The sequence below is a fragment of the Jaculus jaculus genome, chromosome 11, assembly GCF_020740685.1.
Source record: "Jaculus jaculus isolate mJacJac1 chromosome 11, mJacJac1.mat.Y.cur, whole genome shotgun sequence".
NCBI classification, from domain to species: Eukaryota; Metazoa; Chordata; class Mammalia; order Rodentia; family Dipodidae; genus Jaculus; species Jaculus jaculus.
This window is the reverse complement of record NC_059112.1, coordinates 108,936,435-109,076,550: the sequence shown is the minus strand read 5'-3', so window position 1 is coordinate 109,076,550 and position 140,116 is coordinate 108,936,435. Positions and strand designations below refer to the sequence as shown.

The 140,116-nt window shown below is 52.3% G+C and overlaps 4 protein-coding genes, 1 long non-coding RNA gene and 1 pseudogene across 6 annotated transcripts; 4 read left to right on the top strand and 2 right to left on the bottom strand.

The window, feature by feature from the left end:
* Positions 1–10,857: 10,857 nt before the first annotated feature.
* On the top strand, positions 10,858–16,262 carry LOC123453311. Of its 2 annotated transcripts, XR_006632729.1 has the most exons (4): positions 10,858–11,045; positions 11,338–11,605; positions 12,274–12,365; positions 16,128–16,253. It is a non-coding gene; the product is annotated as an uncharacterized LOC123453311 (long non-coding RNA). The 2 variants fall into 2 exon arrangements; XR_006632730.1 differs by lacking the exon at positions 12,274–12,365 and having other exon boundaries at positions 15,840–16,262.
* A 12,450-nt stretch (positions 16,263–28,712) lies between these two features.
* Positions 28,713–55,787, top strand: Glis2 (GLIS family zinc finger 2). The gene is made up of 7 exons (XM_045161552.1): positions 28,713–28,772; positions 49,423–49,661; positions 50,989–51,161; positions 51,593–51,769; positions 51,847–51,980; positions 52,063–52,181; positions 53,474–55,787. Exons 2-7 carry the CDS (start codon positions 49,493–49,495, stop codon positions 54,262–54,264), a joined length of 1,563 nt encoding a protein of 520 aa, XP_045017487.1. The 5' UTR covers positions 28,713–28,772; positions 49,423–49,492; the 3' UTR covers positions 54,265–55,787.
* A 540-nt stretch (positions 55,788–56,327) lies between these two features.
* On the bottom strand, positions 56,328–61,760 carry Pam16 (presequence translocase associated motor 16). Its single transcript, XM_045161553.1, has 5 exons — positions 61,662–61,760; positions 57,902–57,986; positions 56,872–57,008; positions 56,596–56,661; positions 56,328–56,482 (listed from the first exon to the last, which is right to left on the bottom strand). The coding sequence occupies exons 1-5, from the start codon at positions 61,662–61,664 to the stop codon at positions 56,396–56,398; spliced, it is 378 nt and encodes a 125-aa protein (XP_045017488.1). The 5' UTR covers positions 61,665–61,760; the 3' UTR covers positions 56,328–56,395.
* A 924-nt stretch (positions 61,761–62,684) lies between these two features.
* On the bottom strand, positions 62,685–130,541 carry LOC101612627 (coronin-7). The gene is made up of 28 exons (XM_045161551.1): positions 130,414–130,541; positions 127,667–127,763; positions 124,147–124,221; positions 117,081–117,151; positions 116,436–116,619; positions 115,244–115,320; positions 106,864–106,914; positions 96,332–96,418; positions 95,774–95,856; positions 70,901–70,955; positions 70,463–70,520; positions 70,240–70,385; positions 70,071–70,163; positions 69,811–69,942; positions 69,228–69,354; positions 68,762–68,937; positions 68,175–68,283; positions 68,005–68,091; positions 67,787–67,929; positions 67,609–67,713; positions 67,449–67,534; positions 66,572–66,713; positions 66,395–66,484; positions 64,682–64,798; positions 64,297–64,432; positions 63,867–63,958; positions 63,433–63,519; positions 62,685–63,311 (listed from the first exon to the last, which is right to left on the bottom strand). Exons 1-28 carry the CDS (start codon positions 130,471–130,473, stop codon positions 63,306–63,308), a joined length of 2,772 nt encoding a protein of 923 aa, XP_045017486.1. The 5' UTR covers positions 130,474–130,541; the 3' UTR covers positions 62,685–63,305.
* Positions 78,713–81,242, top strand: LOC105943620 (annotated as a pseudogene).
* Vasn (vasorin) lies at positions 80,918–91,940 on the top strand. The gene is made up of 2 exons (XM_004652221.2): positions 80,918–81,048; positions 89,305–91,940. The coding sequence occupies exon 2, from the start codon at positions 89,313–89,315 to the stop codon at positions 91,335–91,337; it is 2,025 nt and encodes a 674-aa protein (XP_004652278.2). The 5' UTR covers positions 80,918–81,048; positions 89,305–89,312; the 3' UTR covers positions 91,338–91,940.
* Positions 130,542–140,116: the final 9,575 nt, after the last annotated feature.

Sequence of the window (140,116 nt, the reverse complement as noted above, 5' to 3'; positions counted from 1 at the left end):
AGTTGTCAATAATAAAATGCTGGGTATGGTGGTGTACGCCTTTAGTCCCAGGACTTGGAAGGCAGAGGTAGGAGGATTGCCATGAGTTGGAGGCCACCCTGAGACTACACAGTGAATTCCAGGTCAGCCTGGGCCAGAAATGAGACCCTACTTCAAAAAACCAAAAAAATAAAAATAATAAGAAAAAAACAATAAAATGCCAGGCATGGTGGCACATGCCTTTAATCCCAGCGCTCGGGAGGCAGAGATAGGAGGATCACCAAGAGTACAAGGCCACCCTGAGACTACATGATGAATTGCAGGTCAGCCTGAGTTAGAGGGAGACCCTGCCTCAAAAACACACAAAAAAAAAATAATAATGAGAAAATGAATTAAAAAAAAACTACATTCATAGCTGGGCATGGTGACATATGCCTTTAGTCCCAGAACTCAGAAGGCAGAGGTAGGTAGACTGCTGTGAGTTCAAGGTCACCCTGAGACTACCTAGTGAATACAAGGTCAGCCTGGGATAGAGGGAGACCCTACCTGAACAACCAAAATAAGTAAATAAATAGTCTGTAATCCCAGCACTCAGGAGGCAGAGGTAGGAGGATCCCGTGAGTTGGAGGCCAACCTGAGACTACATAGTCAATTTCAGGTCAGCCTTGGCTAGAGCAATGCCCTACCTCAAAAATCCAAAAAAGCTAAATAAAATAAACAAAACAAAATAAAATAAATAGTCTATGAGGCAAACATGGCGGTGCATGCCTTTGATCCCAGCACTGGGAAGACGGGAGTAGGAGGATCGCTGTGAGCTTTTTTATTTTTATTTGTTTATTTATTTATTTATTAAAGACAGAGAGAGGGAGAAAGAGATAGTGAGAGTGAGGGCCTCTAGCCAGTGCAAATGCACTCCAGACACATGTACCACCATGTGCCTCTGGCTTATGTGGGACATGGAGAATCAAACCTGGGTCCTTAGGCTTTGCAGGCAAGCACCTTAACCTGCTAAGCCATCTCTCCAGCCCAATCACTGTGAGTTTGAGGCCAGTCTGGGACTACAGAAAGAGTTCCAGGTCAGCTTGTGCTAGAGTGAGACCTTACCTTGGAAAAATAAAAATAAATAGCCTACAGCCCTGTCACCATGAATGAACCCCATCAGGTCAAAAGACAAACAGGGGAGCTGGGCGTGGTGCTACGGGTCTTTAATCCCAGCACTCGGGAGGCAGCGGTAGGAGGATCACCATGAGTTCGAGGCCACCCTGAGAATAAAGAGTCAATTCCAGGTCAGCCTGGGTCAGAGTGAGACCCTTCCTCAGGGGAAAAACGAAAAAAAGAAAAGAAAAAAAAGGAGTGGACAAATGTGAGGGAGACAAGAGAGGTAACCAGTCGTGGGGGAATACAATCAAAATGCATCATATAGATGCATGAAATTATCAAAACCAAAAACAACATCCACACATCAATGAATACCATGTCTATGTAATAGTGGCACTTTGTTTACAGAAACAGACAGAGTCAGTTTCATATCATTTTCATGTGTCACCAAACATTCATTTGATTACTCACAGCACACTTCAGGTCAGAGACCTAGGCCCAGTGTAGCTAGACTGGACCCCCTGTTCATTCTTACTGGCTGAAGTCAGGGGCCATCCAATACTGCCCTCCCATCAGGGCTTGGCATCCTCCCACAGCCCGCTGGCTAAATTTAGGGCTGTAGGTTCCTACTGTCTCACTGCGCTTAGCTGTGGGGCTCAGTTCCCCTCTCACTTGTTTAGGGGCCTCTCTCGGCTCCTATTCTCTCTCATTTTTAACAAAATGCTTATTTTTATTTGAGAGAGAATGGGAAGGTTAAGGCTCCTTGCTACTGCAAATTAGCTCCAGACCCCCATGTCGCTTAGTACATCTGGCTTTATGTGGGGACTGGGGAATCAAACCTGGGCCGTCATACTTTGGAAGCAAGTGATTTAACAGCCGAGCCATCTATGTAGTCTCAGGGTGGCCTCAAACTCACGGAGATCCTCCTACCTCTGCCTTCCAAATGCTGGGATTAAAGGTGTGCCCCACCATGCCTGGCAATTAATTTCTTTTTTAAATTATTTATTTATTTATTTATTTATTTATTTATTTATTTATTTATTTATTTATTTATTTATTTATTTGAGAGAGGGAAAAAAAAATGGGCCCTGGAATGCTCCATGGTGAATCAGACCACAGAGCGACACCAGTTTGGGAGCTAGAATAGGACCCAAGGAAGGAAAACACCTATGCCTGGGAAAGGAGCGAGTGTTCCCAGGGAGACTGAATGAGAATCAAATGCCGTCGTTGGGATTCAGAGCAAAGCCATCGATATGCAGGAAGAGCTCTTGGCCTACAGGGCTTGGGATCCCCGACCACTAGAGGGCGCCCGGCGCACACACGGCTTGTGGACAAGCAGCACGGTGAACCCAGGGTGAAAACCAAGGCAGTGCCCAAGAGGAAGGGCTCAATGGTCTCTCCCCAAAGCCCTGGGGATGACGGTGGTGGTCTAGGGGTCCCAAAGTGCCTGACAGCTGAATGCCCACCCCCTTCACCTGGCTGCATCTGAATCACTTTGGGCATAAGCAAGCTCTTCAAAGTGGGTTACTGAACCTGGCTGGAGCCCATCTATGTCTTGGCCCCTGACCCTGCCGTTAACAAGGTGATTCCCTGTCCTGTTCTCTCTCCATCAGTACATCCTACCCCTCCTTCCTTTGAGCATCAAGCTACACTCAGCACCCTCCCCCAGGGACTTTTCCCTTTGAGAAGGTCCCTGTTTCTCAATCAGAAGAACCGAGGGCCTGGGCTTTTCACCTGGTGTGTGCCTTTATGAACACTCGTGTGAAAATTTCCTGATCAGAACGACATGGCTGTGTAGCTGCTTCAACTGATTCTCTGCAGGCAGGCGGAGCAGTTAGGAATTATAATAGTTCCTCCAGGGACTGAGGGGACAGCTCAGTGGCAAAGTGCTGCCAGGAAAGCATGAGTTAGTTCCTAAATCAGATCTCCAGACCCTACACATAAAGGCCAGACCAGAAGCTGTCCTCTGACTTCTGTGTACATGAACACACATTACATCATTCCACACACACCAAATAAATGAAACTAAAAAAGTATTTGGAGGCCAGGCATGGTGGCACACACCTTTAATCCCAGCACTTTGGAGGCAGATTGCTTTGAGTTCGAGGCCAGCCTGAGACCCTGAGACTACATAGTGAATTCCAGGTCAGCCTGGGCTAGAGTGAGACCCTACCTCAAAAAAAAAAAAAAAAAAAAAAAAGAAAAGAAAAGGAAAGAAAGAAAGTTGGTCAAGGGGCCAAGAGGGTGTATCAGGAGAAGGATAAGGGTCAGAGGTGGCCCTCAGGAAACCAGAAGATGACCTTTTGGGTTCTGGAGAAAGACAGGAAATAGAAAGATGAGGAAAAAGAAAAACTTGGGAGGCGCTGCTTCTAGGGTCCTCTAGGCAGAGTAGACAAAGGGGAGGGAGGGAGAGAGCAGAATGCCAAGTCCCTTGAAGACTTATTTTTCTCTGAGGATGGAACCCAGGGTCTGCTAGGCAAGCTTCTGAGCACCGCCTGTGGTCTGTCACAACGCCCTCCCTGCTCTTCCAATCTTTTTTTTTTTTTCTTTTTTTTTTTTTTTTTGGTTTTTTAAGGTAGGGTCTCACTGTAGCCAAGGCTGACCCGGAATTCACTATGTCACCTCAGGGTGGCCTCGAACTCATGGTGATCCTCCTCCTACCTCTGCCTCCCAAGTACTGGGATTACAGGCATGTGCCACCACACCCAGCTCAATACTTTCATTTATTTATTTGAGATCACAGAAAAAGAACAGGAGGACCAACGCCTCTTGCCACTACAAATGAACTCCAGAACGCCTGCGCCACTTTGTGCATCTGGCTTTATATGGATACTGGGGAATTGAACCCAGGCCACCAGTCTTTTGCAAATGAGCATCTTTACCTATTGAGCCAATCCTCAGCTCCACCTTTTTGTGATTACAAAAAAAAAAAAAAAAAAAAATGAGGGCTGGAAAGATGGCTTAGCAGTGAAGGCATTTGCCCGCAAAGTCAAAGACCCTCGGTTCGATTCCCCAGGACCCGTGGAAGCCAGATGCACAAGGTGGCACATGTGTCTGGAGTTTGTTTACAGTGGCTGGATGCCCTGGTGTGCCCGTTCTCTGTCTCCCTCTCCCTCTTTCTCTTTTTCACTCTCCCTCTGAAATAAATAAATAAAATAGTTTTTAAAAAGAAAGAAAATAGGGGAGGCTGAGGGTGTTTGGACCAGAGAAATGACAGGAGTTGGTACTGAGAGGAAACAGCTCTGGGTGAATTTCAAGGTAGAAAAGGAATCCAGAGACGCACCCCCTGGGGATGGGAGCCTCAGAGATGCAGCACTGGAGGACCCCTGTGTGCTGGTCACCAGTCTGGAGGCTTTGCTTGCTTGACTGGTCACTACACCCCAAGAGTCAGGCGACTTGCCATAGGATATCACAGCTTATCAATGCCAGAGTCCAGGTGCTATGGTCCTCTGTGATCTGCCTAGAGAATGGCTCCCACCCTGGCTTCTCAGAGTTCACTTGATGCTGGAGGCCCAGCGCTGGCCAGGGAAAGCCAGGAACCAGAGGACGAGAGACCCAGCTGAGTGCCTTGAAGGATAAAGCAGAGTCACACCCAAGTGTGAAACTGGAAACTCAAGTACAGCATATAGCCTATTCGGTGGTCCGAGCATCAGCACCCAGGGGATCTGGGCTTCAAGTTCAAGTTCTGGCCGATAGGGAAGGTGGCAAAATGAACAGTTGTAGTGGGTTGGGGGGTGGGGGGGCTAGTTTTAGGATGGTTTTGTCCTCTCTTCAGCCCTCCAGACTGTCAGCCTCTGGTGACAGGCTCCTGTGCAGAAACTGTCATGGGTAGCGCATGGTGGGGGAGGGGACTAACATCTGCCTGGTGCTTAGGCCCAGCAGCAGCAGCAGCGGCAGTAGTGGCCAGTGCTGCCAGTAACTCAGAAGCTGAAATGTGAGAAGCCAGGCGCCAGGGGCAGGGCTGGGAAAAGCTAAGAGAGCCAGCAGAGCTCCAAGAGAGAGGGTTTCCCTGGCAGGAGCCAGGGCAGGCTGCCGGGTCCTCCCTTGGCCAGGTCCCTACTGCACAGCTGCCCCTCCGGCCTCAGGCCAGGGGATGGGGCACCCGTTCAGAGTGGCTCCTGGTCATGGCCGTACCCAAGCCCTTTGGCCACCAGGCAGCAAGTCCTTGCTGCAGATCAGTGATGGAGGAAATGGGCTGTTTCCTGGAAGAGGATGGGGTCATCTCTTAGGGGTCCTTACCTCAGAGCTGTCCTTGAGGTCCCTTACATAATGCAGAACTGAGACATAGGAAGTTACCCAGGCAACCAAGAAAGCCTGGTGTGGTGACGCACACCTTTAATCCCAGAATCTGGGAGGCAGAGGTAGGATTGCTGTGAGTTCCAGGCCAGCCTGGGACTACAGACTGAGTTCCAGGTCAGCCTGGGCTGTAATAACACCCTACCTTGGGGAAAAAAAAGGGAGAGAAAAAAAAGCCTGGCGTGGTGGCGTACACCTTTAATGCCAGCACTAGGGAGGCAAAGGTAGGAGGATCTCTGTGAGTTCGAGGCAACCCTGAGACTACAGAGTGAATTCCAGGTCAATCTGGACTAGAGAGAGACCCTACTTTGAAAAAACAAAAAAAGAAAGAAAGAGAGAGAACCATAAAGCTCTCAGGACTAGGCACCAGCTGGCTTTTTACATAGAGGCCCTAGGCATGTAGTTAGGACCAGCTAAGGAATGAGATGCTAAGCACTAATCTCTACTTCCCAGCTAGTCCCCACAGCCATCCTGTGAGTAGGCTCTGTTATGATGACCTCCAGTCTACAGAGGGGAGACAGAAGCTCAGAGAGGTTCAGAAACGTACCCAAATGCCCTACAGCCAGACAATGGCAAAACTGGTTTGAACTTGGACTTGTTTAACCGGTAGACTCACAACCACCGCATCTCATGGGGAAAAGGGAAAAGTGAGAGAAGCAAAGCTTACTACCAGACGAACACAGGCCTGCCTGCCAAATTCAAGAAGGCAGGGAATCAGATACAGCCCTGAGATCCAAAAGAAGTGGTAACAAACTGAAGGGACCAAGCATTTGGGAACTACCATTCATTAAGGGTTAAGAAGAGCACTCAGACCCCCCCCCCAAAAAAAAAAAAGCCAGGCGTGGTGGTGCATGCCTTTAATCCCAGCACTCGGGAGGATCGCTATGAGTTCGAGGCCACCCTGAGACTCCATAGTGAATTCCAGGTCAGCCTGGGCTAGAGTGAGACTCTACCTCGAAAACCAAACAAAAAAAAAAAAAAAAGAAGAAGAAGAAGAAGAGCACTCAGAGAAAGCTGGGGAAAACTTAAGCCCTATGTGTGGGGAGATGATTCATTTTTTTAAAAATATATTTTTTTGCTGGGCATGTGGCACATGCCTTTAATCCCAGCACTCAGGAGGCAGAGGATTACCATGAGTTTGAGGCCACCTGAGACTACACAATGAATTCCAGACCAGCCTGAGCTACAGTAAGACCCTACCTCAAAAAACCCAAATCTAAAAATGAAAAAAAAATTTTTTATTTATTTGAGTAAGAGAGTGAGAATGAGCACATCAGGGTCTCCAGCCACTGCGACCTCCAGATGCATGAGAGCCACCTTGTGCAACTGGCTTACATGGGTACTGGGGAATCAAACCTGGGTCCTTAGGCTTTGCAGGCAAGCAAACACTTTAACCATTAAGCCATCTCCTCATCCTGAGGGATGATTCTTGACTCCCTCTGGTGAAGATCCTGGGGGTATAGATCACTTCTGAGCAAGTGACCAACATTCACCTGGTTAGACCATACATGCATCTCTGAGGTTTGAGCACAGCCCTCTCTACAGAATTGCTAACATTTGCTATAGGGTAGCACTCGACCAAACAGGACTGAAAATGACTGGAAATACCTGAACAGGTAACATAGCCATGAACCAACCTCAGCTCCATGCCTGTGCTGGCCATATGACAGACGACCATTAATTTCCTCATGTGTGGAAGGCAGAGAATGGCAGAAGCCGTACTGCAAGGTTACTGTAAAGACTTTTTTCTTAGGCTGGAGTGATGGCTTAGTGATTCAGGTGTTTGCTTGTAAAGCCTAAGGACCCAGGTTCAACATCTCAGTATCCACATAAACCAGATGCACTTGGGAGTCAGAGGTAGGAGTTCAAGGCCAGCCTGAGACTACACAGTGAATTCCAGGTCAGCCTGAGCTACAATGAAAACCTACCTCAAAAAATAAACAAACAGCTGGGCATGGTGGCACGCACCTTTAATCCCAGCACTCGGGAGGCAGAGGTAGGAGGATTGCCGTGAGTTCGAGGCCACCCTGAGACTCCATAGTGAATTCCAGGTCAGCCTGGGTTAGAGTGAGACCCTACCTTGAAAAACCAAAAAAATATATATATATATACACACACACACACACACACACACACACACACACACACACACGAGGGCTGGGGAGATGGTTCAGTGGTTAAGGCACTTGCTTGCAAAGCCAAAGGATCCAGGTTCAACACCCTAGGACCCATGTAAGCCAAATGCACAAGGTGGCACATGCCATGAATCTGGAGGGTTTTTTTTGCAGTGGCTGGAGGCCCTGGCATGCCCATTCTATCTGCTTCTTTATCTCTCTCTCTCTGTCTCCCTCTCTCAAAACAAATAAATATATAAATGTTTTTTTAAAAATTGACATCCAAAAGAGGATCGAGCAGCAAAACCAACGAAGACTCATGGACCATGCTCTGGGCACGGACAAGTGACCAGACGGCTGTCAAACAGGAGGCACTGACCGCTGCGTTGACGGATGGTGTCCCCGTGCAGGTCCAGACAGACATGCTGGAACAACAGCCATCGCTGGCGACTAGAACAACCACGGGTTTGAATGGCTGTTCCAGAAAGAACTCTCTGAGGAAGGGGGTGCAAGCTGAGATCGGAAGGACCGCGCTGGGGTGTGGGAAGAGATTGGTACTCAGGGACTGGGACTGCTCAGGGTGACAGGGAGCAGGGACTGGCGAGGGTGGAAAAGCGGAGGTCACTGAGCAAGGGGGTGGTTTAGAACATCCACTCTTACCCTCCACCTGCCCTAGCAAATTACGGGCGCGGCTGAAAAAGAGCTTAGATAATCCCATTATTTTTATTTTTATTTTTTTGAAGCAGGGTCTCACTCTAGCCCAGGCTGACCTGGAATTCACTATGTAGTCTTAGGGTGGCCTCAAGCTCAGCGATCCCCCTACCTCTGCCTCCCAAGTGCTGGGATTAAAGATGTGCACCACCACCCCCAGCTTCAAGCTCATTATTTTATATGCTAACTAAAAACAAAACAAAATTTAGAGGAGACCTGACCTGTTCCTGGAGGGCCCTAATTCTCCCCAGGTGCTTGCCAGTGATGCCTAAGGACCCAAGTTTGATTCCCCAGTACCCACGTAACCAGATGCACAAGGTGGTGTTGACGTCTGGAGTGGCTAGAGGCCCTAGTGTGCTCATCCTCTCTCTACCTGCCCCTCTCTATCTCTCTCTCTCTCTCTCTCTCTCTCTCTCTCTCTCAAGTACACACACACACACACACACATATATATGAAATTTTATTTTATTTATTATTATTATTATTATTTACTTGAGAGCAACAGACAGAGGAAGAAAGAGGCAGAGAGAGAGAGAATGGGCATGCCAGGGCATCCAGCCACTGCAAATGAACTCCAGACGTGTGTGCCCCCTCTTGTGCATCTGGCTAACATGGGTCCTGGGTAATTGAGCCTTGAACCAGGGACTTTAGGCTTCACAGGCAAGCGCTTAACCGCTAAGCCATCTCTCCAGCCCTACTTTTTTTTTTTTTTTTTTAAAGAATACTAGGAAAAGCTGGGGTGTGGTGGTACACGCCTTTAATCCCACTTTGGAGGCCGAGGTAGGAGGACTGCTGTGAGTTCCAGGCCAGCCTGGGCTAGTGTGAGACCCTGCCTCAAAAACCCACAAACAAAACAAAGGAAAGTAAAAACCCCATCAAGCCCCAGTAATGCCATAGTGGCAAAGTTGAATGATGTCTTGTTTGTTTGTTTTTCAAGGTAGGGTCTTGCTATAGCCCAGACTCACCTGGAATTCACTATGTAGAGTCAATATGGCCTTGAACTCATGGCAATCCTTCTACCTCCTCTTCACAAATGCTAAGATTAAAGGTTTACACAACCATGTCCAGCCCTTTTTTTAAATTAATTAATTAATTAATTTGACAGAGAAAGAGAGGGAGAGAATGGACGTACCAGAGCCTCCAGCCACTGCAAACAAACTCCAGAAGCAGGCACCCCCTATGGATCTACCTAACTTGGGTCCTGGGGAATTGAACCTGGGTCCTTTGGTTTTGCAGGTAAGTGCCTTAACTGCTAAGCCATCCCTCCAGCCCCCCCCTTTTTAATATTTTATTGATATGTTTATTTGAGAGAAAGTTAAATAGAGAGAAAGAATGAACATGCCAGGGCATCTAGCCAATCTAGCCACTGTAAAGGAACTCCATACACATGTGCTTCCTTGTGCATCTGGCTTCACGTGGGTACTGGAGAATAAAACCTGGGTCCTTTGGCTGTGCCAGCAAGCGCCTTAATGGCTAAGCCATCTCTGCAGCCCAGGTGTTGCTTCTTTTGGGTCCCACTTACTCCTTCTGGGTGATTCTAAGGGTGTAACAGGCCTCGTGCTGGGGTAGGCTTCTGGCATGCTGTCTAATCAGCTATGGCTGACCTCCTCAGGGAGTGGAGGACTCAGGCAAATGGGATCTTGTTGGAACATAAGGAAATTCGCAGGTCTGAGGAGCAGGCCAATTCAGAGGAAACTGGGCTGGGCAATGACAGCCAGAGTCCCTGGGACGTTGCTGAGCCCTGCACCCAGCTAACCTAGTCTTCTTGGCTCTTGTACTTACTAGAGCTGAGCTGGTCTTTGAACCCAGGCACTCCTGTTCCTGTTCCAGCTGCTCCTGTGAAGACTCTAGTGGGCTGGAGAGGTCATTTAGCGGTTAGGGCGCTTGCCTGTGAAGCCTAAGGACCCAGGTTTGATTCTCCAGGTCCCATGTTAGCCAGATGCACATCATGGCACATGCATCTGGAATTCGTTTGCAGTGGCTCTGGTGTGTTCATGCTCAATATCTCTCTCTCTCGCCCTCCCCCTTCATCCCTCTGTTTTAAATAAATAAAAACGATTTTTTTTAAAAAAAGGACTTTAGGGCTGGAGAGATGGTTTAGCGGTTAAATGCTTGCCTGTGAAGCCTAAGGACCCCGGTTCGAGGCTCGGTTCCCCAGGACCCACGTTACCCAGATGCATAAGGGGGCGCACGCATCTGGAGTTCTTCTCTCTCTCTGCCTCTTTCTCTATCTGTCGCTCTCAAATAAATAAAAATAACAAAAAATAAAAATTAAAAAAAAAGACTTTAGTAATAATTTAAAGTCTGTATCAAGATGAGGAACGGAACCTCACCTTCCAGGCCTTGGCAAGAGGCAGTGGGGGTCGGTGGAGAGGGGGTGCTGACTGACCCTAGCATTCCCCCCCACACACTCCTAAAGCAGTCCCATGGCTTGTTTGACCTTCAAACCTGGCATCGGCTTGCAGAAATCCTCTCTCCTGCTGGAATTCGGCCTCCAGATGTCAGATCCAAGGCAGCGGCCAGCGGCAGAGGCACGAGGCTCCCCCCAGAGTGAATCAGCCACATTCCAAAGGTGCAAACACAGACGCCACACCCGCCCGGGCTGCCGACTTCCTCCCAGGCCCCCGCAGCCCGGCACCCTCCCTCTTGCCTCGTCTCCGCCAGGGGAGGCTTGGAGCTTCCTTCCCCGAGACATTCTGCTGGCACCGGGCAGAGAGAAAGCCGCGGGCGCCCGAGCCGGCCTGCGCTCCTCCGCCGCTGCCCCCGCAGGACCTGCGCCCCAAACACCGCGGGCTCAAAGATCCACCCAACGCCACTGGACATCTGTCCCGTGGGGAGCACGGTCAGGTGAGCCCTTGACATTGTGGCGCTCAGCGGGCGAAATCAAGTCCACAGGCAGAAAAAAATCCCACGTGTGGGAAAAGCAGGCTGAGACAGATGACAAAGGCGCGGCCAAGGGCGAGTTAGAGGGTGGAGGGGTGTGAGCTGAGGCCTCAAGCCTGCTCATCGCGGTTACTTCTTGGGGAGCTAGCTAAATGAGCCGCACCTCAACGCATTTTCCCCAAGCGCCCACCCTGGCCTCAGTCCTCTCGTATCTCAAAGCAGAAAGTGTGGATGCTTTCTTTTTTTCTTTTCCCAGGAGCTTTAGCGAGACAATTTGTAAACCATGAAATTCACACTCACAGTTGCCCAGTTGCATACAGTGCAGCGGTTTTCAGCATACTCACAATATATGCGGCTGTCGCCACAGTAAATTTCAGGCAGTTTTCATCGTCCCAAAAAGAAACCCTGGAGCCAGGCGTGGTAGCTCATGCCTATACCACTACTACCATAACAGCACTTGAGAAGCTGAGGCAGGAGGATTGACAAGAGCTCAATGCCAACCTGGGCTATCCAGTGAGTTCCAGGTGAGTCTGGGCTACAGACTAAGACCTTGTCTCAAAAACAAAATAGAGGGCTAGAGAGATGGCTTCGTGGTTAAGACTAACGACCGGAGTTCAATTCCCAGGTAAAGTCAGGGGCACATGCCGGGCGTGGTGGCGCACGTCTTTAATCCCCAGTATTCAGGAGGCAGAGGTAGGAGGATCACCATGAGTTCGAGGCCACCCTGAGACTACATAGTGAATTCCAGGTCAGCCTGGGCCAGAGTGAGACCCTACCTCAAACAACCAAAAAAAAAAAAAAAAAAAAGCCAGAGGCACAAGGTGGAACTTGCATCTGGAGTTTGTCTGCAGTGGCTGGAGGCCCTGACACTTTCATTCTGTTTCTCACAGTGATCCTCTGCCTCTCGCCTTCAGAGTGCTGGAATTAAAGGCATGTGCCACTATGACTGGCTCTAATTAAATGTTTTTTATTTATTGGTGAGGAGAGGGAGAGCGAGAGTGAGAGAGAGAATGCACCAAGGCCTCTTGCCACTGTAAATAAACTCCAGACGATTGTGCCACTTTCTGCATCTGGTTTTACATGAGGTCTGAGGAATTAAACTGGAGCAGAAGCTTTGTAAGCAATTGCCTTTAACCAGTGAGCCATCTCTTCAGGTCCCCCCACATATTTTTATTCATTTGTTTGCAAGCAGAGAGAGGAAGAGGAAGAGAATGGGCATGCCAGGGCCACTTGCCACAGCAAAGGAGCTCCAGATGCATGCACCACTTTGTGCATCGATTTTACGTGAGTACTGGGAAATGAAGCCAGGGCTAGTAGGCTTTGCCAGCAAGCACCTTGAACTGCTGAGCTATCTCCCAGCCCCAACACAAAGACAATTTAAAAACATTTTTATCGTTTATTTATTTGAGAGACAGAGAAAGAAAGAAAGAAAGAAAGAGAGAGAGAGAGAGAGAGAGGGAGAGGGAGGGAGAGAAAATGGGCACACCAGACGCATGCACTCCCTTGTACATCTGGCTTGTGTGAGTCCTGGGGAATTGAACTGGGGTCCTTGGGCTTTGCAGGCAAATACCCTAACGGCTAAGCCATCTCACCAGCACTAGTATTTATTTATTTATTTGAGAGAAAGAGAGAGAGGGAAACAGAATACCAGAGTTTCTAACCACATGCACCACCTTGTGAATCTGGCTTACGCTGGTCCTGGGGAATTGAACCTAGGTCCTTTGGCTTTATAGGCAAGTGCCTTAACTGCTAAGCCATCTCTCCAGCCCACAAAGACAATTTTTAAAAAGGCATTTCAGGAGCCAGGTGTGGTGGTGCATGCCTTTAATTCCAGCACTCGGGAGGCAGAAGTAGGAGGAATGCCTTGAGTTCTAGGCCACCCTGAGACTACATAGTAAATGCTGGGTCAGCCTGTGCTGGAACGAGACCCTACCTTGAAAAAAAACAAGGCATTTCAGGGCTAGAGAGATGGCTTGGCAGTTAAGGCACTTGCCTGTGAAGCATAACAACCCAGGTTTGATCCCCCAGGACCCATGTAAGCCAGGTACAGAAATGGTGCATGCATCTGGAGTTCATTTGCAGTGGATAGAGGCCCTGGCACACCCATTCTCTCTCCCTCTGCTTCTTTCTCAAATAAATTAAAAAAAAATTTTAATGCATTTCAGGGCCAGGTGTGGTGGCACACTCAGGAGGCAGAGGTAGGAGGATTGCCATGAGTTCAAGGCCACCCTGAGACTACATAGTGAATTCCAGGTCAGCCTGGGCTAGAGTGAGACCCTATCTCAAAAAAAAAAAAAAAAAAAAAGGGAGGGGGGAGCTGGAGGGATGGCTTGGTGGTTAAGGCATTTGCCTGTAAAGGTCCCACACACACAAAGGGCACACACATCTGGAGTTCATTTGTAGTGGCTGGAGGCCCTGGCACGCCCATTCTCTCTCTCTCTCTCCCCCTCTTTCTCTGTCAAATAAATAAAAATAAAATGCATTTCAGGGCTAGACAGATTGCTCAGTGGTTAAAGGCACTTACTTTCTATATTATGTTAGCCTTTGGACATGCCTTCGAGGGGGCCTATCTTGTTTATGTTTATTGATTTGAGTTTTTATTTGTATTTATTTACTTATATTTATTTATTTATTTGAGAGAGCACAAGAGAAAAAGAAGCAGACACAGAAAGAGGCAGAGAAAATGGGCACGACAGGACCTCCAGCCACTGCAAACTCCAGACGCATGTGCCCCCTTGTGCATCTGGCTTACGTGGGTCCTGGGGAATTGAACCAAGGTCCTTTGGCTTTGCAGGCAAATGCCTTAAATGGCTAAACCATCTCTCCAGCCCAATTATGTTTATTGGCTTGGAAGACCTACCTTAACCGTGGGCAGCATCATTCAATAGGCCATTTTCTTCTACTGAATAAAAACTAGAGTTGGGGGCTAGAAAGATGGTTTAGCTGTTAAGGCATTTGCCTATGAAGCCTAAGGATCCAGGTTCGATTCTCCAGGATCCATGCAAGCCAGATGCACAAGGAGGTACATGCATCTGGAGTTTGTTTGCAGTGGCTAGAGGCCTGGGTGTGCCCATTCTCTCTCTCTCTACCTCTTCCTCTGTCAAATAAATAAATAAATAAAATATTAAATGGAGAGTTGGAAAAATGTATAATGAAAAAGGGGGAGCTGGAGAGATGCTTAGCAGTTAGGGCATTTGCCTGCAAAGCCAGAGGACCTCAGTTCCTTTTCCCAGGACCCACATAAGCCAGATGCACAAGGGGGCACACACGTCTGGAGTTTGTTTGCAGTGGCTGGAGCCCCGGCGTGCCCATTCTCTCTCTCCCTCCCTCTCTCTCTCAAATAAATAAATAAAATTAAGTTAAAAAAAAAAAACTAAAAAGAACCACAACAGTGGACACTGCAAACCTTATATTTGGCCAGCCAGGCCAAATGAGCCAACTGGTGCAATAATGGCACTTCTGTTGTGGGAGAAACCAACCACCCTCTAATTTGACTGGAGGCCCGCTCCATGCGAGGGAATATATCCCTGATACTGAAAACCTGAATCCCCAGGACCCACATTAGCCAGATGTACAAGGGGATACATGAGTCTGGAGTTCGTTTGCAGTGGCTGGAGGCCCTGGCACGCCTAGTGTGGTAGCGTAAGCCTTTAATTCTAGCACTCAGGAGGCAGAGGTAGGATCACATGAGTTCAAGGCTACCCTGAGAATACAGAGTGAATTCCAGACCAGCTTGGGATAGAAAACAAAAAAAAAACAAAAACAAACCAAAAAAAGCAATGCAATGTGCAATGATGGAAAATAATTACACACACCAGGCTCCCAGCTCAGTGGCTGCTGGAAAGTTTCTGAAGGGATTCCTTACGGTTGTCTGGTTGGAAACTCAGGACAGTGAAGTTTGAGGTTTAGTCAGAGGACCATGTATTGCAGTCTCTTGGGAGTTTGTTAAAAAGACTCGTCTCTGGGTTCCCCCTGGGCTTTCAGCCCTGCACACAACGTGGCTAGAGAACCAAAGACAGTGGAGGCTATGAGCAAGCAGCTCAGGGCCCAGCAATGTGCAGATGAACTGTTTCCTATGGCTCTTTAACCTGTTTGGTATTCCTTTCCATGAAGGATTAATTTCACTTATTTATTTATTGAGAGAGAGAGAAGCTGGGCGTGGTTGTACACATCTTTAATCCCAGCACTTGGGAGGCAGAGGTAGGAGGATCACTGTGAGTTCGAGGCCACCCTGAGACTACATAGTGAATTCCAGGTCAGCCTGGACTACAGAGAAAAACCAAAAATAAGTAAATAAATAAATAAAGTAAAGGGAGAGAGAAAAAGAAGTAGAGAGAGAATGGGTGCACCATGGCCAACAGCCACTGCAAACCAATTCCAGACGCATGCACCACCTTGTGCATCTGGCTTATGTCGGTCCTGGGAAATGGAACCTGTGTCCTTAGGCTTTGTGGGCAAGCACCTTAACCGCTAAACCATCTCTCCAGCCCTCCACGAAGGATTCTCGTATGGTGGCCTTGGAACCTCTCTGTGGCCACTCAGGGGATCCCTTCTTCTTCTTTTTCTTTTCTTTTCTTTTTCTTTTTCTTTTTCGAGGTAGGGTCTCACTCTAGCTCAGGCTGACCTGGAATTCACTGTGGAGTCTCAGGGTGGCCTCGAACTCACAGCAATCCTCCTACCTCTACCTCCCGGGTGCTGGGATTAAAGGCGTGCGCCACCATGCCCGGCTTGATCCCTGCTTCTTATTTTACCCCCAAGCATTCCACTCTTGACACCCAAGTGGTCAGAACGGAATTCTACAAGCAGAGGCATCCCAGGAGCCCATGCACCACAGACATCACACAGGAAGAGGCTTCTGGCCAAATGGCCCCTAAAATGCTCCCCCACCTGAGCCATTTTCTACAGAATTGGCTGACTCATCCCAGATACCAAAACCTGGCACAAGCAACAGACCCCATGTGTCTGAGAAGAGCAGAAAGTGTCCCTGTTCCCCGAGGCCATGGTCATATCTGTTCTCTCTATCCCCTGCCCCCTGTTGGTTCCCAGTATATCTGGAAGAAGTGTCTCAAGATTCCCACTGAGGGCTGAAGAGATGGCTTAGCTGTTAAGCGCTTGCCTATGAAGCCTAAGGACCCCGGTTCGAGGCTCCGTTCCCCAGAACCCACATTAGCCAGATGCACAAGGGGGCGCATGTGTCTGGAGTTCATTTGCAGTGGCTGGAAGCCACTCTCCCTCACCCCTTTCTCTCTCTGTCACTCTCAAATGAATAAATAAACAAAAGTTAAAAATATATATATCATTAAAAAGAAAGATTCCCACTGAGCTGTGCTCTAGTGTCAGAAAATTTGTTCTTGGGGCTGGGGAGATGGCTCACGGAGGAAGAGCACTCGCAACACAAGCATGAGGGTTCGATCCCCAGAACTCAGGGAAAAAGCCAGGCATGGCCTTACATGCCTGTAATGCCACCCAGACGTGAGGGGGCACAGACAGGAGACTCTCTGGGTAGGGCTTCCTGATCAACCAGAGTGATGGAAAACAACGGCTCCAGGCTTAGAGAGAGGCTCTGTCCCAAGGGAGCAATGCGCAGGGTGCACACCCCTGCACACGCATACGACATACACAACACACACTGGACCTTGTGATCTCTGGTTGTCAACATGACAGGATTTACAATCATCACGGAAGAAAACCTCTGGTCACATCTGTGTGAAGAATTGTTTTTTTCTTTTTTCTTTTTTTTTTTTTTTTGAGGTAGGGTCTCATTCTAGCTCAGGCTGACCTGGAATTCACTATGTGGTCTCAGTGTGTCCTCAAACTCACGGCAATCCTACCTCTGCCTCCCGAGTGCTGGGATTAAAGGCATGCGCCACCACACACGGCATCATCTTTCTCTTTTTTAAAAAATATTTTACTTATTTATTTGAGAGAGAGAGAATGGGCCGTGTCTAGGGCCTCTAGCCACTGCAAAAGAATCCCAGATGCATGTGTCACCTTGTGCATCTGGTTTAGGTGGGTCCTGGGGAGTGGAACCTGAGTCCTGTTGGCATTGCAGGCAAGTGCCTTAACTGCTAAGCCATCTCTCCAGCCCTCTTCTCCACCCCCCTACCCCCCGCCCAGGTAGGGTCTCACTCTAGCCCAGGCTGACCTTGAATTCACTACGTGGTCTCAGGGTGGCTTGAGCTCATGGCAATCCTCCTACCTCTGCCTCCCTGGTGCTGGGATAAAAGGCGTGTGCCACCACACCAGGCTGTTTTTGTATTTTTGAGGCAGGGTCTTGCTATAGTCTTAGGCTGGAATCAAATGCACGGTGATCCTTCTACTTCTGCTTTCCGAGTGCTGGGATTGAAGGCAAAGGCATGCACCACACCCGACTGGACCTCTTTTTACAAGGGCCTGATAAGGAGTTCCATTTTCACCTGTCCCACCAGTGCTTAGATTGACTGCAGACTCACGGCGGGGCTCATATACCGGCCCAGGTCTGCCGACAGAGGACTGGCTCTGGCACCTAAGCCATGCACACTTCACGCTGGAACCCGAAGGCCAAGGCGGGTGGGCGCTTCCGGCTGGGGCAGGGTGAATTCGAGACAAGGGCCTTCAGAGCACAGGCACACGTTGTCTCTTCACACCACAGGCACATTTCTCTACAGCAGGATGGTGTTTATTCCCCACTTCCCACGGTATGGAAAGGAGCCCGGACTGGCAACCTTGAAGCTCTTCCTTCCCACCTCCCCAGGGCAGCGAGTGCCCCAGTTGGTGGGTTTGGAGTGTGTTTTAATCTTGCCAACCTGGGAGAGTGACAGGGTGATGATGGTAGAGGCAGGCCCTGCCTGGCATGCTTTTGTTACTGCTTCAGAGTGCTCAGCCATAGCAGGCTCCTCTACCCACCCACCCTCTCTCCCTCACCATCTCTTCCCGGCTCCCAGCCTTCTCTGCGGTCCCCTCTAGCATCACTTCTACCTGCTCCAGAGCCTAGAGAGGTGACAAGTGCTTACCTACCAGACAATGAAAGCATCTCCTTGGAGAACAGACATCGGGGATGGCTCTGCACATCTTCCTCTCTGTCCTGACTTCGGACGCTCATGACAGCAGTCTGGTTAGCAGCAAATAGAGGCTCTCTGCCTGCCCATCCCTCACCTCTGGAGGTCAGTCTCTGCACTCAGTGTATGGTATTTAGAGAGGAAAGGGAGGCCCAGTATGGAGGTCCTGTTCTGGCCAAGGTCACCCCACCCTGATCTACGCGTGTTTCAGGCAATGGAGTCAGTCATCAGTCTTAGGTCTCAATGCTGCTCTGCCTTCTGCTAAACTGTGTGACCTTGAGCCTGATTTTCTCCCAGACGACAGTGGAGACCACCTTCCACCTTCAGTGATCCTGATGACATGAGAAGTGCACACAAATCACTCAGCATGCAGCCTGACACCAACTCAAAACCATAAGTCATTATCATCATGACTCTACATTTTTAATATATTCTTTTTTTTTTTTTTCAAGGTAGGGTTTCACTCTAGTCCAGGCTGACCTGGAATTCACTATGCAGTCTCAGGGTGGCCTGGAACTTATGGTGATTCTCCTATCTCTGCCTCCCAAATGCTAGGATTAAAGGCGTGCAGCACCGTGCCTAGTTTCTTTCTTTTTTTTTTTTAATTTTTTGGTTTTTATTTATTTATTTATTTATTTGAAAGCGACAGAGAGAGAGAGAGAGAGAGAGAGAGAGAGAGAGGGAGAGAGAATGGGCGCACCAGGGCCTCCAGCCACTGCAAAGGAACTCCAGATGCATGCGCCCCCTTGTGCATCTGGCTAACGTGGGTCCTGGGGAATCGAGCCTTGAAGAATCAGGGTCCTTAGGCTTCACAGGCAAGCGCTTAACCACCAAGCCATCTCTCCAGCCCTTCTTCTTTTTTTTTTTTTTTTAAGCCTTATTTATTTGGAAGTAGAGATAGAAGAGAGACAGAGAATGGAACTCCAGGTGTATGTGCCACTTTGTGCAACTGACTTTGCATGGGTACTGAAGAACCAATTTCGGTTTGTTAGGTTTTGTAGACAAGTGCCTTAACCTCTAAGCCATTCCTAGTTTTTGGAAGTAGGGTCTCGCTCTAGCCCAGGCTGACCTAGAATTCACTATGCAGTCTCAGGGTGGCCTCAAACTCCCAGTGATCTTCCTGCCTCTGCCTCCCAAGTGCTGTGATTAAAGGCGTGCGCCTATGCCCGGCCCTATTCTACATTTTATACATATGTGTGTGTGTGTGTGTGTTAATTTGAGCAATAGAGAGAGAGCAGACATACTGGGGAATCAAACCCGAGTCCTTAGGCTTGCAGGCAAGTGCTTTAACTGCTAAACCATCTCTCTAGCCCTCTATTCTAAATTTTTAAATGTGTATTCCTATGATACATAAAATTCCATATCCAAGATTCAGTTTTACTGAAACAGGAAAAACTGCAACCAGGACTATTGTCCAATATGAAAAATACACCCTAAATTAAAAATAGCAGAAATCCTGCATTCGGGAGGCAGAGGTAGCAGGATTGCTGTGAGTTTGAGGCCACCCTGACACTCTCTTGTGAGTTCCAGGTCAGGCTGGGCTACAGCAAGGCCCTATCTGACAACAGCAACAACAGAAGAGCAGAAATCTGTGAAAAACCAGAACGGACTGCCTAGTCTTCCTGTCCTATGAGAACACTGGCCACTCCACTTTCATTCTCTCTCCCTCGATCCCAATCACACCAGGCAACCTCAAAACCCCACTGTCTCGGTCCCCACACTTGGGATGCTTATTTCTTTCTTTTTTTTTTTTTTTTTTTTTTTTGAGGTATGGTCTCTCTGTAGCCCAGGCTGACCTGGAAGTCACTATGTAGTCTCAGGGTGGCCTCGAACCCACGGTGATCCTCTGCCTCCCGAGTGCTGGGATGAAAGGCGTGCGCCACCACGCCCGGCTTTTGGAATGCTCTTCCTGAAAGGTTTTTTTCTTTCCAGATCATGACTTAAAGTCACTCTCGGCGACTCACTCCCGTCTCTGTCTGCTTGTCCTCCTCTGCCAGGCGGCCTCGCGCAGCTGCAACCGAAGCCCGGGGACACACGGAGCGCCGACGGCCTGCGGGACCCCGGGCGCACGTCCAGGCCGGCCGGAAGGAGGCCTCCGGCGGGGCGGGGCGTCTGGGTCTGGCCACGCCCATTGGGGGCGGGGCTACATAGCGGGCGGGGCCAGGGCGGCGGGGGCCGCCCAGCACTTCCGCCCCGCGGCCGGCTCATTGATATTCATGAGGCGGTGGGGGCGGCCCGCCCCTCCTCCGACCCCCGGCTCGGCGCCCCGCCCCGGCGGAGGCTCCGGCCCCAGAGGGGCGCCCCCGGCTTCCGCCTTGGGGAGGGAGTTTCCACTTGGTCACGACTCAAAAATGTGTCGCGGTCGCTGCTCCGCCTCGTCCCTGCCCCGGGTGGTGGATCTCCCTCGGAGGGGGCGAGGCCAGGGAAGGGCCCCTCGCCCCGCGGTAGATCGGGAGGGTGCGGAACTCTCCCATCGCTCCAAGCTAGTGTCGTTTTGCTTTCCTTCCCCCCCCCCTTTTATTTGCAGCTCAGGGAGTTTTGAACCCAGTAGCTCGTTCATGCTTTCTCTCTCTGTCTTTGGTTTTTCGAGGTAGGGTCTCACTCTGGCCCAGGCTGATCTGGAATTCACTATGGAGTCTCAGGTTGGCCTGGAACTCACGGCGATCCCCCTACCTCTGTCTCCCGAGTGCTGGGATTAAAGGCGTGTGCCACCACGCCCGTCTTTCTCTATCACTGAGTACACCCTTCAACCTTATCCTCCTTCCGAAACAATAGTTCTAATTTCCTGAGCGTATCATTCCTTGTCATGCTCTGTGCCCTTCAAATAAACTGCCTCTTTTAAGCCCTGCCACAAAATAAAAAACACGCCTTCTAATTATCCCACTGAGACACAGTGTTGTCATACCTACAAGCTTGACCCTACCACGCCGTAGGTCTCAGACTTCTCCAAGGGGGTGTGTGCTCATCCCCCATCCCCTAGACCAGCACTCTTGCTGGGCGTGGCCAAGGGGTGGGTCTCAAAACCCTTATGGGAGAGAGAGAGAGAGAGAGAGAGAGAGAGAGAGAGAGAAAGAGAGAGAGGTGTATAGATCAAATCCCTAGGGAATCCGAGCACCGAGATCGGACAGCCTACACAATGCAAAATGAAAATGCAGGCCAGGTGACAGACACAACCTCAGTCTGTCGCTTCCATATGTCGACTCTATGTGACAGCACAGTTTGCACGGCCAGGCGCCTACACTTACTAAGCAGCATGGGCACTCTGGAGCAGCCAAGCGCGGGCAACCCTTCCGGCCAAGTCCCTCACCCCTGAAGAGCATCCAGGGCTCAGACCCCAGACTTCCAAAGCCTTAGCATTTCAGGCTCCCTGGGAGAGTTTTCTCTCTCAATAAGTTCCAAAACCTGCAAGACCCAGCCAGCCGCGTCTTCAGGTTGTGCGCCCTGGGCTGTGCCTGTCTTTGCAGGCAGGTAGCGCCGCATTGTATCAGCCAGCGCCGGCCCAACCCCGGCATGGACCTTGCTTTTGCACTGTAAGGCCTCCCTTCTCCCCAGCGTCAACACCCCACCCCTAGACAGCCCTGGCCCCGCAGGCTCTGCAGGCCAGCAGCAACCGGAGGACGGCTGCTCCCTGGGGTGCCAGCTCCCGGTTAATAAGTCATCCTGCTGTCTGGCTGCCTAGCACTCCAGGGCCTGGGCCCCGCTCTCACTTTTGGGTTGCAACTTCATCAGCTTCATTAACTTCTTTTCTTACTTTCTTTCTTTCCTTTTTTTTTTTTTTTGGTTTTTCGAGGTAGAGTCTCACTATAGCTCAGGCTGACCTGGAATTCACTGTGTAGTCTCAGGGTGGCCTCGAGCTCACAGCGATCCTCCTACCTCTGCCTCCCGAGTGCAGGGATGAAAGGCGTGCGCCACCACTTCGTTAATAACAGTAACAGCTGCGTTTTGTTTCTCCCAGCCAGGTGCTGGTGGAAGCCTCTTCCAAGAACTTCACACAGCCACATGATGAGGGACCTTGAGGACTGCTGTTTCACAAATAAGGAAACTGAGGCTTAGAGAGGAAGCTGGAGAAGCCAGGCACAGTGGTTCACGCCTTTCATCCCACACTCGGGAGGCAGAGGTCCAGCGGGGATCGCCCTGAGTTCGAGGCCACCTTGACAGTACAGAATGAATTCCAGGTCAGCCTGGGCTAGAGCGAGGCCCTACCTTGAAAAACCAAAAGGAAAAAAAAAAAAAAAAAAAGCTAGAGCAATGGCTTAGCAGTTAAAGTGCTTGCCTGCAAAGCCAAAGGACCCAGATTCGATTCTTTAGTACCCATGTGAGCCAGATGCACAAGGTGGCGTTTTCCTGGAGTTCATTTGTAGTGTCAGCCTCTTTCTCTCAAATAAACAAAAATAAAATATATTTGAAAAGACTGAAGAGCCATTATCCAGGTCCTTTGTTGCTCAGAGCATCCTCCTTGAGGTGGGCGGGTTAATGCGTGTGATGAGCAAGCAGCATCCCATGGGTCCTTTAGTCCTGAAAGGTCAGGGAGCCCTACTAGACCCACAGATCTCCTTAAAGGCATGGGTGGGTTCACTTAGCCCAGTCCGCACAGTAGGCCTTCAATAAATATGAATGAACACACAGTAAGAGTTTAATCAACATCTGCTGAGTGAATGAGAATTTAAGATAAGTTTAATACATCTTTTTTAAAAATATATTTTATTTATTTATTTATTTGAGAGAGAGAACGGGCACGCCAGGGCCTCCAGCCACTGCAAGCAAACTCCAGATGCATGGGCCCCCTCGTGCATCTGGCTTATGTGGGTCCTGGAGAGTCAAACCAGGATCCTCTGGCTCTGCAGGCAAACGCCTTAACCGCTAAGCAATCTCTCCAGCCCCAATACATTTTTTTGTTTGTTTGGTTTGGTTTTTCAAGGCAGGGTCTCACTCTAGCTCAGGCTGGCCTGGAATTCACTATGTACTCTCACAGTGGCCTCAAACTCAGAGCAATTCTCCTCCTTCTGCCTCCTGAGTGCTGGGATTAAAGGTGTGCACCACCATGCCTGGCTCATCTTCTTTCCCCCTCTCCCAGGGGGGTAGAGTCTTGATCTAACCAGGCTGACCTGGAACTCACTATGTAGTCTCAGGGTGGCCTTGAGCTCATGGCAATCCTCCTACCTCTGCCTCCCCAGTGCTGGGATTAAAGGTTAATCTTTTTGTTTCATTTTTTGGCAGTGCCAAGGATGAAACCCAGGGCCTTGTACATGATAGGCAAGTGTTCTGCCACACGCCCAGCTCAATAAATGTTTATTTATTTATTTACAAGGAGAGAGAGAGAGAGAGTGTGTGTGTGTGTGTGTGTGTGTGAGAGAGGGAAGAAGAGAGAGAGAATTGGTGTACCAGGGCCTCCTGCCACTGCAACAAACTCCAGACACATGTGCCACTTTGTGCATCTGACTTTACATGATTACTGGGGAATCGAACCCAGGACGTCAGCCTTTGCAAGCAAGCACCTTAACCACTGATCCATCTCTCCCGCCATCAATAAATGTTTATGAGTGAAGAATTAAGGCACCAAATTCAGCCACCACATATGACAATCGGTGACAGTTAGGAAGCATTAACTATATGCCAGGCCCTGTGCGTGCTCCTGCGGGGGTAGTAACAGCAGAGGTCATGTCTCTGAGCCCTACTTCTCTGGGAATTCGCAGTCTAATGGGGCAACCATCCTTTCTCCAAGGGTCCTTTCCACACAAGCCAGGATGCATGCTCAGAGAGGAGAGGAAGCCTAGCAAGGGGGTGGGGGTTGCATGGTACTTCGCCCACCTTTCACTAAGAAAATAAATCCCAGGGGCTAGAGAGATGGCTTAACAGTTAAGGCACTTAGTTGCGAAGCCTAAGAACCCAGGTTCAATTCCCCAATACCCACATAAACCAGATGTATAAGGTGGTGCATGCATCTGGAGTTCTTTTCCAGTGGCTGGAGGCCCTGGCAAGCCCACTTTCTTTATCTGCCCCCCCCTCAAATAAATAAACAAATATTAAAAAAAAAAAAAAGAAAGCCGGGCGTGGTGGCACACGCCTTTAATCCCAGCACTCGGGAGGCAGAGGTAGGAGGATCGCCATGAGTTCGAGGCCACCCTGAGACTACATAGTGAATTCCAGGTCAGCCTGAGCCAGAGTGAGACCCTGCCTCGAAAAACCAAAAAAAAAAAAAAAAAAAAAAAAAAAAGAGCCAGGCGTGGTGGCACACGCCTTTAATCCCAGGCAGAGATAGGAGGATTGCCATGATTTCAAGGCCACTCTGAGACTACAGAGTGAATTCCAGGTCAGCCTGGGCTAGAGTGAGATACTTCCTTGGGGGAAAGAAAAACTAAATCCCAGGAAAACAGCCTGGTCCTCTTGGATGTCACCAACCTTGTCTGTTATCTGGTGCCCTAGGGAGGGAGTGGGTTCAAGTGCAGGATCTGGAATCAAACCTCATATTCACTGAAACTATAATCTGAACTACGCCTCCTTCTAGTTTATAGAATCTTGGCTATGTTAATTTCTGCTTCAGTTTCCACCTCTGTAAAATGGGAATAATAATAGGACCTGCTTTCAGGGAAACTGTTAGGCACAGAGAAAGAACTGATCCGTCAGAGGATAACCGATGTTTGGTGACTTATGACTAGGTAGGTAGCCCCAGCCTGCCTTGAAATACAGATCCTCCTGCTGGCATTACAGTTTTATTACGACCACCACACCCAGCTGGTTTAGTGTCTTAGTAGTCGTTCATCATTCTCTATTTTTTAAAAGTATCTTTATTTTGGGGCTAGAGAGATGGCTTAGTGGTTAAGGTGCTTAGCTACAAAGCCAAAGGACGTCGGTTTGATTCCCCAGGACCCACATTAGCCAGATGCACACAAGGTGATGCATACATCTGGAGTTCATTTGCAATAGCCAGAGACCCTGGCATGCCCATATTCTCTCTCTCTCTCTCTCCCTTCCTCTTTCTCTCTCTCAAATAAATAAATAAAAATAATTTTTAAAAACCCAACTATTTTTATTTTATTTATTTAGGAGAGAGAAAAGTGAGGAGAGAGAAAGAGGCAAAAAAGAGAATGGGCATGTCGGGGCCTCCAACTGCTATAAACAAGCTCCAGCTGCAAGCAACACCTTGTGCATCTGGCTTACATGGGTCCTAGGGAATTGAACCTGGGTCTTTTGGCTTTGCTGGAAATGCCATAACCGCTGAGCCATGTCTCATACCTCTACCTCCCAAAGGCATGTGCCACCATGCCCAGCTATTTTTCCTGCCTTTTTTTTGGGGGGGGGGGGCGGCACATGCTTTTAATCCTTAACTTGGGGCAGAGGTAGGAGGATAGCTGTGAGTTCAGAGCCACTCTGAGATTACATAGTGAATTCCAGGTCAGCCTGAGCTAGAGTGAGACCCTACCCTGAAAAAAAAGAAGTGGTCACTAACCTGTACCTCAATGTTTCAGAGCCTCCGAGGAGGTAGGTTTTGTTTTTGCCATTTAACACTGGGTCCAGAGGACGGAGTTCTTCCTGGAAGCAGCAAGGAGAAAAACAAACTCTGAGGGTGAAGTTCCTTGGGGCTCAGTCTCCCTTAGCTGGGTTGCTGACTATTTGCCCCCCTCTGCACAATGCCTGGCACGCTGCAGGCACTTGAGATATATATATATATATATATACATACATACATACATACATACATATATATATATATATATTTGATTAATTTATTTATTTGAGAGAGAGAGAGAGAGAGGGTGCACCAGAGCCTCCAGCTACTGCAAACAAACTACAGATGCATGCGCCCCCTTGTGCATCTGGCTTATGTGGATTCTGGGGAATAAAACTGAGATCCTTTGGCTTTGCAGGCAAGTGCCTTAAAGCAAACTCTCCAGGCCCCACTTGATAAGGGTTTGTTTGTTTGTTTGTTTTGTGGTGTTTCGAGGTACCAAGTGCCTTTAACTGCTGAACCATCTCCCCAGCTCCATGCTGACCATTATTTTTTTTAAATATTCATTTTTATTGATTTATTTGAGAGACAAAGAGAGGAGAGAGAGAGAGAGAGAATGGGTGAACCAGGGCCTCTAGCCACTGTAAACAAACTCGACACATGCACCACCTTGTGCATCTGGCTTATGTGGGTCCTGGGAAATTGAACCTGGGTCCTTTGGCTTTGCAGACTAGTGCCTTAACAACCTCTAAGCCATCTCTCCAGCTCGACCCTTTGTGTGTGTGTGTGTGTTTTCAAGGTAGGGTTTTACTCTAACTCAGGCTGACCTGCAATTCATTCTGCAGTCTCAGGCTGGCCTTAAACTCATGACCATCCTCCTACCTCTGCCTCCGAGTGTTGGGATTAAAGGTATGTGCCACCACGCCCAGAAGAAGCATCTTTTTGTTAGGCTGATAGATTTTTACTAGCTAGCTGTCGTCGGCCTGGCTAAGACGGTACACACCGAAGCTGAGCTCAGGCTCAGGGCTGTTCTACTGGCTAAATCGCAGCGACTCTCGAGGCCGGGAGGCGGCGCTCTGCAGCCCTCAGCCTTGGCTTTTACAATGTCTGGCGAGTTGAAATATCCTGAGAGTCGGCCCTTAACAGCCCCCTCCTGGAAGCTTTAGGTCCCAAAGCAGGCCTTCCCCTGGGCCCATCTGCCGGCTAATGTTTAACTCGGTCACACTCCCATATTATCCACACTTGGGAACCAGGGGTGAGGGGGAGTAACTTCCAAATCACCATCTATGGCCTTTGCTCCAGGTAAACGGGCCTTCCCAGGCCCTCATTTGATATGTCATAATCACCTACTATGTGTTCGTTCACACCCAATGCATGTCCTTGTCTAAAATATAACTAGCAGGGCATTTATTATGTGTCCACATGACAAGTTATGAGCACCTACTACGTGTCCATTTGCTCACCATATCATGAACGCCAATTGTATGCCTACCTGCTCACATCAGAAGCATGTGCCAAGCATTGGGCATGCGCCAAGTACTGCGGATACCATGTGATCAAGACCCAAGGTACCAAATACCAAAGGAAATGGAATTAGCAACCAGAGCCAGTGCTTCGTCCATAGGAATCTGAGGCGCTTTTCCTTTCGTAGGCTCCCCGAGGCCAACTGCGGAGCAGGTTAGCCAGCAGCAGGAAGCCTGGGTTTTGCACCACAATTTTGCTACCAGAAAGCAGACCAGCAAGAGGATACTGGGCGTGGGCTCAAGATGTGCCCAAATAAAACATTAAAGAGAGCGGGGTGTGGTGTTGCATGCCTTTAATCCCAGCACTGAGGAGGCAGAGGTAGGAGGATCTCTGAGTTCGAGGGCATCCTGGGAATTCCAGGTCAGCCTGGGCTACAGTGAAACCTACCTCGAAGACAGACACACACACACACACACACACACACACACACACACACACACACACGGCATTAAAGAACTCAAGTTTGAGCTTCATACAAGGTGGAAAAGTGCTTAACTGCGCACGTGAGCGTCCTCAGTCGCACACACTTCTCAGTGACCACTCACTGCGCATACTGACCGTGGCTCTCAGGCTGCGAGGACCCGGGTGACCCCAGCTGCTGGCCCCAAGATACCAGAAGCCTAAGATCAGTTGGGGCCAGGCCTCGTGCTTATTCCACCAGGAGGGAAACCGAGGGCGAGGGCAAAGCAGGGAGCAGCTCGGCGTCGCCAGGGCGCAAAGCTCAGAGCCGGGTCTCGAACCCGGGTTGCACATCGCAGAATCACGAGAAGCACTCGCCCTGAGCGGTCCTGGAACTGGGGTTGGGTGGAAAAACTCAGCACCTTCGGGGGGAGTCATTCCTGTCGCCTTCCTCCCAGCCGGGGACCGTGAGGTGTCTGGCCAAGGTGACCCCGCACGAGACGAGGACCCCCCCCCCCCCGCCGCCACTGCCCCGCTATCCCCCCTTCAGCGGCTACAACCTCCTCCATCTTCCCGGGCTGCGGGGCTTTTCCTCTGGGCCCACACGCCCGCCCGTCTACCGGGCTTCCCCGAGGGCGGGATGTCTTGAGCTCCCCCCGCCCCCCAGGCCACCTCCGGGCCGTGTCCTAGCGCTGCCCTCGGGCTGGAGGCGGGGCCGAGGTGGTGGTGGTGGGGGGGACCCAGAGGAGGACGCGCGCGTCTCGGCGGCGGCGGCGGGGCTCCCTCCCTCCTCCGATCCCGCCCTCCCTCTCGGTGCCCGCGCCGGCGGCCGCCCGTCCTCCCTCCCCCTCCCCGGGCCCAGCCGGCCGCCCCCTCCCCCCCGCGCTCGCGCCCCGCCTGGCAGCTGGCGCCCCGGGGCCTGGGGCCGAGGCGGAGAGAGGGGTTTGCAGGGAGGGCGGGAGCGAGCCAGCCGCGGAGGGAGGGAGGGAGGGAGAGAGGCCGCCCCCCTGCGCCCCTCCTCCTCGCCCTCCTCCCGCGGCCGCCGGTCCCTCCTCCTCCTCCTCCCTCCCTAAGACATCCCCGCACGGCCGGGGCGCCGCGGCCACCTTCCCTGCCCGAGCTGCAGATGTGGCGGAGCGGCCGGGCGCCGGGCGGCCGTGCCAGGGGAGCCCGCGCCCCGTGAGCCTCGCGCCCCGGCTCCCCGCGCCCGCCCGGCCCCTGCCCTGCTCGCCCCCCCCCCCCGTCCCCATCCGACCGCCGGAGCCCGATCGCCCCGCCGCCGAGGTAGGCAGCCTTCTCCACCTCCCGCCACCCCCACCCCGGGCGTCGCGCCGGGAAGAACCGGTACGGAGCTGGGCGCTTAGGTGCCGCGCTGGGGGGCTCCGGGGCCTGCGGGGCCCGAGGGTCGCCGCCGCCGCCTCCCGCGTCCGCGCCGCGCCGCGCCGCGCCGCGCCCCGGGGCCATTGTGAGCCCTCGCCGAGGCCCCTGCGATCGCTGGCTCGCGCGCTCCCTCCCTCGCTCCCTCCTCCCTCGCCCGCTCGCCGGCCCCGGTCCCCGGGCTTTCTCCTCCCTTCTTCCCCCTCTCCCGGTCCGTCCCGAGGCCAGGCCGAGCTGCGGCCGGGCACCCCCTCCCACCACCCCGGGCAGGCTCAAACTTCAGCGGGGGAAGTTGGCCAGCCGCGGTTGGGGACGCGCTGTGAGGTGAGAAGGGGGCACCCGGAGCCTGGGCACCAAGTTGTCTGAGGTTTATCAGGCAGCCCGCCCCTCCCCACGGGTGTGCCCGGGTTGTTTCTAGGAAGGGGCTTGGAAGGTGCCTCCCTTGTCCCGGAAAGTCTTCCTCCTGCTGTCCTTAGCAAGCCCTGGCAAGGGCCGAGAGAGGGCCGACCTCTGGAGTCCTGTCCAGCGTTTGATCTTAGGCGCTGTGGACAGAAGGAGCAGGTGAGGGACTGGCAGGGTGGGGAGAGCAAGGGTATCCAAAGGTGCCTGTTGGGAGGCGGGCGTCCAGTCGAGGGGTCGAGGCAGGTGCATCCTCTCACCAGGAAGATGCCTGCGCCTCCTGCCAGGCCCCCTGGGATGGGGCTGGAATCCAGGCTGGCACCTGGAAACCTTGGCACATTGCCCTGCCCAGCAGGGTACTCAGGCCACAGCAGGGCAACATGCCGTCTTGTCTGCCTGTCCAGGAGGGCCCGCCCAACCCAGCCCCGCGCGGCCAGAGGGTGGCCGGGAAGCAATGGTTTCAGGGAGTTGCCCAGCCCTGCCCTGGGGCCTGGGAAGCTGGAAAGGATACTGGGAGGAGCCCTGGGCCCCCAGCCATCATAGCCCAGGATCTTGGCTCTGGAGGCAACGCTTGACACCAAGGGGGTAGCCGGGCGGCCCAAGGGCCCGGCCAGTGCCTCACCTCCTGCGGGTGGTGGTCTAGGCTAGGACTAGGGCCTGGGCTGAGACCCTACGTGGCTGGCATCCGAGATGTAGCAGCTGTACTGCTTGCTGTCCTGGCGTCCCTGAGGGAAAGTACAGCTGAGTGGCTAGGGAGACAGCTGTTCTCCCGCTAGTCTCCCAAAGCTTCCAGGCTCAGGGAGTGGGAAAGTTACCCCCAGTCTGCCCACTTCTCTCTCCCCAAGCCCCACTCTGGTGGCGCAGTACCACAGCTGTCCCAGCCCAGCCCAGCCCACACATCCCTCCCTGGGGACCTCGGAGCCCTCCCCCTCTGCTCCTCCTCCTCCCCTCTGGGCTCAGTCCGGACCTTCCAGCTGGCCCAGGCCCGCACTGGGGGAGGGGCTGCACCTGGGGGGGTGCCCTCTTAGGATAACCCTTGCTGAGCTCCAGCCCATTTCACAATCCACTGCCAGCTCAACTTGGCCCTGCCTGCAGCCAGGCCAAGCAGGAGGTAGTCTCAGGCAGTGGTTTTGTGGGGTGTGGACCCCTTGGAAGGAGCCCTGTCTTTTTAGTTTTTTCCCCTTCCCCCTCCTTTCCGGAGTTGCCATTAGAGCTGACCCCCTGACCCCCAGTGCCTGCCCGCCCTTCCCTGTCTGTGACCTCTGACCTTTGGTGTTAAATCCCTCCAGCTGGGGCTCTCTGGCCCCAGAGTGACCCTAGCCCAGGTCCCCTGGGGCGCCTCTCCCTGCTCCTGGCTCTCTCTACACAGGGACACCTGCCAGTCCTTTCTCACAGATGGGGGAGGGCTGGGAAGCCAGACAGTGAGTCACCCCACTTCTAGGCACCACTGCTTCTGGGGTCAGTGGCTTCTGGGGACTTTCTGGAGCCAGGGCACAATCTGTAGGGTATGTGGGAAAAGCCCCTGGCCTGGAAATTTCATGTTTTGATTTGAGTCTTGGCACAATCACCAACTTTGGGGGACCTTTGGCCTGACTCTTTCCCAGTCCAGGCCTTAGCTTCCTTATCTCCTAAGGATAAGATGAGGTGAGCTTCCTAGGCCCATAAGAAGAAGGGGTGCCTGTAGGTGGAGGGTGTCAGGGGGAGAGGATGAGTCCAACAAAAGCCAACTCTCAATTATCCGTGGGTGGAGCCCGTATGAATAACTGGATGCCACAGACATCCCAAAACCTTTTAAACAATCATGTGAACCTCATCCCCTCAAAGCTTTTGTTTCTAAAGAGCCCGCTGTGAATGGGTAGCCACAGCCATGTCTTCGCTAGCCTGGCTCTCTTGAGACTGGGAGTCAGGGGACCAGAGGGTGAATTGGCCTGAGTAAGGACAAAGGTCTGCCAGGGTCCCTCCCTTCTCAGGGGCTAGGAGGAAGCAGGACCCTACCTATGCATCCCAAGCCTCCCTTGAGGCTGGGCCTGGCCTTGGCCCTGGGTGGCCGGTGGGTCTTCAGGCGACCTGATCCTTGCAGGGTCTGTGCTGGCTTGGGTGCCGAGGGAGGCATGCTGTGTTTTCCCCACTACATTTTCTTGCCCGTGTGAAGTTCCATCTCGCCAGCTGGCCTAGCCTGGAACCTGAATTTCCCACTTACAGGACAGGGTGACTGGTACCAGTGCTGGACAATTTGGGGCAATCCCAGCAAGAAAGAGGGGGGCTGCTGCTGTGGCTGGGGGGCAGATGCTAAGGTGGAGCTTGCAGCTGTGCTCTTTGGGAGGCATGCTGGGAGCTGGGAAGAGACCATGCTCCTAGCCTGTCCGACCCCCCCTCCAGCTCACATGCCTCTGCAGGTTCCTGCATCCCAGGGGAGGCTGAGGAAGGCCCCTTACCCAAGTGGGAAATTTGGATTCCAGAGGAGAGGCCCTGAGCAGGGGGAATGAGGGTTAAAGCCTTTTCTCTACTTATGCTATGCTTGTTATTTTATAGTTTGCAGCAGGTAAACTGAGGCCACCTTACTATGTACTGGGGGATATCCCTTCAATAAATGACTTTCCCATGCTTGGGAGGGGACCCCCTGCCCAGCAGGGCTATGTGCCAAGAAATGGGGGACCCTCTCCCAGCTGGTGAGAATCTGGGGCTCTCCACCCTCTACCCATTCTCTTTTCCCAGGGGCTGTGAAGGGTCCTCAGGGTTGGGCTAGGGCCCCAGCATGAACCTGGGGTTCCCCTGCCAGACAACATCAGGGACAGGAACGGGCTCTGCATCCCATCCCTGTGCCCTGGAAGTGGGGGCTGTAGGCTGACAGGATGTTGGGATGCAGTTGTTAACCCAGTGGTTTCTGAGGTGGCTGTGTTTGGGCCCACCCTGGTGAGTTCTAACTCAAATTTGGCTGGGTTGGGACTGGGGCATTCCCAACAAGCCTCTCTGGTGTGATTGAGCCACTGTTTTTTCTTCTAGGTAGAGTCTCACTCTAGCACAGGCTGACCCGGAACTCAGCCTGTAGTCCCAGGCTGGCCCGAGTGCACAACAACCCTCCCGCCTCTGCCTCCCTATGCTGGGTTTAAAGGCGTGCGTGGCTAAGCCTCTGTTTGGATGTCAGGAACAGGAATGGACCGGCTGGTACTGCCGCAGGTGGGGGGTTTCTGCAGGGGCAAAACTTGGAGCAGACTGTTTCTCTTCCTGCTTGCCTTAACCCTGTAAGTTCGTTTTTTCTTCTTTTTGAGGTAGGGTCTCACTGTGGCCCAGGCTGACCTGAAATTCACTATGTAGTCTCATGGTGGCCTCTAACTCATGAGCGATCCTCCTAACCTCTGCCTCCCAAGTGCTGGGATTAAAGGTGTGCGCCATCATGCCCAGTTTAACCTTGTAAATTCTTATGCCCAATAAAAAGAACAGCTTTCGGCTGGAGAGATGGCTTAGTGTGGTTAGGCGCGGTTAAGGCGCTGGCCTGCAAAAGCTAATGCACTCACCTAAAGCAAGATGCACAAAGTGGTACACGCATCTGGAGTTCCTTTGTGGTGGCTGGAGGTCCCGGCACACCCATTCTGTTTCTCCTCTCTCTGCTAGCAGATGAATATATTAAAATATTTTAAAAAACCAACAGTGTAAGTCCCTGGGTGAATGGGTTGTGTTCCGTGAACTGAGTCAGTCATGGAATGGTGTGGGGAGCTCACCTTTGAGGATCCTTGGGGAAAAAAAATCCATTCAGCACAAATAAATACCTTCTGCTGACTGCCTGGTGAACTTTACAGGGGACCTCACTCTTCACCTGAAATTGCCATGCAGCCCGTGACAGTGAGGAAATTGAGGCTCAGGATAAAATGCCAGCGGGTCGCCAAGCCTGGTGGCACATAGCTCTCGCTTGGGAGGCAGAGGTAGGAGGATCGCTGTGAGTTCCAGGCCAGCCTGAGACTGCACAGTGAATTCCAGGTCAGCCTGAGCTAGAGAGATAAAGTAACTCAGAGAAATCAAAGGAGGGGGGAGGTGCCAGTGGGCTTCTGGGCCTGCTATGGCGTGGTGCGGGTGCTGTGCCAGCCAGTTTCCCAAGCTGGGAGTAGTGGGGTCTTGTCCTCAGGCAGCCTTGTTCCCTCATCTTTCCCCTGGAGCTGCCTGGCTCCACTCCAACTCCGCGCTCTCCATGGGGCTGGAAGGTGAGAGAGAGGCCTGGCCCTCTTCCCCCATTCCTGCTTTGGGGCTCAGGGACCCTCCCAAGATAGCCTCTGGTAACCTTCATAGTTGATAGGTCCCCAGGGAGTCCAGAGGTCCAATCTGGGTGAACCCTTCTCCTGGAGTCTCAGCTGGGTCACTTCCCTCTAGGTGTCCCCAGACTGGGAAGACACAGGGCCTTGGCTCTGCCTTTTCACTCCTCGTTCTCGTATGGGAAGGAGGCCCCAGTTAGCTGGGTGGTTAGGCAGGGAGGGACACCAGGATGGGAAGTAAGTCTGTTTGAGTGGGGGAGGGGGTTCCCATCTGCTCCTGATGCCCTTGGTGGGGGATGGGCAGAGGGGCTGAGACTCCCGGTGCCAGGACTGTTGGGCCAGCAGCGTGGTTTCTCATGTCCTTTGTCTCGGCTGCCCGAGAGGCCAGGTAGTACTCACACGGGGAGGGTACTGGCTTTTGAGTGTGACACGCGTGTGACTTGGCAGATGGCGGCCAGGGAGGGTACTCATACCCAGCTTCTGGTCCTCTCCTCCAATCATGGCCACCAGCCACTGGGAAGCCAGTAGAGGCCACAGGAGATGATTTCTGAGCCTCCTGAGTCAGTCTGGGCTGGCAGCTTTAGAGAAAATAGTCCTTCCTGTCAGACAGGGTCTCTCCTGTGAGCACAGCATCCTCCTTGTAAAACTGGCAGGAGTGCTGAATGAATGGCTTAGTGGTTAAGACATTTTGCCTGCAAAGCCAAAGGATCCTGGTTCAATACCCCGGGACCCACATTAGCCAGATGCACAGGGTGGCACACGCCTCTGGAGTTTGTTTGCAGTGGCTGGAGGCCCTGGCACGCCCATTCATTCTCTCTCTGTCAAATAAATAAAAATAAAATATTTAAAAAAAAAAAGAAAGGGGGCTGGAGAGATGGCTTAGCGGTTAAGCGCTTGCCTGTGAAGCCTAAGGACCCCGGTTCGAGGCTCGGTTCCCCAGGTCCCACGTTAGCCAGATGCACAAGGGGGCGCACGCATCTGGAGTTCGTTTTCAGAGGCTGGAAGCCCTGGCCCGCCCATTCTCTCTCTCCCTGTATCTGTCTTTCTCTCTGTGTCTGTCACTCTCAAATAAATAAATAAATAAATAAATAGAAAGAAAGAAAGGAAAACTGGCAGTAAAGAAGCTGCCAGTAGCTGGTGGGGGAAACTGAGACTCTAAGGCTTGACCCAAAGTCTTTTGGAGTCAGAGAAAGGGGGGGTGACATCTAGGACTGTCTGTCCCTGATACCCTCAAATGTCATCTCAGCTTGGAATGTGCCCAACTCCACTCTGGCACCGCCATCCCTTAATTCACTTCCAGGGTCCAGTGTGTCTGGAAGAAGTCTCCCTCCCTTACCCACCATTGTCCCCGGAGTGTGGCTGGCAAGTCCCAGCCTGCCTGGGCTAGTCTCCCCTGAGCCACACTCCTGTTCATCCAGAGGTCCCTCTGCCCCACTTCTACTGTGACGCTTCTACCCCCACAAGGCTACAGGATCTTTCCTCATCATCCCCGTGCAGACTTCTTACCTGAGAGCTTCGGGCTATGTCCCAAAGATACCTAGGGGACCTCCTCAGCCCCACAGACCCCAGGCATGGAGTTCTCCTATGGAAGGGTGGGGCTGGGGGCTGCCCTGGCTTCCACATTTGCTTTGCTGCCCAGAGCGGGTGGGCAGGGGTAATCTGGAAGGCTGTGAGGTGTTTGGGGTGCCCACAGTGCTTGGTTTCATCAGTGTCTGGAGCTCTGCGTGTCACAGGAGATGAAGCTGGGGCATTGGGCCTTTCTGGCCATTTGTGCTGACCAGGGAGGTCCACATTGTCCCCTATTCCTGCTTTGTCCAGGTCTGGACCTGTACCTGGCCTTTTGTTTTTCGAGTCAGGGTCTCGCTCTAACTCAGGCTGACCTGGAAATCATTATGTAGTCTCAGGGTGGCCTTGAACTCGCGGTGATCCTCCTACCTCTGCCTCCTGAGTGCTGGGATTAAAGGCGTGGACCACCACGCCTGGCTGTATCTAGTCTTCTGCCTCAGACAGGAGGAAGAGACCCCTGTGTCTGGGTGTCAGCTCTTGCCTATAACCTTGACCTTGGGAAGTCACTTCCTCTGTAGGCCTCAAGCCCCTCCCTCCAAATTTCCCACCTCAGCTGGATCAGAGACATAGAGTGAAAACATTCACTCAACATCCACTGCTGGAGGCCAGGTGGTGAGGAGAAGTGAAAGTCAGGTGTGACAGGGGTCTGTAGGGACAGTGGTCAGGGCGTTCTAGGATGTTCCATCAGAAACTGCCTAGGGCCTTGCCCTGCATCAAGTCAGGTCATGACAGGTTTTCCAGGGATGAGCCGTGACCCAGGGCAGCGGGAGCAGAGGAGGGAGTCTGTGGTGTGCTCTTTTCTACTCTCAGTGGGCTTGGAGTTGCCCAGAAGTCTCAGCCTCTCTGCCCACCCCAGGCCTCTCTTCTCGGGGAAGGAGACTCTGAATGTCAGCCTGCCTGGGGACGAAGGTCAGGAGGCAGTGCTTAGGACTCTGCGAGGGCGAGGCATGCTCAGCTTGCTGGAGAGCTGGTACAGTTGTGGCATTAGTGATGCATGAGCCAGGACTTGACCTAGGGCTGATGCGGCAGGTGTCACAGGGCTGCTGTTGGGCATGGGCGAGCCTTACTGCCATCGGCAGCAGGGTGAGGCGGACCCTTGCTCACCTGGAAGGTCGCAGCCCCAAGAGTTGCTGAGGCAGGGGAGGCATTCTGGAGGGAGCAGGAGGGGAAGGACAGCTGCAGGAGGATATGGGGGACACGGAAGGTGGCGAAGCAGGAGCTGGCACCAGATAGATAAGCCCGGGCTTTAGGGAGGCAAGGATGCTAAGAGGGAGAGCCTGAGGACAGGAGACTGGGTTGAAGGGACAGGTGTACGGTCTGTTCTCTTTGGAGCACTGCATGGCCCACCTAGTGCCTTCCAAGTTCTGGTCCAGCTGCGGTGATGGGCCCCTTCTCCTCCGATGGCTTGTTCCATACTGAATGTCAAGTAGACTCATGATGGGTCCTTGGAGGCCACACCTGAGAGCCTGCGCTGCAGCCTTGGGCTCAGGAAGACTGGGCTTCGAAGAGAGGATGTGGATCCCAGCCTTGCCACTGTGACCTTGGCAGAGAGTGTGGGCAATGAGCAGTGGTGGCACCGGAGAGGCACGTAGGCTTGTCCCTGGCTGGAAGGATCCTGGTTTCCTCACTTCTAGATTCTTCTTCTTCTTTTTTTTTTTTTTAAATTTATTTATTTCAGAGAGACAGACACAGAGAGAAAGACAGACACAGAGAGAAAGACAGGTAGAGGGGGAGAGAGAGAATGGGCGCGCCAGGGCTTCCAGCCTCTGCAAACGAACTCCAGACGCGTGCGCCCCCTTGTGCATCTGGCTAACGTGGGACCCGGGGAACCGAGCCTGGAACCGGGGTCCTTAGGCTTCACAGGCAAGCGCTTAACCGCTAAGCCATCTCTCCAGCCCTCTTCTTTTTTGGAGGTAGGGTTTCATTCTGGCCCAGGCTGACCTGGAATTCACTGTGTGGCCTTGAACTCACAGTGATCCTCCTACCCCTGCCTCCTGAGTGCAGCCACCATGCCTGGCTGATTCTTTTTTTTTTTTTTCTTTAAAGAAGCTTTTTTAAATTTTATTTTTATTTATTTATTAGAGAGAGAGAGTGAGTGAGAATAGGTGTGCCAGGGCCTCTAGAACTTGGGTCCCTAGAATTCTCAGGCATGCACCTTAACTGCTAAGCCATCTCTCCAGCCCTGATTCTTAATTTTTTTAAATTGTTTTATTCTGTGTGTGTGAGAGAGAGAGAGAGAGAGAATTGGTGCGCCCCAAAATACATATATATATTTTTTTGGTTTTTTGAGGTAGGGTCTCACTCTAGCCCAGGCTGACCTGGAATTCACTATGTAGTCTCAGGGTGGCCTCGAACTCACGGCAATTCTCCTACCTCTGCCTCCCAAGTGCTGGGATTAAAGGCGTGCGCCACCACGCCCGGCCCAAAATTTTTTTTTTTAAGTTTTTATTAGCATTTTCCATGATTATTTAAAAAAATCCCTTGGTAATTCCCTCCCTCCCCACAAAATATTTTTTTAATAAGAGGCAGATAGAGAGAAAATGGGCATGCCAAGGCCTCTAGCCACCACAAATGAACTCCAGATGCATGCGCCACTTAGTGCATCTGGGTCCTTAGCCTTTGCAAGCAAGCACCATCTCTCTAGCCCAATGTTATTGTTGTTTTTTTAAAAAATATTTTATTATTTATTTATTTGAGAGACAGAGAGAATGGGTGCACCAGGGCCTCCAGCCACTGCAAATGAACTCCAGACGCATGTGTCCCCTTGTGCATCTGGTTAACGTGGGTCTTGGGGGATTGAACCAGGGTCCCTTGGCTTTTTAGGAAAGCTCCTTAACTGCTAAGCCATCCCTCCAGCTCTGTTTTTTGTTTTAATACTTATTTATTTATTTAGTCTCCCCAGCTCCCTCCATGCTTTTTTTGGGGGGGGAGGGTAAAGTTTCGTTCTAGCCCAGGCTGAACCAGAATTCGCTGTATAGTCTCAGAGTGGCCTTGAAAGCATAGCAATCCTCCTACCTCCCAACTGCTGAGACTAAAGCGTGTGCCACCACTCCTGCCCCCCACCCTGGTTTTTTGTTTTTGTTTTTGTTTTTGTTTTTCAAGGTAGGGTCTCGCTCTAGCTCAGGCTGACCTGGAATTCACTATGTAGTCTCAGGGTGGCCTCGAACTCACAGTGATCCTCCTACCTCAGCCTCCTGAGTGCTGGGATTAAAGGCATTTGCCACCACACCTGGGTCTTTACTTAAATTTTATTTTATTTTTTAGGGCTGGAGGGATGGCTTAGCGGTTAAGGTGTGTGCCTCCAAAGCCAAAGGACTCAGGTTCGATTCCCCAGGACCCACGTTAACATGCTGGCCAGATGCATCTGGAGTTCGTCTGTAGTGACTGGAGGCCCTGGCACGCCCATTTTCCCTCTCTCTCTCTCTCCATCTTTCTTTGTCAAATAAATAAATAAAATATTAAAAATTTTAAATATATTTTTATGTTTAGGGATATATTTTATATTTAGAGGGAGATACAGAAATAGGCAGGGGGAGAGGGAGAGAGAGAATGGACACACCAGGGCCTCCAGCCACTGTAAATGTACTCCAGATGCATGTGTCCTCTTGTGCATCTGGCTTACTTGGGTCCTGGGGAATTGAACCTGGGTCCTTTGGCTTTACAGACAAGTACCTTAACTGCTAAGGCATCTCTCCAGCCCCTTTATACTTTTATTTAATTTTTTTGTTATTTTTATTTATTTACTTGAGAGTGACAGACAGAGGGAAAGAGGCAGAGAGAGAATGGGTGCACCAGGGCCTCCAGCCACTGCAAACGAACTCCAGATGTGTGCGCCCCTTTGTGCATCTGGCTAACGTGGGTCCTGGGGAATCAAGCCTTGAACCAGGGTCCTTAGGCTTCACAGGCAAGCGCTTAACCACCAAGCCATCTCTCCAGCCCCCTCTTTACTTTTTATTTTGAGACAAGGTCTCACTAAGTTGCCCAGCCTTGGCTCCCAAGTTTCTTCACTCTATGTCCCACTGACTGATTCAGATTCCATCCCCTCCCGTGGCGTCAGCAGAGCTGTGTACCCCTAACACTGTTCCACTGCTCATATATCTGGGTGACCTTAGGGCCCCGTTCCGTCTGATTTCTCCTGGATCCCAGCAGAGGACTTGGTGTTGGAATGCATAAATGAGGTGGGGGGAGGGAAGGTCCAAGGTCCAGAGCCGCCCCCCCTCCTGCCTTCTAAGTTGGCAGGTGCAGTTGTTCACTGTGGGCTGGCATCTCCCCAGGGCAGGGTGAAGGCTGGGCCGCAGGCATGAGACCCCCTGTGACTTGAGAGGGAGGTGTCTGTGGGGTTAGCACAGTTTGGCTTGGGAAGTGTAGTTTCCTTCCCTTTGTGGATAGGACACCCCCCCCCACATCCATCCTATTCCCCAAGCTCCTGCTGCTTGAATGCATCTGCCCATCCACATCTATGGGACACTGGATACCACAAGTGCCCCGCAGAGTCCCCTGCCCCGTGCCTAGCCTTTCTGAGTGTGTGTCCTTGTCCGGTTCCCTCCGGGGCTGTGAACAGCCTTGCACGGTCCTGGGTCTCTCCCTGCCTGCCAGGCCAGCAGCATGGGGGCTGCTTGTCGGGCTGGCCTCTGGCTGGGGCCCAGGTGCTGGCTGGTGCTCATGGCCCCACGCCCCCCCCCCCCAAAGCTGGGTAGACAAGAAAATACCAGACATAGTTGTGCAAAGGTGGCTGCAGGCGGGCAGGCAGCAGGAGGTAGGGGCCCGCTGATGGGGGCCCAGCACCTCCAGGATTTGGGGAGGGTTTCTGTGCAGGCTGGCCCCACAGCCGGGCAGCCACGTATGTCCATGTGAGTGTGCTTGTGTCCCCGAGCCCTGGTTACCCTCCCCGCTGGCATGGGACAAGGAAGTTCTGTGGTAGGGACGGCTGAGTGGTGCAGGGGCAGCCAGTCTGCGCTTTTCAGTTCCAACTCTGCTTGGACTATCTGGGTGACCTTGGCAAGCTCACTTACTGTGTGGGGCACCTCCACCCTGGGGCCGGAAATGAGAATCCTCGGGGCTATCAGTTGTTGGCATCTTCCATGTGGCCGGCCCTGGGCCAAGACGCGTCCTGAAGAATGCCCCCAGCCCCTGGCTGGGATCATAATCACAGTGGCTGAGTTCCCAGCGAGGAAACCTGGGCTCAGAGAGAGTGATCAGGACCTGTCTGGAGGCTGCAGCCAGGTCCCTTGACGGTGGTCCTGCTCCGTGAACTTGCAGCAGCCGGTTCTTGGCCAGCCCTGTCTGCAGGTGCCGCTCAGCTGGCCCCTCAGGTGCCCGTGGCAGAGATGACTTCAGACCTGGCTGGGTCACCTGGGGACACTTGCATTCCCGCTGGGGAGGAGTGCAGGCAGAGTCGCCCCTCTGGGGACAGGGAGGAGCTGTTGACCTAGCCGCAGGTTCCCAGGGAAGGCGAACCCCAGGCTTTTCCAGGAAGTGCTCCGGCAGGGACCCCTCTCCTGGGACCTGCTGGGCCCAGACCTCAGGACAGGCTCCTCCCTGAGATCTGGAGGAGTCCTCTGCCTCAGCCTCCTTCCAGAGGCTCTCCTGAGGGTGGCTGGGTCCTCACTGTGTGGTCTCCCTCCAGGGGTACAGGCTAGCCAGAGTTCTTCTGATTTGGGAAGAGACAGCTCTGTGGGCACGAGGGAGCACCAGTCCTCTGGGCTCTCCTTACACCTGTAGGCTGCGAGTGGCGTGACAGTTCACAGAACCACAGTTGTTTGTTTATTTGTTTTGTTTTTCAAGGTAGGGTCTCACTCAAACCCAGGCTGACCTGGAATTCACTCTGTACTCTCGGGATAGTCTCGAATTCTGGCAGCTCTCCTACCACTGCCTGACAAGTTAAAGGTGTGTGCCCCCACACCTGGCATGACAAGATGTTTTTAAGTGCCTACTGTACTGTGTCCCCAGTTCTGTTCGAGGTACTGAATATTGCATAGAAAGTGGACTTTTTTTGGGGGGGGCGGGTTTCAAGGTAGGGTCTCACTGTAGTGACCTGGAATTCACTATGTAGTCTCACAGTGGCCTGGAACTCATGGTGATCCATCTACCTCTGCCTCCCAAGTGCTGGGATTAAAGGTTTGTGCCACCACGCCCGGCTTTTTCCTTCCTTTTTGAGGTAGGGTCGCACTCTAGCCCAGGCTCACCTGGACTTCACTCTGTAGCCCCCGGCTGGCTTTGAACTCTCAGGGATTCTCCTACCTCAGCCTCTTGAATGCTGGGATTAAAGGCCTTTGCTACCACGTGGTGCTCTGCAGTGGACTGGATCGATTTCTCCTCAGACACGTACTGCTTTGACTGCCCCACCTTAGGGAGCAGGATGATGAGGGTCAGGGGACATGGGCAGGAAGGGTCCGAGCAGGGCTGGAGCCCCACGTGGTCTGCCTGCTGCCCGGTTGGGAAGAGGCCCCAGCCGGGCCGGCCCTCTAGCCCCCCTTGCTTGGCAGCCAAGGAGGGTGGAGTTCTTGGCCCGAGCACTGAACCACAGCCGGTTCCCAGGAATGTGGGGCTGTGGGCCATTTGCTTTGGCAGCCTCTCTGCGCGCAGCTCCCCAGCCTCTTGGTGGGCCCCTCATCCCAGCAGGCCCCTCTGGAGCCCACCTACTGTATGTCCCACTGCTCCACCTAGCCCCACGAGCCCCTGGGTACCAGGGGGATCCTGGCCTAAGCCTGTAGTCTCTCCCCAAGTCCAAGGACAAAGGAGCGGCTGGTAAGCCCAGTTCTGCTTCAGAGAACTCCTGTGACCCAGATACATGACTTAATTTCCTTAAGCTTCATTTTCTACATCTGTAAAATGGGGCCGAAACAGCACGGGTCTTCAGAATACTGGCAGTTGGACCTGTCAGCCACTGGTGTTTGCAAACTGGGGCAGGGGCCCCCTCCTGGCCCTTAGTTTCCTTCGTTTGTGAGACCAGAGTGCCAAAGTGATGTCCCAAAGTCTCCAGATTTGAGGAGACCCAGAGAACCTAACTGACAGGTACAGGTAGGCCAGGGACTTGTTCACCTCAGTAAGATCACATGGACTATCTTGTTTGGTCTTTTTTTTTTTTTTGGTCAGGGGGCGGTTTCGAGGTAAGGTCTCACTCTAGCCCAGGCTGACCTGGAATTCACTATGGAGTCTCAGGGTGGCCTCGAACTCTCGGCCATTCTCCTACCTCTGCCTCCCGAGTGCTGGGATTAAAGGCGTGCGCCACCACGCCCGGCTTTTTTTTTTTTTAAACTCATTAAAGAGGCAGAGAGGGAGAGAATGGGTGCGCCAGGGCCTCTAGCCACTGCAAACTCCAGACGCATATGCCACCTTGTGCATCTGGCTTATGTGAGTGCTTGGGAATTAAATCTGGGTCCCTAGGCTTCAGAGGTAAGCGCCTTAACCACTGAGCCATCTCTCTCCCTCCTTTTTTATTTATTTATTTTTTGTTTTGGGTTGTTGTTGCTGTTTTTTTGTTTTTCAAGGTAGGGTCTCTATCTGGCCCAGGCTGACCTGGAATTCACTGTGTAGTTTTTCAGGGTGGTCTCAACCTCACAGTGATCCTCCTACTTTGCCTCCCAAGTGCTGGGATTAAAGGTGTGCACCACCATGCCTGGCTCTCATTTTTTAATATTTTATTTATATTTACTTATTTGACAGAAAGAGGGGGGGAGAGAGAGCAAATGAAAATATGAGCGCACCAGGACCTCCAGCCACTGCAAATGAACTCCAGACCTATGCGCCACCTTGTGCATCAGGTTTACATGGGTCCTGGGGAATTGAACCTGGGTCCTTTGGCTTTGCAGGCAAGCGCCTTAACTGCTAAGCCATCCTGCCATCCCTCTCATTCTTTTTTTCTCTTTCGGTTTTTTCAAGGCAAGGTCTTGCTTTAGCCCAGGCTGACCTGGAACTCACTATGTAGTCTCAGGGTGACCTATAACTCATGAAATCCTCCTATCTCTGCCTCCCAAATGCTGGGATTAAAGGTGTGAGCCACCATGCCCTGCTTTTCATTTGTTTTTTAAAGGCAGAATCTCACATAGTCCAGACTGGTCTCCAACTCATTATGTAGGTGAGGCTGGCTTTGAATTCTTTATAGAAATAGATTTATTTACGAGAGAGAGAATGGGAGTGCCAGGGCCTCCAGCCTCTGCAGACGAACTCCAGATGCATGTGCCACCTTGTGCATCTGGCTAACGTGGGTCCTGGGGACTCAAACCTGGGTCCTTTGGCTTTGCAGACAAATGCCTTAACTGTTACGCCATTCTTCCAGCCCAGACTGGCCTCCAACTCACTGTGTAGCTGAGGATGGCCTTGAATTCTTTAAAAGAAGAGACTTATTTACTAGAGAGAGAGAGGGAGAGAGAGGCAGAATGGGCTGGGCCTCCAGATGCATGTGTCACTCTGTGCTTACGTGGGTGCTGGGGAATCAAACCTAGGCCCTTCGACTTCGCAGTCAAGCACCTTAACCACCAAGCCATTTCTCCAGCCCAAGTCCTGATTCTTCTGCCCTCGCTTCCCGAATGCCGGGATTACAGGCAGCCATGTGGCCCCTCCCGCTTTGAGGTGTATCTGTGCCCAAGTTCTAGGCTGGCCTTGGTACAGCAAACCAAATGTGCAGTTTCAGTGCTGCTCGGGGGAATAGGGGGTGCTGCTCATCGCCTGGCCCCGCACGGTGTGGGGCGGGCGGGCTTGCCCTGGCTCTGCCACCCCACCCTGTCCTCGACTCCTGCGGGCTCTGCGCGCGCTCAGACCTCTAGCCCGGGACCTCGAGCCTCGGTCCCCGGCTGGGTCGGGCTCGCGATCGCGGATCGGGACGGTGAGGGCGGCCGCGGCCCCGCCCGGGCTTGCGGGCGGCGACCGGCGTGTCTAGGGGGCGCCGTCGGTGCGGACGGCCGCGGGCGCACAATGGCTGCCATTGTCTGGGCAGGCCGGCGGGGGGCCCACCCTCGGGGTGACCCCCGCCCCGGGGTGGGGAGGCCCGTCCCCTGGCCCGCCCGCCGCCGCCGCCCCGGTGGTCCTCGGCCGCCCTGCGCGCTTCCTCCCGCCCGCTCGGTTCTAATTAGTTCCTTTCGCAGCTGGAGGGGCGGCGCGGCTCCCTCGCGGGGGCCATCCGGTGAGAGCCGGGAAGGTGCCCTTCGGGTGAAGCTGCGCGATCGGAGGCTGCGGGCGAGGACACCCCGCCCTGGCGGTGCACCTGTGACCCGGTGACCGGGAGGCGGGGCTCCGTGCCTGGGGCCCGCCCCGCGGCGAGAGACCGCCTGCGCGCGGTGCCCGAGCGGTGACCGCGGCGCTCTCGGCCCGCCTGGCCACTTCACCCCCTAGGGCCGCGGGCCTCCCTCCCGGGACCGGGCGTTGAGCGCGGCGATGGCCCGGGCGGGCGGCGGGGGCGGGGCGAGCGCCGGGCCGGCTCTGCTCCGTCCAGCCAGCGCCGCCGCGGAGCCGAGCGGAGCCCAGACTGGCCGCTGCCCCCTGGGAGTGTGTGTGGGGGCCGCTAGGGGACACTCTGAGGTTGGCCAAGGTCATGGCCAAGTGGGATCACAGGTCGTGTCCTCCCTGGGGGGCCGCGGAATAAAACCAGCGGCGGGGGTGGTGGTGGTGGGGACCTTGTGGGACAGCTCCTTTCCCAAGAGGGGCTAAGGCGCCCGGAATGGGCTCTGGCTCCCAAGAGAAGGAACCCGTGCCTCCCTAGGCAGAACCCAGTGGCAGGAAGTGGGGAGGGGAGTCCCTGGGGACTGGGCCTGCTGATGGGGCTGGGGCACTGGAGACTCACCAGGGAGCTGGGTTCCTGTCTGGTCCCCCCTTTACATGGAGACCGTGCCCACCGCAGCACCCTAAGATGTGGATGACTTGGGCCCATGGCTCTGCCCCAAGCCTCTCTGATGGGGGCAACAAATGACAGTAAGGCAGGTGCCAAAGGATGTTGCTCGGGTGACATTGCTGGCGGGAGTCACGGTCTGCTTTAGTTCTCTGCTCTGAGCCATCCTGCTGGCAATCCCCCCCCCCCCCCCCACTCTGGGAAGTTGGAGATGGGATTGGGGGAGGAGACCTGTGGCCCTAGGCCAGCAGAGGGACTAGGCCACCAGCCCTTCCTGGCTCCTGAATTCTTAATCAGCATAAATATTTACTTCCTTCCTCCCCTTCCAGGCTCCCAGTACAGAGGAGCTTCAGGGAGGTTGGAGTGGGCCTGTGTCTAAAAATAAACAGGTGGAAGGACAGGCAGACACACAGACAGGCAGATATAACCAGCTGGGGGTCAGACAGAGTGCAGCTCCCTGCGCAGACGGAAATGGTCAAGGCTCCCCGTCTGTCATCTACTCAGGCAGCCAGTCCCCCGGTGTCACTGGGAGTCTGGTCCAGGCACATCTAAACACTTCTGACAGCTCCAGTAGGGACAAGTCACAGACCTGAGTCCCACAGCCAAGAGCAGCTCATGCTGATGCCGATGGAGCAGCCCTGGGAGGGTTCAGCGGCCTCCTTGCGCCTGGATTCCATGTGGCCACAAGCAGCGGACCTGAAGCTGTGCTGGGAGAGGATTGCGCCCAGTCACCGAGGCTGAAGCTTGGGGCTTGTGGGGGGTGGAAGGGGAGAATGAGTGGGGCTAGGAAGCAAGAGAAGACTGGTAAAAGTGCCCTGGGCTTGGAGAAGGGTTTGAGTGGGGACACAGTGGCTGTCCTCCCTGCTTTGCCACCCTCTCATGAGGCTGCTTGGATCCACTTAGGGTACAGTATCCCCAGGACACACACTTAGTGAGGTGTCCCAGGTATTTCCCAGGCAAACATGACCCTCCCCAGCTATAGCTACCTTTTTGGTTTTTCAAGATAGGGTCTCAATCTAGCCCAGGCTGACCTAGAATTCACTATGTAGTCTCTGGGTGGCCTTGTACTCAGAGAACTTCCTACCTGCACTGGGATTAAAGGGTTAGGGTTGCCACTATGCCCTTTTGTATTAAATATAGTGAGTGACAGAGTCTCATAGTGTGGCTTGTTTAGCAGAAAGATTTTCAAGGTGTGTCATTCTCCATGATGAAAGTCAGAAACAACAGGAGTGTTTTCCTCATGTGAAGAGACTACTTCTAGGAAAATAAGACCTGTGTTGTTCTTAGGTCAGGTAGGTCCTGTGAGTATATTTATAGATGAAGTCTTATACTAGTGAGAAATTCTAAGAAAAGGATGAAAATCATAGCATGAAACTTGAACATTATCACTAATTTAAAAAGATACTGGGGTGCTGGGCATGGTGGACACGCCTTTAATCCCAGCACTTGGGAGGCAGAGGTAGGAGGATCGCCATGAATTCAAGGCCACCCTGAGACTACATAGTGAATTTCCAGGTCAGCCTGGGCAACAGCGAGGCCCTACATCGAAAAAGCAAAAACGAAAAAAAAAAAAAAAAAAAGTTACTGGGGCTGGAGAGACGGTTTAGTGGTTAAGGCACTTGCCTGTGAAGCCTAAGGACCCAGGTTCAACTCCGTTAATCCCACATCAACTAGACACACGAGGTGGCACAGTGGCAGACCTCAGCATGCCAATTCTCTTGCTTTCTGCCTCATAAAAAAAGATACTATAGTTGGGTGGGGAGGGAGAGGTAGGAGAATTGCTGTGAGTTCAAGGCCACCCTGAGTCTACATAGTGAGTTCTAGGTCAGTCTGGGCTAGTGTGAGACCCTACCTCAAAGGTGAAAAAATACTGTCTCTTAGCTGGTCCCTTCTAATTCTGCCCTGGCCACAGTCCCTGGCTGCCCCCTGGTGGCTTGTAGAGGCCTCTTCCACTTCACCTGCGAGATCGGCCCTTGCCTGTCCTACTCTTGATGGCCAAGCTGTGTATAGTCTTGCCTAGGATGGGGTCTCAAGCCTACTTCCCTTGCAGGTGACATGCCCACAATGCTGGCATGGTGGGCACCTGGCGGCTCACCCAGGAATACCAGCATCTTGAAGGGTGCTCGCTGCTCCCTCCTGGCCTGCTTCTGGGTCTTGCCATTCAGGCTGGCAGGCTTCCCCGCACAGCTTCCCCATTCCATCAGAAATGACAGCTGTGTCTTGGCTAGGCAGTTCCTGGATGAAGATATGACCTGAGCCTGGCTGCTCTGTCATATCATATGGTAGCTCTGTGAACTGAGACAGTCCCCAAAAAATCACTTTCAGGCTGGAGAGATCATTTAGTAGTTAAGGCGCTTGACTGCAAAGCCAAAGGACCCGTATAAGTCAGATGCACAAGGGGGTGCATACATCTGGAGTTGGTTTGCAGTGGTTGGAGGCCCTGGCATGCCCACTGTCTTTCTCTCTCTATTTCTCTGTCTTTTAAGAAATAAATAAACAGGGCTGGAGAGATGATTTAGCGGTTAAGGCCTGCGAAGCCTAAGGACCCAGGTTCGATTCTCCAGGTCCCATGTTAGCCAGCTGCACATTGTGGCATGTGCATCTGGAGTTTGTAATGGTGTGCCCATTCTCTCTCCCTCTGTCCCTCTGTCTCTAATAAATAAAAGTAAATAAAACAAAAAATAAAAATAAAAATAGTACTTTTGGACTGGAGAGATGGCTTAGCAGTTAAGGTGCTTGCCAGCAAAACCAATAGACCCAGGTTTGATTCCCTAGGAACCACTAAAGCCAGATGCACAACGTGGTGTGTGCATCTGGAGTTGTCTACAGTGGCTGGAGACTCTGACATGCCCATTCCCGTTCTCTATCTGCTGCTCTCCTTCCTTCTCTCAAATAAATAAATTTTAAATATTAAAAAAAAATCACTTGCAGCCAGGCATGGCACGCCTTTAATCCCAACACTCTGGGAGGCAGAGGTAGGAGGATCACCATGAGTTTGAGGCTACCCTGAGACTGCATAGTGAATTCTAGGTCAGTCTGGACCAGAGTGAGACCCTACCTCAAGAAACAAGGCAGGCATGGTGGTGCATGCCTTTAATCCCAGCACTTGGGAGGCAGAGGTAGGAGGATCGCAATGAGTTCAATGCCACCCTGAGACTACATAGTGAATTCCAGGTCAGCCTAAGCTAGAGTGGGACCCTACCTTGGAAAACCAACCAACCAACCAAAGAAAAACAACAACAAAAAAAACAAAAAATATCACTTTCATGGCAAAATGGAGACCATGAGCATTGCCTACCCCAAAAGACTCATGGGACAAGTGTGGTGGACTCTGCCTTTAATCCTAGCATCAGCCTGAGGTAGGATCACTGTGAGTTTGAGGCCAGCCTGGGCTACAGAGTGAGTTTCAGGTCAGCCTGGACTAACAGTGAGGCCTTGATTTTGTTTTGTTTTGTGTTTTGTTTTTTGAGGTAGGGTCTCACTCTGGCCCAGGCTGATCTGGAATTCACTATGTAGTCTCAGAGTGGCCTCCAACTCATGGCAATCCTCCTACCTCTGCCTCCCCAGTGCTGGGATTAAAGGTGTGCACCACCACACCCAGCTGAGCCCTTGATTGTTTTAAAAAGGTGAGGGGGGCTGGAGAGATGGTTCAGCAGTTAAGGCATTTTCCTGCAAAGCCTAATGACCCAAGTTCGATTCCCTAGTACCTACATAAAGCCAGATACACAAAGTGGCACATGTATATGGAATTTGTTTGAAGCAGTTGGAAGTCCTGGTGTGCCCATTCTCTCTTCTCTCTGCTTTGCTTGCAAATAAATAAATAGTTTTTTTTTTTTTCTTTTAAAGACTCATGGGAGGGCTGGAGGGATGGCTCAGGGGTTAAGGTGTTGTCTGCAAAGCCAAAGGACCCAGGTTCAATTCCCCAGGACCCATATTAGCCAAATGCACAAGGAGATGTGCGCATCTGGAGTTCATTTGCAGTGGCTGGAGGCCCTGGCATGCCCATTCTCTCTCTCTGTCAAATAAATAAAGTATTTTTTTAAAAAAAGACTCATGGGAGCTGAAGAGATGGCAAATAATTAAAGGCACTTGCTTGCAAGGCCTGGTCAACCCGGGTTCAAATCCCCAGAAACCCACGTAAAGCCAGATGCACAAAGCGACACAGACACAGAGCTCATTTGCAGTGGCAGGAGGTCTACTCCCTGTCACTCTCCTCTCTGTTTCCCTGTCCTTGCAAATAAATTAAGGGGAAAAAGACTCACGGGAAATAGATGTGGAACTGGGGCTACTTTGCTCGCTACCTCTGGCTAAGTCATCCAGACCCTCCCTATTCCACTTCTTCCCTGCTCCTCAGAATTTTTGTTCAAGGTAGGATCTCACTCTAGCCCAGGCTGGCCTGGAATTCACTCTATAGATCCAGTCTGGCCTTGAACTCTCAGGGATCCTCCTAACTTGGCCGCAGAGTTTTAATCAGTGCAGCCAGAGAAGGAATCTGGCTTCACAGCACAATCATGTCCTTCCCCAGGTTCCTGCCTAAAGACCAGCTGGATATCGCATTCTGCCTGCTGCTTCCTCTCGCCACCCCACCCCTCACAATGCACTCCTTGGACGAGCCACTTGACCTGAAGCTGAGCATCACCAAGCTCCGTGCGGCAAGAGAGAAGCGGGAGAGGACGCTGGGCGTGGTCCGGCACCGAGCTCTGCACCGGGAGCTGGGCTTGGACGACAGCCCCACACCTGGCTCCCCAGGCTCCCCGCCCTCAGGTACTGCACCAGGCAGGGTGACGGCCTCATGAAGCAATGATGTGTCCCCCGGATGTAGCTACAAGCCACTGAAGTTCCAGTTTAGAATGTCCCCCACCCCAACATACACTTGTCCACTTAGCCTCTCAGCTGAGCACTGAAGGCTGTAAGACGGTTGGCACCGAACCACTTTCGCCTGGTGGGAGCGTTTGGTTGGAGGAAGCCCAGAGGAGTAGAAGTCTAAGGCCACGCCCCTGGGCTTTGATGTGGTGTGGCTGGCCAACCAGGATGGTAGAGACTGGGGACAACCCAGCATGCGCATTTCAAGATGCTTTGCACGGAAGCCCAGCTCGGCATTCACCCCGCCAGTTCTGCCAGGTTCACCAAACGTCTGCTCCAAACTTCCCTTTCAACAGAACGGAACACTGAGGCAAGAAGAGCTAGGGAAAGGTTCCTCTAGCTAACCTGATAGGGAGCCAGGGGACCCGTGTTCCTATTCTGCAGTTCACCCATGTCCTAGATGAGTCCCCTGTGTAAGATGAGCCTTACATTCCTTTTGACTTTAGTCTTTTGTAGCCTTGACTGGACTCATACTATGAAGATGTGGTCAGGCTGGCTTTGAGCTTTGTGTGTGTGTGTGTATAATTTCAAAGATTTTTGTTTTTGTTTTTTCGAGGTAGGGTCTCATTCTAGCTTAGGCTGACCTGGAATTCACTATGTAGTCTCAGGGTGGCCTTGAACACATGGTGATCCTCCTACCTCTACCTCCCGAGTGCTGGGATTAAAGGTGTGCATCACCACACCTGACTTATTTCAAATTTTTTACTTATTTGAGAGAGGCAGAGAGAGAAAATGGGTGTACCAGGTCCTCTAGCTGCTACAAACAAACTCCAGACACATGTACCATCTTGTGTGTCTGGCTTTAAATAGGTCCTGGGGAATTGAACCTGGGTCCTTTGGCTTTGTAGGCAAATGCCTTAACCGCTAAGCCGTCTCTCCAGCCTGGACTTTTAAAAATTTATCTTATTTATTTGAGAGAAAGAGGAAGAGGCAGAGAGAAAGACAGGATGGGTGCACCAGGGCCTCTAGCCACTGCAAACGAACTCCAGACACGTGTGTGCCTTGTGCATCTGGCTTATGTGGGTCCTAGAGAATCAAATCGGCGTCCTTTGGCTTCACAGGCGAACGCCTTACCTGCTAAGCCATTTCCCCAGCCCACCGCCTAGACTTTTGATCTCCCCACCTCACTTTTGGCCCAGGGTGGTGTGTTTGGTATCCTTTCCAGAGTCACAGTAGGTCCTACATGCAGAACTTGGTCCAGCCCCTCTGAACCATACTCTCTTCTTAGGCTTCCTGCTGAGCCCTAAATTCCCTGAGAAAGTGGACGGACGCTTTTCTACAGCCCCTCTGGTGGACCTCAGCTTGTCACCTCCATCTGGACTGGACTCTCCCAATGGCAGCAGTTCACTGTCTCCTGAGCGACAAGGCAGTGGGGACCTACCTCCACTGCCCACTGCCGTGGTAAGGAGGGGTGTGGGTTCTGAGGGAGAAGGTGAACTGGGGGTCCCTAACAGGCCACTACTTGGGTGGCTTGAAGCAACAGAAACAAATTCTGTTCTGGAAATGAAAGTCTGAAGCCAGGGTGGTGGTAGGACTGTCCTTGGAGGGCTCCAGGGGACAGTCGTTCTTAGGCTAGACTTGTATCCCTCCTCTGTCTTCTTCACTTCTTCTCTTGGTGTGAGTGTCTGTCCAGATGTCTCTCTCCTCCTAAATACCCCAGTCATTAGATACAAGCCCACCTTGGCATGTCCAGTAAGTAGGACCTTAACTAACTACACAGGTGCCAAGGATGAAGACCACAGTATATTTTCTTAGGAAATAGCATTCAACCTGCTGTGTGCTGCAGCGGGCACAGTGGGGCACACTGACGCGCTCTTACCCCTGCCCACTAGGACTTCCAGCCGCTGCGCTATTCAGATGGTGTCCCCAGCTCCTTCCAATTCTTCTTGCCCCTGGGCTCTGGGGGGGCCCTGCACCTGCCTGCTTCCTCCTTCCTCACAACCCCCAAGGACAAGTGCCTCTCACCAGAGCTGCCACTGGCCAAGCAGCTGGTGTGTCGCTGGGCCAAGGTGAGTGGGGACTGGGAAGAGTGGTGAGGGCCAGGCTGGCACTCCACCAGAGCTCAGAACCCTGCCTGGCCCCACAGTGTAACCAGCTCTTTGAGATCCTGCAAGACCTGGTGGACCACGTCAATGACCACCATGTCAAGCCTGAGCAGGACGCGCGGTACTGCTGCCACTGGGAGGGCTGTGCCCGTCATGGCCGTGGCTTCAACGCCAGGTGAGGGGCATGGGGTGAGGGCAGGCGGGAGGGGCTGAGCGCCCAGCGGGCTGAGTGGGTCACCGGGCCCTCTCTGGAATAGGTACAAGATGCTCATCCATATTCGCACACACACCAACGAGAAGCCACACCGCTGCCCCACCTGCAACAAAAGCTTCTCCCGCCTGGAGAACCTGAAGATCCACAACAGGTCCCACACAGGTGAGTCCTGATCTGGGCTGGCAGACACCCAGGGGCAGACTCCACGGAAAGACCGCCTCAGAGATGAGAGCCAAATCTCATTGTTCATGCCTCTCGATTTTTTACAAATACTTTGAGAAGGAGAGAGAGAAAGGGGCAGATAGAAACAGAAAGAATGGGAGCTGGGCGTGATGTCGCACATCTTTAATCCCAGCACTCGGGAGGCAGAGGTAGGAGGATAACCATGAGTTTCAGGCCATGGAGACTCCATAGTGAATTCCTGGTAAGCCTGGTCTAGAGTGAGACCCTGCCTTAAAAAAACAAAAACAAAACAAAAAACCCAGAATGGGCACACCAGGGCCTCAAGTCACTACAAACGAACTCTAGACACATGCACCACCTTGTGCATCTGGCTTATGTGGGTCCTAGGGGATCAAATTTGGGTCCTTAGGCTTCACAGGCAAGTGCCTTAACCACTGAGCCATCTCCCCAGCCTGACAGCAGCTTTTATGGCCTTCTTTGAAGGCTTATCACTGGGGGAGCCCTTCTGTTGGTATGATCTGATACCTCACCGCTGGCAGAGACATATCTGCCTCATTTCTAATTGTACTCAGAGCCACAGGCCTAATTTTAAGTTGCCTAATCATTCCATTAAAAAAAAAAAAAAAAAAAAAACAGCAAGGCTGGAGAGACGGCTGAGCAGTCAAAGGCGATCACCTACAGAGCCAAGGTTGGCGTCCCCAGCACCCTCCTCAGCCTGCTGTAAAGTGGTCCTCGTTTGTCATCCCAGTGGCAATAGGAAACAGAACCAGGAGAAGCCCATGGGCCAGCTGAACTGGTGTACATGAAGTGACCAAACAAAACAAGAAGCTGGGTGTGGTGGCACACACCTTTAATCCCAGCACTCGGGAGGCAGAGGTAGGAGGATGGCTGTGAGTTCAAGGCCAGCCTAAGACTACATAGTGAATTATTCCAGGACAGCCTGGGCTAGAATGAGACCCTAACTTGAAAAACCAAAAGAAAAAAAAAAGGCACTTCATGCTTAATATAATTCCATTGTGTCAAAGGTCAAGTTCTGCCAGATGATCTATAGCAAAGGAATTGAGGTTCGCATAGCAAGACCCCAACAGAGCTGGAGTTTCATCAGGCTGAGTCCTACCTGCTGTCCTTAGCTGGGTCAGTCTCATGCCAAGAGCTGGGGATGCCTCTCCAATCAGAATGGGAGCTCTTTGGTGGCTCTGGGTCTGGGGAATGGCAGGGTGGGAAGGAAGACCTGGGAGAGTCAAGGGCCTTTATGCAGCTCATCCCCACAGGTGAGAAGCCCTACGTCTGCCCTTACGAGGGCTGCAACAAGCGGTATTCCAACTCAAGTGACCGCTTCAAGCACACTCGCACCCACTACGTGGACAAACCCTACTACTGCAAGATGCCTGGCTGCCACAAGCGCTACACGGACCCCAGCTCACTGCGCAAGCACATCAAAGCCCACGGCCACTTCGTGTCACACGAGCAGCAGGAGCCGCTGCAGCTACGCCCACCCCCCAAGCCACTCACCACCCCTGACGGCAGCCCCTACGTCGGCGGGGCTCAGATCATCATCCCCAACCCTGCCGCCCTCTTCGGAGGGCCTAGCCTCCCTGGCCTGCCCCTGCCCCTGGCTCCTGGCCCCCTTGACCTCAGCGCCCTGACTTGTGGCACTGGTGGGGGCACTGGTGGGAGCATGGGCCCTGGGCTGCCAGGTCCTGTTCTCCCCCTCAATCTGGCCAAGAACCCACTGTTGCCCTCACCCTTCGGGGCTGGTGGACTAGGCCTGCCCGTGGTCTCCCTCCTCGCTGGCTCCGCTGGCGGCAAGGCTGAGGGGGAGAAGGGGCGTGGGTCGCTGCCCACCAGGGCTCTGGGTCTGGAGGGCCACAAGACTCCTCTGGAAAGGACGGAGAGTGTCCGCTCCCGGCCAAGCCCCGATGGACTCCCCCTGCTGCCGGGCACCGTGCTCGACCTGTCTACAGGTGTCCACTCGGCGGCCAGCAGCCCGGAGGCACTTACCCCTGGCTGGGTGGTCATCCCACCAGGCTCTGTGCTGCTCAAACCAGCCGTGGTGAACTGAGCCCGAGTTGTCGGCCCACTAGCTGCGGCAGCCCAGCCAACCACCGGGGGGCCCATCCTGACGAACGGAAACTCTTCTGCGAATAGCAATAATGTCCTACTGCCTGGGGGCCTGGGTGTCTGTTCTGGGGGCAGTTCCAGTACCAGACTAGCTGGGCAGCAAGGTCGGTGCTAGGAGGGCTTTGCCGGCTCCCCAGGTCCCAGGTGAGGATTTGGCTTGGACCTGCCGTCCAAGAAGAGCTGGACTCTTGGGTGCTAAGATCTCCCTCCCCTGCACATTCCCCGTGTCTTCCCCCCTGATGTATCTCTCTCCATGGTAGACTGGGCAGGCTGCCAGCTGGATGCCTCTATGTGATGAGCTGTGAAGAGCCCCACAGTGATAAGGCCCCTGCTTCGTAGGTTCGTGGACTCCTTTCTCTCTAGCCCACCCCCCAGAGGGAGAGTAAGATAGACGCAGGCCCTGGCTAAGCCACAGGAAGAAGCTGCATTCTCCCCGCCTGTCCCTGTGACAAGGGGCCTCCCTGCTTGTGGGCTTGTGCAGCAGGGAGGCCCGCTCCGTCAGCTACCCCATCCCGCTTCCCTGAGCCAGACAGCACTGCCAGACGGTCAGCAACACTCCAAAAAGGAGGGGCAGGGTAGCTGGCCACTCATCTGCCTCTGTGCTCAGGGAGTGGCAATCAGGTCCAAGCTCCATCTTTCTCACCCTAACTTGGCTTGATCTGGGCAGTGCCACCCTGTGGAGGAGGGCATCAGTCTTGCATCAGGAGGCAGCTACTGGTCCAGGAGCACCAAGTCATGAGGGAGTCCAGCCAGGTCCCCTGGGGTCTAGTTTTGTTGTGGGGCCAGAGTGACCAGGCTCGGAACACCTGCATGGTTCTCCAGGCTGGGCTTGGCTCTCCAGTGCAGGCCTCGCAGGGGCTAAGCCCCTCATCTCTCATCTGTAGAACAAGAGAGCTGCCAGAGTGGCCCTTTGCAGCCCTATGGCTCCTCCAAGCAGCTCTGCTGACTACCCTTTCCCAGACTGCCCTTCTTTCCCAGAGGGGTCACTCTGACCCATCCTGCCCTATTGCTGGGCTTAGGACCCCAGCCCTTTGAGGGGCTGTGAGCAAGGTAGGAAGGAGCTGGTCTCCTTTCTTTGGGCCTACCTAGGACCCAAGCATCTCCCCCCCCAGGTCCCAGGCCTCTCGTCCCTGGCTGAGGGAGGGTGGGGTGGGGTTGGGTTTGAGACTCAAGCCCAGGAGCAGAGGAACAGGGCACTGGAAAGTGACAGCTCAGCATGTGATGTGGTATAGACCAGGCTTGAAAGGGCTGGTGTACTTGTCAGTCTGTTGCACATTCCAGGATATCAGTATTTTAACAGGTTCTAAGTGCCTTTCTATTGTAGCTTATGTTTTTCCTCCTCTTGGCTCCATTGCTGTTAGCATAGAGTTTAAAAACAAAGAGATAAGCTAATGACTATAACAATATATTCCTCCATGTGAGAGGAAGTTTATAAAGAAACAATAAAAGTGAGTTGCAAAGGCATTTTGGGTGTTTGCTCTGGGAGGTGGGTCGCCTGATTCTAGACTCCTGCCCTGTGGGGATACCCCAACTGTGGTACTCTTTTGGGGCTTTCAGCTCAGCCGTGTAGGTACCACTATCAACCCAGCTAGAAACTGGTAAGAGCGTGGGGGTTGGTGGGTGCGGGGAGGCAAGCGGACACATTATTAAGCACCAAGTTTCAGGTCCTTCATCTGTCACTGCCTGCTGAGACTGGCGAGTGGCATTCTGGCCAGTTTACGTAAAGAGCGGCCACCAAGCACAGCCAAAGGCTTCTGAAGCCAGGGCTCCTTCTCTCACAGGGAAGGCAGGGGCAAGGGCTTTCCCAGGACCCGATTTGGCATGATTCATAGGAGAGACGGTGACAGACCGTAGTAGCCAGGCTGACTCAAGTGGGCATATAGGGCTGCTCACCAACACCCCATGCCCAGGTTGTCACGACTGCTACCAACCAACCAACTCACAGCCTACAGTGGGCAGGAAGGTAAGTCAGCCTTTCAAACAGCAATGCATGCACAGGAGAAATGTGGAAAAGACATTTATTACCAAGCTATAAATTATGAGGGGTGGGGTGGGTGAGGAGAGGCAAGCAGTCACGTTTTGGGTGTCTGCCCTTTCTCTCTGTCCTCCTGGGCTTGGATTCTGAGTTCCTCATCTAGGCGCTCCTTTGCACGGACAACCTGGGGAGGGGAAAGATCAGGCCCTTGCAGAGCCTCTGGCCTGGAGCCTTTAGCAGCACTTCAGGGTAGGTGAAAGATGTGGCTTCCCATTGTCACAACCGAAAAACACTCACCTTGGACTGCAGGTAGAAGGAGCCACCCACGGATTTATCGTTCACCTTAAACAGGTGTTCATAATTCTGGGGGGAGAGGACACAGTGAGTGGGTAAACTGACAAGGAAGGGAAGCTAAAAGGCCCTGACCTCTGACCCACACACCACATGGATTGTTCAGGCTGCTGTGACCACTATGAAGCAGACAGGCGGTCATGGAGGGAACAGCTCATCGTGACGCCTCCACATCTGCCTCTTCGCCATCCCCAACTTCCAGGAACCAGTTTAGGGCCTCACCTTCTGGACTTCCTCGGGACTCAGCTTGGAGACGTTGAGGATCTGCTGGGCCTCCTGGAGGCTGAGGCCAGAGAGGTTGGATGCAGCAGCAGATTGGTGCCCAGCACGCCCCCGGGCATCAGCAGCTGCCTGGCTGGCTATGTGGACACACAGGAAGTGATTGCTCAGCACATGATGGCCCAGAGACCCATAGGCTTTCCAAGTGTGGGCTGGGGGCTCACCCTGACAAGCATGCCTCATTTGAGATAAGAGTAGCGTCAACCCTGTTCCTGGTCTCCCAGTCCACAACAAAAGATGACCTTGCTTCTCCCTTCCCGTCCCAGGGGCAGAGCAAGTCAAGGAGCTTTAAGCTACTGTGGGAACCAGGCACAGTGAAACAACAGGGAGGACAGGGATAATAGCTGGGACCAGGCTGTCCAGTTAATGTCCACTATATTACGAAACAGGCTGCCTCAGAAGACAACCTTTAGTGACCCTACAACCAGAAGCCAGAAGACATCCCCTTAAAGGGCCAGACAGTAAATATTTTAGCTTTGCAGTCAATTAGTCTGTGTTGGAATGACATAGCTCTCCTTGAAAACAACCAGATGTGGCTATACTCCAATAAAACTTCATTTCTAAGCTGGGTGTGGTGGCGCATGCCTTTAATCCCAGCACTTGGGAGGCAGAGGTAGGAGGATCACCATGAGTTCGAGGCCACCCTGAGACTACATAGTGAATTCCAGGTCAGCCTGGGCTAGAGTGAGACCCTACCTCGAAAAAACAAAAACAAAAACTTTATTTCCAAAAACAGGTGCTCAATCCCACCTCACATCCTGGTGTTAACCAGGCCTAAGTGATAAGCCTTTCCCTTACATGGAAAGGTTCCATGTCTAGACTGACCCCTACTGGAGGAATGTGGCCCAGGCCACCCAAGGTACAGAACCCCAGCCCAAAGTGGGACTCCTGCATTCACAGCCGACGTGGCCCAGGGGTACAATCCAACCTAGTTAGAAGGTCACAGCACCAAGGGAGTAGGGGCCACGCTTACCTGCAAACTCCTGCCGCAGGGCCCGAGCAAAAGCTCTGCCTACCACCTGCACACCCATCACGATGATCTGGGCCAAGTACTTGGCCTGCGGACAGAGAAGGCACCAACTTTGAGGGCTACCAGGTAGGCAGCAGAGGGCATGATGTGTAGAGCTTCAGGCATAAGCCTCCCCTAAACTCCCCCAGCTCTGGGCAGCTTCAGACACTTGCAGACCCACCATGCCCCCCATGACTCTTCAAGTCCTAGGCCTGGGAGTCTGTCTATTCAACACAAGTTTACTCAAGGGCCAGGCATGGTGGAGAGCCACTGTAATCACAGTACCTACAGGCGGAAGCAGAAAAACTGAGTTTGAGGACAAACTGGGCTTTATGCTACACACACAGCGTTACTAAGGGTCTACTCAGAGTTCAACAGTCCCCACAGTTGGGGGAGGGTATGATAATATTTAAAAAGCACAGGAAGGCAGGGACCAAATGACTGGATAGCATGCCAAATCATCTGTTCAGTCACCGAAGTTCACTCATCTATTCAAACACATTTAGCCAAAACCAAAAAAGATTTATAGCCATCCATGGCGGCACACACTTTTATTTTGTATTTTTGTTTTTTGAGCCTGGAATTCACTATGTAGTCTCAGGGTGGCCTTGAACTCACACAATCCTCCTACCTCTCCCTCCCGAGTGCTGGGATTAAAGGTGTGCGCCACCATGGCCTGCTTGGCACACACTTTTAATCCCAGTACTTGGGAGGCAAAGGTAGGGATCGTCGTGAGTTGGAGGCCACCCTGAGACTACATAGTGAATTCCAGGTCAGCCTGAGCTAGAGTGAGACCTTACCTCAAGAAGTAAATAAATAAAAATAAATCCATTCAGCCCTGGAGTAAAGATACACACGACTCAACCCCTGTCCTCAGAGCGCCTGGCCTAGGAGGGGAAACCCCACAGGACAAGGCTCCTAAGGTCCTGCCATGTACAATTCATGTACAATTCCTCAGGGAGCCTTACTATGACCTAAGCTGCAGCAGAGTCCACAGAGGGAACTCCCAGAGAGGGGGCAGGATCCTACCAGGCAGGTAGCATCTAGTTATTAGGGCTTCAGGCAAAGGGAGTCCCATGTGCTCCAAGGGGAAAAGTCTATGAGACATACTGGGAGCAGACCATCGCTCCAGCTGGCCCAGAGAAAGACCTGGAGGAGGGAATAAATGGAAAGGGGATTTTGTTGTGAAATGGTAATGAGGTATAGACCACATGCATGAAAACTGATCCCTTGTTTATGAAATGACATACAAGGTGCACACACACAAAAAAAACATGGGGCCACTCTTTGGGGGTAGTGGTGCTCACATGGAATAAGCAAGAGCCTGGCCCTTCTTTGAACACTCTTATCAGTCGATTTCCTCAGTCAGTAAGGCTGAGCCTGCGTGCTAGGCTCTGTGACAAGCATGTTTTCGTGTTTGTGCCCCTTAATCCTGGGAACTCAAGTGGCAGAGTGACAGGCCAATACTTGGGGGAAGGAAATTGGGAGCACAGGCTTGGAGCCCTATTCACCAAGGCCTTACACAGGACCCTGAGGTCTGGAGGGAAACTGACAGTAAGCTGGCTAGCATCAGGAGCTGGACTCAAAGGCTAAAGAGGGGCTGTCAGGCTGCAGTGGAATCAAGACTGGCCTTTTCGTCCCCTGAGACGGCCCTTCTCTAACAAGCAGGATGTGATTATGGGCCATTAAGGAAAGGAATAAACAGAAATCGTTTACATTTCACCAGGAGGTGGAAATTTCTTAAGTCCTAGACTTCACACCAGAGAGCAAAGGCCAGAAAAAGCCCTCCTGTGATCAAAGGTGTTTGTGGGTCAGGGCTGCAGCCAGCTGTGTGGCAAGTGTCAGGAATAGGGTGCTCGCTGACTAGTGATCAAGTCACTTGACTCCTGTTCTCAAAGCCACTGCAAAACGGGATAAGGATCTAAGATGGAATGATGCTTCTGTATGATGGGCTCCTGGGGTTCCCTTGGCTAGAACACACCCCTCAATGATCCCACTTCCCACACAAAGCCTGTCCCAATGAGGCCACACATCAGTAACACTGCTTTGGAATCACTAGTGTACTTTCTGCTGTGCCCCATGAGCCTTGGGAAGCTGGGAAGATGGCTGCCAGCAAAGCAAGCATGAGGATTCAGAACTATGGTTGAAGAAAAAAAATCTGGAGCCAGGCATGGTGGTGCACCATGAGTTTGAGGCCACCCTGAGACTACATAGTGAATTCTAGGACAGCATGGGCTACAGTGAGACCCCACCTTGAAAAACAAAAAAAAGCCAGGCATGGTGGTACGCTCCTTTAATCCCAGCACTCGGGAGGCAGAGGTAGGAGAACTGCCATGAGTTCGAGGCCACCCTGAGATTCCATAGTGAATTCCAGGTCAGCCTGGAGTAGAGTGAAACTCTACCTCAAAAAAAAAAAAAAAAATCTGATGGGATGGAGAGATGGGTCAGTAGTTAGGGCACTTCCCTGCAAAGTCTAACGACCCAGGTTCAATTCCCCAATACCCACATAAGCCATATACACAAGGTGGCAATAGCTAGAGGCACTGGCATGCCTGGTCTCTCTCTTCCCTTACAAATAAATAAAATATATTCAATAAAAAAGGAAATTCAGGGCTGGAGAGATGGCTTAGTGGTTAAGGCGCTTGCCTGTGAAGCCTAAGGACTCAGATTTGATCCCCTGGGACCCACATCAGCCAGACACACAAGGTGAAGCAAGCATCTGCAGTGCCTGGAGGACCTAACGAGACCATTCTTTCTCTCTGCCTCTTTCTTCCTCAAATTTTTTTTTTTGGTTTTTCGAGGTAGGGTCTCACTCTGGCCCAGGCTGACCTGGAATTCACTATGGAGTCTCAGGGTAGCCTCAAACTCACGGCGATCCTACCTCTGCCTCCCGAGTGCTGGGATTAAAGGTGTGCGACACCACGCCCGGCTTGGTACTACTTTCTACCAAGCTCACTGCGTCGCAATCACCAGTAGGAACGGAGCATAAGAACCTTTATTTTTGTTTGTTTGTTTGAAATAGGGTCTCACTCTAGCCCAGACTGACCTAGATAGAATTCACTATGTATTCTCAGGGTGGCCTCGAACTCACAGCGATCCTCCTACCTCTGCCACTCTGAGTGCTGGGCTACCTCTGTCTCCCGGGTGTTTAAGTTTTCTTTATTTATTTGCGGGGGGGGGGGAGGTAGAGAATGGGCGCGCCAGGGCCTCCAGCCACTACAAACGAGCTCCAGATACGCGTGCCACTTTGAGCAGCCGGTTTTACGCAGGTTCTGGGAACTGAGCTGAGCCTGGGTCCTCGGGCCTCGCAGGACAGCACCTCTGCAGACACACACCTTGACCACTGAGCCCTCCAGCCCGAAGCTTTTCTTTTTTTAAGGCTCCCCAGGTCACCTACAGGCCACCGCACAGCGCACTGGCTCTGGGCGCCGATGGCACTGCTCTCGTCCCAGGTCCCAGCTCGCTCACGTCGGCGCGGTAGCCGGCTGTGAAACGGGCCTAATAATCCAGCCAGGAGACACCACCGACGTCGCAGAGCCCCACGCGGAGCGCGCCCACCCGGGACAGACCCCGACCCCGACCCCGACCCCGAGGCCGCCGCGGTCTCCGACCCGCCTCTCCGGCCCCAACCCCGCTCCCCGCCTGGCACGCGAGGCCCGGGGTGCTCGGCGCCCGCCCCCCGCGCCTGCTCGACCTCCCTTCGCCGACTCCCCCCGGGCCTCACCATGACGACCGCACAGCCGCACGGGAACCGGCCGCCTTCCTGGGCCCCGTGGGCCCGGCTCAAGGGCGGCCTCGGGTCAGAGGTCAACGGAGACCCGGGAGCGCATGCGCGAAGCCGCACGGGGCATGCGCGTCATCCCGAGGAGGCGAGCGTCACGCGCGGTGGGCGGGGCTAAGCTCTCGTTGGGCGGAGCCTGACGGGCTCGGAGGACTGCCGGGCTTGTCCTCCTGCGGGTGCGCCCGCGCTTGAGCTGGTGCCTTTCTTGACTTTGTCAAAACATTTAGGACGAAGCCGGGCGTGGTGGCGCGTGTTTTAATCCCAGCACTTGGGAGGCAGATGCAAGAGGAATGCCATGAGTTTGAGGTCACCCTGAGACTACATAGTGAATTCCAGGTCAGCTTGGGCTAGAGTGAGACCCTACCATGAAAAACAAAAACAAACAAACAAACAAACCTATATATATATATATATTTGGATGGTGTAGATAGAGAGAATGAGAGTCAGGCCAGGTGTGATGGTGCACGCCTTTAATCCCAGCACTCGGGAAGAGGATCACTGTGAGTTGGAGGCCACCCTGAGACTACATAGTGAATTCCAGGACAGCCTGAGCTAGAGTGAGACCCTACCTCGAAAAACAAAAAACAAACAAACAAACAAAAATATATTTAAAGCAGGGCATGGTGGCACTGAGGTAGGAGGATAGGTGGGAATGCGATGTCAGCCTGGGACTACAGGTCAGCTTGGGCTAGAGTGAGACCACACTTTGGAAAAAAGTTTTCTTCACTCTGCTCTCATGCAGTCTGGTTGGTTCCCTTGAACAACGAGGCTATCATCAGCTGAAGGGCCTTGAAAGACCTTAAGCCTTTTGTTCATTGTAGTACCTGACATCTGCAGTGTGGCTGGACACAAGTGCTAAATAAAGAAAAGGCCTTGGGACCAAAACGCACCCAGGGCCTGACCCCCCTCATTCACATGCCAGTTCCCTTCCTCCTCAGTCTCCCGGAAATCAGAGCAGCACAAGGGTTAGCCATCTTAGAAAAGTTTAATTGCTGAAAACATTCATGTGCAAGCCGGTCCCTGTGGGGCTCAAACCATCATAATTAGGCTGTCAGCTCTCTGAGATCCTTTTCTCCTGGCCTCAAGCCTGGGAAGCAGGGCCAAGCAGTGCTAGGCCCCTGAGGTTGTAGCTGTTCCAAACAGCCTGGTGGGGGGCCGGCCCCCAACATCCGTGACTGGAGCTGGGCAGCAGGCAAGGTGGGTTGGCATGTGCTGACTGAAGGTGCTGGATGAGATCAGCCACGCTGGGGCCGGCCCGGGTCAGCACAGTAGGGAGACAGGGAGTCCAGGGCCAGCCCAGAGACATGCGGCCGATCTCACCACCCAGGCTGTGAAGCCACATGTTAGGGGGCAGCTGAGAAACAGCTGGTCCCAGAGAAAGCAGAGGGGCAGGCAACGCCTCAAGGTGCAGTGGGCCCAGTGGCCATGAAAATGCCTGAGGCTTGCAGGAAGCCAGGGCTTCTGAGACACACGAGCCAGGGGTAGAGTGGCATCTGCCAGTTTGCAGAGGTGGGAGGTGTGCAGGGACACCAGGTGGTTGTCGGAGGTGGCAGTGGCAGCTGAGGCCAGGGGTGCCTGGTGGGCAGGCTAGTCCTGGGTAGGAAACCAAGAAACAGAAGAGGGTGAAGGAGGCTGGGAAGGGAGGGTGTGCACCCTCGTGTGCCCAGGACAGGGCAGTTGGTGAGGAAAGCCGGAGCTCTCACCATTCACTCACCCACTCATCCTCATCCACCCCCTCAAAGGAGTCCTGGGGCAACGGGTCCTCTCGGTTCCCCAGCTTCGCCACCATGGCGTTCAGCAGCTATGAGGGTGAACAGCAGATGCCATTTATTTAATTATTCACTTATTTTTGGCTTTTCAAGATAGGGTTTCACTGTAGCCTAGGCTAACCTAGAATTCACTATCTAGTCTCAGGGTGGCCTAGAACTCATGGCAATCCTACCTCTGCCTTCAGAGTGCTAGGATTAAAGGCATGTGCCACCACACCCTGCTATTTGTTTTTGTTTTAAGAGGCAGAGTGTCACTTTAGTCTGGGATGACCTGGAACTCATTCTGTAGTTCCAGGCTGGCCTAGAACTCACAGTGACCCTCCTACCTTAGCTTCCCAAGTTCTGGGACTAAAGGTGTGCACCACCACAGCCAGCTCACCTCTTCCTTCTTTTGCTGGTCAGACTTCTCTTCCAGGTACTGTGCTGAGGATGGGGCCCGTCGGGCAGGGGCCTCTCGGGGGGCTTGGCTCACTGGGATGGGGCAAGGACAGGAATCAGAGAAGCCCCGGATGGGACTGCTGGTTATCAGTCCACAGGGCATTCCCTAGCAGTGACCCAAGAAGCAACGTTGTAGGCACCAAAGCTGTTCACAGAGCTGCACAGGGTGTATGTATGAGAGTGTACGTGTATGGTGAGTGTGTGCGTGTGTGTGTGCAGGTGTGCACGCGTTGGGGTGGGATGGAAACACGAGAACTAGGGAGAGCTCTGTGTGGCAGCAGGGACAAAGGACTGTATCTGTGCCTTGTGCCCCTTTTTCCAGCCCTGTGCAGACTGCTCTGCTGCCTCCCCTGCCCATTCCCACACTCCACCTGGGGTCATGCCGGGGGGCTGCAGGCTGAGGCGCTGAGGCTGCCCATTTGCGCCTCCAAGCCAGGCCTTGGCACTGAGCACGGGCTCCCAGCTCACAGCTGTGTCTGGGAACACGTCATCCTGGAAGAACTCTTTCTGCGGGGAAGAGAGGGGCTGTCCTGAGACACTGACCAGAGGCCCATGCATGGCACACCAGCACTGAGACCTGGCCCCATCCCCACTGGCATTTCCATGCACTGCAGAATTTCAATGAAAGAAGGAGGCGAGTGTCCCCAAAACCTACAGCAGGGAGGGCCAGAGGCGAGGTTATAAGAACTGAAGTCCCTCTCCCTGGTCAGCCCTGGAGATGGGAATGGATGCTACAGTCCTAGGCTCTAACCTTACCCTGACTCGGGGCAGCCGGAAAGCAACAGGTTCCAGGGAGGTCTGACGCAGCCGCAGGCATCGGGCGAACTCTACATCCCGCACATCACACTCGGTCTTGGGGAGGAGGACAAAGCCCTGGGGGACAAGGGAGTGGAACCTGAAGCCCAGAGCCCTGCTTGGGCTCACAGTGCTACGGGCGGCCTTCCTTCCTTACGACTGCCAGGGCCATGGCCTGCCCCTGGGCCATGGTGTGCTGGCAACGTGAACAGCTGGCTGTCTAGAGGGAAAAGCCCAGATATGTAGCTCTGTTCCACGGAGGGCAAAGTCCACCCACAGCCCACTCACATCACACTACCAGCCGGACACACTGGATGAATGCAGGGCTGAGAACAGAAAGCCAGCAGCTCACCGCCATGGGGCATTCTGTGTGCACAGCCCAGGGGAGACGGTGAGCCAGTCACCAGCAGATTTATGTCCCTGGGTTTGGTTCCAGACAGGGTTTCACTAGATTGCCCAGGCTGGCTTCAATTTGCAATCTTCCTGCCCTAGGCACGACAGTGCGGGGAGTGCGGCTATGCACTACCACATCCAGAGACTCTTTTTCTGGGGGGGGGGGGTGGAGTGCAGTGAGATTGAGACAGGACTCACTATAGCCTAGGCTAATCTGGAACTCACTCTGTAGCCCAGACTGGCCTCTAACTCACAGTGATTCTCCTATCTCAGTCTCCCTAGTACTGAGATTAAAGGCCAGCTCTGCTCCTGTTCCCTCTCCCTTCCCCTCCCCTCACTTCTCCTCCTCTTCTTCTTCTTTTTCTTTCTTTCTTTCTTTTCTTTTCTTTTTTTTTTTTTTGGTAGGGTGTCACTCTAACTCAGGCTGACCTGGAATTCACTATGTATTCTCAGGGTGGCATCAAACTCATGGTAATCTTCCTACCTCTGCCTCCCCAGTGCTGGGATTAAAAGTGTGCATCAACACACCCAGTTTAATTTTTTTAATTTGAGAGAGAGAAAGAGAATGGGCTCACTAGGGCCTCCAGCCACTGCAAATGAACTCCAGATACATGTACTACCTTGTGCATCTGGCTCACATGGGACCTGGAAAATCGGACATGGGTCCTTAGGCTTAGCAGGCAAGCTCCTTAAATGCTAAGCCATCTCTCCAGCCCTAATTTAATTTTTTTGAAGCAGTGTCTCGCTGTAGCTAAGGCTGAACTGGAATTCACTAAATAGTCTCAGAGTAGCCTCAAACTCTCAGTAATCCTCATACCTCTGCCTCCTAAGTACTGGGATTAAAGGCATGCACCACCACTCCTGGCCTTAATTTACTTTTATTTTTTCAAATATATTTTATTTATTTATTTAAGAGAGAGAGAGAGAATGGGCATGCCAGGGCCACAAGCCACTCACTGCAAAAGAAATCCAGATGAATACAGCCCCTTGTGCATCTGCTGTATGGGGGTCCTCGGGTTTCAAACAGGGTCCTTTAGCTTTGCAGGCAAACACCTTAACCACTAAGCCATCTCTCCAGACCCCGTAGTTTAATTTTTAATAACAACTGAGTATGTCAGGTCCTCAAATCCCTAATTTCAGTCCGTTCTCCTGGCTGTTGGGGCCCAATTCTAACCCTCGGACCCCATGTACTCCTGCACTTCCCCGTATAGCCACAAGGGGGCAGGGAAGCCCTATGGTTCTACTTGGAGACAGAAGGACCAGGGGCGACGGTGGCCTCACCTTGTGGGGGTCAGAAGAGGTGAAGCTGTTGCACTCCAAGAAGAAAGGGGCCTCAGGGAGCAGCTCATACAGGAACACACGGGTGTCACCCTGGGGGATGGAGGTCAGGGGTATGGCAGTGTAGCAGCCAGCTACACCAGTCCCTGCCCCATACCCTGCCCACCCATCCCAGGTCACCTTGCCAGTGAGGAGCACGAGGCCGGTGTCAGGGTCATAGCTGGGCAGCAGGGTTGAGGGAGCCACATCAAGGCCCAGCACTGCCGAGGGGCCATCGGCCAGGGCGTCGGCCGTGTACAGCAGCAGCTGGCGCTCACTCCGGCTGTCAGGAGGTCAGGGGTAGAGAGAGGCCTGGGACCCGGCAAAGACTCCCACAGGGACCCTGCTCCTTTATGGTCTGGAGAGCCCAGTGGTGAGTGGCCTCAGAACTGGCCTGGCTGGGGCAGCAGAGTCCCAGTGTGCTGCTCTGCCTCCACAGTCCCTCCAGGCTTGCCCACCTCCCGTCAGCACAGCCCCGCCCTGGGTGCCTGCGCTGGCCCATTACAGCTTCCTGTCTGATGCTCTGCTTGCCCTCTCCTCCAACAGGGCTGGGACCTTTCTGTCCAGACCTGAATGCCCCCCTTCAGTGCTTGGCCCACAGCCCCACTGGGACGCAGCTTACAGACACCTCCTTTGGGAGGCTCAATCCAAAGCATCCTTCACAGTGCCAGGTGCACATCTCTCTACGGCCCTGCTCACCCAGCCCCATCAGACATGGCTCCTAGGCCTGGCCTCACCCTCTGGGCCCCTTGTTGACTCATGCTCACCCCTGCCCTCCTTCTCACCCAACCACCCATCAGTCTGTCTACTCATCCATCTCACCATCCATCCGTCCATGCCTGCTCCCACCCGTCTGCTTAGCTACTCCTTCATCCCTTCCCCTGTCCATCTACCCACCTGCCTGCCCATCAAATGAGGGATAGAACCGTTTTTGCAGGCCTGACAGTTGCCCGTAACTTTGGGGAAGGGAAATCAGGTGGCTGCTGAGGCGTGAGGATGGTGGCTGCTAAGTCCTCACCTGTCAAAGCCAGACACCAGCAGACAACGGCCATCACAGACCCAGACAACGCGGGCTCCACGGGCCCCCTCTGGCCCTGCGCCTTCCTGTTGAGATGCACATCCCGTGAGCCCTGGCCATGGTCCCCTGGACGGGACACCCCTAGCCCATGTGTGCTCACCTGCAGGGGTGCAGGGTTTCTCCGGGGCTCATAGATCCGCACACGCCCATCCTTGCACACCGTGGCCAGTTGCTGCCCATCAGGACTCCAAGACAAGCCAAAGATCTGGAGATGGGTGAGGACATGAGAGGTGGCCTCTTACCTCACAGCCAGGCCCCTGTCTCTGCAGGTGTCCTACCTGGTCCTGGTGGCCCTGCAGCCGCAGCTGTTCAACCCCAGCCTGAAGGTCCCATATTCGAACGGTGAGGTCATAGGAAGACGAGGCCAGCACATCTGCCGCCAGCGGGTGGAAACGCAGAGAGTAGATCTTTTCCGTGTGGCCTGGGGAGGAGCACAGGCTGACACAAGGTCTCTGGGAGCCACTGTCCACCCCCCGGCTCCGCCCCGGCTCCTAACCTGTGAGCACAGTTTCGGGAGCAGTGAGCACAGCCTCCAGGCCCCCTGGTGGCACCCGCCACAGTCGTATCCGGGCATCCTCCGCAGCTGCGCAAGGAGCAGACCTTTACTGCTGGCACAAGCACGCCTGGATTCCCTGCCCGCTCAGGACCTGAACTCAGCCTGCTTACCCACGGCAAGACGATGTGGATCGAATGGGTCCCAGGCCAGGTCAGTCACAGCTGCCCCATTTTGCAGTGTGGGCAGTGCTGTGTCAGGCAGACGGCCAGGCTTCTGCAGCTGTGGGAGGTACCCCCACCCCAAGACCCATCAGAGCCAGGCAAGAGAGCTACTCCCAGGTAACAAGCATGCCCGGGCTTCACCCCACTGCCGTGTGGTCCAAGCCTGCTGCCTTAGCCACCTCATGCGTTAAGCCCCAGATGCCAACTGTGAGGCCCTAGAAAGTGAGGGCATGGTAGCGTGGAGTGGTGGAAAGAGCTCAGGCTTGGGGCTGAGGTGGCCTGGGTTTGAACCCAGCTCCACTTACGCAGCTGCGTGACCAGGGTAGGTCACTAAGCCTCTCTGTGCCTCTTCACTCTCATCTGTAAAATGGAGTTGAGAATGGTACCCGCCACAGGGGCCTGTGGAAAGGGTTCTAGGATACGGTGCCAGGCCTAACACGCAGTCTACGACCAGTGAGCTGGGGTGGGCTCTTAGTGTCCTGTCCCCTGCCCCTACAGGGACCTGAAGGATAGCCCATGTGGGGCAGTGCCCTCACCTCCAGCACAGCCACTTGCCCGCCGCTGCTGAGCAGAGGCACAGCCACACGCAGCCGGTTGGCACAGAAGCCATCGCTCTCGCCAGGTGTGGTGAGGTTGAGCCCCTTGAGGTTGGTGATGTGGCTGTCTCGGTGCAGGACAGTGCCTTGAGCATGGCGGAATTTGGAACTGGGGCCTGGTGGGTGTTGGCAACACAGAAGCAATGGTGAGGATGCAGCATCTGTGTCACCTGTTGCCCTCACCGCAGGAAGGTGCCCATTGTGTGCCCACGCTGGGCCTCTGGTGGGGCAGCACATACAGCTCAACTGGGGATCTTGCCCTCGATCCTCGTGGAACCCTAGGGCTCCAGGGAACACTGCTTAGAAACCAGTGGTCCTGGTGGCACGAATGTGGGCAAGTCGGTGGTCAGCATGATGTCTCCCCTGGGGGCTATGGGCAAACAGGGTCCTATCCCGACCAGCTTACCCAGCAGGCTCTGCAGTGACCTCTGACTCGGACTAGTCCCAATGCCGCTGGTGTTGGACAGCGATGGCCCCAGGCTGGATGGTGTGGAGGGTGAGGTCAGTGAGCTGGGCGGAGAGGAGAAGCCCTCCTGGGGAGAAGGACCTGGTCAGCCGGCAGGTCCCTGGGTGTCCTGGCCAGAGGGAGAGGGGACAGCTGGCCGACTACAGGGCCATCACTGTGGCCCCCTCTGGGCTGTGGGACAATGGGCTGGGATAAAACTACTGAAACAGAGGGAGGAAGGAACTGAGCGTGAGGCCATGGGAATGGGGGCAGGCTGCTACTGGCTGCCAGCTTTGGGGGAAGGGGCCAGTGATTACAGCTGGCTGCCAGAGTTTCACAAGTACAGAAATCTAGTCAGGGACAGCCCGCTTCTCCAGCACCTGCTTGGCTTAGCACTTGTTCTTGAGCTCTATTACGCTGGTTGCCTTCCCTGGTCGCGGGTGCTGACAGCCGGAGAAGAGCACAAAGGCCGGGCAGATGAACGTTACACTCCCCCTGCCTGGATCACCCACCGCGGCGGGCGCTGGGTTGGCCTGGTACTTACGCTTGGGTCTGTGTCCGCCCTGGCCATCTCTGCAGGCTGGACCACGTCACGGGGTGGCTCCACAGGTGGCACCAGGCAGGAAGTGAAGCTGGGGTGAGGCCGGCAGGCTGGGTTGAGGCTGACCTTCTGCACCTGTACAAAGACTGGCCTTTGTGGGGGCATAGGCTGCAGAGAGGGAGTCTCGGGGGGAGAAGACTACATAAGGCCTGGGAACTAAATGGGGGCTCACGGGGATTTCTGGGAGCCAGGCTTGACTCTACCTGCTGGTTGCTCCCAGCCCACCAGGTGGGGGCATCAGAAGCAGGTGTGCAGCCAGCAGTGTCCGGGAATAGATCCTCATGGAACTCCACAGCCTGGTGGTAGACAGGCAGGCGGTCAGCGAGGCTCGAGTCCCACAGGTCCCCAGCCCCTCATTCAGGCCTCTCTCACCTTCCGGGGCACACAGTGGCTGATGGGTATGATGGCTGTGTCACTAAGCTGCAAGACCCGGAGCACCTCACAGCCCATGACAGCCAGCGCCCGCCGGGGCACAAGGGCTGCCCCCCGCAGCACGTTCTCTAGCACACACTGGGTCACTGTGAAGGACACGCCACACCAGGCCGTCAGGGAGGGAGGAGGACCGCGGTGGAAGGAAAAGGGACCAGAGGCTCACCTGGGCTCAACATCGGCTGCTGTGGGGCCACCTCATAGCAGTACAGCTGACTCTCGCCCTGAAACAAGTCCACACTGAGCTTCGCCTATTGCCCACGGCCTGGTGGCCTGGGCAGTCATGCAGCCAGATGTCCACCTTCCTTCTTGGCTTCAAGCCACAGACGCCGCAACCTGGACAGCATCCCTCACTTGCCCATCAGTCTGTGTGATGAGCGCTCGGTTGTACATCAGCCACGTACAGACACTGCTCTATTCCTGGCTTTGTCCTCTTAAGGACGACTTTCTAGGGGTCACATCACCCTGGCTGCCCAAGTGAAGCTGGTGTGGGGCTGGCTGCACTGTCCTCGCCTTCTCTTGTGGGAAGTGGCAGGGAGGTCACCAGTGCGGGGAGTGGACTCTGGGCGGGGTGGACAGTAAGGGGACCCAGCTTCTCACTTACCTTTCCTGCCAAGACCAGGAGCCCGGAGTCTGGGTCCAGCAGGGGCATCAGAGCCCTGGGGAGAGAGGGCCAGTGGGCAGGATAATGGGAAAGGGGAACCAGGAACCGCTCAGACCTTCCAGCCCCTCTTGCCTGGTCCCGCACGACCCTCCGTGGCTTCTCCTGGTGCCGTCCACACTGTAAGCCCAGCCCCACACCCAGCTGCCATCCACCTGCTCTCCTGCAGGGTTTACCCTGGCCCTGGCCATGGCCACCTCAGGCCTGACACCTCCATCCCAGGCTCTCTCAAGAGGTCCCCCCCATCCTGTCCCATCCTCCTTCAACCAGCCTAGAACAGAGCAGCAAAGCCAAGGAGGATGAGGGGGTGATATTACAAATGACCCCTAGTGCCATCTGAGGGTACTGGGAACCCAACCTAGCCACTCTGGGCTGCACTGAAGGGTGGTGCCATCTACTCCACCACCTCACACACTTTGGTACCCTAGAGACTCATGCATAGAGGAACACTGCAAGGCCCTGGGCCCAACTCTGAGCAGGGTGCTGGGAGATGGGTCCCAGAGACGCCCTGGAATCCTCACGGCTGCTGCCTGGCCAGACGGAAGATGCTACCAAGCGCTTCATGAGGTGCGATCATGGTAGAAGGGAGCGGCAGTTGGGAGCCCCCAAATGGGTTCCCTATCACTTAGGACAATCAATGTAGGTCAGGTTCCTGCCACCAACTAAGGACCCACATCGCCCTCCTCTGGGCCCCACAGTCCTCCAAGAGACCCCAGACCCATGAGCACGGTGGTCGAGCACCTCCACATTTAGGGACGGGTGCGGAGCCATCTTCTTTCGCGGGGTGCTGGTTCTCGGGACCCTCGGGCCTGGGTCTCCATTGTGACGTACCCTCAAACTGCCACTGCCATGGTGCCCCACAGAGGTCAACCATCTGAGGCGGCCGCTTGTGTCCCTCACCCTGGTGATAAGGGACCCAGCTTTCCCTCCTCTGCCCACCAGTCGTCTAGTGGAAGCCACAGAGTGGGTGGGAAGCCGGGTGGGGCCCGAGTGTCCCCACCACTTCCTGGTCACCTGTGAGTAACACACGCTCTAATTAGCACTGGCTGGCAGGGCGATCCAGGCTCACCACTGCTTTTTGCACCCCAGCCTGATCCCTGCCTGCCTCCAAGAGGAGGGCGAGCAGGGGACAGAAGTGCGGGGTGAGGGGACACAGCAGAGCCCGGGAGTAGCTCCCACAGGGCTTTGCTCGTCCAAGCACCCTTCACTAACCGTTTCCTCATTTCCCGTAAGGAGTAACCTGTGCTTGGCCCTTCGTTTGGCCTCCTGGTGTGAACAGACGTGAAGTACAACAGACTAGGTGCTTGAAGCCCAGTGCACAAGGCAGGCACGATGCCATAGCTCAACACAGGAAACAAAGGCTAAGGGTATGTACTAGGAGGCAGGGCGACTTGGTTTGGGCTGAGCCACTGGGACGGGGGAGTGTCCTTCAATGTTAAGGGGAAATCAAAAGTTTTTGCTTATTTTTTCAAGGTAGGGTCTCACTTTAGCCCAGGCTGATCTGGAACTATGTAGCCTCAAAGTGGCCTCGAACTCATAGTGATCCTCCTACCTCTGCCTCACGAGTGCTGGGATTAAAGGTGGCGCCAACACGCCCGGCTTTTTCAAAAGTTTGTTTGTTTTTCAAGGTAGGACTTGGTCTGGCCCAGGCTGACCTGGAATTCACTAAATAGTCTCAGAGTGGCCTTGAACTCACAGTGATCCTCCTGCATCAGCATCTGAGTGTTGGGATTAAAGGCGTGCGCCACCACGCCCAGACAAGGGGCGCAGCATGTGCGAAGTTCCTGTGGCAGGTGCCAGGGCGAGACGTCTTGAGGGACGGGACAGGCGAGATACCCGGTGGCCCGAGCAGTGAGGGTGTCGGCTGAGGCTCCGAAGGTAGGCAGAGCCGGACGGGGCATCAGGAGGGGTTCTGCCTCCGGCAGGTGATGAGCAACACAAAGCTGTGCAGTGCTGGGGCTGGAGTCCAGGGCCCCAGACGCACTCAGCAATGCTGGGCCACCCCCGGCTGGATGGCATACTATAAACAAAGAGGTAGGAACGCTATGACACAGGGCATGGGCTGAGAATGGGGAGAACACGGGCCTTAAGACAGAGGAGGAGAGCAAGTGGGTTGGAAACAAGGTGGGGTCTGGGAGGTGTGGCTCTTTGCCGTGCTGCCTTGGCAAGGACAGAAGAGTCGTGACCTCCACAGTGGCACCCTGATGCACCCTGAGCCCCTCCCCTAAGCCTCTGCCCTCTGACTCAGGTGGCCAGGGCAGGAAGTCAGGGAGCAGGGCTGGCTCCTCGGGCAGGTTAGGCCAGTCCTCCTTGCCTTAGGCAGAGCTATCTGGGCAGCGCTCTGCCAGGTGGAAGCATCCTGCTGCCCATGGCCCAACATGGGCATGGAAATGGGTCATGGCACCCAGCACCAAAGGTTGGCCAACAGCCGGCACGGGCCTGACCTCAGGCCTCAGGAGCAGAGCCAAGCTGCACCTGGATCTGGAATACAGAAGGCATGCTTGGCACAAGGCCAGCACCTTTCCCACTGCTGTGGCCTCCTGGCCTGCACACCTAGGGGCTCTCACTCTAACCCAGCTCCAAGCTCTACTCAAGGCCCAAGTTCATAGAAGGTCCTGAGACCAGATCTGTCCCTTCCTAGAGGTGGCCTGGGTTGGAGTAGACTGAGGGAAATTGTGGCACAAACTAGGTGGTTAGGCTGAACGTTCATCTCCAGGAATGTCACCAGCCCCACCAGCTGTTCCACAATGAGCGCGGCGGGGAACCAGGGTGGGCTTGCTGGGAAAGAGCCCCCGACTCTCCAGCTGCCCTCCACCCACCTCTCCTCTCGGGCCTCCTCCAATAGCCACAGAGAGCTTGGCAACACCCCAGATCAAAAGCAGTCTGGGTCTGGAGAGGTGGCTTGGTGGTTAAGGCACCTGCCTGCAAAGCCTAAGGACCCAGGTTGGAGTCTCCAGGTCCCATGTAAACCAGACACAAGTGCGCAAGGTTGCACACGTGAGGCGTATGCATCTGGAGTTCGATTACAGTGGTTGGAAGCCCTGGCACACCAATTCTCTCCCACACTCTTGCTCTCTTGCATTAAAAAAAAAGAAAGAAAGAAAGAGCATCTAGGGCTCAGCCTCTTTAATCCCAGCACTCGGGAGGCAGCGGTAGGAGGATCACTGGGAGCTCGAAGCCACACTCAGAATACATAGTGTATTCCAGGTCAACCAGGGCTAGAGCGAGACTCTATGGGGGGAGGGGGAGGGAATGCTTCTGCTTTAAACAAGGCTGAATGGATTGATAAAATTCCTGTGATCACAGGGAGATGGAATGTTGACGGATCAGAGCCAAATTATCTTGAGCTACCTTCAGCCCCGTGATAGCCATTGATAGCACACTTCTGTGTCTGAACTAACATCCTTGTGACTACCGAGCGACCCGGTGAAACCTTTTTGGAACAGATTAACAGACCACCACCAGCTGTCACCAACCCAAAGGCTAAGGCCATCACACAGCGGCTCAAACCTACAGCGGCGATTTCTCTGCTGTTCTGCTACCTGCCTAGCCTATCCACTGTTTGCACCAACGCATTTGCAATGTGCTTTGGTTTGTGAATGTTTTGTTGTTGTTGTTCCGAAACTGTAAACCCTACATGAAATTGTTAATATGTTGGAACATAGAATTTGGGGTAACCTCAATCTGTGTTCCTGGACCATAGTCACTCACATTTGGCTGCAGAATAAACTATGTGTTTTGCATTGACAGTCATGGCATCCAACACAGGGCCCCCCCAAACAAGCCATGTTCACTTAAGATGCACCTGGTTGGAGCCAGGTACCCGTGTAGGTCTCCTGTGTCCAACTGTCCGATGCTGTCTCCTTAAGGGCATGTTGGTGAGTTAATTCTGAGGTTCAGACCTCCTATGATTTGTTAGATGGTCCATTTGGCTATTCTGAGCTGGTTTTAGGATCCTATTTGTTGAATACCTTTTTTTTTTTATTCTTTTCCCGAGGTAAGGTTTCACTCTAGCTCAGGCCCTCCTGGAATTCACTATGTAGTCTCAGGGTGGCCTCAAACTCACGGTGATCCTCCTGCCTCTGCCTCCCGAGTGCTGGGATTAAAGACTAAAGGCGTGTGCCACCACACCAGGTGCCAGGCTCCTTTTTTTTTTTTTAATTGAATACCTTTTCTTGTTTTGCTTTTCTTTTTTTTTTTTTTTTTTTTTTTTTTAATTTCAAAGTGTTTGGTTTAAGGTATACATTTTGTTTGTTTTGAAAGCATTTTGGTTTCTGACTGGCTTGTTTCTACTAGCATTCAGTTTTTTCCCCCCACCCCTTACCTCTCCTCCAACGGAAATGTGTAAGGAAAAAAATTGCTATCTGGTACTCCAGCTAGTTTAATAATTGTGTTAATGCAACTTGAAAGCATATGATTTAAATGGGGAAACTGAACTAAAAAGAAATTATGTTTCCCACAATGGGGAACATTTATCCTAAATTGGGGTTCATTTTTATTTTTACATGAGAGAGAGAGAGAGAGAGAGAGAGAGAGAGGGAGAGGGAGAGGGAGAGGGAGAGGGAGAGAGAGAGAGAGAGAGAGAGAGAGAGAGAAGGAGGGAGGGAGAGAACTGGTGCACCTGGGCCTCCAGCCACTGCAATCAAATTCTAGACGTGAGCACCACCTTGTGTGTCTGGCTTACGTGGGATCTGAAGAGTCAAACATGGGTCCTTTGGCTTCACAGGCAAGCGCCTTAACTGCTAAGCCATCTGTCCAGCCCTATTTATTTATTGATTTGTTTGTTTGTTTGACACACAAGGCTAGAGTTGTAAGCAATAGTATTTATTTATTAAATGTACTTTATTTGTTTATTTGAGAGAGAAAGAGGCTGACACACAGAGAGAGAATGGGCACGCCAGGGCCTCCAGCCACTGCAAACAAACTCCAGATGCATGTGCTCCCTGTGCATCTGGCTACCGTGGGTCCTGGAAAGTCAAACCAGGATCCATTGGCTTTGCAGGCAAGTGCCTCAACCACTAAGCCATCTCTTCAGCCCCATAGTATTTATTTTATTTTTTGAGGCAGAGTCTCACTGTAGCCCAGGCTGGTTTGGAATTCACTCTGCAGTCCCACATTGGCCTTGAACTCACAGCAATCCTACCACTGTTTCCCAGATGCTGGAGCTAAAGGCACGTGCTATCATGCCTGGTCTTTAAAATTTTTCTTTTTTTTTTTTTTGAGGCAAGCCCAACAGACTGCCTCCCTTTTTTATTGGGTGGGGGGCAGAAAAAATTGGTGTGCTAGGGCCTCCAGCCACTGTAATCGAACTCCAGACATGTGTGCCACTTTGTGCATGTGTGACCGCGTGTGCTGACATTACCTGGTACGTCTGGCTTACATGGGACCTGGAGAGTCGAACATGGGGTCCTTAGGCTTTGCAGGCAAGCGCCTTAATGGATAAGCCATCTCGCCAGCCCTGAATTTTTCTTTCTTTCTTTTTTAACATTTTGTTTATCTGTTTGAGACAGAGAGAGAAAGAGTGAGAATGGGTGTGACTCATACACCACCATATGCACCTGGCTTACATGGGACCTGGAGAACTGAACCTGGTTCCTTAGGCATAGCAGGCATACCCCTTAAGCACTAAGCCATCTCTCCAGCCATAATTGTTTCTTTTTAAATATCTTTATTTGTAAAAGTAGGCACCCTGGGCTTCCGGTTAAGATGGTGGCATAGGAACCACACCAAAGCAATGTAGGGGAGAAAAATGCCAGACATAACCCAGCAGAATACATTCTTCTGCTAAAAAGTGAGGTGTGTAAGAAATTACCAACTCCAGCAGAGAAGTGGGAGAGACCCAGAGCGTCTAGAGCCCACACAGGCCGGCAGAAGTGGCTCCAGCAGCGGCGGCACCAGGTCCATGTGGCTCCAGCCGTTAGGCTCGGCCTGAGCCACAGGAAAATCCAGGTGAGGAGACTCTCCAGTCACACCTAGAACTCCTCGCAAACTCAAGAAACGTGAAGGGAGAAAGGCAGGGAAGCATAGAGGAGCCATCTCTCCAGCCCCACCACTAATGTATTTGAAACGTGCCTTAGTTTATGACTCTTGTTTTACAACTATGAAAACTTCAAAAGGTAAATAAATAAATAAAAATAAAATATTAAGCCGGGCGTGGTGGCGCATGCCTTTAATCCCAGCACTCGGGAGGCAGAGGTAGGAGGATCGCCGTGAGTTCAAGGCCACCCTGAGACTACAGAGTTAATTCCAGGTCAGCCTGGACCAGAGTGAGACCCTACCTCGAAAAACCAAAAAAAAAAAAAAAAAAAAAAAAAAAAATTAAAAATGGGCTGGAGGGGTGGCTTAGTGGTTAAGGTGTTTGCCTACAAACCCAAAGGACCCAGATTTGATTCTCCAGGACCCACGTTAGCCAGATGCACAAGGGGGCACACGTGTCTGGAGTTTGTTTGCAATGGCTGGAGGCCCTGGCACACCCATTCCCCCCTCCCTCCCTCTTTCTGTCAAACAAATAAATAAAAATAAAAATAAATTTTTTAAAAGTTCATAAAGGCTGGGGAGATGGTTCAGCATTTAAGGCACTTGCCCATAAAGACTAACAACTGAAGTTTGATTCCTCAGTATCCATGTAAAGCCAGATGCACAGAGTGGTATGTATCTGGAGTTCATTTGCAGTGGCCAGATGGCCCTCGTGTGCCCATATTCTCTCACTCTGTCTCTCTCCCTCAAATAAGTAAAATTAAATTTAAAGAATTTTTAAAAAAATTATCTGAGTATGGTAGTGCACGTCCTTAATCCCAGCACTTGGGAGGCAGAGGTAGTAGGATCACTGTGAGTTTGAGGCCACCCTGAGACTACATAGTGAATTCCAGATCAGCCTGGACTAGAGTGAGACACTACTTCAAACAAACAAAAATAAATAAAAAATTAAAAGCCAGGTGTGATGGTGCATGTCTTTAATTCAAGCACTTGGGAAGCAGAGTGTGCTACCTCACCTGGTACCAAACCAAATCTGTTTTTTCGGTAGGATTTCACTCTAGCCCAGGCTGACCTAGAATTCACTATGGAGTCTCAGGGTAGCCTTGAACTCATGGTGATCCTCCTACCTCTGCCTCCTGAGGGCTAGGATTAAAAGTGCGTACCACCATGCCCGGCTCAGACCTCTTTTTACACAAAGCAAAAAGTCTCATAAGCTGGGCATGGTGGCGCACATCTTTAATCCTAGCACTCAGGAGCTAGAGGTAGGAGGATTGCCATGAGTTTGAGGCCATCCTGAGACTCCCAGGTCAGCCTGGGCTAGAGCAAGACTCTACTTCAAAAAGAAAAAAAAAAAAAAAAAAAAAAAAAGTCTCATGAAATTGCCCAGGTTCTCTCTGAATTTGTGCCTCCCTACTTCAGCTGCCCAATAGGTGGGACGGCAAGCCTGGGCCATCAGGTCCAGCTCACACAGCACTCACTGATTGCAAATCCAAATGCTTCTGAGCCAGTTGGAAAACTCAAGTGATCAAGAAGCCTGAAAAGGGTAGGACAGATGGCTTAGTGGTTAGGGTGCTTGCCTGTGAAGCCTAAGGACCCATGTTCTACTCTCCAGATCCCATATTAACCAGACGCACGAAGTGAGGCAAGAGCAAGGTCGCACATGCTAAGTGGGGCAAGTGTCTGCAGTGTGATTGCAGTAGCTGAGGCTCTGGTCCATCAATCCTCTTCTCTGTCTCTTATTATTATTATTTTTTTTTAAAAAGCCTGCCAAGCTTTACGATGGCCATAAAATGGATGGTTGTGCAGAACTGCTCCGGTTTCCTAATCAAGAGGAACAAACAGACGTACAGCATGGAGCCCAATAATCCAAAGGCCTGCAACTCCTTCCACCACAACAGGCTGATTCACCACAAGACTGTCGGAGTGGAGCCTGCCGCCAACAGCAACGAGGTCGTGGTGGCCAAGGAGCGGAGATCCGGCCAGCTGGAGCAAGCCACCACCTATGTGCGGACCACCATCAACAAGAACACAAGGGCCACCCTCAGCAGCACCAGACACACGATCTGCAAGAACCAGTACCCCCCCCGACCTGCCCATGGCAGCCATCCAAAGAGCCAGTACCATCCTGCGCAGCCAGAAGCCTGTGGTGGTGAAGAGGAAGTGGACCCGACCCACTAAGAGCTCCACTGAAAGAGAGAGAGACAGACAGAGAAGCACTTTAACCACCAAGAGACAACAGGGAGGAGTGGGGACTGAGATGACCAGTGAGTTTGAACTCTGGCAGGCAGAAGGGAAGAGCTGCTACTGTGCCTCAGCTGACTTCCTATTAAGACAAGCTGGGAAGCCCCATTTTAATGTAAAACCACCTGATTTTTCAACTCTGGCAGTAGCTTCAGAATTTAAAGCCTGCTGCACAGGTCAAATGAAACACCCAGAGGTTGGCTTTGTCCAGGAGCAGGGTGTGTGGTGTGTCGGGGTGAGGGGGATTGTGGCTATGCCCACACCTATGACCCAAAAACATGTCTCAAGGAACACCACCTTTCCTGGACTGGGAACCCTGAGAAAGCCCAGGAACTGCAAGGGGATGTCTAGAAAAAGGCAGTCCCAGCCAGACCCTGTTTGGCTTAACCCCGACAACTGGACATGCACCATGCTGCCTTCTAGAGAAGTTGTCCTACAAGCCCCCAGCCAGTGTGGCCTGGCCAAAGGCCTTGGCTGCAGGCCAGGCAGGAGGGGGCACAGTGGTGGAAGCTGCGAGCTGAGCTGGATCCCCAAAGGCATGCCTCTGACCACAAACCCAGAGGAGATTGGGGGCTGAGCATTTTTCCTGGAATCCTTCAAGGCAGGGGATTTTTCCGGATTGGCATCAGCTCCTCCTGCCCAGTCAAGGACCACTGTCAACAGAAGCCGAGGCCCCACCTACTGCTGGTGAAGTCCCTAGCCCCTGCTCCTTCTGGACACGAAGCTGCCAATAACTGTAGGGCCTTAGGCAGAGAGCCACTCACTCCCTTCCTGGGTCTCAGTCCACCTAGAACTGAGAAAGGTGTTCAGGGACGCCCACTACCCTGAGGCTGTCATGGCCCTAAGGACCGCAAATCCAGCATTAGAAGTTGTATTTGGGGGCTGGAGAGATGCCTTAGTGGTTAAGGCACTTGCCTGCAAAGCCTAAGGACCCAGGTTCGATTCAATACCCACATAAAGCCAGATGCACAAGGTGGCACACGCATCTGGAGTTCGTTTGCAGTGGCTAGAGGCCGTGGTGCACCCATGCTCTATCTGCCTCTCTCTTGCAGAGAAACAATTTTTTAAAAAGAAGTTGTGCCGTGCGTGGCAGTGCACGCCTTTGATCCCAGCACGGGGGAGGCAGAGGTAGGAGGATTGCCTTGAGTTCAAAACCACCCTGAATCTACCTAGTGAATTCCAGGTCAGCCTGAGCTGGAGTGAGACCCTACCTCGGGGGAAGAAAAAAGGGTTGTATTTGGGAAGCTCTTGGACTTAAGAAATTTTATAATTGGATTACTTAGTAACAGTAACTCATTGATTGCAGCAACTAAAAATCTGGATTTCTGACTCCAAATCCTTAGCCTTGGCAGGTTGAACAGATCATGGGGACTAAGGCCATAGGCCAGCCCCTGCACCCCCACTTGGCTCCTCTAGATCCTCAATGGCCCTGGGGTCCAGTTCTTGCATTTTTGTCTTAGTGTCACTAGATATTTTTTTTTTTTTAAAGAAAAGGAGGAACTCACCCAATGCCACACAACAAGCTTATAGGACAGATTAAAAAGAAAAAAAATCTGCCCAGAGCCTGCCTGGGGTGAGAAGTTTAGGTGCAGACTCCATCATCGGGGTTCAATGACCCGCTAAGTGGAGGGGGGCGGTGCCACAGCCAAGGCCGACCCTAGCCAATGGGGAGAGGCCCCGCCCACTCGGGGAGATGGGCCCGCCCCCTGCATCTTATGGCGCGACCCGCCTCCCACGAGCAGACTCCGGAGGAGCTCGAGTCCGGGCCGGGGAGACGTGGATCTGGCTGCCTCGGAACCTCGGGCCCGGCCAGCCGCGAAGGACTGAGGCCGCGGCCCATCCTACCTGGCTCGGTCGGCCGCCGCCGCCTCCCGGTGAGTGTCTGGGGGCTGCGGGCGGGGTCACCGGTGGGCTGCGCACGCTCGCCGAGCCGGCGCGCGGACCCCAGCTAGGCGCACACGCACTCGGGCGGGACGGCACCGCCAGCCTCGGTCACCTGGGTGGACCTGCCCGGGAGGGCTTTGTCCCCCCGCTGAACTGGGCCCGCCGCCGCGGCTGGCTCGGGTGAGCGTGTGTGCACGGCTCACCGGCCGACAAGGCGGCCAGTAGACAAAATAAACACCCCCGCCCTCGCTTCCTCCGCCCACGGCTGGGCCCTCGGCATGACCAGTTTTATGAATCAAGCCCCTTTCGGGGGATGGCCCACATGTAGCTTTGAGTTACTTCTCCCTCGGCTGGGTGGGGGGGGACACAATCTAGTGCCCCTGTACAGTCATAAACAGTCTTGGGGAGGGATGGAGCTTGGCTGGCCAGAGCCCTCACTGACCCAGTATCAGGCGTCCCATCTCTGCCCTTGGCAGGGAGGGAGCTTTGCTTGGGCTGCAAACCCAATGGCCTAAAGACAGCCGAGTCCTTTGTGTCCAGGGGCTGGCAATACTGGGGCCAGAGGACTGCCGAGGTTCCCTGTGGTCACTTGGCAAGCCAACTGAGCGGTGCCAACCATACTGCCTCAACCCCGTTCGTTAACGATTACCACACCAGGGCTACTTTGGGCTTCCACCCACTGGAGCCCTGGTGTGAGGTCTGCAGAGGGGAAGAGACTCAGGGTCCAGGTGTACCTTAGTGCCATTTGCACCGAGGGCCAGGAGAATTTCAGAAAGGGACGGCAGGAGCCTCCAGCCCTAGGCCTAGAGTCCGCAGGGGACTAGACAGAATTCTTAAAAGTCTTTGCTAGGATGGACTTGCGGGGGGGGGCAGCATAAAGGTATGACTGGCTGCCTGCTGTGTGAGCAGGTCGCATCAGTGTGGCCAGTATAGCCCAGGATGGGCCCCCACTATTAGCGAAGCCTCACAGGAGCCGAAGCAGGCGCGTGGGGGATGGGAGAACAGTCCCTTGAGTTTACTGTCCTCTCCCAGGGGAATGAGCTCTTCCCCCCCCCCCCCCAGCTTCTGTAAACAGAGTGTCAGAGGCAGGAAGAGGGCTCTGGTAATGAGCAGCCCAGCTGGAATCCCTCCAGACCATTATCTAGCATCTCCCATATAGAGACCCAGGGGCACATGTACCAGCCTGGGGGCCCAGGAGCTACTTGTTGCCAACCACCTTCCCCAGCCCTGGAACTGTGCACTGGAGCTGGAGGTTCACAGGGTCAAAGGAGACTGGGCGGAGGGCTGGTGCCCCAGGGTATTTAGCTGGATACCACTCTGCAAGGAAGGACTGTGCCCCAGAAACCCCTCAAAGTGTGAGCCCTGGTGCCAGGGAGATACCCAGGCAGAAGACGGCCCATAGTTCTGGTTTCTTTTACTGAATCCCCACCTTTAGCCTTAGGGGAATTGGAGTGAGCCTCTGGGAGTCAGTTCCTCCTGGGGTGCTCCTAAGCAGACCCCTGAGGGCTGGAAGCAGCAAAGTGGGGCTCTAGCTGGGCCTAAAAGCAGTGCCTACCTCACCAACCCAGCCAGACAGCCCCCTGGGTAAGCAGAGAGCTGGCTGGCCACCGGCAGGTCCTGCGCTCAAGGAAAGGGGTCAGTGACCCCTCCTCGATCCCCCTCAGAGCCCCTCCCTGAGCTGTGGAGCCCAAGGCTCCGCGTTGCCAAGAAAACCAGCTCCCCTCACTGCTATGGAATTTGCGTGAGTTCTTGGAGAAGGGGGAGGGTGTGTGTGCATGTGCGCGTGGCCCAGCGGGTGTGTATCTGGTGTGGGTGTGTGTCTGTGCGCGTGACTGCAGCAGGGCTGTGTTTTGGGCAGGCAGGGGTGCTTCAGGGACTCCGAGTGCACACAGGGAGGAGCAGAGGCCGGAACTCCTTCCTTTATCGGTTTCCACATTCCAGAGTCAGCCGGCTGCCTTCCCCAACCCCTCACTCAGCCTGTTGTCCAGGCCTGCAGGCCTCCCCCGCTTTTCCTCATTCCAGCCTCCCTGGGTGTGAGGAGGCTGGAGGAGGCTCCCTCAGGCCACCCCAGTTTGGGGAGGTGGGGGCAGGCAAGGGGCCAGTTCTCTAAGGTTGGGGACAGCTCCCCCCCCCCTTCTCCTGGGGAATGCAATAAGGCTCTGGCATTCCTGGAGGCTGCCTGAGAGATTTCATTAAGGAGGAAGGAGGGAGCCAGTTTGCATTGGGGGAGATGGGGAAGGCTGTGGTGCTTGTTGGCACTGGGCCCCAGCCACTGGGCAGCAGTGACAGCTTTAGGGGCACAGTTGTGGTCCACTGACCAGTTCTTAGACCCCAGGAAGGGCCTTTTGTATTGTAGGCTAGCTAAGAACCCTGGCACTAGTGAGATGGGGCACACAGTGAACGTGGAAGGGCAGGCCGCCTTCTGAGGCCACTTCTCAGACGCTATGCTCAGGCAGTTTGAGGTTGGCCTCTCTTGGTGACTAAGGTGTTTTGGCAAACTCAGAGTTAATTGCAGGGTTAGAGCTTACTGATGGGTGCCTGGCCCTGGGTGGGTTTAGGGCATCGAAGAAGTTAGCCCCAGCCTATCATACCTGCCATTACTGACAGTGGCATCTGGGCTGACCCATTTCTCATTGGGCTGCAGCCACCACACAGCTCCTGAGGCCATGACTGTCCTTGTCCAGCAAGTGGCACCTCTCTTGAGAGGGCATGACCCACCACCCTGGGGGCTCACTTGAGTGAAGGCTGGTCTTAGTCACCAGTCTCCCTGCCCTGGGCTGACAGGTCTGGCTACAGCCAGGTCACCCACAGGGCCACTGAAGACACCCACCTGGAGCCAGGCCAGCCTCCTCCTCCAGCCTAGCTAGCCACACCTGCTGAGACCTCCCTCCCTGGACAGGTACACAGGCCAAGCCAGTATCCCAGCTGTCTCCTTTGCAGCCTCTCTGGCTGTGCAGACACCTTACTGAATGCTAGGTCTTTTTATTAGGTGAGGCCTAGGGAATTAGGATTTTAAAAAAGCGTCCTGGGTAATCCTGACCTGCAGCTGGGATAGAAATGTCCCTTGAATTAGAGATGGAAAGAGGAGCCTTGAGAGGCCAGGAAGCTGGGATGAGGTCACACCGTAGGCAGAATTAGTAGACCTGGCTTGTGAAACCCTGATTAATCACAGGCCTGGGCTATGACCCCCTGGAGCGGCTCTTGGATGGCAACCCCCAGTCTCTGCCCTGCTGGGTCAGTGCTGCCCATCTCAGGGAAGGGGAGATGGGGTGGACCCAACGAGGGCCCTGAGCCTCCTCGGACACGTCAGCGAAACCAGAGCCAGCCATTCTGGCCGCCAGCACAGTCCCGCCTGGGGGGGGGGGGTTGGCAGACTCCTGGGCTGGGCTGCTGCCAGGCCCTCACTGCGGGGCGGGCCAGCACCAGGAGGCAGAGGCTTGGAGCCCACGCCAGAGGGTCAGACTCCTCCGTGCCCATCCCCCAGACCTACTTTGAAGAAGTCTGCACAGGAGGGGGTGTGGACTGCCTGTCTAAACTGTCCTCCACCCAGCTGGGCACATGGCCTGCCCTAGCCTCAGGGAGATACACTAGCCCCAGGGCTGATGTGGTCACCAAATGCCTGAGTTCTACCCCACCCATTCTTGTCCCTGCCTGACCCTGGGCATGTGTGAGTGAGCACCCACAAATATATCAAACACTTGGGGGTGTAGGGCACTGTGGGTTCCCGAGAGCTGGGATGACAAACCGTCTTGTCTTTACAGAGTCTCTCCTAGAATTCATGTATTATAGAGAGCTGGCTGATGGGTAACAACTCACCTCCACACCCCTTTCTAGAATTAAGAACTCTGCATCTCACCTTCCCATTGCCCTGGCACTGAAGAGTGGCCTGGTCATGTGGCCTTGGCTTGGGCCTGTGTGTCTCTTGTTGGTATGAAGGTGGTACCAACTTTCCCATAATGGGTCCTTCTAACGAGGCAGGTAGTGCTGCAGGCTATGGGTAACACAGTGGCCAATGTTTACCAACTTCTTGGCAAGCGCTCTGGGAAGCAGGTACAGCGATCAGGCCCACTTTACAGATGGATGCTGGAGCGAGGTTCTTGTCAGTGCTGGCCTGTGACTGGCTGAGAAACCAGACATAGATGCCCCATCCCAGCTCTTGGGTGGTGGACAGCCAGGCCTCGGTGGAGCAAGGAGTCTAGGAGAAGGGAGAAGCGTGGACTCTCCCTCATTGTTGCCTTCTGAACCCCTGAAGCCCAGGGGAGCTCCACCACTTTCCCCACACCCTTTTGAAGACAAGGTCTCCCATTCTTGACCCACCTTAGGGGTCATATCAAAGCAAGAAAACACCTTTAATCCTAGCACTTGGGAGGCAGAGGCAGGAGGATCACTGAGTTCGAAGCCACCCTGAGACTGAATTCCAGGTCAGTGTGGGCTAGAGCAAGACCCTACCTTGGGGGAAAAAAAAAAAAAGCAAAGGCCCTGGTCCTGTCAGAGCCACTGTCATCAGTGGACAGCACAGGGTAGTGGCTATCCCAAGCAGGCCACCACTCCCATGTACACACACAGCGCACCCAGACCCTATGTGGGTAGACTTTTCTCCAGAAATTTATTAAAAGGACTCCCCATTTGAAAACAAAACAAGGGCAGGTTAAAGGAGCTTCCTTAAAGCCTGCTGGCCCAGGTTCAATGCCCCAGTACCCATGTAAGGCCAGATGCACAAAGTAGCACATGTATCTGGAGGCTGTCTGCAGTGGCAAAAGGCCCTGGCATGCCCATTCGCTCTCCTCATAAATACAAGTTAAAAAACAACCCTGAGCCGGGTGTGGTGGCACATGTCTTTAATCCCAGCACTCGGGGGGCAGAGATGGGAGAATCATTGAGAGTTTGAGGCCACCCTGAGATTCCATAGTGAATTCCAGGTCAGCCTGAGCCAAAGTGAGACCCTACCTCGGGGAAGAAAAAAAAAAAAGGCTCAATTTAACAACAGAACTTGGGTCTAAACCTGTCTCCTGCTGCACCTGGCATCCCACTGTGGTCAGCCTATGCCCCGTGCAGCTTCCCTTCAGGCTGCCCTCTGTGCCAGAAAAACCATGGTAGGAACCCCCAGGGCGCAGACTGCAACTTGCATACCAGCATTTTCTAAAGCCCCAGAGCCATCTCCTCCTCATCCTCCCCTTGCTGGGCAGGGTGGAGCTGAAGCCAAAGAGCTTATTCCACATCTTGGGGGAAAGGGGAATCAGTTGTCTGCTGCCTGACACATCTCCTTGGTCGGGACCTCGGTCCCTCCTGATCTGACTCAGCTCCCCTCTCCTGCCAACGAGGACACACATGCCATAGCTCATGACCTGCTAGGTGAGAGCTGTCCTACTGCCAGACAGACCCACCTGTCCTGTTCTCCCTCTCCTCCTTTTTTGAAGAGTTTCCCTCTAGCCCAGGCTGACCTGGAGTTCACTATGTAGTCTCAGGGTGGCCTTGAACTCATGGTGATCCTCCTTCCTCTGCCTCCTGAGGGCTAGGATTAAAGGCCTGTGCCACCACGCCCAGCTCTCTACCCCCTTTAATGACTGCAGATAGAAAGCCCCTCCCAATAAGTAAATAGATTATAAAACATTTTTTTAAAAGACAGCATTTCCAGGCGTGGTGGTGCATGCCTTTAATCCCAGCCCTGAGGAGGCAGAGGTAGGAGAATCGCTGTGAGTTCAAGACTACCCTGAGACTACATAGTGAATTCCAGGTCAGCCTGGGCTAGAGCGAGACTACCTTGAAAAACAAAACAAACAAAAAAAGACAGCATACCTGAGGAACAATACCCATGGTTGTCCTGGGGCTCCACTGACACCCCACTAGAGCAGGAAGCCCAGAGCCCTCGGCGGTCCCCTCAGTGCGTACCCCCCAGCTCAAGCCACTCTGCCCCTGCAGCCCTGAGGTGGCCAGAATACACAGAAGAGATGGAGGTGCTAAGTATCAAGCCCCTATTTGGGGCCTCACAGCTTGGACAACTCTGAGCACAGGGCTGCCTGCCTGGAGTGAGCTCTTAACCATGACCTTACACAAAGCCCACAGGGGAGCCCAAACGGCAGGCTGGCCACGTGTAGGGTCCCCTCCCGTCTGACCCTGGCCTGGCCCCACTGGGAAGGCTGATTCAGGGGGAGGTCCCTCGGCTCCCCTCACACACACTGAGTAGAATGGGCGGGGGTCACTTGAAGCCCACATCTGGAGGCCAGGCCAACCAGCCAAGCTCTGAGTCAGGCAGGGTGGAACAGGTCCTGTGGGGTGAGGGGGCTAGGGGTGCAGCTAACAGTGCCATGGGTCATCTGATGCAAAGCCCCCATGGGACAGGCACCAGCAGGTTCAGGGATACCTGAGGCCCTCAGAGTTCTGGTAGCTGCTTTATCTGATGCCCAGTGTTGGGCCCTGCTGGGTGCACTCCCAGCGAAGGTGAGCTACCATGGAACAAGGACAGGCTGGGGGTGGGGGCTGTGTTCTTCACTGTTAGGAGCAGGAGCCCCTTGGGGACATTCACCACAGGTATACAGGGCTGACAGGCCCAACCTGGGCAACACAGCCTCTCCTTTCACCTAGAGCTGGGCCTGACTCACCTACCTGAGACCTTCTCTTCCTTCCCTCATATTCTAGGGGCCCTTGTGCCTAGGGAGGAAGGAGAGTCCATACTGGGGCAAAGGCAGGCTGGGTGAGGGTCGTGTTACCTGCTGTGGCCGTGGGGAGAGGGGAGGCCCCAGCTGTAGCACAAAAGGCCCTTGTATGAACAGCAGGCGCCTAGAGGGGGAAGGAGTGCTGGCCATGAGCAGAACTGCATGTCCATGACAGGCTGACACCCCATACAAAGCTCGGGCTTCCGGGGCACCCAGGGCAAAGGTGGAGCCTGGGTATGGATCCCAAACTCACCAGAAGACAAGTTGTGGACTTCTTTCACCTCAGTCTAAGAGTGGGAGCTCCACCCCTGACCCCCTCATTAAAACATGGGGTTCTGGCCAGGCATGGTAACATGCACCTTTAATCCCAGCACTTGGGAGGCAGAGGTAGGAGGATTGCTGTGAATGCTGTGAGTTTGAGGCCAGCCTGAGGCTACCCAGTGAATTCCAGGTCAGCTTGGGCTGAAGTAAGACCTATCCTGAAAAATCTAAAACAAAACAAAACGAACCCACGGGGTTCTGTAAGGCATGGGCCCTGTTCCAAAGACAAACCCTGTCATACCTAAAGCCTTGGGCTCCAGCTCAGACTCCCTGGCATCTCCTAAGCGTCCTCTTACTTGGGAGTGACAAGAGCAGCGTCCGCCTAAATTGTTGAGGTGGTACTGCGCAGGTGCCAGGAAGGACGAGCCACTGTTATGGTCACTGTTGGGGGACAGAACTGCTCCTCACACTGGGGGCACAGCCCAGAGTAGACATGTGAAAGAAATGGACCTGAGCCACTCGTTCAGCCTGGCACTGCCTCAAGTCACCACACATAGCACTGTCCCTTACACTTCTAGTTCATCGTGCTTTGGAGGTAGAGGATGTGAAGAGAACCCATCTCCCTTCCCTCCTTCCATCCCTGGAAAAGGGGCACCTGCTAAGCCAGACTGAAGTTGGCCTCTGCCCCTCCTCTAGGACCTTGCTGCTGGCCCCACCCTGGCAGCCTGCAACCCCCAACTTGAGTAAGCCTGACAGCAGGCAAAGTGGAAAAACACCGATCCCATAGTTTCCACGTGAAGTCTTCCTGCTGCGGTCTCTCCTCGCTCAGAGGAGGGAGGGACGCTCAGAGTGTGGTGCAGGGGCCAGCGGCCCGGCCCGGGCAGCCAGCTTCTCTGCTTACGCGCCTGGGCTGCCTGCCCACCCTGTCTCTCCAGATGCTGTGGGGAGGGGCTGCCACTCCAGGACTCAGGACTGTTTTTCTTGTTATTTTTTTTTTCTTTCTTTCTCTCCTTCCCTGCCCATGCAGTCAGCTTGGAAGAGCTGGCCTAGGTAGGGGCAGGAGGGCATGAGCTCAGGAAGAGAAAACTGTGGTCACTTGGTGTTCAGTAGCTGTGGGGGTCTGTGCTGTCCCTAGTGTATCAGCTTGCTACATGCTCGTGACAGCCGACACAGAGACAAGATCGTGTGGTGGGGGAGCCACGGGTCAGGAACAGACCGCTAGGGTTCTGACAAAGGCTCTTGTTGCATCTGGAAGGAAGGAGTGATGAATTCCCCTCGGGTCCTCCTGGAGTGACTGCCCTCCACCCTAACGCATGGCCTTTCTGTCCCCAGGACAGAAGATGCGCTCCAGGAGGCCCCTGCTGCCGCCCTTGCTGCTGTTCCTGCTGCTGGCTCTGAGGCCCAGGGTGCAGGGCTGCCCGTCTGGCTGCCAGTGCAACCAGCCACAAACAGTCTTCTGTACTGCACGCCAGGCAACCACAGTGCCCCAAGACGTGCCCCCTGACACCGTGGACCTGTACATCTTTGAAAACGGTATTACCACGCTCGATGTGGGCAGCTTTGCTGGTCTGCCAGGCCTGCAGCTTCTGGACCTGTCACAGAACCAGATCACCAGCCTACCAGGTGGCATCTTCCAGCCACTTGTCAACCTCAGCAACCTGGACCTAACTGCCAATAAACTGCACGAGATCACCAACGAGACCTTCCGCGGCTTGCGGCGCCTGGAACGCCTCTACCTGGGGAAAAACCGAATCCGCCACATCCAGCCCGGGGCCTTCCGTGAGCTTGGCCACCTCCTGGAGCTCAAACTGCAGGACAACGAGCTGCAGGCGCTGCCCCCACTGCGCCTGCCCCGCCTGCTGCTGCTCGACCTCAGCCACAACCACATCCCGGCCCTGGGGCCCGGGAGCCTGGACACCGCCAACGTGGAGGCGCTGCGGCTGGCCGGCCTGGGGCTGCAGCAGCTGGATGAGGAGCTCTTTGGCCGCCTGGGCAACCTCCATGACCTGGACGTGTCTGACAACCAGCTGGAGCGCGTGCCACCTGTGATCCAAGGCCTGCGTGGCCTGACACGCCTACAGTTAGCCGGCAATACGCGCATTGCCCAGCTGCGCCCAGAGGACTTGGCCGGCCTCACTGCTCTGCAGGAGCTGGACGTGAGCAACCTGAGCCTGCAGGCTCTGCCCAGCGACCTCTCGGGCCTCTTTCCCCGCCTGCGCCTCCTGGTAGCTGCCCGCAACCCTTTCAACTGCGTGTGCCCCTTGAGCTGGTTTGGCCCCTGGGTGCGTGAGAGCCATGTGACCCTGGTCAGTCCCGAGGAGACACGCTGTCACTTCCCACCAAAGAATGCTGGCCGACTGTTGCTGGAGTTGGACTATGCGGATTTTGGCTGTCCAGTCACCACCACCACAGCCACAGCCCCCACCACCAGGCCTGATGTCAGGAAGCCCACACCCCCACCTTCTAGTTTGGCTCCCACACGGCTCAGTCTTACAGAGTCAGCCACGCAGGCTCCCAGCATGCCGCCCACCACCCCGCCAACCATGAGGCCTGCTCCCCAGCCCCAGGACTGTCCAGCATCGATGTGTCTTAATGGAGGTACCTGCCGAGTGGGGGCAAGGCACCACCTGGAGTGTCTGTGTCCTGAGGGCTTCACTGGCCTGTACTGTGAGAATCCAGTGGGCCAAGGGACTAGGCCTAGCCCTGTACCAGACACGCCAAGGCCCCCACAATCCCTGCCCCTCAGCATCGAACCAGTGAGCCCTACCTCCCTGCGTGTGGGGCTGCAGCGTTACCTGCAGGACAGCACCATACAGCTCCGGAGCCTTCGCCTCACCTACCGCAACCTGTCGGGCCCTGACAAAAGGCTGGTGACTCTACGGCTGCCCGCCTCACTTGCAGAGTATACAGTTACCCAGCTGAGGCCCAATGCTACCTACTCCATCTGTGTCACGCCCCTGGGGGCTGGCCGAATGCCTGAGGGCGAGGAGGCCTGCGGGGAGGCCCGCACACCTCCAGCTGTCCGTTCCAACCATGCCCCAGTCACCCAGGCCCGCGAGGGCAACCTGCCTCTGCTCATCGCTCCTGCCCTGGCCGCAGTGCTCCTGGCCGTGCTGGCTGCCGCGGGGGCAGCCTACTGTGTGCGGCGGGGGCGGGCAGCAGCTGCCGCTCAGGACAAAGGGCAGGTGGGACCAGGGGCTGGGCCTCTGGAGCTAGAGGGGGTAAAAGCTCCCTTGGAGCCAGGCCCTAAGGCAAGTGAAGGAGGTGGCGAGGCCTTGCCAGGTGGGCCCGAGTGTGAGGTTCCGCTTATGGGCTATCCAGGACCTAGCTTCCAGGGGGCTCTCCCTGGTAAACACTACATCTGAGCTGGGAGAGAGAAAGCAGCCAGGGGTCTGGGCTCGTAGCCAGCACCCTCCGGCTGCCACACAAGGAAGTTCTCAGCATGTACCATGGGGACACACGCTCCATGGATCGCAGCCAGTCCCTGCTCCTCTCTGGGCTGGGTCTCCTCATCTGTGAATGCCGCCCAGGTGAGCTCTCACACCTCACGGCTACAGTATGTACAGGACAGGTGCCTGCCATCTGTAGGGTTCACTCCCAGGGTACAGGCCCTGCCATGTGCTGGTAACACGGCTGGGTCCTGTTGGGCTCCCCCAGCTACCCCAGGGAAGGACTGTAGAGAAAGACTGCGTGGGGTGGGCCTATAGCTGTGGCCTCAGCCCCAGAAGCACAGAAACACTTGAAACTGGAAGGGACGGTGCTCTGGGCACAGGCAGATTTGCTTCTATTGTTTTGTTTTTAAAATATATTTATAAAAGATCTTTTCCCGTTTATGCTGGGAAAATGTTTTTTAAACTCAGTGACAAAGACTTTGGTTTTTGTATGACAAATGATGACATGAAGGCCTTTTGTAAGAAAATAAAAAATAAAATAAAATGAAATGAGTGATTCTCTGGCTAGGCCTGGAATAGAGCTGGATATGGTCATGGCTGGGCTGCCTCTGATGGGTGGGGGGGTAATGCTGGTTAGGGTAGCTAACCCCAGTCTTACCAGCAAGAGCTACAGTGCTGGCACAGAAGGCTGGGCATCTCAAAGCAGACACAGGGTGTGGAAGGTCCCCAAGGGAGTTCTTATCTTCCTCCAGAGAGGAGGTACCTTGAACTTTCTCATTCCAGGACTTCATGGCTCCTTACTGGGACCAGGGGGCTTTCAGAACCTTCCACAGGGTCCTAGGCTGACCAGGTGGTGTGTGTAGCTAGGCCCGGTTCCCCCTGCTACCCCCCACTGTCCCTGGCACAGGCTAAACTGGCAAGCCCTGCTCCTCCCTCCTATCCCAGCTTAAAGGGCCTTGGTGGAAGAAGCATAAATCACCAAGGCAAATGGGCAAGAAAGAAGGGTGCAGGGAAGGGTCCAAGGGTTGAGCCTGGCTTGCAGACTGCCAGAGTGGTTGCTCTATGGTGACCCTTTATCCCCTGACCTAAGGATGTGCCCAGACATTCTGAAACCCCAAGGAGGAGGGAATGTTTTCCACAAAGGCTATATGTGGGGGTGGGGCAAGGCCAGGGTTGAGTGAGGAAGACAGCTGTAGCCTAGACTGCCACCCACTGAGCGCAGGGGGCTTTAGAAAGGACGGATGTAACTGAGTATGGTGGCACACGCCTTTAATCCCAGCACTTGGAAGTAGAGGTAGGAGGATCGCTCTGAGTTCAAGGCCAGCCTGGGACTACAGCGTGAATTCCAGGTCATCTTGGGCTACAGTGACAGCCTACCTCGAAAAACCAAAAAGGGTGGACATACAGCTTCTTTTCCTATTGATGGGAGGTTGGCCCTGTGGCAGTGGAGGGCCCTGCCCTGCAAAAGCTGCAGCTGGCCTCCTTCAGTGGGTCACGGCCCTGGCCCCAGCCTCACCCCTGGAGGGAAGGAAACAGCCTGGCCAAGCCTGGGGAGCAGGCCCTGCGGCTTGGGGTGTTGATGTCAGTGCCGAGTCAGGCTCAGCCACGCGAGGCTCTGGATTCAATTAGCAGCTGCTGAGGGCTGTGGCAAGAGGGAGGAGGCGGGTAGTGGGTCATGCGGGTAGTTGGTGGTGGCAGTGGGCCTGGGTGGGGCCCCTTTCTCCTGAGGCGGCAGTGGCGGCGGCAGCAGCCCAGGTGGATTTCCTGTAGGTCTGGGTCCTATTAGGCAGCAGCCATGGTGAGGCCTGCCCCTGTCAGTCCTATCAAAGAAGCCTTTGTGGGCCACTGCCGAAGACGGCGACTGCTGAGTAAATGTTTTCACTGCAAAGCAATCCTGGACTAGAGGGCTGGCAGGATGGGGTGGCAAGACCCAGAGAAAACGTCCTCCCAGGAAAGGTATTCAGACTGTTGGATCCCCTGATGGGAACCAGGCCAAGATGCAGCCCCTACAAGGGTGATTCAGGCCAGGCAGATTTGGGAAGGGTGTAAGTCCCCATCAGTGACCTTCTCACCAGAGTCCCTGGTGCCTTGGGGCAACAAAAGCTCTCATTCCAATCCTAACAGCTTCCTACAAAGGAGCAGTCCCTCCGAAGGTAAAGTGAACCAGTACCAGTTTGTTCACAGCAGGAGGCCAGGATCTGCAGACCTGCTCATTGGCCCAGAGAAGGGTGGCCTCCCATGGCATAGGATGCCAGAAGCTATAGCCCTGCTGTTACAGTATGGAGCTTACATTTGCCAATTCTCACACTCACACCTCTCAGTTCACACCTAGAAGCACAGGATCTGAGACTGGTGTGTCTCTTGCACCTCTCGGACCAGAGCAGGACCTGTTGGCAGGGGCTCTGTAGAACCTTCCATTTATCCTCGGTCTCTTCCCTATACTGAGCCTGGGGCACAGAACACAGGCCAGCCCTCTGGAAGGCAGCCTGAGCCTTACATAGCCTGAGGAGGCCTGGCTGCCTGTCTGCGCACTCCACAAATGACAAGGGGTGGACGCAGACAGGAACGCTGACAGAGGTGGGGGCAGGGGGAAGGGAGAGGGAGGGAGGAATAGGTGGGCATATGGCTGACCCGTATAATTCTTAACAGCACAGATTGTTCTGTCCAAACCAAAATGGAAAATCTGCAGCAGAAGAAATCAAGGACAGCCGAGTGGACACAGCTGCCAACCTCCCCCACAACCGTGCCCACAGTTGACACCCTGCACACTTTCCATCTTCAGTCACGGTTTGGGAGGAGGCTCTGTCTTCCAGGGTGCCGGGGAGGACAGAGGACCTAGCACTTTTCTCAACAGCCTGGATGCTGGCAAGCATCCTTGGCAGATGCTCTGTGGAGGCTAGAGTCCCAGCCTCTTTGCCAAAGTGCCAGTCTGCCAGGGCAGAGGCCAGGGCTAGGGAGCTGGGGTGGGACACTGGCCTGGCTACCCATCTGGGAATGATTTGACAAATTCCAGCCCTTGTTGGTCCTTCAAGGCTATTCTTAACTGCTGTAATTATAGGGTCAACATTGGCCAGTGGCACCGTGTGGTCTGGGCATTGTTAACTCTTACAGGGGCCAGAATGAAGCTGGGCAGGAGATGCTCTGCAGGGGAGGGTGGAGCTGGAAGGCAGGAAGTGGTGGGTGGAAGAGCAGTTATTACTGGTGCCAGGCCCCTTCAGAGCCGTAGTGCTCTGCCGGGGGCTTACACTGAGCAGTTCATCTGGCCTCAGAGGGTCTGCAGGACAAGATATTAAGGCAATTCCAGACCTTGGGTAGATTGTGGCTTTGGAGCTCTAAGGCCCAACAGCTCTGAACTCCAGGGCACAGTAGCCTGGCTGATGCCTCTCTTCAACCCCGACTCATAGCAGGTAGCGGACTGATGTCAATCCTGCCTCGGCCGCTGGCCCACTGAATGGTCTCAAGGAAGGCACTGGATCTGGCTCAGCCTTGCCTTTCCCATCTGTAAAATGAGTATCACCAGCACCATAGCCTTAACTAGGTGCCAGGATGGGATGAAGGCTCTCTGTCTCCCTGACCACACCTTGTTCTCTGAAGGCCAAAGGACATTTTATGCTTGTTTCTGAAGCTTGGATAAGGCCCTGTTCCTCTGTAATTTAGTTTCCTCAGTTCCTTGGTTTTGAAATACAAGAAGGAAAGGGGCTGAACAAAGCTAGTGAAGTCCCAGGGTCCTTTCCTGGCTCTAACATTCTGCAACCTGCCCAGGAGGGCCCCAGCTGCCCTTCCATAGTCCCTGCGTCTTCCCGCTGCAGCCCTGCCTAAGTAAGTCTTTGATCTTCCTGGAGTCTCAGTTGGGGATAGACCAGAGATAGCTGTGTGACCAGTACTGAATGAGCTTCATATATAAACCTCAAAGGAGTCCAAGCCCACTTGTGAGCATGCCCATCAGCCCCAACATTACCCCATGTCCATTTACATCCACCTTCCTATAGCAGTCTTGGGTATTCTTGGGCCCTCAGCCACATAAAACTCCCACAGCAAAATCAAGCCTATTCCTGTCCCTCCAATCATACATCTGCTGGGCAAAAGACACTTCCCCAAATGCTAAAACTACATGTAACCCCAACAATGAAGCCTGCCCCATGACCAAGAGCCTACCTTCTGCCAGATGCTCAAGAGGACACAGCAAGTGTACTCTTTGACCCACTCAGGGCTGCCTCAGTGCCTTCTACTGATAAGTGGGGTGGTCCTAGCAAGACCTTGTAGCCCAGGCTCAGGCACCTGCTACCAATCCAATGGCCAGCCAGCTTCACAGCAGACTTATTTAGACTTGGGGTCCTTGCTAATGGCACCAGGCCTGGACTGAGGGTAACTTCTAGGCCCCAGGAACCCAGCATGCCACATTATCCTACCCAGGTGAGGTGTCCAGGGTGAGGGAGGCCAGGGCACTGGAGAAGAGCCGAGTGTCCCAGAGCTTCACTTCTCGCTCACGCATCTGTGGGGAAGAGCCAGAGAGAGTCTTAGCGGGGCATGTCCCTCAGCCCCAACCCCAGGACTTCTGGAACCCAGCATCTGAGAGTGCAGCCTGGTATAGTCAACTTGTCCCAAAACAGTGCGGAGTCATGCCAGAGGAAGTTTGTTTTCATGCCCTTCCCCTTTAAGACCCCTAAGGTGACAAGGGATGGGGGGGGGACCTCCATGTACTCTGGTCCCTGTGGAGCCACTATAGCTCCCAGGGTCAGGCTTAGCTACTGCAAATGGAATCTGCCAGTTTTCCACAGCCATCAGGCCATCAGTCCCCTGGGGCTCTGAGACCCAGCTGCATAGCCAGGCCGTATATGGACAGGCTTAGAACTGGCCACCAGTGCTCCCTCCATCTCCTAATGGTCTCACCCACCCTCTTGGAGCAGGAGCCTGAGGGCTACACATGCCCCTGACTGGCAGTGCCCTGTACGTGAAGAAGCCACTACCTGGTTGAATCCGGTGGACACGAGGTGCTCCTTGGTGCCTGTCCACGCCAGCCGGCTGTCTCTGCTGTTCTCATGGGCCTGGATACTCTGCAGAAGACAAGACAGTGTTGAGCCATCAGTGCAGCCTGCTGGGGGTTAGATCCTTGAGTGACCAGATGAAGACTTCTGTGCTAGCCCGCCTGAGTACCCACAGAGAATGCCACGAGCCCTGGAGGCCACATGTAACACAAAAAGACTACTTCTGAGGGGGGCTCTATCCAGAGGTCACCAGACTTGGGCTCAGTCTCCCTCCTCCTGAAGGATGGCAGTGCCAGGGCCCAAGGCAGTGGTACTTTCTCACCTCTGCAGGAGCCATGTGGAGATATGTGGACAAGGTCCCCATGCAAAAGCTATGTTACCATGGGAACTCCATGCCATCTTAAATCTTACTTTCCTGCCTTATAAATGAGCCTCACAGTGCCCCATGCAACCCACTTCCTAGGGGTGCCACAAAGACCAACTGAATGCACGTGGAACAACAGGGCCTTCCCAGAAAATACAGTGCAAATCACAGGATTAGAAGGATTACTGCCGCCTCTGTCACTGCCAGTGGGCCAGAGAAGGGCTCGCAGCCAAGCTCTGGGGAGTGTCCTAACGAGGGTAGAGCAATGCCCTTCATGGCCCCTCAGGGGTGTTAGAGCTGCCAGGCAGGAAAGCTCACGGCCCCCAGGAAGATTAGTTCACACAGTGAGCGGGCGGGGAGCCCTGGCCCCCTGGGCCTTGGCAGGAGGGAGTCAAGGGGCCACAGGAAATGCAAACTGCTCACCCCGGCCCCTGGAGCCTGAGACAAGGACCCTGTTACCAAAAATAGCTCACCCCAAACGTGGCCAGCCTCCTCCAAACTTCCCACGATCTCTTTGGGAATGAATACGGGAGGGAAACAGCCACCAGAAGCTGGCCCAGGCCCCCTCCTCAGCATGCGGAGACTGGCCCCAGCGTGGGAGACCGCTGGAAACGCTCCGCCTGTCGTTCCAGGGGTTTCTCGTTGCTTCCTTCCCACCAGGCCACAGTGGCACAGGAAGTTGGGAAGTTGGGAGCCTGAGAACAGGGCCCCACACCCTTCTTTCCATGTAAGAGGGGTTGTGGAGTTACTACAAGGGTCAGGCCACTAGCTGGCCCTGCCCCTAACACGCCATAAAGGGTCAGAAATGTTGTTTGGACTCTTATCCCTCACCAGTGTGCAGTAACGCTTGTATAAGCAGCAAAGCAGATGGTCTGCACCTCACTCACTCACAAAACACGAGAGGCTTGACCAGCCCTCCTCCTGCCTTCTCATGGCAGGAGCTCTTCATACACTCTTCCCTTCCCTTTTCTTAATCTAATAGGCTCTCTCTAAACTTTACCCACTGGTCTACGGATTTCAATTCTTTGGATGCATAAGGCAAGAATCTGGGACACCCCAAAATTCTCTTATCAGTGCACTGGCATATACTGGTACATGGGCAAAGAACCCCAAAATTCCAGTTTAATATTGGCCATATTAGCTAGGAACTCAGAGGGTAAAGTATTCTCCTGCATGATCTGGTCTGTTCCTTAAATTCTTTCTGCTCTGCAACTGTCTTCCCCTTGGGAACTAGGGTGGACTACCCCTTTAATCCTAGCACTTGGGAGGCAGAGGTAGGATTGCTGTGAGTTCAAGTCCACCCAGAGCTACATAGTGAATTCCAGGTCAGCCTGGGCTAGAGTAAGAGCCTATCTCGAAAAACCAAAAAACAATATGTTTTATAATCATGGAAAATGTTAATAAAAATTGTGAAAAGAAAAAAAAAAAACAATATGACCTACCAAAAGTAAATCAAGATGAGATTAACCACTTAAATAGACCTATAACAAGTACGGAGATCCAAGAAGTTATTAAGAAAAAAAAAAAAAGGCTCTCAACTAAAAAAAGTCTAGGCCCAGATGGATTCACTGGTGAATTTTACCAGACCTTCATGGAAGAACTAACACCAATGCTTCTCAAACTTTTCCATAAAGTAGAAAAGGAAGGAATTCTACCAAACTCCTGGTATAAAGCCAGCATCACCCTGATACTGTGTGTCCTCCCAACCTTGTCTTGAGGCAAAATGGCCACTTGCCTCTGTGAAAAGGAAAAGAATGACAAACAGCATTTAGTTTTGGTATTCTCTCTGTATTTGCTCCGTTGTCTACGAATAAAAAAGCTTTATTAAAATGCAGTTCTCAACTGGGCTTGGTGGTGCATGTCTTTGATCCAAGCACTATGGTAGGAGGGTCGTTGTAAGCTCAAGGCCAGCCTGAGACTCCATAGTGAATTCCAGGTCAGCCTGAGATAGAGTGAGACCCTACCTTGGGATGGGGGGAGTGCCGGGTGTAGAGGCACACACCTTTAATCCCAGCACTCGGGAGGCAGAGGTAGATGGGTCACTGTGAGTTCGAGGCCACCCTGAGACTACATAGTTAATTCCAGGTCAACCTGGACTAGAGCAAGACCCTACCTCGAAAAACCAAGGGAAAAATAAAATAAATGAATAAAATTATATATATACACATATATACATACACACACATATACACACATATTTTATTTACTTATTTGAGAGAGGGAGTCAGAGAGAGAGAGAATGGGTATGCCAGGGCCTCCTAGCCACTGCAAACAAACTCCAGATGCATGCACCATCTTGTGCATCTGTTTTACATGGGTCCTGGGGAATCAAGCCTTGAACTGGGGTCCTTAGGTTTCACAGGCAAGTGCCTAACTGCTAAGCCATCTCTCTGGCCCTTTTTTTCTCTTTTATGGCTTAGCAGTTAAAGCAGTTGCCTGTGAAGTCTAAGGACCCAGGTTTGATTCTATAGTACCCATGTAAGCCAGATGCGCAAGGTGAGCACATTCGTCTGGAGTTTGCAGTGGCTGAAGGCCCTGGCATGTACATTCATTCTCTCTCTCTCTGCCTCTTTCTCTGTCTGTCGCTCTCAAATAGAGAAATTAAAAAGAAAAAGAAATGAAAAGGGGTCAGATGTGGTGGCTCACACCATTACAGTTATTTTAAGTGCCATGAAGGAGCAAAGTGGAAGTCATGGGAGCAGCTCTGAGTCAGACTAGCTGGGTGAAAGCCCGGCCCTGTCCCAGCATGCGCTGTGTGTATCCCGAGTCTCAGCTTCTCCATCAGTGGAATAGCAGGCCCCGCTCTGGACAACTGTCACAAGTACTCAGTACTACACTTGGTGCTTATCAAATGCACCTTATTTTCTGTTGTCTTGGGGGGTATTTTTGTTTTCTGAGACAGGATCTTCCCATGTAGCCCAGGCTGAGCTTGAACTCTTGATTTTCTGCCTTGGCCTCCTGAGGCTGTTTATGGGCTTACAGGTGTGCACCAGGAGGCCTACCTCCAAAAGTGCACTTTTTACAGGTCATGGTACAGCCAGAGTGCAACTGAAGTCTGTGGGGCGCTGTCTACACTAAGCCAGGAGGATCCGCAGTAAACTAGCTCTACACAGAGGCTGAAAGTAAAAAGACCCATGCAGATGCAGGTGGGGCGGGAGAGGTGGCCGCTGAGAGGGACCAGCTCGGGTGGAGTGCACCTTGCCCTCATCTTCTACCTTCCTGTTCTCACACTGAGAAACCAGAAGCCTAGACAGAGAAGCTGTTTGTCCTGAGTGGACCACAGTACTGCTGCAGCTCCTTGAGCCCTCAGTGAGCTACGGCCCGTGAAGACACAGAGGGCTCACAGGTGGTATGACTTACACAGCCATAGCTACAAGGTAGGAGAAATGGGACTGGGGAGCCCAGGACAACTGTGGAGGTCTGATTCAGGTGTCCCACATAAACTCAAGTATTCTGAATTCTACGTTCCCAGCTGATGGAGATTTGGGAATTAGTACCTCCTGGAGGCAGTGTATTGTTGGGGTGGGCTTATGGGTGCTATAGGCAGTGTCCCCTTGCCAGTGTTTGGCACACTCTCCTGTTGCTGTTGTCCACCCTGTGATGTCCACCCTCTACTCATGCCATCATTTTCCCCTGCCATAATGAGCTTCCCCTCAAGTCTGTAAGCCAAAATAAAACCTTTTTCCCCAAACCTGCTCTTGGTCGGGCGAGTCTTGCCAGCGATGTGAACCTGACTGCAATAACAGCCAATGCCCCAGATGTCCTCTGACTTCCAGAAAACGCCCTAGGCTAGCTCACACTCTGGGGAGTGCCAGGGCTCGGTGCAGAACCAGGGCTGGGGGCTCCTAGCTCTGTCACGAGCCATCCCTGGAGAAGGCCCCAGAGATCAGACAAGAGGTCCCCCTCAGAGACAAGGTGGGCTGAAGTAGGCCCTGCCGGAGAATGGCCTTTGTCCCTATAGGTCACTGAGTACCCTGTCCATAGAAAAGCCCCATGAAGGTTGGGCGTGGAGGCTCATTCCTATAAGAAGTCTGAGGTAAGAGGATCACAGTGAGGTCAAGGCTAGCCTGGGGGATGGCCTCTAGTAGCTTTCCATAGCCCGGCACCGAGCTTGTTATTCAGCCCGTCTTCCTTCTACACTCCTCAGATGACTTCTGGAACAAGAAAAAAGCAGGGTGTGGCGACCCACAACTTTAATCCCAGCACCTAGGAGACTAAAGTACGACTACTGTGAGTTCGAGGCCACCCTGAGACTACATAGTGAATTCCAGGTCAGCGTGAGCTAGAGTGAGACCCTACCTCGAACACCCCCCAAAATTAATAATAATAGGGCTGAGGAAATGGCTTAGTGCTTAAGGCATTTGCCTGTAAAGCCTAAGGACCCCGGTTTTACTCCCCAGGACCCAGGTAAACCAGAGGCCCAAGGGGGTGCGTGCATCTGGAGTTCCTTTGCAGTGGCTAGAGGCCCTGGCATACTCATTCTTTCTCTCTTTCTGCCTCTTTCTCTGTCTTAAATAAATAAATAAATGAGATTTTTGAGCTGGGCGTGGTGGTGCACGCCTTTAATCCCAGCACTCAGGAGGCAGAGGTAGAAGGATCACCATGAGTTCAAGGCCACCCTGAGACTACATAGTTAATTCCAGGTCAACCTGGACCAGAGTGAGACCCTACCTTAAAATAATAATAATAATAACAAATTTTTAAAAAACTAGCTAGGCATGGTGGCCCAGGCCTTTAATCCTAGCACTTGGGAAGCACAGGCAGGAGGATCACTGTGAGTTCAAGGCCACCCTGAGACTACATAATGAATTCCAGGTAGCTTAGACTAAAGCGAGACACTACCTCAAAATAAATAAATAAATATAAACAAAATAAAGCAGGCTGTGGTGTCACACAACTTTAATTCCAGCACTGAGGAGGCCGAGGAAGAAGGATCACTATGAGTTCAAGGCCAGCTTGAGACTACATAGGGAATTCCAGGTCAGCCTGGGCTAGAGTGGAGACCCTATCTCAAAAAAAACAACAAAAAAAAAAGGCAGGCGTGGTGGCACACGCCTTTAATCCCAGCACTTGGGAGGCAGAGGTAGAAGGATCGCTGTGAGTTCGAGGCTACCCTGAGAATACAGAGTGATTTTCAGGTCAGCCTGGGCTACTGAGACTCTACCTTGAAAAACAAAACAAAACAAAGCCCTCCAAGAGGGCTTTGCTGCCATGCTACTCAGTTTCAGTTTGCTGCCAAGTCTCCCTATACCTGGCCTGGAGAAAAGAAAGGTCAGCCAGTGCCAGGCCAGCCACAGCCAGCGGGGGAGGCACATACCCAGCATTCCAGCTGCTGTGCAGCTAAATCCCCTCTTCGTTGTCATGGCAACACTTCCTAAGTGGGACGGCGCAGCTCGGCTCCTTCCTAGGGCAAGGGGGCTGTTTCCAGCAGAAAGACCCCACTGCCATACTTATCAACCCCACTCAGCGCTGCGCCCCCATAAGCTCTGCTGGCACTAGGAGGCGGTCAAGAGGCCCCAGCTAGCCTGCCCGTAAGAGAAGCCAGGTTCGTCCCAGATCCCCTTCCTGTTCCCGGTAAGAGTCCTGAGTCCTTGCCACCTCGCTGTCATCCCCAGAGCAGAGGCGGCTGCTTCCGGGACAGTCACAGCTTCAGGGCCTTGACTGCCCTCACCCTGGGCTCGGGCTTGGGCTTTGGGCTCTGGCAAGGGGTGACGGACAGCGTCTACGGCTCTACTACTCTGCTGTGCCCTGGACCACTGACAAACATCCCAAACCCCCACTTGCCCTGGCCAGGGCAACAGAAGAAACCAACAGCTAACTTTCAGCTGGAGCCAAAGTGAGACAACTACTTAAAAAAAGAGAAGAGAAGAGAAGAGAAGAGAAGAGGAGGGGAGGGGAGGGGAGGGGAGGGGAGGGGAGGGGAGGGGAGGGAAGAGAAGAGAAGAGAAGAGAAGAGAAGAGAAGAGAAGAGAAGAGAAGAGAAGAGAAGAGAAGAGAAGAGAAGAGAAAAAAGAAAAGAAGAAGGAGGCAGCCAAGCTGGGCATGGTGGTACCCACCTTTAATCCCAGCACTTGGTAGGACGATCACCGTGAGTTCAAGGCCACCCTGAGACTACATAGTGAATTTCAGGTCAACCTGAGCTAGAGTGAGATCCTACCTCGAAAAATAAGGAAGAAAAGAAAAGGTGTACACCAGAGTGAATTCCAGGTCAGCCAAAGAAAAAAAGAAAAAAAAAAAAAAAGAGAAAGTAGCCAGGCTACACAGGAGGCTGAAGCAAGAGGTTGCTTGATTCCAAGAGTCCAGCCTGGGCAACAGTGAAATCCCTCATCTCAAAAATAACAAAAACCAAGCCGGGCATGGTGGCGCACACCTTTAATACCAGCACTCGGGAGGCAGAGATAGGAGGACTGCCATGAGTTTGAGGCCGCCCTGAGACTACAGAGTAAATTTCAGATCAGCCAGAGTGAGACCCTACGTTGAAAAACAAACAAAAACAAAAACAAATACAAATACAAATACCGGGCTGGAAAGACGGCTTAGCAGTTAAAGCATTTGCCTGCAAAACCAAAGGACCTCGGTTCGATTCTCCAGGACCCACATAAGCCAGATGCACAATGGGGTGCATGCCTCTGGAGTTCGTTTGCAGTGGCTGGAGGCCCTGGCACACCCATTCTCTCTCTCTCAAATAAGTAAATAAAATACCAAAATCCCAGGCATGGTGTTGCATGACTTTAATCCCAGCACTTGGGAGGCAGAGGTCCATGAGTTTGAGGCCACCCTGAGACTACACAGTGAATTCCAGGTCAGCTTAGGCCACAGTAAGACCCTACCTCGAAGGAAGGAAGGAAGGAAGGAAGGAAGGAAGGAAGGAAGGAAGGAAGGAAGGAAGGAAGGAGCGAGCGCACGCAAGCCAGGTTTAGTGGATAAAATTCAAGGGAGATGAAGGCAGGAGGATCAGGGATTCAGGGCCAGTTTCTGGGCTACATATAATTGTCTCACACAGACAAAAAAAGAAAAAAATTACATAATATATAAAAACTAAAACAAAGTAGGAGTATGAAACGGCAGGGGCACCAAAAACGACAGAAGACTCTACCTTCCATGCTCGGCCTCGACCCCGGGGACAGTGGGGCTCAGATGAGACCGGGAGAGAGCCCAGGTAGGATGCAGGGTGGCACCCTCCCCCAGGCGGGAAAGAGACCCTTAAAGCAGCACACCCCGAAGGCCTCTCCCCAAGCAAGCCGCGCTCAGTGCATACTACCCTGGCCGCCAGCAGTGGTTTTCCTAATAGAAGCCAGGTGTGGGCCAGATGCCCTGGGCGGAAGTGGGGGGCAGGGCCAGTTGGAGGGCAGCATTCCAGACCCGCTGCTGCCCCCACATCACATCCAGCTTTAGAGCCAAGCACAGGCACTGTCCCAGCAGTTGGGAGAGCCGCCCACGCTCTTCCCAGGTCTCCTAGCCGAAGCCCCTCCAGGGAGCCCCTCCAGACCCAGATCCTTGCTGGCGGCGCCCTTCAAGAACTCGGAGCCCCTTGGCCGGCAGCCACTGCAGCTCCACCTTAGCTGCAGTCACGGGGGCTGCTGCAGGGATGGGGGAGGCTGGAAGGAGGCCACTGCAGAGGGGAGGAAGAGACACACACTCAGGGAACTGGTCCAGTGTGATGCCTAGTGGGCATGAATGCGAGAGTGCCCTTCTGGGCAATGGCTTAGAGGTCAGTCAAAGAGAGCCTACCAGCAGAGGCCTATTGTGCACACGAACACCAACCTGAGACACGCACAGTCCCTATCCCACGGGATGACTAGAGGGGACGAGAGCCTCAGCAGCACACACAGCAGGAGGTTGCAAACCATCTGCCCCACTCCCTTCACCTGCCAGGTGGGCCTCTGTGGTCTTTAGCTGGACAGAGTAGAACCGACTACACTGTCTTAGCCTTGGCCAGTAGGTGCCATGTGCCATGTGAATGGCTTTTTGATGAGAACAGGCCTCCAGGCTATCAGATCTGGGCTGGCTAAGTGTATCCTTGACCCCTAGTGGGGAATAAGTCCTCGAAATGGGAAGATGGCAATCTGTGGTGGGCCTGGGTCTTTACTGGGAAACTCCCCCCTGCAGTACTTAGCAACAGGACCGTGCCCCCCACCTCCTTAGGGAAAGAAGCACTGGCTTCTGCAATTTTTTTTTTGTTTTGTTTTGTTTTCTTTTCTTTTGTTTTTCAAGGTAGGATCTCACTCTAGTCCAGGCTGACCTGGAATTCACTCTGTAGTGTCAAAGTGGGCTCAAACTCTTTTTTTTTTTTAAATATATTTTTTTTAATTTTTAATTTATTTATTTGAGAGCGACAGACACAGAGAGAAAGACAGATAGAGGGAGAGATAGAGAATGGGCGCGCCAGGGCTTCCAGCCTCTGCAAACGAACTCCAGACGCGTGCGCCCCCTTGTGCATCTGGCTAACGTGGAACCTGGGGAACCGAGCCTCGAACCGGGGTCCTTAGGCTTCACAGACAAGCGCTTAACCGCTAAGCCATCTCTCCAGCCTGGGCTCGAACTCTTATTTTTTTTTATTTTTTATTTTTATTTATTTATTTGAGAGCAACAGACAGAGAAGGAGGCAGAGAGAGAGAGAGAGAGAGAGAGAGAGAGACAGACAGACAGACAGACAGACAGACAATGGGCACGCCAGGGCTACCAGCCACTGCAAACGAACTCCAGATGCGTGCGCCCCCTTGTGCATCTGGCTAACATGGGACCTGGGGAACCGAGCCTCGAACCGGGGTCCTTAGGCTTCACAGGCAAGCGCTTAACCGCTAAGCCATCTCTCCAGCCCGGGCTCGAACTCTTGACACTACATAATGTTAAGTGTTTTCCGGCTTGGAAAAGTTTTTTGAGAAATATAAATCCATTCATGTTACCTCCTGCTTAAAATTCTCTAGCAGTGGCGGGCATGGTGATGCATACCTTCAATCCCAGCACTTGGGAGGCAGAGGTAGGAAGATCGCCATGAGTTCAAGGCCACCCTGAGACTCCATAGTGAATTCCAGGTCAGCCTGAGCTAGAGTGAGACCCTACCTCGAAAAACAGAAAAATTCTGTGGCTTTCCACTGCGCAAAGGCTGGGCCTGTTATGCGACCCCCCTTTTGTTCTCCTCAGATGACTTCTCGTACACGACCGCCCCACTTAAGATCATCTGTGTTCTCCTCAGATGACTTCTCGTACACGACCGCCCCACTTAAGGTCATCTGTGTTCTCCTCAGATGACTTCTCGTACACGACTGCCCCACTTAAGGTCATCTGCGAATGGCCCTTGGTAAAATGGGGCCCTCAACTGGAAGACCAGTGCTTAAAAGAAGCACTAATTCCTTAGAAAGAGAACTTCTCCCCACCAGCAATCATCTGGGGCAGGGCAGGACAGGGCTACATGTTTGACTTGCTGGCTGTCTATGGGGTCTGTTAGGGAAACAAACGACTTCAACAGCTCCACACCCGCTTTATGAACCCAGGTATACCCCACACCCACTTAGAAGTCATGGGAGCCAGATGTGGTGGCTCATGCCTTTAGTCCCAGCACTCTGGAGGCTGAGGTTGGAGGATTGATTGCTATGTGTTCAAGGCCAGCCTGAGCTACACTGAGTTCCAAGTCAACCTGGGATAAAGTAAGATCCTGCCTAGAAACAAACAAAAAAGTCATGACAGGGTTACACTCCACGCACCCAGCACACAGACACAACCATACACCCGCTGCCCTAAATCCTGAAGGACTGGGAAACTAGTCCATCCCCCAGGGTCTGCTGAAAGGCCTGGAGGCACAGAGGCTGAGGTGGGGATCCATTCGGGCTCCATTGCAGCTGGCCTTTGTTGATCATGCCAGGGAGGAAGAATGAGTCTCAAAGGAGGGAAGGGAGCTGAAATCCCCAATAACCTTGCTGAAGGTATGCTTTCAGGATGGGATGCCTCCACCGAAAGCCTGCAGGCAGCGTGACTGCACCTCAACCTGTGATCAAAGCCAGGCCAGTTCCTCCCAGGACCCAAACTCACACCCAGAAAGAACTTCCACAGCAGTGTCAGCAGCTGCCTCCAGGGGACCCTCTCTCCACCTGCTGAACATTGAGGGCCTCGTCCTGGGTGGGAGCTTCTATCTTACTACCTATACACTCACCTGAGAGGCCTTGGCCCTGGCTCTGGGGTCAAAGATCCGCAGCTGTTTGTCCTAAAAAAGCGGGGAGGAAAGAAAACATAGAATTAAAACTTGAGACTCCCAGGAGGTCAGCCTGTCCCCCCCACACACACACCCCAGCTCTTACTAGCAGTACCCTAAGTTCACAGGGCTGGTATATACTAGAGAAGCTCTCCCTAGCTGGATTCCTCTTCCTTACCAAGAAAGCAGGCACAAGTCACCCATAAGACTATATTCATTGACAAGAGTTCACCGTCTAACTACATACTACCTATTAACGTACTAGGCCTATCCCACACAGATTCTCTTTCCGATAACCTCACGAACAGAGCTTTCACCATCACAGAGGGACGAGGGCCCAAAACCAGACTCAAGGCCATTGGCTCTTCATGCTTGTCCAGCCCTGTAGTAAGCCCAGTCTGGCTAATGTGAGAATCTTACTTCTGCACGTAACACGTAAGGAACCACTCCTCCTTTTTTTTTTTTTTTTTTTTTTTTTTGAGGTAGTGTTTCACTTTAGCCCTAGACTGACCTGCAATACACTATGCAATCTCAGGGTGACCTTGAACTCATGGTAATCCTCCTACCTCTGCTTCCCGAGTGCTAGGATTAAAGACATGTGCCACCACATCCAGCTTGTTCCTGTCTTTCTTTAAAAAAAAATTTTATTTATTTATTTGAGTGAGTGAGTGAGAGAGAAAGAGACAGAGAGACAGAGAGAGAGAATGGGCATGCCAGGGCAGAAGAACTCCAGTTGCATGCACCAACTTGTATATCTGGCTTATGTGGGTCCAAAAAAAAAAAAAAAAAATCCATGACCTCACAGTGCCTGACACTACCTACACAAGACCATCATAATAGGAGGAAAAGACCATTACATCAAAATAAAAGAGAGACTGATCGAGAGGGGGAGGGGATATAATGGAGAAGGGAGTTTCAAAGGGGAAAGTGGGGGGAGAGAGAGCATTACTGTGGGATATTGTTTATAATCATGGAAAATGGTAATTAAAAAAATTGAAAAGAAAACATGAATTTAAAAGAGTTTAAAAAAAAGAGGAACTGGAATAGATGCTTGGGAGTGCAGCTCCGTGGTAGAGCTATGGTCTCACACGATGCATGCACGAAGCCCTTGGTTCAATCCCCAGCACTGCAAAGGAAAGAGAAAAAGTCTTATTCCCACTGCTACAGGCTTTGTCATAATCGGCCATAAAAAGGAAGTTGCAGAATAACATGGCATGGTGTGATTCTGCTGCTGGCAAAATAAACAAAAACCTCTATTTATGTGACCATATTCCTGGACATGTTGGGAGTTTGCTGAGCAAAGAGAAAGGACTTGACCAGTACAAGACAGTGAGTCAACGCTGGGCATGAAGGGTGGGGAAGTGGGAGCTGATTAGTATTTCCGTTTTATAGTCTAACATAGCTACACTTTGTTTCAATCAACAGATTCCTATTTTCATATTTTGAAAAATAACGAACACTGGAACTTTCAAATTAAAAACATTACCACATGCATCAACATCAAAAACCTGAAATGGCTGGGCATGGTGATGGACACCTTTAATGCCAGCACTTGGGAGGCAGAGGTAGGAGGATCACCATGAGTTTGAGGCCACCCTGAAACTCCATAGTGAATTCTAGGTCAGCCTGGGCTAGGATGAGACCCTACCTCCAAAAACAAACAAACAAACAAACAAACAAAAAAACCAAATGAAATGCCTAGCTACAAATATTACTAAGTATATATCAATAAAATACGAGGGAAACTACAAAACTCTGATGAAAGAAATTAAAGAACTTAATAAATGAGTAGCTATTTCATTGACTATGAAGACTTAACTATTGTAGCGATGTCAGTTTTTCCCAACATCATCTAGAGGTTCCACATGCTCTTAATAAAAATTCCAGGAAAGTTATCTTTGTAATGTTGACAAACTGTGCTGGGTGTGGCGACTCTTTAACTGCAAACCCAGCACTAAGGATTGCCAAGAGTACAAGGCCGGCCTGGATTACACAGTGGGCAGCTGGATCCACGTCAGTCTGGGCTACATACTGGGACCACCTCAAAGAAGGGAAGGGGAGGGGAGGGGAAGGGAAGAAAGAAAGAAGGAAGTGGGAAGGGAAGGAAGGAAAGAGAGAGAAGGCAGTTAGGAAGGGAGGAAGGGAGGGAAGAGAAAATAAATGGATTTACACAAATTGATTCTAAAGCTCATATGAAGAAGCAAGCAGAGGTCCGGGGAGATAGCTCAGTAGGTAAAGTGTTCCTAAGTATGACAGCCTGAGTTTGACTCATAAAAATATCAGGTGTGGCAGAATACACCTGTAATCCCAGGACTGGGGAGGCAGAAACAGGAGGATCCCTTAAGGTCACTAGCCAGCTAGTCTGATCTAATCAGTGATCTCCCGGCCAATGAGAGACTCTCTTTCAAAGAAGAGGTGGACTGTGTTCCTCAGGATGAAACCCGAGGATGTAGTGTCCTCTGGCCTCCACGTTTGCACACACATGTGCATGCCTACCACAAATAAACACACACGCACGCACACATTTTTTAAAATATTTTTTGTTCATTTTTTATTTATTTATTTGAGAGTGACAGCAGAGAGAAAGACAGATAGAGGGAGAGAGAATGGGTGAGCCAGGGCTTCCAGCCACTGCAAACAAACTCCAGATGCATGCGCCCCCTTGTGCATCTGGCTAACGTGGGACCTGGGGAACCGAGCCTCGAACCGGGGTCCTTAGGCTTCACAGGCAAGCGCTTAACCGCTAAGCCATCTCTCCAGCCCTACGCACACATTTTTTAAAGAGCTGGGCATGATGGTTCATGTCTTTAACCCCAACATTTAGGAAGCTGAGGCAAGAGAATTGCTGAGTTCCAGGCCAGCCTGGTCTAGAGTAAGACTCTGCCTCAAAAGTGATCAAAAATATTTTTTCTTTCGTCTCTAAAAGTTCAATGTGCTATTTATCCACTGCACCACAGATCCACCCTAAATTTTTAATTTTTAAAAAGACTTTATTTTTATTTATTTGTTTGAGACAGAGAGAGGGGGTGAGAATGGGTGTACCAGGGCCTCTAGCCACTGCAAAAGAACTGCAGATGCATGCACCCCCTTGAGCATCTGGCTAATGTGGGACCTGGAGAATCGAACCAGGGTCCTTGGGCTTCACAGGCATGTGCCTTAACCGCTAAGCCATCTCTCCAGCCCTAACTTTTTTTTTTTAATGAAGTAAGGAACTGGGTATGGTGGTTCCTAAGTCAGGATTGTGGCTAGTTCAAGGCTACCTTGGGCTAGAGTGAGTTCCTGGTTGGTCTGAGCTAAGCTAGAGTGACAGAGACCCTGCCTCAAAAAAAAAGAATTTTTAAAATTTTATTTATTTATTTTTGGTCAGCTCAGGCTGACCTGGAATTTACTATGTAGTCTCAGGGTAGCCTTGAACTCAAATCAATCCTCCTACCTCTGCCTCCTAAGTGCTGGGATTAAAGGTATGCACCACCACACCCAGCCCAATTTTTTTTTTTAAACCAGCTATCGCTCTGTAGGAAAAGAAAAGATACAAATGTGCCTTATATGATACTGCTAGGTGAAAAGCCAATCTGGAAAGCCATATTGTGTAATTCCAGGTCTGGACATTATGGAAAAGAGAAATCCCCAAACAGCACAAAGGTGTCCTGCCAGTGGTGGGAGGGCGGGAGAAGGAAGATGGGGGTTTTCAGGGCAGTGAAACTATGCTGTCGGACAGTGCTTGGCGCACACATGGTCATATGTGCTTGTCAAAACTCATCACGTGTTGAGCTGGGGCAATAGATTAGCTGTTAAGGTGCTTGCCAGCTAAGCCAAAAGGACCAACGTTCGATTCCCCAATACCCATATAAAACCAGATACTCAAGGTGGAGTATGCATCTGGAGTTCATTTGCAGCAGCTGGAGGCCCTAGCATGCTCATTCATTCTTTCTCCCCCCCCCCTCTCTCTCTCTCTCTCACACACACACACACACACACACAAATAAATAAAATATAAAACAATAAAATTTAAAGAACTGGAGAGATGGCTTAAGCAGTTAAGGTGCATGCTTGTGAAGCCTAAGGACCCAGGTTCGATTCTCCAGGTCCTATATAAGCCGGATGCACATGATAACATGAGTCTGAAGTTTGTTTGCAGTAGCTAGAGGCCCTGGTATGCCTATTCTCTCTCTCTCTCTTGCTCTCGCTCTGTCTGTCTCTAATATATAAATAAATAAAAATAAAACTTAAAAAAAAACAAAACTCAAGGGCTGGGATGGCTTAGCGGTTAAGGTGTTTGCCTGAAAATCCAAAGGACCCAGGTTCGATTCCCCAGGACCCACATTAGCTAGATGCACAAAGGGGCACACATACGTGAAGTTTGTTTGCCGTGGCTGGAGACCCTGGTGTGCCCATTCTCTCTCTCTCTGCCTCTTTCTATCTCTCTCTCAAGTTAGTAATATAAAAATTAAAAATAAAAAGATCACACACCTTCCATGGCTCAGGGTCCATTGTGGAAGAGGTGGCAGAAAGTACAATGTAAGGGCCAAAGGAAGGGTAGGACTCCTTACAATATGCTCCTCCAGACACAGAATGGCCTGGATATCCATGACCTCACAGTGCCTGACACTACCAACACATGTCCATGTCCTGAGAAGTTGTGCAGGGTTGCTTCACATAGAAATGGACTGGTGTGAGCAGAGGGACATGTCACAGAAAAAATGAAGTCTTTGGGCCGAAACTGCTGCCCATTCACCTGCAAATTGTTTGAGATTAAAACCTCTGAGATTGGGCCACCTGTCCTGCACTGGGGCAACATGAAGAATGTAGACTCTTTTGAAGGGGCCTGAGTGCTCAAGAAGTGTCCTGTTCTTCAATGTCTTCTTTATTCCCCCTCTGGATTAACAAATTGGCACCCTGCCTGGTATTGTGGAGTATAAGAAATGCAGGAAAGAGAGGGTCATTGAGTTTGCAACATGGTCTTGTGTTTGGAAATGGCCATGGGCAGTGTGAAGCAGGTTTGCTGGATGTCTGCATGGAGACCCCATAGAGCCATGAGGATGAACCGTGGATTGCAGTGGAGACCCAGTGGAGATGCCGGGGCCACGAGATGGCTGCTAAGGAAAGCCACTGGATGATGTTTTCCAGGACTGCGAGTAGCCTAGCTGGAGGGGCGGAACTGGAACTCCAGAGACTTGTTGCTGGTTAGGATTATCGAACTTGGAGACTTGTCACTGACTAAAGTTGTTGACTTGAAGCTAGAGAGTTTGATGTTTGCCTTGGTTGATTTAAATCTAGTTTTGGTTGAATATTTCTTTGCTATGCCCAATGCCATCTTTTGCAGTGTATTTGTTCTGTGCCATTATGGTTTTGGGTGGGTTTTTTTTTTTTTTTTTTTTTTTGGTATTATGGCTTAGTTAAGATCTTGGACTATGGGGATGTTTGAACATCATTAGGATTGATAAAAACTATGGGGACTTTTAAGTTGGACTGAATACATTGTATTTTATATCATGTATGGATATCAGTTTATAGGGCCAGGGGTGGAAAGTGATGGGTTGATTTAGGTGTCCCCCATAAACTTAGGTATTCCGAATGCTAGTCTCCCCAGCTAATTGGAAATTAAAGCCTCCTGGAGATGCTGTATTGTTGGGGGTGGGCTTATGGGTGTTACAACCAGTTTCCTCACACCAGTGTTTGGCACACTTTCCTGTTCCTATTGTCCACCTTATGTGAACCAGGGGGTGATGTCCACCCTCTGCTCATGCCATCATTTTCCTCTGCCATCATAGAGCTTCCCCTCGAGCCTGTAAGTGAAAATAAACCTCCTTTTTTCCACAAGCTGCTCTTGGTTGGGTGATTTTTACCAGCATTGTGAACCTGACTACAACATGTAGGTACTGGGGAATTGAACCTGGGTCCTTAGGCTCCACAGGTAAGCACCTTAATCACTAAGCCATCTCTCCAGCCCCAAATAAGAAAGAGGCAGATAGAGAGAATGGGCATGCCAGAGCTTCCAGCTTCTGCAAACAAACTCCAGATACATTGGCCACCTTGTGTGTCTGGCTTATGTAGGTACTGGGACCTGGGTCCTTAGGCTTCACAGGCAAGGGCCTTAACCATTAAGCCATCTCTACAGTCCCAAATAATTTTTTTTTTTTGTTTTTTCGAGGTAGGGTCTCACTAGCCCAGGCTGTCCTGGAGTTCACTATGTAGTGTCAGGGTGGCCTCGAACTCATGGTGATCCTCCTACCTCTGCCTCCTGAGTGCTGGGATTAAAGGCGTGTGCCACCACATCCAGTGTCAGAAATAAGAATTTTTTAAATTTATGAATGAAAACAAGAGGCAGATTAAGAGGTTGGGCACGCCAGGGCCTCCAGCCTCTGCAAACAAAGTTCAGACATATGTGCCACCTTGTGTGTCTGGTTTAGGTTTACTGGTACCTGCTCCATGCCAGGCGGGCACCAGGCACAGTCCAGGAGTCAGGTCCTAAAGAGCACCGCACTACACAGCCAGGGTTCTCATGTGAAGATGCATGGCGATCAGATAGATGAGGAAGGTAAGGGACGGAGTAGGCAAAACTAGAGCCAGGCACAGAGGACAGTGCCTAGCAAGGGACAGAGAACATGAGCTCAGGGTACAGAAGGACTGGGGAACAACAGACACACAGGACAGGAGAGCAGTAAGTCTCAAGAAGGGCTAAAGAAAAACACTACTCTCTCTGCAAGGCCAGAGCTGCTGAGGAGAGCTGAAGGCCTGCATTCAAACGCCAATGTCAACCACACCACCACCGACTAGCTTTGTGGCCTGGGCGCCTGAGTCCAGTGAGTGATGATTAGCGAGCCCACAGGGTCTCTCACCGGATTGTGGTTGAGGGTGCCGACACATTTCTTGGCATATAGCAAACTCCACTGAGGCCTGGCCTCAAGTGCAGCAGTTTAAAGCTGGGTGCAAATCAGGGGTCAGAGTGGACCCTGAGGCTGTTCTGAGTGAGGCAGAGGGGGGGAATGGGGCTCACTGGGCAACACTTAGGACTGCAGACAGCGTGCATGCCACAGGCCCAGCTGGGCCAAAAGCAATGCCAGCACGCCCCCTAGTGGTCGCTTGCCCTTTCGCCTAGCGGCTGGAGAGGAGTAGGTTGAAAATGGGGTGCCCAGGGAGTCAGAACTGCTCTCTGCACCAACAGCTTCAGGGCAGGAGGAGTGAGAGCCAGGGGTAGAGAGCTTTCCTGGCTAAGAGGGAGATGGAAAGCACGGCTCTAATAGGAAGCCATGCTCCCATCAACAATTCCCACATCAGCCCCAGTCTGGCAGTTCAAGCACACAAATTCAAGCCCAGTCCAGCAACTGTTGGCAAAGAGAAAAACTCTGACTCCCTCCAGCCAGGTACCCTAGCTCAGCACACCTGTAACCACCATAGGAGTAGCAGTGCCCAGAACACTCACACGAGGTGCTGTTCCGGCCCTGATGGCCTGCTCACATGTCTGTGTGGAGCGCTCCTCTTAGGACTCAAGATCCAACCTCACAACCCCCACTCCTCCCACCCCTTCAGTCCACCACTTCCATCTTTACAACCCTGGCCAAGGATGGCCCTCTCATCCCTCTCGGAAGGATGTCCCACGTCCGACTGCAGACACTGCCCACCCCAGCCTTGCTCTGTCCTCGCTGAAGCCACAAGAGTCTACCAAATGCAAAGTCTGCTCACCTCAAGCCAGTGCTTCCCTACAACAAGCACAACCCTTGCCCTGAAGCCTTGGCCCTGGCTCTCCAGCTGCGGCTCTCCAGGTGTCTGGCAGGTGCCTGCTTGTTCTGCCCTCCCTGCCCCTTAACTGAACTCTCCTTAGGACTCTCCTCCTGACCTCCTAGCCAAGGCCAAGCTCCCTAGACCTCTCTGTCCAGCTCAAAGTTCCATGTTCCTTTCAGAGGGGGGTTGGAAGGTCGCATGTGCCCAATCATCCCTGCTGCTGAGATAATGAACACGGCCCAAGGGAGGAAGGCTGTTTGGAGAAACCACAGACAGCAGGTGAGGCTCGCTGAAAGGTTGACAGCCCAGTAGCAGGCAGCCCCTCAGATAAGGTACCAGATAGGGTGGGGTATTCATAAATGCCTACTCTCACCTCAGGGCTCTTCAGACCCATAAATACTGCTGAGCCTACAAGGTAAAAGGATGTATGGCTCAGGCTGGCGCAGTGGCGCACGCCTTTAATCCCAGCACTCGGGAGGCAGAAGTAGGAGGATCACCACCCTGAGACTACACAGTGAATTCCAGGTCAGTCTGGGCCAGAGTGAGACCCTACCTCAGGGGAAAACAAAAGATTTATAGCTCATGCTAACTCTGCCCTAGAGGCTAGTCGTCTGCTTACCTTGCATGCTGTGCCAACAAGGGCTCCGTCCCGGCTCCAGACAGCACTCTGCACCAGGTCCCCATGGGCCTCCAGCTCTGTGGGGAAGCAGCCAAGGTCAGGCCTCAGGTGATGAGGGCATCGGGGCAGCAGGTCTGGCCTAGAGTAACTCCTGCAGCGCAGGCAGCCATCATGAGAGCCCTTCTGGCCTGCAGGGGGCAAGGGCAGCTGCTCTTTGCAGACAGGCTGTACCTGCGTCCACAGGCTTCCTTCCTCAAACCTGCCCTCACCAGGCCATGTTTCTACTCAGTTACCTTCGGAGGCTCCCTCCAGCGTCTGGCTGGCCTATCACCCCAAGACCCGCTTCTGTTCACACTACCACATCCTCCAACCACATCACCCTAACCCCTGACTGTGGCTCCTGCCCTCTCCATTCTCCTACCTTAGTTTGGAGAGGAGGGGGCTGGACTGTATCTGACTATAATCCAAGTACTTGGGAGGCTGAGGCAGGAGAATTGTGAGTTGAGGACAGTCTGGAGTACACAGTGAGTCTCAAAAAAAAAAAAAAAAAAAAAAAAAAAGAGAGAGAGAGAGAGAGAGAGAGAAACCCAGGCACAGTGACGCATGCCTTTAATCCCAACACTGGGGAGGCAGAGGGAGGAGGATCACTGGTGTGGCCAAACACACACACACAAAATAAATAAATAAATTTTAAAAAGCATTAGCAAGAGGCTGGAGAGATGGCTCAACGGTTAGGGGCATTTGTTTGCAAAGCCTGTTGGCCTAGGTTCAATCCCCCAGTACCCACATAAAGCCAGAAGCATAAACTAGCATATGTATCTGGAGTTCGTTTGCAGTGGCAAGAGACCCTGGCACATCCATATTCATTCATTCATCCATCCATCCATCCATTCTCTCTCTCTCTCTCTCTCTCTCTCTCTCTCTCTTCTTACAAATATACAAAAACACTTAAATTTTAAAAATAAAATGAAATAAGGCATTAAAGCTGGGTGTGGTGGCACACGCCTTTAATCCCAGCACTCGGGAGGCAGAGGTAGGAGGACTGCTGTGAGTTCGAGGCCACCCAGAGAATTCAGAGTGAATTCCAGGTCAACCTGAGCTAAAGTGCAACCCTATCTCAGAAAAAAGAAAAAAAAAAAGGCATTAACAAGGAGAAGGTCAACCCAGACGGGAAGAGAGGTGCCCACCATACCTGTCAGGGTCTGTTCCTTGGCTGCATCCCAAACCTTCACAGCCCTGCCAGCTGCGCTCATGAGAATGCCATCCGCGGTAGGATGGAACTGCAGTCCCTCCACTGGCAGCGCCTCGGGGCCCAGCACCACTCCAGGCACAGCGGGAAGGGCCTGGCCAGGGCCTGGCAGTCTCCAGATCTTCACCTGGGGGAAAGGCCGAGCTTGTGACCCAGGAATGAGGGCCTCACTGCCTCCAACCAGCCTGGCTCAGGGCTGCCCTGGTCCCAGCAAGGCCGTGATGGAACAAGGACAAGACCCTGAAGCCCGTCAGAGGCATGACCTGCCTTCGCTGCTGGGTTTGAGGGGCCTACGTGCCCCATGCTGTGGAGAGGAGGGAAGGAACCCAACTCGGGGATCACAGGGCATGTCTAAATGCTAGCATCTTTGACAGGCAAAAGAGGGCAGAGTCTCTACTGCCCTCCACCCTTCCATGCCACCACAACCTACTTTTCCTGGGCAGTCATACAGTGTAAGACCAGATCATGACCACAGCTCTGGGCAGGCACTTGGGGAAAGCAGTGGAGGGAACAGGGGTCTGGGGTTTCAGAGGAGTCTCAGGCTGCAGCAGATAGTTATAAGCAGCTCTTCCAATTGGCCCCACTCACCGTCCTGTCTGCTGAGCCTGAGGCCAGGAGGAAGTCATCAAAGGGAGAGAAATCCAAGTCGGTGACCAGGTCTGTGAAGGAGCAGTGATGAGGCCCGTTAAACACGCCACTTCCAACCCAATGAGATCCTTCCCAGGACTCCAGAAGAGGGCTCTCCTTCTGCCCACACCAAAGCAGTTCCAAGTCTACAAGGCCAGATCCCCTCTGGACATCAAGGAACAGAAGCCACACGCTCTCTCCTGAAACATGTCCCTGGGAATCCTGCTAATCAAGGTTGGCTAGGAGCCCTAGCATCAGAAGGATGGTGGGAAGTCCTCTGCATTGGCCTGGCTGCAGCAGCCCAGAGCGGCTCCTCCGAAGGCAGCACATCTGCAGTGCCTGCAGCTGTGGAAGTCAGGAGCCACCCCTTAAGTCCTTTTCCAGCTTAAGTGCTGGTGTGGTTCACTGGTGGGGAGGGGGCTATGGAGCTTCAGAATAAGCCAAAGTCCAAAGAGGAAATGGATTGTGGTATGGGCTAGGATGGAGAATATAGGTAGGTACAAGCCAGCACCACAAAGGGGAACAGTCAACTGTCCCCTCCTGCCTGCTTCCCATGGGGCTGAACAGTATAGCTTTCCTCAGAAGAGGCAGGAAAAAGGGGGTGGACATGGAGCAGCTCCTGAGATGGCCCTGGACTGGACCCCCACAAATCCTGCACCTACAGCCTTGGGACCTTTGCCTCCCTCACTTGGGCAGGTCCTCACTCAGCAGGACAGGGTCACTGTAGCCAGGGGCACGAGAGCTGGCATCTCTCCCAAGAATGACATGCAGTCATGGAACTGAGTAACGTGAATAAACCTCCATGGAGTCCTTCTGTTCCCACGTGTGCTAGCTTAAATGGATGGCTCCCAACATATTCAGGATTTTATTAGTTTGTAGTTTAGATCTGCAGCCACCTGGATGGAGGTGCCACTGGGCGGACCTTAGGGCCCAGCCCCAAGGTGTAGTGGTGGATTTGGAATTCCAGTCTAAAGACAGGCAAAGGCCCTGAGCTCTGTCTGGAGTTCCTAAAGCATGCTTGCTGTGTGATATGGCTTTTGGGCTTGGGGTTTCTCTCTCTGCTTGGTCCTGTAAGATGGAGCCACCCTCTTCTGCCATCATGGAACTTCCTTCCCCTGGATCTGTAAGCTTCAGTAGGTATCCCTTCCTGCATAACTGCGCCTGGTTTGGAGGTTCATCTCAGCGAGCTGCAGCTGTCCACTACACCAGGCCTCCCTGGGATCTCAAGATGACCCATTAGGTAGTACTGCAGCATTAACCCGACTGGAGGCTGCGAAGACACCAAAAGCCAAGAGGCACATGGCTGAGAAGAGGTGGGCTGAGAATCAGGACCATCCAGTCTTGCTTCAGAATCTCTGCTTGTCCATGCGCCATCACCCGGCCTTTCCTCAGGAGTGGGCCCAGGGCTACCTCCACCCTGCCTACGTATCAGACTGCTCCATTTCTCTGCTTCTCTGGCTGCTAGGCAGAGGAGAGCAAGCATGGCCCTGAAATGAGAGGCTGGAGGGACTTCTGAGGGCAAGGAATCCCCAAAGGCCGGGTAACAGCCAGCGTTGAGCCTGCCCTAGCTTCTCTCACACTGGCATCTGTATAAGCAGAGGAGCACCCACCAACTCCAGGGCTGACATTTTTTTTCCCAATGAGTGGCATACACACCCAACTTTTTTTTCTCCAGTATTTTAGGTCTCATTAAATTACCCAGGTTGGCCTTGACCTGACCAATCCAGGCAGGCTCTGTTTTTTTGTGTTTTTTTTTTTCCGAGGTAGGGTCTCACTCTGGTCCAGGCTGACCTGGAATTAACTCTGTCATCTCAGGGTGGCCTTGAACTCATGGCAATCCTCCTACCTCTGCCTCCCTGAGTGCTGGGATTAAAGGCGTGCACCACCACGCCCGGCTGTTTTTTTGTTTTTTTTTAATGGGCACACCAGGTCCTCCAGCCACTGCAAACGAACTCCAGATACATGTACCCCCTTGTGCATCTGGCTTACATGGATCCTGGAGAATCAAACCAAGGTTCTTTGGCTTTGCAGGCAAAGGCCTTAACTGCTAAGACATCTCTCCAGCCCAGGCCCTGATTTTTTGATCTCCCCACCTCAGATTCTCTCAGATGGAATTACTGGCTGTGCCAACATGCTCAGCTTAGGGCAGGTTCTAGGGAGCTGGAGGAGCTGAGTTCCCTACAGGGGCAGTCTCCTTGGGGCGGGGCTCCTACAGGACAGCCTCTGGAGTTGCCATCACATTGAGGCCACCATCCGCCCACAGAACACTGCTCAGCTTCTACTTCAGTACGTCAGTGACAGGGGCCTTGCCGGCAGCAGTGGTGGCACACACCTTTAATCCCAGCATTCAGGAAGCTAAGATAGGACAATCATGGTGACTTCGAGGCCAGCTGGGTACTACAGAGTGAGTTCCAGTTCAACCTGGGCTAGAATCTGACCCAGCCTCGGAAAACACACACACACACACACCACAATATTGTGTTTGTTTGTTTGTTTTTGAGGTAGGGTCTCGCTCTAACCCAGGCTGACCTGGAATTCACTATGTAGTCTTAGGGTGGCCATGAACTCACAGCGATCCTCCTCCCTCTGCCTCCTGAGTGCTGGGATTAAAGGCGTGCACCACGCCCGGCCACTATCTTAAAGTAGCTCCTTCATAGGTAAAAGGTATCAAGCAGTAAACATGGGGTCAGGTGCATCTGGGTCCTGATCTTGGTTCTGCCAGCTATAAGAACACTAGTCAGTTCCTAGCCAAACAGAACCTGTTTTCTTATCTGAAAACTGGATTATTTTAAAACTAGTTCATAAAGGTTTAAAATTAGATAAGCAAGCCAGACATGGGGATGCATGCTTATAATCCCAGAACTTGAGAGGTGGAGACAGGAGAAATCAGGACATGAAAGTCATTCTCAGCTACCTACCTAATTTGAGGCCAGCCTAGGCTACGTGAGACCATCTTAAAACCAAAGGCAGGGGCTAGAGAGATGGCTTAGCAGTTAAGGTGCTTGCTTGCTGTGGTGGTTTGATTCAGGTGTCCCCTATAAACTTAGGTGTTCTGAATGCTGGGTTCCCAGCTGATTTGGGAATTAATGCCTCCTGGAAGGAGTGTATTGTTGGGGGCGGGCTTATGGGTGCTATAGCCAGTTTCCCCAAGCCAGTGTGGCACACTCTCCTGTTGCTATTGTCCACCTTATGTGGGCCAGGGGGTGATGTCCACCCTCTGCTCATGCCACCATGCACTTCCCCTCGAGCCTGTCAGCCAAAACAAACCTCTTTTTCCCACAAACTGCTATTGGGTGGGTGATTTCTACCAGCAATGAGAACCTGACTGCAACAGTAAAGTGGTACCGAGGAGTGGAATTGCTGCTATGACAGCTGACTGTGTGGCTTTCTCCTTTTGGAGCTGATTTTCAAGAGGAATGTGGAAGAATTTGAAACCTTGGCCTAAGAGATGCCTTGCAGTGCTGTAAGTGCAGCTTGATGGACTATTCTGACCAGAGAGGAAAGACCTGAATGCAGTAAGAACTATGGACTGTGAGGTTTGGCTTATGAGGGTGAGAAAGAGCTTTGCTGGGACTGGGCTAGCAGTTTGTATGAAGCTTGCTGTTATGCCCAGGTCCTGAGAAGTTGTGCAGGGTTGCTTTGTGTAGAAATGAACTAGTGTGAGCAGAGGGATATGGCACAGGAAAAAAAAAAAAAAAATTGCTGCCCACTCACCTGCAAATTGTTTGAGAGATTACAACCTTTGAGATTGGGCCAGCTAGCCTGCACTGGGGCAAGAAGAAGAATGTAGACTCTTTTGAAAGGGTCTGAGAGCTCAAAGAGTGTCCTGTTCTTCAAAGTCTGCTTTATTCCCCCCTGGATTAACAAATTGGCACCCTACCTGGTATTGTGGAATATGAGAAATGCAGGAAAGAGTGTGTCATTAAGTTTACAACACGGTCTTATTTTGGAAATGGCCATGGGCAGTGTGAAGCAGGTTTGCTGGATGCCTGCATGTAGACCCAATGGGGCCATGAGGATGGACCATGGATTGCAGTGGAGATGCCGGGACCACGAGATGGCTGCTAAGGAAAGCTGCCGGCCCCAATGAGGTTTTCCAGGACTATGAGTAGCCTCGCTGGAGGGGTGGAATTGGAATACCAGACTTGTTACTGGTTAGAATCATCGGACTTGGAGATTTGTCACTGGCTAAAGTTGTTGGACTTGAAGCTACAGAGTTTGATGTTTGCCCTGGTTGAATATTTCATTGCTGGGCCCAATGCCATCTTTTGCAGTGTATTTATTCTGTGCCATTATGATTGGGGGGGGGGATTTTTTGGTATTATGGCTCAGTTAAAAAATCTTGGACTATGGGGATGTTTGAACATCATTGGAATTGATAAAAACTATGGGGACTCTTAAAGTTATACTGAATGCATTGTATTTTTTAAAAAAGATTTTATTTTATTGGAGACAGAGAGGGAGGGCAAGTGGACGTGCCAGGGCCTCTAGCTACTGCAAATGAACTCCAGATACATGTGCCCTCTTGTGCATCTGGCTAACGTGGAACCTAAAGAATCAAACTGGGATCCTCAGGCTTTGCAGGCATGTGCTTTAACCACTAAGCCATCTCTCCAGCCCGAATGCACTGCATTTTATAACAGGTACGGATATCAGTTTATGGGGGCCAGGGGCAGAATATGGTGGTTTGATTCATGTGTCCCCCATAAACAAGTGTTCTGAATACCAGGTTCCCAGCTGATAAGAGACTTGAGAATTAACGCCTCCTGGAGGTGGTGTGTTGTTGGGGATGGACTTATAGGTATTATGGCCAGTTTCTCCATGCCAGTGTGTGGCACACTCTCCTGTTGCTATTGTCCACCTTATGTTGACCAGGGGGTGATGTCCACCCTCTGCTCATGCCACTGCTTTTCCCTGCCATTGTGGAGCTTCCCCATGAGCCTGTAAGCCAAAATAAACCTGTTTTTCCCAAAAGCTACTCATGGTTGAGTGATTTCTACCAGCAATGCGAACCTCACTGCAACACTTACAAAGCCAAAAGACCCAGGTCAATTCTCCAGGAACCACGTAAACCAAATGCACAAGATGGTGCAAGCGTCTAGAGTTTGTTTGCAACTGCTGGAGACCCTGTGGTCTCTCTCTCACTCATTCTCTCTCAAATAAATAAAAATTTTAAAAAAGATATTTACATGTGTTCAAGGCTACCCTGAGACTCCACAGTGAATTACACATCAGCCTGAATTAGTGAGCCCCTACCTCATAAAACCAACAAAGTTTAAACATTTTTTAAAAATTTTTATTAGCATTTTCCATGATTATAAAAAAATCCCATGTTAATTCCCAAAATTTTTAAAAACAATTTTAAAGGGAAAAAGCAGGGCTGAAGAGATGGCATAGCAGTTAAAGCCTTTGCCTCCATAGCCAAAAGATCCTGGTTTGACTCTCCAGGGCCCACATAAACCAGATGCACAAAGAGTCACATGCATCTGGAGTTCATTTGCAGTGGCTAAAGGCCCTGGCATGCCCATTCTCTCCAGCAGCCCCCCCACCCCACCCCTTCTCTCAAATAAATAAAATATATTTTTTTAAAAAGGAAAAAGCAAAAAGAAAAAGTAGCTTAAGAGTCTGGTGTTTGTGTGCAGTGGCAAGAGACCCTGACCTGTTCATGGAAGAAGAGGCCAAATGGGTCAGCCTCAGCCTGGGGACAGCAAACTTTTCTCAAAGTGGGCAGGCTGCCAGGCAGGGTACAGGGTGCCCTCACCCCGTTTTTCTTGTTGTTTTTCCTGTTTAAATCACCAGGTATGGTGGCTCAAACTTATGATTCCTGCATTGGGAAGGATAAGGTAGAAAGACTGCCATGAGTCTAAGGCCAGCTTGGGCTATAAATTAAGTTCCAGGAACTAGAGTGAACCCCTATCTCAAAAAAAAAAAAAAAAAAATGCCAGGCATGGTGGCGCATGGTGACGCCTTTAATCCCAGCACTTGGGAGGCAGAGGTAGGAGGATCACCATGAGTTCGAGGCCACCCTGAGGCTACATAGTGAATTCCAGGTCAGCCTGAGCTAGAGTGAGACCCTACCTTGAAAAAAAACCAAAACAACAAAAAAGTTATACTGAAGAAATGGCTTAGCAATTAAGGGACTTGCCTGCGAAACCTAAGAACCTGGGTTTGACTCCCCAGTACCCATATAGAACCAGATGCACAAGGTAGTGCATGCTTTTGAAGTTTGTTTGCAGTGCCTGGAGGCCCTGGTATGCCCATTCTCTGTCTTTGTCTCTCTGTCTTTCTTTCTCGCATAAATAAATAAATAAAAATTTAAGTTAACAGCACTTGGGAGGCAGAGATAGAAGAATTGCTGTGAGCTCAAGGCCACCCTGAGACTACATAGTGAATTCCAGGTCAGCTTGGGCTAGAGTGAGACCCTACCTTGAAAACACAACAAGAACAAAAAGAAAACTCAAATACCAAGCTTAGTATCTACGAGATAAATCTCAGCCAAAGGGCAACTCCAAAGACCCCCAACAGGCCAGAGAGACTGAGCCCAAAGACACTACAGCTAGAGGGAGGGAGAAGAAGCCAGCTGGGTTGGCCTCAGCTTAGGGACAGCAAACATTCCTCAAAGTGGGCAGACTGCCAGGTGCCCCCAGAAGCAGCTGCAGCAGACAAAAGCCTTTTGTGTAGGCCCATCTCCACCCTGCAGTCCAGCACAGCCAACTGCTTGGAGGACTTCTAGCCGCAGGCTGGGAAGCATGTCTGGTGATGAGAGATACTCTGCTGGGCTCCAGAAGAACATCGGGGCTAAGATCCACACAGGGGAGGCTCCACGGCTGTGAGAGACTGAAGCCTGGGCTGACTCTGCACACCCTCCTCCTACTTGGAGGACCTTCAGGATCCAGTTTTCCTCCCCTCCCCATCAGGTCAGAATTGCAGAAGTGCAGCAGACAATAGGAGCAGGTGTGTACGAATCCCTGGCTCCAGGAGGCAAGCAAGGCATGTCCGAGGCTTCCTGGATCAAGCATCCACTCACCTGAATGGCAGCCAAGATAGGCCACTTGTCTCTTGTCCTCTCCTTGGCTTTCCAGAGATACAATGCCCAGGACACCTGTTAAAGAAACATAGGATTCTGACTTTAAGCTTAATGGGTGCCATCTACCTCCCTGCCCAGGGCATCCAGGAGACCAGTCCCTAAAGTCCGTGACCTCCTGGAAGCTACCAGTCAAGATCCCTTTTCCTGCAGACACAGTAAATGACCCAGGGTTAGGTTCTTCCTCATGGCAAAACCAGCTGCACTAGACGTACAGAAGTCACCACAGAAAGAGTTTCTTCTTCTCACACTGTGGCTCACATAAAAGGTCAGTTTGCCAGGCATGATGGCACACACCTTTAAATCCCAGCACTCAGGAGGCACAGGTAAGAGGATAACCATGAGGTCGAGGCCACCCTGGGACTACACAGTGAATTCCAGGTCAGCCTGGGATAGAGCAAGACCCTACCTCGAAAAAAAAAAAACTAAATAATAATAAATAAATAAAAGGTCAGCTTTAGGCTAGATGTGGTGGCCCATAGCCTTAATGCCAGCACTTAAGAGGCAGAGGTAGGAGAATTGCTGGGAGTTCGAGGTCAGCCTGGAACTACAGAGTGAGTTCCAAGTCGGCCTAGGCTAGAGTGAGACTCTACTTGGAAAAAAATAATAATTAAAAAAGTCACCTTTAGGGCGGAAGGGATGGCTTAGCAGTTAAGGTGTTTGCCTGCAAAGCCAAAGGATCCTGGTTCAATTCCCCAGGACCCACATTAGCCAGTTGCACAAAGGGGTACACACGTCTGGAGTTCGTTTGCAGTGGCTGGAAGCCCTGGCGGGCCCATTCTTCCTCCCTCTCCCTCCCTTTCTCTGCCAAATAAATAAATAAATATATACATATTTTTAAAGTCACCTCTTAGCTGGGTATGGTGGCTCAAGCCTGTAATTCCAGCACTTGGGAGACTAAGGCAAGTGGACTGCTGTGAGTTCAAGTCCAGGCTGGTATAAATGGTGAGTTTGGGATAGCCTAAGCTACAGAGTGAGACCTCTCAAAAAACAAATCAGGGCTGGAGAGTTGGCTTAGCAGTTAAGGCGCATGCCTGCAAGGCCTAAGGACCCAAGTTCGATTCTCTAGGTCCCACATAAGCCAAATGCACATGGTGGCACATGCATCTGGAGTTTGCAGTGGCTAGAGGTCCTGGAATACCCATTCTCTCCCTCTCGCCTTCTCTCTGTCTCAAATACATAAATAAAATATTTTTGAAAATCAGAACAGGGCATGGTGGCGCACTCCTTTAATCCCAGCACTTGGGAAGCAGAGGTAGGAGGATTGCCATGAGTTCGAGGCCACCCTGAGAGTAATTCCAGCTCAGCCTGGGCTAGAACAAAACCCTACCTTGAAAAAAAATAAAAGATTGGGGACAGCTGGAGAAATGGCTTAGTGGTTAAGCACTTGCCTGTGAAGCCTAAGGACACTGGTTCAAGACTCTATTTCCCAGTACCCACATAAGCCAGATGTACAAAGTGGTGCATACATCTGGAGTTCATTTGCAGTGGCTAGAGGCCCTGATGCGTCCATTCTCCCTCTCTCTCTCTCTCTCTCTCTCTCTCTCTCTCTCTTTCTCTTTCTCTCTCTGTCTGTCACTCTCAAATAAGTTAAAATAAACAAAATTTAGAAATTATTTTTTTTAAAAAAAGGTTAGGGAGATGCTCAGTAGTTAAAAGCACTTGCTTGCAAAGCCTACCAGCCTGGGTTTGATTTCCCAGTACTCAAAAAAAGCCAGATACAAAAAGTAGCACATGAAGCCAGCCGTGGTGGCACATGCCTTTAATCCCAGCACTCAGGAGGCAGAGGTAGGAGGATCCTATGAGTTCGAAGCCACCCTGAGACTACATAGTGAATTCCAGGTCAGCCTGATCTAGGAAGATCCTGCCTCAAAAAAAAAAAAAAAAAAAAAAAAGTGGCACATGAATCTGACATTCATTTGCGCAGGTGAGCCCATATACACATGCAAATAAATAAAAGAAATCCTGGTGTGCTTCCCCAACCCAGCTCCCCACCACATACAGCTTTAGCTATCAACTGCCATTCCTCAAGCCTAAGACAGAAGCTAACACCCCAATATAGTGGAACTGAAGAGCCAAGAGACAGGTTAGAGACAGGCACAGTAGCCGTGTCTATAATCACAGCACTCCAAAAGCCAGGGCAGAAGGATTACTGCAGGTTTAATGCCTTCCTGGGATACAGCATGAGACCATGTACCAAAAGCCAAAATGGAGGCCAGGCATGGTGGCACATGCCTTTAATCCCAGCACTTGGAAGTCAGAGGTAGGAGGACTGTCATGAGTTCAGGGCCACCCTGAGATGACACAGTGAATTCCAGGATAGCCTAAACTACAGAAAGACCCTACCTTGAAAAGCCAAAATGGTACTGGGCCTAGCAGCAAATACCTTTAATCCCAGAGCTTGGGAGGCAGAGGTAAAAGGATCATTAGCCTGGGACTACATAATAAATTCCAGGTCAGCTTGGGCTAGAGTGAGACCCTACCTTGAAAATACAAAACAAAAACAAAAAACCAAAGTAGGGGTAATGTGAGGGCTGATAGTATGTGGGTACCTGACGACACTATCCTGCCTAAAGTTCCTGACTTCTCAGGCAAGCCAAAACGTTATTTACCTTCTGCTTACCTTGGTTTATCACAAACAGCCAGACAGTCCCAACTAACACCAGGCTTTTTTTTTTTCCCCTACTATAGCCCAGGCTGACCTGGAATTCACTATGTAGTCTCAGGGTGGCCTCAAACCCAGTGATCCTCCTATCTCAGCTGCCTGAGTGCTAGGATTAGAGGCATGTACCACCATGCCCAGCAAAGCTGTTTTGTTCTGTTTTTGAGATAGAGTATCTCGATGTAGTTCAAATTGTCTTCCACCTCATCCTCAGCCTCTAAGTATGAGGATTACAAAGCATGTACCAGGCCTGGCACAAGGACTTTTCAAATCTGCATTGCTATAGAATCCAGACACCCAGGGCCCACAGACAAGGAGGTAATCATGAGTGGAGATGGCTAAGAACAGAAGCAGCAATCCCCTTCCTGCCTGCCTGGGCGTGCTCTTGAACATCTCAACCATCAAGATTTACAAAGCCGGGCGTGGTGAGACCCTACCTCGAAAAACCAAAATTAATTAATTAATTAATTAATTAAAAAAATGAAAACATGTCCTAAGCAAAATCAGCATGATTCTTACATGTTTGTTAGGCCACTTCAACTCTCCAACCTGAATGGAACCTGTCCATCCTCGTCATACCTTTTTTTTTTTTTCTTTTTGAGTTGTCACTCTAGCCCAGACTTACCTAGAATTCACTATGTAATCTCAGGGTGGCCTTGAACTCTCAAACTCACAGCAATCCTCCTCCTTTTGCCTCCCAAGTGCTGGGATTAGCGGTGTGCACACCACACCTGGCTTATCCTCCTCATACTATCTATAGTAATGACTTCTGGACCTTCTCACCCAGGCCCATCCCTCTACCTGCACGGTCAGAGTTGAAGGCAATCAAGCTGCAGCTGGATCTGATATGGCTCCCACATGAGGGGGTGCTTCCTGTACGAATACCACTGATCCAGGCCTGAGAATGAAGAACAGGAAACATGGTTAGAGTCAGGTCTCTGTATATGCCTAAAGTGGGCCATAACCTAGGGAACTCTACCTTAAAGCTGCTCCATTGGAGATGTATTTCTTTGGATCAAACCCTGTCCCATTCACACAGTCCCTTAGAAAACAGCAAGTGTTCTTGAAATAACCTAACAATAAGGGGGTGATTTTGCTTAGTAAGTCAGTTCCCTAATAAGGAGGTGGAGGCTGTCAAAAGGAAGTGTGGGGTGGGGGGTGGAGGTTCAGTTTAAAAGGAGGGAGGAAGAGAAAGGAGAAATGGGCACCTAAGATAGAAAATGGTCTCCACTTCCTTAGCTGCTCAGCTGTAGGCTTTCCTAGAGCCTCTCTAGGAACCAGAACACCCACCCTTAGCAAGCAAAGATCAAGGCCTGGCCTCCTCAGAACATGCTGATCCCCCAGATAAATGAAGAGTGCACCCACGAAAAGGCGATGATGTTAACACCCCCATGTGTGGGGAGGCAGAACACTTTTCCTGAAACAGAGCAGCAAGGTCCTCCTATGTTCTCTGTTGATGTCAAAGTGATGCTCCAAGCTCCTTCCTGCCCCAGTCACAAAGCACTTACGCTCCTGGGCCCAACCACCAGCAGCATCACCACCCAACTTTCCTATTCAGTGTCCACTTGCCACACCCGCAGAACATCAGTTTCTCACATTACTTTCCCCTCCGGATTCATGTTTACTGCACGGAGACAGACAACAGCTTTGAAAAGAGATCACGGGTTCTTCCTCTGCCATAACATAGACTGTTTCAAATTCTCCCTGCATAGCCTGGTTCCACATCCTGTGTACTTTGCCAGTTGGAGATCCACCCAAAAGCCAGCCCCAGGACTCTCCTGAGCCTTCCAGCAGCATTTACTGCACTCCCAGTGATGGTCTTAATGAAAATCTAAACAGTACACACCTCCCCTCAAGCTTGCCATAGCTTCACACTACACAGAATTAAACTTGACTGGCTGGAGCCGGGTGTAGTGGCACACACCTTTAATCCCAGCACTTGGGAGGCTAAGGTGGGAGGATCCCATGAGTTCGAGGCCATCCTGATACTACATGGTGAATTCCAGGTCAGCATGGGCTAGAGTGAGACCCCCACCTCAAAACAGTTAAGACACATGTCTATGAAGCCTAAGGACCTAGGTTCCATTCTCCAAGTCCCAAGTAAACCAGATGCACATGGTGGCGCATGCATTTGGAGTTAGTATGCAGTGTCTGGAAGCCCTGGCGTGCCCATTCTCACTCTGTCTCTAATAATAAGTAAAAACAAATCTGAAAATAATAATAAAAAAAACTTGACTGGAGAGATGGGTTAGTGCTTGCCTGCAAAACCAAAAGAACTCAGGTTCCATTCCCCAGGACCCACGTGAGCCAGATGCACAAGGTGGCGCCTGTGTCTATAGAGTTCATCTCTCTCTCTACCTCCCCCTCAAATAAAATAATTAAAAAAAAAAACTTGACCTCCCACATAATCTTCAGGACTGCCCTGAACTCCTCTGTTACCACACTTCCTACAACGCCTTCCATCCACCCTGGTCAACCTTGCCATTCCTTCACTGTGTTGTTTCCCACACACACACACACTTCTCACTCTTTGGGCGTCAGCTGAAATGTTAGCCCTTCAATGCATTTACTATGTCTCCATGTTTGCTGGCTCTCTACTTAATGAGGTTGTGAAGATCACAGGGAAGGGACATGCTGTCATGTTCACCATAATGGCTTCAGAAGCTGGGTAGCATACACAGTAAGTAGTACAGAGGATGAAAACGGACCGTACAAGTCAGCTGCCATGACTTGTTTTGGGCCACTGACGGGGTCACTAAAAGACAGCTCTAAGTCCAATTATCTCAAGCCACTCCCAGGAGTTCTAAATGACACGGGGAGAGAGACAGACCAGGGTTGGCATACCCCTCATCCAAACCCTTCGGATGATCACAAGTGCCCCCTGGCAGCTGACTCCGGTGACTTTCTCCGGACCCCCATCTGCTCCGTCTTCCCCAGGGCCCCCTAGCAGCGGGTAGCATCGCCCGAGTTAAGAGAAGAGCTTGCGCCGGCGGCGAGAGGAGAAGCGCTGGAGGAAAGCCCACGGAGGAAGAGCGCGCGCCTGCCCCGGGGGCTCGGCTCTGCAGCAGTCAGCACCCCTCGGACTCGCCGAGGCCAGAGTTAAGTGGTGCATTTCTCCCACCGCCGGGGCCCCGGGCAGGGACGATCCGGGCCAGCAGGAAGGAGAAGCTGCTGGGCGTCAGCATCATCCCGGCCTCGGTCCCCAGCAAGGCCGACCGGAAGCAGGGTAGGCAAGCCACCTCGCAGGCCTCGGGCCTGGCTCGGGCTGGGGAGGGCTGCGACGCCTCCAGGGTCCCAAGGCGTGGCGGGCGGGCCACGAAGAGCGCGGGGATCACACCGAGTCCAGGACGTATCACCAGAGCTCCAGACTCTGCCCTCCGCGCCGCCGGCGAAGGAACAAGCCTGGGACCCGAGCCTGCGCCTGAAGGGGGCGCGCGGGGGTTAGACGGGGCTCGGGGGACGCCGCTCCCGAGGGCGGCCCCTGCAAGGCGAGCGCTGTCGGGGGACCAGCAGGGGCCAGGGACTTGGGGTCCGCAGGCAGAGCTCACCTCGCGGCGGGGCGCCCGGGCCTCCGTGTGCCGGAACTTGGACACCTTGAAGCGGTTCATGGCGGAGGGGACCGCGCGGTTGCAGCCGTGTGCACCAGGGGCGTCGGCTCTCAGGTGCACGCAGAGGAGCCGCCGCCAGCGCCGCGCGACTCCCGCTGCCTCAGGCCCCACCCCGCGGCCGGCCGGGGCGGGGAGGCCAGTCGGCACGCCCTCAGCCAGTCTAGACGCGGGACACAGCCTCTGGCCACGCCCCCTCCGCCCTCTTGCGCTCTCGCTGGCCCCGCCTCTCAGCCAATGAGCGCCAAGCAGTCCTGAAAGCCACGCCCCCGCCCTGGGGAGGACTCGGTGGGTGGGAGGTCACGTGAGGCGGCGGAGCCGGGCGGGGTCGGGGGAGCGCGCTCGGTCTGCCGTCTGCTTCCTCGAGGAGCGGGGCAGAAAAGGGACGAGCTGTGCTGTGGAGGGAGAAGCTGGTTCCACATACGCATACGCCCTGCCCTGTGAGTGGCACGGGGAAGTCAGGAGCCCAGGTTTTGTCACCCCAGGGCCTTGCGTGCGGTGGGGCAGGACTCCCCAAAGAAAAGCACGGAACCGGGGGCTGGAGAGATGACTCAGCGGGCACGCCGGGTTCGAGTCCCCAGTACCCGCCCACCAGACGCACAGAGTGAAGTGGCGCACGCATCTGGAGTTCGATGGTCGTGGCTACAGAACCTCCCGCACGCTCATTCTTTCTCCTTACATATAACTAAATTTTTTTTAATTTTTTTGTTCATTTTTATTTGTTTGAGAGCGACAGAGACAGAAAGAGGCAGAGAGAGAGAGGCCTCCAGCCACTGCAAGTAAACTCCAGATGCGTGCGCCCTCTTGTGCATCTGGCTAATGTGGGTCCTGGGGAATCGAGCCTCAACTGGGGACCTTAGGCTTCCCAGGCAAGCGCTTAACCGCTAAGCCATCTCTCCAGCCCTAAGATTTTTTTTTTTAAAGACAATCACGGTAGGATTCTACAGATAAACAGAGGAGCTGGCTGGAAAGATACCGACCACTGTGAATCCCTTAAATAGCAATGTGTCTACAGACCCTGCCTGCCTTAGTTCCCCAGCAACTCAGACTTGTTCCACCTGTGACCATCCATTCCACCAATTCTTTCTCTTTAAAAACTGAACCCAAATCTCGTGGAGGCGCACGCCTTTAATCCCAGCACTTGGAAGGCAGAGGTAGGAGGATCACCATGAGTTTAAGGCCACCCTGAGACTACATAGTGAATTCCATATTACCCTGAGTTAAAGTGAGACCCTACCTCGAAAAAAACGAAAAAAAAAACACAAACAAACAAAAACTGAACCCATGGGGCTGGAGAGATGGCTTAGCAGTTAAGGTGCTTACCTGCAAAGCTAAGGACCCAGGCTGGATTGTCCAGGACCCACATAAACCAGATGCACAAGGGGCACATGCATCTGGAGTTCGTTTGCAGAAGCTAGAGGCCCTGGCATGCCCATTTTCTCTCTCTTACCATGGGATATTGTTTACAATCATGGAAGTTGTTAATGTTATATATATATGCGGAGGAAGATAGGACAACTCTTCAGAATGGCAGAACATCTGTTCAGGCGAGTCAGTAAAAGGCACTTTGAAAAAAGCCTTTGATCAGAGGAATGTGCTTGGTCTGTAATGGTCACCTTTTGCTTTTTTGAGGTAGGGTCTGTAGCCCAGGCTAACCTGGAACTCACTTTGTAGTCCCAGGCTGGCCTCCAACTCATGTGGGTCCTCCTACGTCTGCCTCCGGAGTGCTGGGAATAAAGGCATGAGCCACCACACCCAGCTCAATCCTTTAAAAAAATATATTTAGCCAGTTGTGGTGGCACACACAGGTAGGATATTGCTGGAGACAGAGGCAGGAGGATCAGGAATTTGAAGCCTGTATGGGCTACACATTTAAAAGAAAAAAAAATATATTTCCAAGGGGAAAGAGAACATGGGCACATCTTGCCACTGTGAACTGGAGTTCTCCAGGTGCATGTGCTACTTTGTGCATCTCGCTTTACATAGGATACTGGGGAGTTGAACATGTACTATGTGCCTCTGGCTTTACATGGGTATTGGAAAATTGAACCTGAGGTGACAAGGTTGCTAGGCTTTGCAGGTAAGCACCCTAACTGTTGAGCCATTTTTCCAGCTCCAAAAAGCTTGTTTTGGGCCGGGCGTGGTGGCGCATGCCTTTAATCCCAGCACTCGGGAGGCAGAGGTAGGAGGATTGCCTTGAGTTCAAGGCCACCCTGAGACTCCATAGTGAATTCCAGGTCAGCCTGGGCTAGAGTGAGACCCTACCTCAAAAAAAAAAAAGCTTGTTTTGGAAGGGTATGGGTTTTTTTTGGGGGGGGTTGTTTTTTGATTTTTCAAGGTAAGGTCTCAATCTAGCTCAAGCTGACCTGGATTTCATTATGTAATCTCAGGGTGTCCTTGAACACATGGCCATCCTCCTACATCTGCCTCTGGAGTGCTAGGATTAAAGGTGTGCACCACCATGTCAAGTTAGGGTATGTTTTTTTCATATTAGATTCCGTGATCACCATAGCTTTTTTTTTTTCCTCTCACCATAGCTTTTACTCAGCATCTGTGATCATCTTTTTTCCTTTAATGTGATTTCTACATAGGGCTGTAGTTCAGTTGGTAGAGTGCTTGCAGGACAATCAGAAATTCAAGATTATTCTGTACTATATCTGTTTGCAGTCCAGTTCACATTGCTGGTAGAAGTCACCCAACTAAGAGCAGTTTGTGGGAAAAAGAAGTTTATTTTGGCTTGCAGGCTTGAGGGGAAGCTCCACGATGTCAGGGGAGAACAATGGCATGAGCAGAGGGTGGACATCACCCCCTGGCCCACATAAGGTGGACAATAGGAACAGGAGAGTATGCCAAACACTGGTTTGGGGAAACTGGCCATAACAGCCATAAGCCTGCCCCCAACAATACACTCCCTCCAGGAGGTGTTAATTCCCAAATCTTCATCAACTGGGAACTACCACAATATCAGAATCTTAAGGCCAGCTTGGACTACAAAGGACCCTTTCTCAAACAAACCCAAAAGTGATTCTGGTCTGACATGGTGGCACATGCCTATAATCTCAGCACTTAGAAGGTAGAGACAGGAGGATCACTAGTTCAAGACCAGCCTGGGCTACATGAGATCCTGTCTCAAAGCAAACAAAAAGTTGTTATATTTCCACATTTTGCAAAAGACTGCTTAAGCTTAATCTTAGTTTGGGCAAGGAATATGTATCTTCAAGCCAACAAACCAAAGCCACCTGTGGTTTCTACCCCCTCTCCCTCCAGGTAGGGTCTCATTCAGGCCCAGGGTGACTTGAAATTCACTATGTAGACTCAGGCTGGCCTTGAAATCACAGTGATCCTTCTACCTCTGCCTCCGGAGTGCTGGGACATCTGTGGTTTCTTTGAAAGGCCTTTTAGTAAATCCTTAGGATGGTGGTCCTATTGAAGTATACCCAGGTGACCAAGTCAAGGACACATATGTCTGCAGGGAACTATGTCCACTGAAACATCACACCATGGAACATCTGGTGTCCTATAGTCTCCTAAGGAAAAAGGAAATTCTAGTCTCCCGTAGTGGTTCACACCTGTAATGATAGCACTTGGGAGGCTGAGGCAGGAGAATTGCCATGAATTTGACACCAACCTGAGCTACAGATACACCTGCAACTGGGAGCTATTGATCACAATGATAGGACACATAATTTAGAGGAAAGAACTGTGATTTCACTGTTAGAACACCTGAGTTTGTAGATCCTTCACTCACTTGGCTATGTGATTTTGGACAAGTCTTACCTTTTTCTGTGACAGAGTCTACTTAGCCTAGACTGATTTTTTGTTGTGTTTTTTGTTTTTCGTGGTAGACTGTTACTGTAGCTCAAGCTGACCTGGAATTCACTGTGTAGTCTCAAGGTGGCCGAGTGCTGGGATTAAAGGCGTGCATCACCACGCCCAGCTAGGCTATTTTTAGAGAGCGTAGCTACAGCTTTCAGACCTCTCCATAGCCACAGGACTGACTGCCTGAAACCAGTCCCACCAAGTGTACCAAGTCCAAATAACAGTAACTCATCTTTCCTCTACACAAGCTCATCAACCAGGTTTTCTGCCTTGGTATTACTTAAGATGGGGGTGGGTTTAAAAGTATGTGTGAAGGCCAGCATGGTGGTGCACACCTTTAATCCCAGCACTCAGGAGGAAGTGTGAGTTCAAGGCCACCCTGAGACTACATAGTAAATTCCAGGTCAACCTGAGCTAGAGTGAGACCCTGTGGGTTCCTGTGTCCTCTGGGGCTCTGTTGTGGTTCCTCCGAAGGCAACCTTGGAGACCAAGTGCGTGTGACAAGAGAAAAAAAAATCACTCCCTCCCGGGAGTCAGTTTCAGTGAACAGCTCTTGGTTTATTGTCAGGGAATGAATTTATAAGCATATGAGGGCGGGAAGAGGGTCCTAAGGGGATTGGTAGGTTTAAAGGTTGCTAGCCTATGTCTAATATGGGGACATCTGTTCCAACACATAGGCAAGGGACGGTATGCAAAGGTGCTGGCTGACACCATATAAAGAGTTTCCTAGGCAACTGGCCAAAGGCCACAGGGTTATGGACAAAGCCTAAGTCTTATCTGAGAGTCCAGGTATCCCATGCTTGGAGAGGGAGTGGCCTTACTTCCTGGCCATCTCAGGGTCCGAGATTTTGTCTGGGGGTTCACGCTCACTGTGACCCCCAAGAATTTCCTCACTGCAAACACTGAGCTCCCCGCAGGTCTGGTCCCTGAGATATGAGATATGACCAGCGGTTCAGGTTGTGCTGCTACCCCTCCATAGCCTGGGGTCTTCATGTCAGACAGCTTAGGTTTGCTTTAATCCAGGACACCCTGCCTATGTCTGACAAGACCCTACCTCGAAAAAAAAAAAATGTATGTGTGAGAAGCCAGGCATAGTTTCACCTGCCTTTAATACCAGCACTTAGGAGGCAGAGGTAGGAGGGTCACTGTGAGTTCCAGACCAGCCTGAGACTACCTAGTGAATTCCAGGTTAGCCTGGGCTAGAGCAAGAACCTACCTCAAAATAACAATAACAACAACAAAAGTACATATGAGTACTGGAGAGATGGCTCGATGGTTAAGGCACTTGCTTGCTTGCAAAGCATAACAGCCTGGGTTTGATTCCCCAGTACCCACATAAAGCCAGATGTACAAAGTAACGCATGCATCTGGTATTTGATTGCAGTGGCAGAAAGCCCTGACATGCTTATTCTCTCTTTCTTTCTTTCTCTCTCAAATAAATAAATCACAATATTTTTTTATTTTAAATTTATTTTTATTGACAACTTCCATAGGTTTCACAGACAAATGTATTAACTACTAAACCATTTCCCCAGCCCCAAGGAAAAAAATATATAGATTTTTGGTTTTTCAAGGTAGGGTCTCACTCTTGCCGAGGCTGACCTGGAATTCACTATGGAGTCTCAGGGTGGCCTCAAACTCATGGTGATCCTTCTACTTCTGCCTCCTGAGTGCTGGGATTAAAAACATGCACCACCACAGTCTGCTCCAATAAAAATATTTTAAAAAAATTAATAAATAGGGCTGGCGAAGTGGCTTAGCAGTTAAGGCATTTGCCTGCAAAGTCTAAGGACTCTGGTTTGATTCCCCAGGACCCATGTAAGCCAGATGCACCAGGGGGAGCATGTGTTTGGAGTTTGTTTACTGTGGCTAGAGGCCCTGGCACACCCATTCTCTAATTCTATCTGCCTCTCTCTCTCTCTCTCAAATAAATAAATAAAATATTTTTTAAAAATTAATAAATAATAGCTGGTGGCACACACCCTTAATCCCAGCACTCAGGAAGCAGAGGTAGGAGGATCACCATGAGTTTGAGGCCACCCTGAGACTGCAGAGTGAATTCTAGGTCAGCCTGGGCCAGAGTAAGACCCTACCTCAAAAAAAAACAAAATAAATAAACAAATAAATAATGGGCTAGAGAGTCCAAGTGAGGTCAGGGGAAGAGATTGAGTAAATGAAAGGTGGAGGGAGGGCTAATCAAACTCTAAGAGGATAAAAATAAATCATATGGAATCCCACTTTTTTGGACAATGGAACACTCAGGAGCTGTAGATTGTTGCTAGAAAATTTTCAGTGCCAGGAATAGGATACCTTCCAATGAATTGTTGGCCAGGGAGGTCCCTGATGCCCCCAAAACATTTTAGGCCATTGCTGAGGCCCTTGGTTTCCCACCAGGAATAGATGGTAAGACCCTATTGCTGCAGACTCCACATACTTGGGCTGCAAGGCCACTGAGAAATCCTGCTGGAACTGAGCTGATAACCTCCTCCATGTAGACCAGCTGACAAAAAGCAGGAAGAAGCCATTCTACATGCAGTTCAATGGGAGAGAGAGAAATCACCAGTGAAGATACTCAACAGTGGATGCTACAAGTCTTAAATTTTGCCAGCCAGGCCAAATAAGCCAACGGGTGCAATAGTGTCACATCTGTCATGGTGGAATACAACTGCCCTCTAATTGGACTGGAGGCCCACTCCATGGAAGAGAATACATCCCTGATACTGAAAACTTAAAACAGGAATAGTCATGAGCCCAAAGGGTGTAATGTCTGCTGCTGTCTGGCTAAATGTATATACTATGTTTATCAAACTGCCCAGTAAGCACTTCTCTTAATGTTCATACCCTTATATTAATGCGACTCTCACTTTTGGTGGAGAATCTTCTCTTTTCAGATGGCAGTGACCTTGGGATGACTTAGAAGGTATCATGGTGCTAGAAAGAAGTGCCTGGAGTACTGAGTTATATCTTGATCACACCTTCCAAGGCTTAGGGTCTGATGTGGAAGAGGTGGCAGAAAGAATGTAAGAGCCAAAGGAAGGGTTGGACTCCTTACAACGTGCTCCCTCTGGATATAAAATGGCCTGGACATCTATGACCTCACAGTGCCTGCCACTACCTACACAAGACCATCATAAGAGGAGGAAAAGATCATGACATCAAAATAAAAGAGAGACTTATTGAGATGGGGAGGGTATATGATGGAGAGTGAAATTTCAAAGGGGAAAGTGGGGGGAGGAAGGGTATTACCATGGGATATTTTCTATAATCATGGAAGATGTTAATAAAAATTTGAAAAAAAAGTAAAAATAAATAAATAAAGAGAAAAAAAAAAGCAATGGGCTCAAGAGGTGATTTAGCAGTTAAGGTGCTTGTCTGCAAAGCCTAAGGACCCAGGTTCAATTTTCCAGGTCCCTCAAAAGTCAATGAACATGGTATCATATGCATCTGTAGTTTGTTTGCAGTGGCTAGATGCCCTGGCCTGCTATACTCTGTATCTGTCAAATAAATAAAATAAGATAAGATAAAATAATGGAGCCGGGTGTCCTGGCACATGCCTATAATTTCAGCACTTGGGAGGCAAAAGTAGGAGGATTGCCTGGAGTTTGAGGCCACCCTGAGACTGCATAGTGAACTTCAGGTCAGCCTGAGCTAGAGTGAGACCCTACCTCGAAGGAAAAAAAAAAAAAAAAGAAGAAAATCCAGGCATGATTATGCAAGCGTTTAGACTTAGCAACCCAGCACTCAGAAGGCTGACGTAGAAGGCTCACCAAGAGTTCAAGGCAAGCTTGGAGTACAGAGTGAGTGCCAGGTTAGCTTGTGCTAAAGTGAGACCTTGCTTAAAAGAAAATAAGCCTGTCAACTGGAGTCCTTCCCTGGACAACCATCCTCATACAGCAACCCACACCTGTGCTGTGGACTTTTAGTTGAAATTTGGATGACTTCTGTGCACCACACAGGAGTCACTTGCTGACAGATTAGCAAATAGTCTTATTAGAAGAAGTCATTGAATGGCCTGACACCTGGTTAAGACAGAGATAACGACAGGAACCTTTTATCTGAGAGACTTAATCTGCATTAGGAGGTAGATTTGTCTTTTTGTTGTTGTTGTTGTTTTTTCGAGGTAGGGTCTCACTCTGGCCCAGGCTGACCTGGAATTAACTATGGAGTCTCGGGGTGGCCTGGAACTAATGGCGATCCTCCTACCTCTGCCTCCCAAGTGCTGGGGAGGTAGATGTGTCTTGATGTGTACATCTTCCTGGAAAACTAGAAGCCAGACTCATGTGTATCCAGGCAGCACAGGGGTAAGTCCAGGAGAATCCCACACGGAGAAAAAAGCAAGCTAGGAACCTGAGAGTCTCTATATGTAAGGGGAAGACTTGATTGCAGATTTGAAGGGCAATCTCAGAGCCAGCCCACCCAGGCTGTCTACCTAGGTAGCATGCTAGATTGTGGACAGTAGGGGTGATGTAGATCATTCTTATCAGAAGAGTTCAGTTCTTGTGCAGGGTGAAGTGGCAGTGGGGTGGCATCACCTGGTTCTCTCTGGGCCTCAATCTCTAAACTACCCAAAAGAAGCTAGCTTTTGGGATAAAGAAATGGTTTGGTGGTTAAAGTGCCTGCCTGCCTGAGAGGTCTAAAGGCCCAGGTTTTTTGTTTTTTTTTTTTAATAAATTTTACTTATTTATTTAGTTAGTTGAGAGAGAGAAAGAAACAGAAAGAGAATGGGTATGCCAGGGCCTCCAGCCACTGTAAATGAACTCCAGATATAAGCGCCCTCTTGTGCATCTGGGTGTGTCCTGGAGTGTTGAACTGGATCCTTTGGCTTTGCAGGCAAGCGCCTTAATCTCTAAAACATCTCTCCAGCCCAAGACCCAGGTTTGATTTCCCAGATCCCAAGCCAGATGGCCATGGTGGCCCAATGGCTCGAGGCCCTGGCACACCCGTCTCTCCCTCGTAAATAAATACATAAAAATAATTTATTATTATTTTTTTAAAAAGCTGAGCGTAGTGGTGGGCCTTTAATCCCAGCACTTGGTAGGCGGAGGTAGGAGGATTGCCATGAGTTTGAGACCACCCTGAAAACTACATACTGAATTCCAGGACAGCCTGGGCTACAGTGAGACCCTACCTCGAAAAACAAAACAAGCAAAAGAGTCCTTCTACTTGTGGTTCTGCTCTAACACACACACACACACACACACACACATATATATATTTTTTGAGGTAGACTTCAGTCTAGCCCAGGCTGACCTGGACTCACTATGTAGTCTAAGGGTGACTTTGAATGCACAGCACACGGGTGCATGACACATAGCAGGTGCTCATAAGACTCTTTAGTCATTTTTTGGGGAGTGTATTTCAGCTTTCTGCTTTTTTTCCTTTCTTTTTCCCTTTGGTTTTTCGAGGTAGGGTTTTGCTCTAGCCTATGTTACTCGCTACGTAGTCTGAAGGTGGCATCGAACTCACAGTGATCCTCCTATCGCTGCCTCCCGAGTGCTGGGATTAAAGGCGTGCGCCACCCCGCCCGGATTCAGTTCTCTCTCTTTCCGTACCACCAAGTTCGCTACAAAATGTGGCGAAGGCCTGAGCGAGGAAAAGAGCCTGGAGCACCCCCAATCCCGCGGCGAGCACGTCAGACCAAATGGAAGACCGCAGACGGCGCTGGGGGCGGAGGCCCGCGGGAGAGGCACACGCAATAAGATGCAAGCCTCAGGGTCACCGGAAGACAGCCGCGCGCGGCTTGCCAGGACCTGCGCGACCCACGTCGCGTTGCCTGCCGGTGTTTGTAGTCCCTGCCGCGGCCAAGACACGCGGGCTGCTGACGATC

Coding starts and splice junctions, on each gene's coding strand:
- Pam16 (XM_045161553.1), bottom strand. Junction 57,009..57,901: donor CCTGCGGCAGGAGTTTGCAG/GTAAGCGTGGCC, acceptor GTGTCCACATAG/CCAGCCAGGCAGCTGCTGAT. Junction 56,662..56,871: donor GTCCCGAGGAAGTCCAGAAG/GTGAGGCCCTAA, acceptor CTCTCCCCCCAG/AATTATGAACACCTGTTTAA.
- LOC101612627 (XM_045161551.1), bottom strand. CDS start 130,473: ATGAACCGCTTCAAGGTGTCCAAGTTCCGGCACACGGAGGCCCGGGCG. Junction 67,714..67,786: donor TGCAGGGCCACCAGGACCAG/GTAGGACACCTG, acceptor ACCCATCTCCAG/ATCTTTGGCTTGTCTTGGAG. Junction 66,714..67,448: donor CTGGTGTCTGGCTTTGACAG/GTGAGGACTTAG, acceptor ACCTCCTGACAG/CCGGAGTGAGCGCCAGCTGC.
- Vasn (XM_004652221.2), top strand. CDS start 89,313: ATGCGCTCCAGGAGGCCCCTGCTGCCGCCCTTGCTGCTGTTCCTGCTG.
- Glis2 (XM_045161552.1), top strand. CDS start 49,493: ATGCACTCCTTGGACGAGCCACTTGACCTGAAGCTGAGCATCACCAAG. Junction 51,770..51,846: donor TGGTGTGTCGCTGGGCCAAG/GTGAGTGGGGAC, acceptor CTGGCCCCACAG/TGTAACCAGCTCTTTGAGAT. Junction 51,981..52,062: donor GGCCGTGGCTTCAACGCCAG/GTGAGGGGCATG, acceptor TCTCTGGAATAG/GTACAAGATGCTCATCCATA.